Source organism: Chelonoidis abingdonii, chromosome 5 (assembly GCF_003597395.2).
Source record: "Chelonoidis abingdonii isolate Lonesome George chromosome 5, CheloAbing_2.0, whole genome shotgun sequence".
NCBI lineage: Eukaryota > Metazoa > Chordata > Testudines > Testudinidae > Chelonoidis > Chelonoidis abingdonii.
In genome coordinates, this window is record NC_133773.1 from 109,631,579 (window position 1) to 109,771,732 (window position 140,154).

At 42.6% G+C, this 140,154-nt stretch overlaps 3 protein-coding genes and 1 pseudogene across 3 annotated transcripts; 2 read left to right on the top strand and 2 right to left on the bottom strand.

The window, feature by feature from the left end:
- Positions 1 to 4,416: 4,416 nt before the first annotated feature.
- Positions 4,417 to 17,027, bottom strand: LOC142046899 (E3 SUMO-protein ligase ZBED1-like; annotated as a pseudogene).
- Positions 17,028 to 18,839: 1,812 nt separating this feature from the next.
- SMIM20 (small integral membrane protein 20) lies at positions 18,840 to 27,479 on the bottom strand. Its single transcript, XM_032806622.2, has 3 exons — positions 27,289 to 27,479; positions 22,483 to 22,539; positions 18,840 to 19,392 (listed from the first exon to the last, which is right to left on the bottom strand). Exons 1-3 carry the CDS (start codon positions 27,395 to 27,397, stop codon positions 19,355 to 19,357), a joined length of 204 nt encoding a protein of 67 aa, XP_032662513.1. The 5' UTR covers positions 27,398 to 27,479; the 3' UTR covers positions 18,840 to 19,354.
- A 5,788-nt stretch (positions 27,480 to 33,267) lies between these two features.
- Positions 33,268 to 104,733, top strand: SEL1L3 (SEL1L family member 3). Its single transcript, XM_032806623.2, has 24 exons — positions 33,268 to 33,459; positions 40,680 to 41,247; positions 43,649 to 43,775; positions 45,300 to 45,421; positions 46,561 to 46,676; positions 49,153 to 49,208; positions 50,773 to 50,905; positions 62,695 to 62,827; positions 63,710 to 63,856; positions 64,455 to 64,666; positions 66,642 to 66,821; positions 69,038 to 69,157; positions 71,009 to 71,149; positions 74,461 to 74,523; positions 79,820 to 79,996; positions 82,154 to 82,281; positions 84,043 to 84,126; positions 88,829 to 88,919; positions 89,025 to 89,109; positions 91,518 to 91,627; positions 92,936 to 93,063; positions 100,280 to 100,382; positions 100,477 to 100,549; positions 103,560 to 104,733. The coding sequence occupies exons 1-24, from the start codon at positions 33,397 to 33,399 to the stop codon at positions 103,700 to 103,702; spliced, it is 3,303 nt and encodes a 1,100-aa protein (XP_032662514.1). The 5' UTR covers positions 33,268 to 33,396; the 3' UTR covers positions 103,703 to 104,733.
- Positions 61,826 to 62,161, top strand: LOC116840181 (uncharacterized). The gene has a single exon (XM_032806624.2). It carries the CDS (start codon positions 61,826 to 61,828, stop codon positions 62,135 to 62,137), a length of 312 nt encoding a protein of 103 aa, XP_032662515.1. The 3' UTR covers positions 62,138 to 62,161.
- Positions 104,734 to 140,154: the final 35,421 nt, after the last annotated feature.

A 140,154-nucleotide genomic window follows, 5' to 3' on the forward strand; every position in this document is an offset into this window, starting at 1 on the left:
AACTCTTCTTCAACCCAGATTAGAAGATACACTGGGCCACATCAGGCGTGGGTGCAAATGGGTGCAATGCCACTTAAAGCAACAGAATTTCCCCGGCTTACCCTGGGACTGAATTTGGCCAACTGAGCTCCATACAATGTATTATGGAGAGGGACGTGCCTTTCAGAAGCATTCGTGTCTGTTCAGCATGCCTCATGACACTTTTCATATAGGGGAGAGTCTTATCCCAAGTCCTTGGCCCAAACTTCCCACTATCTGCAGGACGGTAGCTACCATATAATTCTGGTTTGTAAAAACACTTGGATCACAATATAAAGGTAAGTTATTAATGACAACCAGAAAAAGAAAGAGCTTAACACTCACAACCTCTGTCCAATTAAATCCCACAATTTTGTCATATCCAAAAAAGGGTAAAATAAGTCAGTTTAAAAAGCAGGGTGATGCAGCCCAGTGGCAGCAACTCAGACATAAAAAGTGAAAGCATTTAACAGTGAGGCTTATTGATCCTCTTGGTTCTGTGAAAGGCTCAAAGGAGTAAAGCACCAAAGAGAGCACATTTCAAGGCTCCCCTTCAATCAAATATATAGTTCTGCCATTACACAGTGCAGAATCACCCACAACACTCAGCCAGGCAGCTGTGAGGATGAGAAGAAAACAAAAGCTTTCCAGATAGTTAAGTACTGTACTTTAATAGTTAAGGACTTGCACCCCTTGCCTTGTTCTGTTTGAAGTAAGATCAGCTGGAGGCAGTGTCTGCTGAAAAGCAGCAGGAAATTAGAGCTAGTCTATACTAGAAGCAATACAGAGGTGCAGCTGCACTGATGCAGCTGCACCCCTGTAGTGCATCTGGTGAAGAGCATTATGCTGATGGGAACAAGTTCTCCCGTCAGCATAATAAAACCACCTCTGCAAGAGACATTAGCTGTCCACGCTGGTGCTTAGGTTAGTGTAATTTACATTGCTCAAGGGGGTGGCTTATTCACACCCAGCGATATAAGTTACACTGACAAAAGTGGAAGTGTGTACAAGCCCTTAGTGGGGCAAAGAACAAGGGAACAACTTGTGTTTCTCACCAAAAAAATCTAAGTAGGAAGAGCAGAAGTTTCTGCTTCAAGCCCAAAAATCCCCTTTCCTTTTCAGACTGTGCCCCAGCCTTATGTTTTGTAGAACAAAGGCTACCAAACCATCACAAGGGGCACCTCCACCAGAAAAAAGGTTAAGAACCTTTGGCTTAATTCTCTTGACCTGGACCCAAACAAAATATTGTCCTTGCCTCTGAAGAGTAGAAAGTAACAAAGTCACATCACCCTCTATATCTTGGGCTTAGTGTCCAGAGAGGAATCTGATGGCTCATAAGAAAATACATGAGTGAGTCAAATAGAACCAAAAATGGAAACATATTAAGAGAAAATTTCCCCTGCCTTTGTGATCATTTGATGTTGTTGTGAACTGCCTCAGCCTGAAACTAGTTTTTTCACTCAAAAGGCCAATTGCACCATTTTCTTTTTGAAAAAATAAATAACTTTTAAGAAGAAAGAGTGAAAAGGAGGGACAGCTCGTTCGAAGTTCAACTGTGTGATCTGGACAAGTCACTTTGATCATGCGTCTCAGATTCGCTACTTCTAAAATCAGAATAATGCTATTTACTCATGTTTGCAGGGCCCTGTGTGGATACAAATTTATATCCATGGGTGCAGATATCCACAGATAGAACTTGGTATCCGCAGAGCTGCAGGACTTTATCGGGAACCGCAGTGGTGAAAGGAGCAGCATGTGCAGCTGTTCCAGCATGGCTGTACCACCCTCACTCCTGTCTCCAGCCCCGTCCACTGGGGTGGGCACCAGGCTCACCAGCAGGTGTCCTTGTTCACACTAGTGCAGTGGATGGGGCTGGAGGCAGAGCTGGGGGCAGTACAACCATACTGGAGGAGCACCAGCACAGGGTGCTGACTCCGGAGAGTGGCAGCCCCACACGCTGCTCCTTTCGCCGCTGTGGTACCTGTACAGCCCTGCAGCTCCACGGACACCTATTTATATCAGCAGATATCCAGAGATATAAATTTGTATCTGTGCAGAGCTCTGCATGTTTGCAATGTGTTTTGAGATTTTTAGAAGAAAGGTACTATACAGAGGGAGTTGTAGTAATATATATATTTAGCAGTACCTTTGCATTTTCTAGGGTACCCATTTGCTTCAGGCAAATAAAGTTATTATTGTGCATTACACATTCTCATGAATGGAGAATCTGCTGTCAATGCTTAACATTTCAATGAGCTCAGTAACCAACTCAAAATCCTCCTGTGATATTGCTGTTTATGTAACTTTTCTCAGAGGTCTATTAGTCATTGAACCATTTAGGATACAAAAAAATGGTACCATTTTGGAAGTACTCCAGCCCGTGACAACATTTGTCAGTTTTTGATTTGCTGAATCACACAGCACCCAAGTTTATTTCACAACTGGGATTCCTGAGATGCCTATGCAGTCTAAACTACATTTTATATCTATAATGGGAATAGTATGTTCCTTAAAAACTGACATTATTTTAATTAGCAATGAGGTAGAACAAAGGAATCATTGGTACCAGAGGGGAGGTCAACAGTGGAATGTGAAAGGAGGGGGTTTCCAAAAAGGATTAAAGGAGAGTAAGAATGTTTAGTTTACTGGAAGGAAGAAGTTGTTCTGTCTGTCTATGAAAGTTACTTATATGGACCCCATTACCATAGTATCTGAGTACTTCATTGTGATGAAATGCACGCCTGTAGTCAGACCCTATCACACTATTGTAATAAACTTTTCAAATGATACCTCACAAGGCATCTTTTGTACAAACTAACTTGTCAATAATATCATGGTGAAATGTATGTAGCAACATATGTAGCAACATATGTAAAGTTATGAACATAAGCTGATGTTATGACTGAAATGTGTTTACCAGACAAGTCTGGGGAGTGGGTAAGCTTGTCTTTTGTCTTCAAGAAACTGGTTGACACCTCTAGCCAGGTATCATAAAAACTAATTCGCAGTCACAAGTTAAGTGACCATTCTTCAAGGTACAATCCTGAGCAGCTCAGAAGTGACAACAGGGCTCCGGGAGTAAGGGTGAAGGAGTTGGGGGTGCAGGTGGGCTCTCTTTGATCCTTCTGGTCCAGGGTAGGAACCCAGGCAGAAACAGATGCATCCTGGAGGTGATGGTTCCTCAGGAGGTGAATGCCTGGGTGCGAGGATGGTGTCACCAGGAGGGCTTCAGCCTTCTTAACCATGGGATGCTGTTCCGGGAAGAAGGACTCCTAACCGGAGATGGGGTCCACTTATGAAGGAAGGAAAAGCACATATTTGGATACACTCTGGTTAACCTAATGAGGAGGGCTTTAAATAGGTTCGATGGAGTGGGTTGATTAGTTAGTTAAGTTACTACCCATTATGCTGCTGGCATTTAGGGCAGCAATGAAGCTCCTCCATTCCTGTCTGTTTCTGGCAAGTCTTTCCTCAGCTGTGCCCCAGGTTTTCCAGCTTAGCTTCCACCACTCTTAGCCATGTTGTTTTTGGGCAGCCTCATTTTCGCTTGCCTTCAGGTGTCCATCATATTGCTATTCTGTTCCGGATGTCCTGGCTTGTTCCACCATCAGCTCATAGTGCTGCCCAAGTATGTGAATGTTTCTGCATTAGTGAGAATATGATCCTTTTTCTGTACTGATGGCGATGAGGCAATATTAAAGGTCATGATATCTGTCTTAGTGTGGTTGATTTTCAGTCCAATTTGCTGGCTGAATGTGTTCAGTTGGGTTGTTTTCTCTTGGATATGGTGTTGGCTATGTGATAGGTGAGCAATATCACCTGTGAAGTCCAGATCTTCAAAGGATGACTAGGGTGTCCATTTAATGCCTCTTGGTACGTCGTCTGTTGTATGCTGTATTACCCAGTCGATGGCAATGTTGAAGAGGATTGCAGGCATGACAGATTTGATAGGGATGTGACGGATTGCCCCCCTTTAAGGTGCCATATGATGTACTGGGATACTACTCAGCCCGACTGTTCTGCCAGCCTGGGCCCCCTTTACTGTGTCTTGCTGAGCCAGGCTCTTAAGCCTCCTCTAGCACACATACAGGCATGGCCACACCCAATTGCAAAAAGACAGACACTGATATCAGCTCTGTGAAGACTCAGCTTAAGGGACTTTCCCCAGCACTCATCTGCCCACCGCCCTTGGAGTGCAGACCCAAAGGTATATTGCCTTGTGCGCTTTATAGAAAGATCTGCACAACGCAAGCTCATAAAAATTCACCCGTTCCCTCAATGTGAAGAGAGATATGCATAGCTTCTTCTGCTGCTCACCCTCCCCAATATGGATTGCACAAACTGGGTTTAATAATAGGGCTGTCAAGCAATTAAAATAAATCACAATTAATTACGCTGTTAAACAATAATAGAATGCCATTTATTTAAATATTCGGATATTTTCTACATTTTCAGATATTTTGATTTCAATTACAACAGAATACAAAATCTACAGTGCTCACTTTATATTTATTACAAATATTTGCACTACAAAAAAGAAATGTCAATTCACCTCATTGAAGTACTGTAGTGCAATCTCTTTATCATGAAAGTTGAACATACAAATATAGAATTATGTAAAAAAGAATAACTGCACTTAACAATAAAACGTCAAACTTTAGAGCCTACAAGTTCACTCAGTCCTACCTCTTTTTCAGCCAGTCACTCAGACAAACAAGCTTATTTACATTTGTGGTAGGTAATGCAGCCCACTTCTTGTTTACAACGTCACCTGAAAGTGAAAATAGGTGTTGACATGTCATTGTTGTAGCCAGCGTAGCAAGATATTTACGTGCCAGATGTGCTAAATATTCATATGCCCCTTCATGCTTCGACCACCATTGCAAAGGACATACATTCATGCTGATGATGGATTCTGCTCAATAATGATCCAAAGTAATGGGGGCCGATGCATGTTCACTTTCATCATCTGATCTGAGTCAGATGCCACCAGTAAAAGGCTGATTTCCTTTTTTGGTGGTTCAGGTTCTGTAGTTTTCGCATCAGAGTGTTGTTCTTTTAAGACTTCTGACAGCATGCTCCACACCTCACCCCTTAGACTTTGGAGGGCACTTTAGAGGCTTAAATCTTAGGTCTAGTGCCGTAGCTATTTTTAGAAATCTCAGATTGGTACGTTCTTTGTATTTTGTAAAATCTCTCGTGGAAGTATTCTTAAATCGAACAACATATGCTGGGTCATCATCAGAGACTGCCATAACATGGAATATGTGGCAGAATGTGGGTAAAACCACGGATCAGGAGACATACCAATCCCCCTTCCTCCCCCACCCCTCGGAGTTCAGTCACAAACCTGCGGGGCTCAAGTAGTGTTTCTAGCTTTTGAAGTTTTTCAAAATCCTTGTCTGTCAGCACTGATAGATGATGCTTTTGAAGAGCTAATGTGGATGTGATAACAGCTTTATTGCAAAGAAAGTGCTGAATCATAGCCAATGTGGAGTTCCATCTGGTTGAAATATCTTGTACAAGAGGTTTTTATTTCTATCCATTTGCAGTTTGTTGTATTCCTAGTTCTGTATTGTTAGCTGGACTGTGTTTTAAATGGCCGACAAGTTTTCTACATTTTGCCAGCATGTTTTCTAAACCACCATCACTGAGCATTACTGTAATGGATCGCTGCAGACTGTGAGCAATGTACATCATCTGTTCAAAAGGCAAGCAACTGGCTGCTGCTACCATGTTACATTCACTGTCAGTACTAATCGTTGTTACCTTTTTTTGAATATTCCATTCTTTTGCAACATCCATGAAACGTTCTGCACATGCTTCAGCATAATGTCTCTCTTCAGTATGAGTTATTGTTACAGCAAACAACTGCAAGCATCAGTAAGGTGTGCCATGACACCAAGATAGCTATGATTGTTCAAAGATGTCCAGCGACCATCAGTAAAAGCAACAGCTAGTGCATTTTTCAGATGCTCCAACTTTGTGGTCTTCTCATTGTCATATAGGTCATTTATTCATGATGCAATGGTTCCTCAGGATGGAAAGGTGTATGATTGATTGGAAGATGCAATTTGAATATATTTCTTAGCCCTCTGTCATTTACAACGTTGAGTCCATAGCTATCCACTTTGCAATAGCATTGGTTATTGTTATTGTTATCCTTTCTTTGATCCAGGGGCCTGTAGCAATCCTGAAACTCTGTAATTGTACTCTGTCGCAGCTGGTTGGATTCATTTGCTGGTGGTGGGTTATCTGGAGCACAAAAGCATGCTTAGAACATAGGTGGTACTGCAGACTTGAAGTGCTTCTATGGTATTGGAACTCAGCCTTACAATAGTTACAAACAACAGTCTTTTTAGCCAAAGAACAATCTGGAAGTATTTTAAAGAAACTTCCCATTCAAAAGACCTGAACTGTTGCTGCTTTGCTCCATTATCTTTTTCTGATATTTAATCACTCCAGGTCATGAAAGCACAGTAGAACTGTATCCATGTCTGCAATAATTCAATAAATTCTTCTATATGATCAATATATTTGTGTCCTGTTCAAAAGAGTCCTTGCCAAGGATATGGAAAGATTTTACCTCAGGATTAACATTCAGTAGGAGATTGATTTGTGCTGGAGGCTTTTTTTCACCTGCTGATGCTGGGTTAGCTTTTTGTATACTATTTTGTATGTGTACTTTAGAGGAGTGCTGGCTTCAAAGTTGACCCCTGGGCAGCACAGAGCTGGCGGGAAGGTATCAGCCTCAGCCGGGGGAGGGGCGGAGCTCGGGGGGGTTCAGCCTCAGCTGCAGGCGGCACAAGATGGGAGGGGGCTCATCCTCAACTTCATGTAGCACAGAGCTCAGCAGGCACGGGGCTCGGGGTGTGCGTATCAGTCCCCGAAATCGGGGTGGGGATGGGGTCAGGCCCATCCCCAGCTGCGGGTGGCATGGAGCTCGGGGTGGGGGTCAGCCCCAGCTGTTGACGGTACAGGGCTAGTGCGGGGGTGGGGAGGGAAGCCCCCAGCATGGGCAGTGCAAAGCTCGGGGTGGGGACTTAGCCCCAGATGCAGGCAGCAGAGGGTAGGTCAGTCAGCCCCAAGAGGCGTGCGGAGGGTGGCTGGAGCGAGCCCTAAAAGGTTGTGGGGGAGCTTGGGCGAGCCCCTAGCCGTCCTGTTTTTACTTTTAAAAAAATACTTCTCTGGTGGAGCCGGTGTGAGAACCACGTCTTCCTGTAGCCTCTTCTCTTTCCGCTCGCTCTCTGGTGGCAGCTTGCATTACCGCGCCTGACCTGGTGTAGGTTCTCTGAAGCAGCTGATGCTGCCCTACTATGATTAATCCACATTAAAAAAAAATTAACACATTAATTATGCTGTGCATTAATCACATGTGTTAATGGTGGTTAATCGACAGCCCTATTTAATAATAAACAAAACAAATCTATTAACTATAAAAGGCAGATCTGAAGTGATTATAAGGGATAGCAAACAGAATAAAGCAGACTACTAAGCAAATAAAACAAAACACTGCAGACTAAGCTTAAGATCTTTTGATGAAGTGGGCTGTAGCCCATGAAAGCTTATGCTCAAATAAATTTGTTAGTCTTTAAGGTGCAAGTACTCCTGTTCCTTTTTTTTGGTTTCAGGAAGTAATTTCTCACCCAAAATATTATTTTAGGCCAGTTGCAGAGTTTCTGTAGCTTAGAGTTCCAGTTATTTCTTCTTACAGACTGGAACCCTGCCTCAGTCTAGACTCTCCCCTGTCTTTCCCTTTGTTCCTCCAGGTACTTTCAGCAGTCCTTCTTCTTGGGTAGGCAATGGTGAAGAGTCCAGATTAACCCCCTCAGCCTTAAAAAAGATTTACCTAAGGCGGGAAACCTTTGTTTGATCCCCATACCCCTACAGAAGGAAAACACCAGCAGAGTCCAAGGTGGTATTTTGTATCAGGTGACAGGACCACCTGACTTTGTAGTGTCACAGTTACCTCCCAGGACACCTCTCAGGAAGTTTCTTCCTAATGGCCCATCAAGGCTGTGGTGGCCGGTTGTGTGGTGGGAATCTCCCAAATACATACAGTTGTAATTATTGGAATTGGAAAAGGTTCGGAAAAAGGCAACAAAAATGAGCAAAGGTATGAAACAGCTACCATATGAAGAGAGATTAATAAGACGGGGACTTTTCAGCTTGGAAAAAGAGATGACTAAGGGGGGATATGATAGAGGTCTATAAAATCATGACTGGTGTGGAGAAAGTAAATAAGGAAGTGTTATATACTCCTTCTCATAACACAAGAACTAGGGGTCCCCAAATGAAATTAATAGGTAGCAGGTTTAAAACAAACATAAGGAAGTATTTTTTCACACAACGCACAGTCAACCGGTGGAACTGCTTGGCATAGGATGTTGTGAAGGCCAAGACTATAACAGTGTTCAAAAAAGAACTAGATAAGTTCATGGGGGATAGGTCCATCAATGGCTATTAGCCAGGATGGACAGAGATGGTGTCCCTAGCCTTTGTTTGCCAGAAACTAGGAATGGGTGGCAGGGGATGGATCACTTGATGATTACCTGTTCTGTTCATTCCGTCTGGGGCACCTGGCATTGGCCACTGTCGGAAGACAGGATACTGGGCTAGATGGACCTTTGGTCTGACCCATTTGGACTAGTCTTATGTAATTGTTACATAATCAATATTCCTAACTTTAGATACAGAAATGATATATGCATACAAACTGGATAATCATACTCAGTAAATCATAACCTTTCCAATGATACCTTACAAGACTCATCTTGCATAAAATATATCTTAGGCCATATTCATATCATAACCATATTTCTATGAAGAATGTAAGGAGTAACGTCACAGGGGGCAGGTGACAAAAACCTACAGGTAAATCAAAAACATGGAGACCTGGGTTGGAATCTGGGGGGGGAGCATAGGCCATTATAGCAGGGATAAGGAAGAAACAAGAAAGAACATAGGGGGAAATCAAATCAGTATTTTAGATGTCTGTATATACAATATGCAGTATTATATATAGTATATTAGATGTCTGTATACTAAGAAAAAAGAAGAAATGGTAATTAACAAACATATCTAGGACATAACTGGCATCACAGAGACTTGGTGGGATAATACACATTACTGGAATATTGGTAAAGAAGGGTACAGCTTGCTCAGGAAGGACAGGCAGGGAAAAAGGGAGGAGGTGTTGCCTTATATATTAAAAATGTGTACACTTGGACTGAGGTTGAGATGGACTTGTTGAAAGTCTCTAGGTAAGGATAAAAGGGGTAGAAAACAAGGATGATGTCATGGCAGGGGTCTCCTACAGATCACCTAACCAGGAAGAAGCAGTGGATGTGGCTTTTTTTAAACAACTAACAAAATTATCCAAAGCACGGACATCTGTTGGGAAAATGATACAGCAGGGCACAATTATCCAACAAGTTCTTGGAATGTATTGGAGACAATTTTTTATTTTCAAAGGTGGAGAAAGCTACTTGGGGAGAGGTTGTTCTACATTTGATTATGACAAATGGGGAGGAACTGGTTGCAAATTTGAAAATGGACAGCAGCTTAGGTGAAAGTGATTATGAAGTAGTAGAGTTCATGTTCTAAAGAATGGTAGGAGGGAAAACAACACAATAAAGATAATGGATTTCAAGAAGGCAGACTTTAGCAAACTCAGGGAGCTGGTAGGTAAGATTCCCATGGGAAGCAAGTCTAAAGGGAAAAACAGTTCAAGAGAGTTGTCAGTTTTTCAGAGAGACATTATTAAGGGCACAATAGTAAACTATGCCACGCATAGGAAAGATAGGAAGTATGGGAAGAGACCACTCTGGCTTAACCAGGAGATCTTCATTGATCTGAAACAAAAAAAAGAGTCCTAAAAAAGTGGAAACTAGGTCAAATTACAAAGGATGAATATAAACAAATAACACAATTATGTACGGACAAAATTAGAAAGGCCAAGGCACAAAATGAGATTAAACTAGCTAAAGACAAAAAGGTTAACAAGGGAGGGATAACTCAGTGGTTTGAGCATTGGCCTGCTAAACCCAGGGTTGTGAGCTCAATCCTTGAGGAGGTCACTTAGGGATCTGGGGCAAAAATCTGTCTGGGGATTGGCCCTGCTTTGAGCAGGGGGGTGGACTAGATGACCTCCTAAGCTCCCTTCCAACCCTGATATTCTATGAAAACATTCTACAAATACATTAGAATCAAGAGGAAAACCAAGGACACAGCAGGCCTGTTACTCAATGAAGTGAGGAAAACAAGAATTGGAAATGGCAGAAGTGCTAAATGACTTTGTTTCAGCTTTCACCACAAAGGTTAGTAGCAATTGGACATCTAACAGTGAATGCCACTGAAAATGAGGTAGGATCAGAACCTAAAATAGGGAAAGAACAAGTTAAAAATTACTTAGACAAGTTAGATATCTTCAGTTCACCAGGGCCTGATGAAATACATCCTCAAATACTCAAGGACCTGACTGAGGAGATATCTGAGCCATTAGCGATTATCTTTGAAAAGTCATGAAAGATGGAAGAGATTCCAGAGGACCGAAAGAGGACAAATATAATGCAAATCTATAAAAAGGGGAATAAGGACAACCTGGGGAATTACAGACCAGTCATCTTAACTTCTATATCTGGAAAGATAACGGAGCAAATAATTAAGCAATCAATTTGCAAACATTTAGAAGGTAATAAGGTGATAAGTAGCAGTCAGCGTAGATCCATAATAGCTTTCTTTGACAGAATAACAAGTCTTGTGGATGGGGTATATCTTGACTTTAGTAGGCTTTTGATGTAGTCCTGCGTGACCTTCTCATAAACAAACTAGGGAAATACAACCTAGATGGAGTTATTATAAGGTGGGTGCATAACTGGTTGGAAAACCATTCCCATAGAGTAGTTAGTTATAAGTGGTATACAGTCAAGCTGGAAGGGCATATCGAGTGGGATCTCACAGGGATTAGTACTAGATCCAATTCTGTTCAATATCTTCATCAATGATTTAGATAATGGCATAGAAAGTACACTTATAAAGTTTGTGGATGATACCAAGCTGGGAGGCATTGCAAGTGCTTTGGAGGATAAGATTAAAATTCCAAATGATCTCGACAAACTGGAGAAATGGTCTGAAATAAATAGGATGAAATTCAAATCAGGACAAAAGCAGAATACTCCACTTAGGAAGGAACAATGAGTTGCACACATACAAAATGGGAAATGACTACCTAGGAAGGAGTACTGCAGAAAGGGATCACAGTGGATCACAAGCTAAATATGAGTCAACAGTGTAACACTGTGACAAAAAAAAACAAAAAAAACCCAACCTAAATAAAAAAAGCAAACATCACTCTGGGATACATTAGCAGAAGTGTTAGCAAGACACAGGAAATAATACTTCGGCTAAACTCAGCTCCGATTAAGCCTCTGCTAGAGTATTTTATCCAGTTCTGAGCACCACGTTTCAGGAGAGATGTGGCCAAATGAGAGAAGTCCAGAGAAGAGCAACAAAAATTATTCACGGTCTAGAAAATATGCCCTACAAGGGAAGATTGAAAAAGTTGGGGTTGAAGAAAAGACTGGAGGGGAAATAACCTTTTATGTACTTGAAAATAGTTACAAGGAGGAGGGAAAAAATTGTTCTCTTTATCCTCTGAAGATAGGACAAGAACCAATGGACTTAAATTCAGCAAAGGCAGTTTAAGTTGGACATTAGGAAAAACTTCCTAACTGTCAGGGTGGTTAAGCACTGGAATAAATTGTCTATGGAGGTTGTGGAATCTCCACCATTGGAGATTTTTAAGAGCAGGTTAGACAAATACCTGTCAGGGATGGTCTAGATAACGCTTAGTCCTGCCATAAGCGCAGGGGACTGGACTAGATGACCCCTCAAGGTCCTTTCCAGTCCTATGATTCTATGATGATGAAGGGCAGGGCAGGGCAGGAACATATTGATTTGCATTTTAGTAAACATGTAACCTCTTTCACTCATAACCATGCCTTCATCCTCAGAGCTGGAAGAAACTTTATGTAGAGGTAAACCTCGGGGAAAAAAAGCATTCAAAGGGTAACTGGACTATAAAAGTGAGTGGCAGAAACACCCCAGGAACCTTCTCTCTCTCTCTCTCTCTCTGTCGCTCTTTCACCTGAGAAGACAAAGCAGCTGCCTTTGGATTTTGGGAGGGCTCTCACCTGAGAATTTGGTCAGCCCTGTTGCTGGGAACATCTACCTTGAACCAAATCTAATTTGTTTAACTTTAGTTACCAGGAAGCATTTTATCTTTATTTCTTTTGTAACCATTTCTGATTTTAATACTTATACTCACTTAAAACCTATTCCTTTATAGTTAAATAAACTTGTTTCATTCTTTAATCATAACCAAATCAGTGTTGTGTTTAAACAGAATTGTTTGATAACTCCAATTAAAGTAGCAAACTGTTAAATACTGACCTGTCACAGGGGCAATGGACCTCTAATATCTAGACTGTCCAAGAGAGGGCTGGACAATGCAAAACACACATTTTGAGGGAAGATCTGTGACCGGGAGTGTGTTGGGGCCACTCTGCTAGTGGTAACCAAGAGTGGTGGAAGCCAGAGTGTGATTGGAGAGCTTTGGCAGGCTGCAGTTACACACAGACACTTGGGTATGATCTGCTTGCTGTTTAGCTATTTGTGAGGGGCCAAGGCTGGGAGTAAGAACAGCAAAGCATTATGAGGCACCCAAGGTTGCAGGGCAGGTGATAGCAGCCCCTCAGTGGTCTGGATTGCATGCCACAATGTCATAATCCCACTCTTTGAAGTATATATACTTACAACATCCTTGTGAGGAAGGGAAGTGTTATTTATATGAATTTTACAGATGGAGAACTGAGGCACAGAGGTTATGTCTACAATGCAGATGGGAGCGAGGCTCTCAGCCCAGGTTTACAGATTCTCAGGCTATTGGAGTCATAGTATGAGGTAGTATATTAAAAATGGCAGTGTGGACATCGTGGATCACGTGGAAACTCAGGCTAGCTGCCAAGCTCAGACTCAGGGGGCTGGGTGGGCTTCAGAGCCCAAGCTTCCATCTCACCCACAGTGTCCACTGCTATGTAGGAATAGGGAACAGCGTGGGAAAAGGCAGGAGTGGGAAAGAGAAAACAAAGGGTTCAAGGTGAGGAGGCCAGTGAAGTCAGTGGGTTTAGATAGTGAATAAATAGACAATGAAATGAAAATGCTGGCAGCACTGAAGACCTTGAATTTCATGCAGAATATAAGAAGCCAGTGCTCTTAAGAGACATGAGATATATGAGGAGTGGGCAATATGGTCTTATGGCAGGAGCAAAAGTATTCAAGTGCTAAACGGTGAGTAGACTTGAGGGGGAAAGTCAGGGAACCTGGACCAAAAGAGTTTACAGGAATCCAGGTGAGAAAATAATGGCACAAATCAAATTTTGACAGTGGATGAAAATAAAGGGTTGGGGGGTTTTTAAAGTGCATAGAGAGGGAGAAGCAACAAGACTTGGTGATAGCCTGGGTCTGAGTAAGAGAGAGGTCAAAGCAACCCCTGAGTGAGATGAAGGGAAGGTGAGTATAAACTGCTCCCCAGAGGAATAAGCTTGTGCCTTTGGAAACAATGGACCAGATCCTACTCATTTACACCATTGTACTGCCAGGGAAACTTCACTGTCTGCTGAGAAGCTGGGCTAGATTTACAATGGTGTAACTTTGGTCTAATGGGTATTTTGTGATATAATCTCCATTTTAACCACATAATTTCTTTCCAAACATGAGCTATGTTAGTCCGTAGGCTTCTGTTATGTTAAAAAAGACCAGACTACAGTACAAAAGCAAAAACCCCCAACCCTTTAAGAAAATGTAGCTTGCTCAAAAAAGGAACATGAACCTATAGAGGCTCACTGGCACTATCTAGTGGTCAAAGAGAGAATTTACCTCAGCTATGCTAAAAACAAAATGCATTATATTAAGGCCTCATATTCAGCAAAGCACTGAAGAACATTTCTGACTATGAGCATGTGCTTAAATCTCATTGACTTCGATGGGATCTTAAATATGTGCTTACATGCTTTAACAACTTGGAACCTAAGGCAGATTGTTTGTCATGACAGGTGTGGGGAACAATAAAGTCTTATTTATGGCAAAAAGTATAGTTTTCATTTTAAAAGGATATCGTGGGATACTAAAGTAACATTAAATTGTTTTTCCATGGGAAATTGAGAAGTTAAATAGATATATTTTACTTTTACACTAAAATGGGTTAAAATTACTTAATTCTATAATATATCTTAAAGAACCTAAAAGCTACATCTGGAAAAACAAAACAAAACATGAAGTCTTGCTCAGTAAGGGTTGGTGAGATTTCCAGACATCATGACGTTTTATGGAATAAAAAGAAAGGGTTACTTATTTTACAGTAATTACAGTGATTCTTCTAGAGGTGTTGTCCACATACATTCCACTGCTGTTGTGCTTGCCCTGTTCTGTACTCAAGTTCAGATTACTTTGGCCAGCTGTATCCATTGGGGGAGGGGGCTCTATGTGCACCCAGAGTGTCCATATGTCTCCTGCTGGAGGGCATAAAGGACAGTGTGACCCCACCACCCCTCAGTTCCTTCACCAATACAGAATCCAGGTCATATAAAACTCTGTAGTAGCAAGGAAGGCGGGCAGGTCATAGAATATATTATACCAGGACAATGCTGCTCAAAGAGCCACAGTTAGTATAAGGGAAATGTTTTGATCAGTCAAACAAAGTTTGGGGAACTTCTGTTTGTGGAAAGTTTTAAAATCACAATACTCCCCCAAAATTAAAGATCAAATCCAGTTCCCACATAGCTGTTTCCAACCCTCCTGGTTGTGAAAAATGCTTTTGGAGACACATACTAAGTGCAATCAACAGTGTTGTCTTCCAGAATCTCCAGAAAGCCGGTAACAAGTGCTCTATAAGTCATCACACTGAAGACAACATTACCTGTTTCATTGCTGACCTCAGTAGTAGGTAGACTAAAGAAAGGTGTGGGAGTGAAGTCACTGGGAACAAGCAGGAATTGGGGGTTGCTGAAGAAAAGCAAGTACAGAGGGAAAAGAACAGGAGATTTACAAAGAAAGAGAAAACAGAAAATGGAGGATGAGGAAAGAAACAAAGGTCAGAAATATCAGTGTTTCCAAGGTGAGCATATTTTCCCATTAAATGCAACAAAAGATCTTGAATAATGATAACTAAAAGTTATTCACGTCAGTGGGATTATGGACTTGAGTTCATTCCTCACTTAGGAAGTACAGCATGCTATTTCCATTTATAGATGGGTAAACTGAGAAACAGCAAAGTTAAGTGACTTATTCAAACTCACGCGGCAAGCTGCTGTCAAAGGCAGAAAGAGAATTCAAGTTTCAGGGCCAGGACCATGCAATCTTAGATGATGTACACCCAGGCTATGGATTTAAGATTCCAGTTGCGAAAATTGGAATGATTTAGGCTTTAGGCTGTAAGTTTGTTTTTACCTACCAGTTATGTTTTACACATATACACAGAATGTTTACAGTACTTTTTGAGAAGCTTCAAAGCAATCTTTTCCCCCCTATCAAACATGACCTCCATTTAGCAAACATGTTGCAGTGCAGAAGCCTATGGATGATCTTTGTTTATATCTGTGCCTGCGTAGTAGCATAATTGAGGTCAGTAAGACTGTAAATAGTTCTGGGAAAACTAGTAATCAATCATTACTAGAATGCAACAAGGGAAAGCTCACCTGATTTATTTTGGTGTAGGAGTACGGCCAAGTCATGAGGATTGCTCTTTTTTTTTGGCTTTTAAAACAAAAGTTGACAAGAGTACTCCTAACAAATCACATTAACCTTACCAACTTGAATAGTTCCATTGACATCAGTGAAATTATCTGCATGATGTCACAATGGGTCAAAGTCTTCTTGTCTATTTGTATAGTCTGATCAATTGACTTGTAGCAGTTGCCAGGTTCATTCCTGTTCAGAAGTTTAGGTTTGATTGTTTCAGCATATTGTAAAAATCTATGACTCTTTATAAGTCTGCTGGATTCAATCCAAACTACCTGTTTCAAAGTAGTATGCAGTATAGTTGTAGCACTGTTGGTCCCAGGATACGAGAAGACAAGATGGGTGAGGTAATATAGGTTACTGGATCAAGTTCTGTTGGCCCAATAAAGGGTATTACCTCACTCACCTTGTCTATTTCAAATAAGCTCTTTGACAGCCAACATTAAATAAAAGCTACTTACTTATGTTAGTGAAAACTTTACACTGCCAATTGTTTCAGTTAAGACACTACCCAAAATTAAGGTTAATCCCATGAGCCTAGGTCTGAAGTTAAATTTACTCTGTAACTGTTTTTACAACACCTTCAGAAAAAATAATGACCGTCTAAAGTAACCAAGGTAAATGTTATCTATTTTAAAAAACTGATTTCAAAGGGAATTTCTAGTGAAAGGTTCTCTCCAGTTCCCCTATTGGAACAATTCAGAAGACAAGAACATGGCCTAAACAATCAAGGCCATCCTTCTTCCTCTAAATGCAAGCTACAGTCCCCCCAGGGTTACCTCAGTATAATACTGATTGAATTGTTTTTGTTAATTTGAGATTTTTAATATTTTAATGCATCTTCTAATGTCTTGAGGTGCATGTACCAGACCCAATGAAAATACACAATTTTGCTTCTAAGCAGCAAAAAGGGTTGGAGCCCCACATTCTCCCAACTCCACCCTTAGGTAGACAATTAGGTATTGCCAGCACAAGCACCCAGCTGATCTCAGCTATTCAGTAGGCACTCTTTAAGGAAGAAGCCAAGCAACATATAGCACTACACTGATAAAAAGTCAGCATTAAATTGCACATAACAGCAATAGGAAGGTAGAGTACCAGCTCCTGGAGAAGTAGTGTAATATATTCCTTACAACTGATCCTAACAGGCGGACTTACCTGCTGTAACCCTCCTTTGGAGGCCACTCAAAAGTATTGGCAAACCCTGGAGGGAGATACGTTCATTCTTAACAAAAATATGCATATGATGTATATCAGATCACCAACGTCTTCTATGATGTGTCCAGTGCTATATGTTTATTATACAAATCTACATTCGTGAGTTGAAATGAATTCCAGTAGAAAATGAAGACTGTACACATCAGGGCAAACTTAACATACAAACTAAATACAAAATCTCATTGTTTCCTATTTGTATATTCTGCTTGTTAACTTACACGAGCTGAAATTGATATCCTTTAAAAAAAAAACAACTGTTTTAAGATCTTCAAAGTCAAAAACAATGGATATGTACTCTTAAATTTAAAACGGTATTTATAAAACCTTGTACACTTTCAAAATGCTCCTTAACCAATTTTCACAGGAAAACAGAGGTAAAAGACTCAGATTTTGCATCAGCTTATGCTAGAACAGACACTTAGCCCCACATGAGTGTAGTCATCTGAATGCATGGATTTCCAGGTCTGATCAGGATAAAAGCGAGTTGCCCACCACCACAAACTAGATCGGTGGCATAGCCAGGACTAGAATCTGTCTCTCTCAACTACAGATCATGTAATTCAATCAGCTCTTTCACAGTTTTACATAACTCTCTGACCCACACATTTATCCTGTAAGGGTTAGTGATTTAATAACCATGTAACAGGTGGAAATATTGCACCTTCCTTACCCTGTTTTTGATGTCAGCACTTGCAGAAGAAATGCTGTCCTTCAGAAATGGTTTCCAAATATTTTGTTCTAAAGTGCATGCATCCATGTTTAAATCTACACATTTACTCTGTGAGTGATTAAAGCTATGAACAATAGATATAGCCAAGATGTATTTTAGTTCAGTTTTTAAACAGAAGCAACTTTATTGGAACTGTTTCTTTAAATAGATCAATATGACTTTTGTATGAGGTAGAACCAACTCCCTCCTCCCGCCCTTCTCAATCTTACTTTGTTGAGGAACATACCTGAATTGGTGTGAAATTTTCCAACCTCAAGTTTATTAAACTAGATTCTTGGTTTTCTACCCAAGACTCAAATAGCAGCATAGTGACAGTGCCACGTAATACGACAAAGCTGCTATAAGCAACACCAATTCATATATGAGGTGAAAGCCTGATCCCAGCTCCTGCACATGAATAAGTCCACCAGAGCAGCATACAGGAGCTCTAAAAGCCCCAGATTTGGCCAGATGATTCCCCCAGCACAGGAACTCGTGAAGACAACCATAAGGCTGCTTTCTGAGGACCATCTCACAAGTCCTGGTATAAGGGATAGGGCATGTCAGGCCTAGGACTCACAGCAAGTAACCTTTTAGCATGTAACCTTGGAAGTGATGTAGCCCACAGGCAACCAGTGACAGGCCTCCAAGGACTAGGTTATGCCAGGGGCTTCAGAGCAAATCTAGACTTAGGAGTGTGCTGGTTGAGAGTTTGAAAGTGGAAGGCAGCTTGGGTGAAAGTGATGATGAAATGATAGAGTTCATGATTCTAAGGAATGGTAGGAGGGAGAACAACAAAATAAAAAGACACTGGATTTCAAGAAGACAGACTTTAGCAAACTCAGGGAGTTGGTACGTAAGATCCCATGGGAAGCAAGTCTAAGGGGAAAAACAACTGAAGACAGTTGGCAGTTTTTCAAAGAGACATTATTAAGGGCACAAGAGCAAACTATCCTACTGCGTAGGAAAGATAGGAAGTATGGCAAAAGACCACCCTGGCTTAACCAGGAGATCCTCAATGAGCTAAAAATCAAAAAAGTCCAGCAAAAAGTGGAAATTAGGTCAAAATAAACAATGAAATGGAGAAAACGTACACCAGTTTTAATAAAAACATGATTTTAATATTGTTTACAGATTTACAGTTATATCACATTACATGCTTTCTGCATTGTTCACTCATCTTGCATATACTAAGTCTTTCACCTGTATTTATAAACTCAGAAAGGAATACTCAAACAGTAGAGTAAACTACAATGATCTGCATAATTTATTCTGATCAGATTTATTCTATAAGTGGCTACAGATTAACCCCAATAGCAAGTTCTCTTTTCCCTTAAACGTATGAAAAAGTGTTTCAGTTCTAAACTCGAAAATCATTCAGCCATCTCAGTGTCAGTCCATTTTGCTCCAGTAGCTACAGAACTCTAAAGAAAAATTTAGTATTAATCTTCAGAATCAGCAGCATTCATTGCAGTGACTACCTAAACCACCATATTGAGAATCCTTCTCCAGCAACACCTGAACAATACACTCATTAGTGTATGAGTCAGAACAGTTGCTTTGAACATATCCATCTTCAGGCACACCTTGTGAGGTACACAGACAATGTTGTTATTTCCTTCCAAATGGATCAGACCACACTTTTAACCCTACAAATCAAATAAAAAAAAAAAACCACCATCAAGAGTTTATAGATTTTTATAGGCCAAAAGGACAACTATGATTATCATCTGACCTGCATAACAGGTCAAAGAACTGCACACAGTAATTTCTGAATCAAGCCCATAACTTCTGTTTGAACTATAGCATATCATTTAGAAAGACATCCAAGCCTTGATTTAAAGAATTCATGTGAAGAAGAATCTAAGTAAGTTGTTCCAATGGTTAATTACTCTCTGTGTTAAAAAACTGCACCTTATTTTTAGTCTGAATTTATCTAACTTCCATCTGTTATGTCTTTTTCCACTAGATTATAGAGCTGTCTATTATCAAACATTGTAGACAGCGATCAAGTCACTGCTTAACCTTCTTTTGGATAAATAGACTGAGCTTCTTTAGTCTCAATCCATAAGGCATGTCTTCCAGACCTCAACTCATTCTTGTAGTTCTTTTCTTAACCTTATTTAATTTTTCAACATCCTATTTGAACTGTGGATACAGTGGATACAATATTGAAATAATGGTCTCACTGATACCATATACAGGAGTATTCCCCTGCAGTTGATTTTGGACTTTTATAAAAAAAATTGAAACAAATAATCCTGTAATACATCTTAATAGATATGGCCTCTTTCAGAAACACAAATAGCCTCTTGTCTCAACAACAAATGGCCAACCTTTAGCTAGTAGTACTTTAACCCTCCCACAGGCAAAGTAAATATAAGGGCTATCAGCAAGAATCTCTTTCACTGGCACAGCAAGCCATAGAAGCTAGCTGGAAATTACAACAGTAGTTATCAACAAAATATTTCTGACACTGGAAATGATAAATGCTCAGGCAGCTCAGTTCATAGAATATCAGGGTTCACAGAATACTTAGTCCAACCCCCTGCTCAAAGCAGGGCCAATCCCCAAGTAAATCATCCCAGCCAGGGCTTTGCCAAGCCTGACCTTAAAAACCTCTAAGGAAAGAGATTCCACCACCCCCTAGGTACCCATTCAGTGCTTCACCACCCTCCCAGTGAAGCACTGGAAGGGTTACCTACGATTTTTCCAAGGACTGAGGTGAGGCTGACTGGCCTGTAGTTCCCCGGATCCCTCCTCCTTCCCTTTTTTAAAGATGGGCACTACAGTAGCCTTTTCTAGTCATTGGACCTCCCCGATCGCCATGAGATTTTCAAAGATAATGCGCATGGCTCTGCAATCACATCCACACAACTCCTTTGCACCCTCAGATGCAGTGTATCCGGCCCCAATGGACTTGTGCTCGTCCAGCTTTTCTAAATAGTCCTGAACCACTTCTTTCTCCCAGACGGGCTAGTACCTCCTCCCACTACTGTGCTTCCCAGTGCAAGTAGCTCTGGGAACTGACCGGTTCATGAAGACGAGGCAAAAAAAGCATTAAGTACATTAGCTTCTTCCACACTCCTCTGTCACTAGGTTGCCTCCCTCATTCCTTAACCACCTTCTTGTTGGTAACACTTCCTGAAGAACCACTTCTTGTAACTCTTATATCCCTTGCTAGCTGCAACTCCAAGTGTGATTTGGCTTTGCCTGATTTCACTCCTGCATGCCTGAGCACATATTTTTGATACTCCTGCCTCGTCATTTGTCCCATCTTCCACTTCTTGTAAGCTTTTTTGTGTTTAGATCAGCAAGGATTTCACTGATGTAAGACAAGCTGGTCACCTGCCTATCACTATTCTTTCGACATATCGGATGTTTGTTTCTGCCTTCAATAAGGATTCTACATAATTTCTTGGTTAGAGCTTCTATTCAGTAATGGGGAGTGCAAATGTACACTTTTACAGTAAAGCCCAGTTCTACACATAGAAGCTGCATCATTTTAATTGGTTTAGAATCTTAGTTTAATCTGTACACAACCCTCTGCACAGATGCTCTGAAAAATGGTTTTAAAGTGACATATCTTCCACACAAAGGGGTTGCACTAATTTAACTAAATCAATTTCAAGACCAAGTTAGTTAAATTGGTGAATTTTCTGTGCACAACAAATGGTGACACTCTACACCCCAGGGAGCGCCCTGTAATCATCACAGGTATTGTCTGCAAGGGAGTTACAGTTCAGTAACTTACTTGCACAAGGCCTCACCAGGGGAAGATCAACCTTGCCTAGTGGTGACTCAGCAATGCGCCACCAGACAGTGCCTTATGTTCTCCAAACACATGGATGGAATAAGTGTATAAAACCAACACAGACGGCCCCATGCTTTACCTTTTGCTCCTCCCCCAACCTATGCTGCAAGCAACAAGGACACTCCAACAGAGGAGACTGGACCAGTTCAAGGGTAAAACCTGCGTACTATGATCTGCAATATCCAGTGGGTGAGAAAGAACTGTTTCGTCTAGATGTTGCCCAGATCTAATAGGGTTGAGAGTTATAGACTGCGTACTTACATTTTCTTTTCTTAGTAACCACTCTACTTGTAATCAATAAACTGTTTTACAGTTTATCGTTTATCAGTGAGTTTGCCTGAAGTGGTTTGGTAAATCTGCTCAGGTTCACAAAAGCTGGTGTATATCACTTCCACTGATTAAGTGGTGAAACCAATTAATAAACTTGCACTGGCTCGTCTTGAGCAGTGCAAGATAATATATTTCTGAGGTACAAGGTTGGGAGCTGGGGAGATTTGGCTTGTGCCTTTCTCTGTGTGATTCATGAGCGGCTGTGGGAGCATTCATGCAATCTAGCTGGCTGTCGGCTCCCCAAGCGCTTGTGTGCTGAGAGATACAGTGCCAGGAGGGGTTTGCTTGCTTGTAACTAGCAAAGCATTGTGAGAGACAGCCAGGCTGGAAGTTAAGGGGCACAGTGATCCCACAGTCCCAAGCTGCACCTCTGGGATCCCGTCACAGACGATGCCTGAGAACACTGTTTAGTATTAAGTCTCATATTAAAACGCTGTTTTTTTTTTTTTTTTTTTAATAAGAACAGGGAATAAGTAAATGGCCAGAGTATTTAATTTAACATACTTGCTTTTAAAGTCTATTTAAATGCTGAAATTATAGTATTCAGTGAGTGTTTTATTAAATGCATAAACTCAGAAATACAAACTGGATATACCTGGAGGCTGAACATCCTCTTGAACAATACCAGATCGATTTGTTGCCTGGTCCTTCCCTGGTAAACACAACAAACAGTAAAATCATACAGAAAAGAAACACCATAGCTAACAAAATGCTATGAATCAGAAAGCCAACAAAAAAAAAATCTGCATGTGATAGTCTGACATGCTGGTGAACAGCAGTCTTCTCAGTAAGAATACAATAATCACACAGGATGAAAGCTTGTATCTTAGACCAAAAAACAGCAAGACAATTTTTGGATAGATAACCAAACCAAAGAGAGAGAATGTGAAAGGGAGTACCTGCGTTTCTATAACATAGTGTCAGCTGTGACCAAAAGGTGATTTTAGGGTACACAACACCTTAATGGCAGATAAAATCCAACACTGATAAGTGCAAAATAATGCACACTGGAAAAACTATACATACAAAATGACGGGATCTAAATTAGCTATCACTTAAGAGAGTGATCTTGGGAGTAATTGTGGATAGTTTTCTGAAAATATCCATTCAATGTGCAGTGGAAAGCTAACAGAATGTTAGACACCACCGGAAAAGGGATAGATAATAAAACAGAAAATATCATAATGCCATTATATAAATACATGGTACACCCACACCTTGAATACTGCCTGCAGATCTGGTCGCCCCATCTCACAAAAGATGTTAGAATTGTAAATGATACAGCAAGGGGCAACAAAAATGATAGGTGTACAGAACAACTTCCACATGAGGTGAGATTAAAAAAAGACTGGAACTGTTCACCTTAGAAAAGAGACTACAAGAGAGAGAACATGATAGAGGTCTATAAAATCATGAATGCGTGAAGAAAATGAATACGGAAGTGTTATTTATCCCTTCACATAACACAAGAACCAAGGGTCACCCAATGAAATTAATAGGCGGCGGAGTTTAAAACAAAAAGGAAGTACTTCTTCACACAGCACACAGTCAACCTGTGGAACTCACTGCCATGGGATCTTGTGAAGGCCAAAAGTATAACAAAAAAGAATCTGATATTCTCATAAAGATAGATCCATTGATGGCTCTTAGCCAAGATGATCTGGACACAACCCCATACTCCGAATGTCTCTAAACATCCAAATGCCAGGAGCTGGGACTGGACCATGGGATGGATAACTCGATAATTGCCCTGTTCTGTTCATTCCATCTGAAGCATCTGGCACTGGTCACTGTTGGAAAACAAGATACTGGGCTAGATGGAACATTGGTCTGACCCAGCATGGCCATTTTTACAAAATGGGAGTGTGGTTAGCACATTTTGGGAGTGTGGTTAGACTACTAAAATATGATATGACAATAATGTATCTTCTTAAAGACAGGGCTGATAGAACTAAACATCATTAAGTTTCCCTGACACTTCCCAACAGAAGAATCTATTTGCAATAGCTTTTAACTTTAACCATTTGGGTTGAAAATTTCCCTTCCAGCAGTCTGCCTCAGGCTCCCCACCCCGCCCGGGAGGTGGGAGGGAGAGAAACTGTGACAGAGTTGGAAAAGGAGATTGGCGCTTGCTGGCCAAAGAGACTAGAAATTGGAACTAATGAGACAGATCTGTGGAAGAAGCAGGCTGGGACTAGGAGCTGTGAGGGGAGAGAACTATCACTAGGATCAGATGAGGAGCTGGGAGATATACATATATTGATACTATCCATTGACAAGGAGGAGTGAATTAAGATTGCACAGACAACCTTAATTCTGGAATTTCCAAACTTTTGAGTGCTTGACTTTGTAACCTTAATGATGTCCTTTTAGCATAGTGTTTTTATTTTGTAAGTAATCTATATTTAAACTGCACTGTAAGGAGGAACAGGGTATAGAGAAGAGGGTATTCTGGTGGAAAGCTTCAGTTTGAGGAAGTGGAGCTTCCCTAATAGATTGTAGGTGCTTACCAATTAGCAAAATTGAAATACAATCAAAGTCCCTCTGAAGTGGCCATGAAATTAATATTTCACTTTCTCTTTTACAATTCAGAAATATTTTCAAATTCTTTCAATAGATGAATCACAATAAAGTTTGTGTTAAAATGGATATAAATTTTAGAGATTAGATCCTTTGTTCTCCATTAAGAGTCCCCTCTTAAAAGCTTGATATAAAATTTCTGTGCCTATTTGATCTCCTGTGATTTTTCAAACTTTTTTCCTTTTCTGTTTCCATCTGAGTTGTTATATGGCTCTTTGTGCACAACGGAGCAACATAAACTCTGGAATCAACTGAAAGTTAATTTATGCTCCCCCTACTGGCTCTGCATCAGCAAAACACTAAACACTAACTCATCTAGGTGTTGCATAAAAAACATTTGATTTTTTAAAAAAATTGTTTACAGAATACAATGGCAAGTTTAAATATTATTTAAGAGTCAAAGAAACAGTAGATTAGAAAAGTAGCATATCCTAGTCAGTTTACCATGAAAAACAAAGAAAAAAATACAATGTAGTTTAGACTAGCATTCAAGGCAATGTTCTCAACATTCTAGTCCAGGGGTCGGCAACCTTTCAGAAGTGGTGTACCAAGTCTTCATTTATTCACTCTAATTTAAGATTTTGCACACCAGTAATACATTAAGATTTTTAGAAGGTCTCTTTCTATCAGTCTATAATATATAACTAAACTATTTTGTATGTAAAGGAAATAAGGTTTTTAAAATGTTTAAGAACCTTCATTTAAAATTAAATTAAAATGCAGAGCCCCCCCCTCCCACCAGGTGGCCATGCCCAGGCAGTGAGAGTGCCACTGAAAACCAGCTCACGTGCTGCCTTTGGCACACGTGCCACAGGTTGCCTAACCCAATCTAGTCACTCAAGAAAGCATGACCAGTGACTAAGGTAGCTCTTAAATTCACACTATATACAAGTTACATATGTGGTATACATATGGGAAGCTTTATGCATCCCTCAAGCTTGGAATGTTCTCTTCTGCCTCATTCAAATGACTCCTTAAAACTCACTTCTTCTGCAATATTTATCAGAACTGAGCAGAAGGTAGAAAAGATTTTTTTTAACAGATTTCAAGATGTGTTCATGCCTCACTGGTCCACATAGCTGTACACAATTATTGTCATAATTGACCTCTCTTTTCCTCTTCTCTTGATTCCCCCATACACCGTCACACCAAACTCAGACTCTTTAGGGATAGGTCCATATCCGTAGTTGTTTCTGTGAGGGGACAGTACATTTTGGGAGCTTGAAAAAGTAATTACAACTGCATGGATGTGAGATATTTAAGTAATGGGAAACCATCAACTTGAAGTTTAGGAATTTTTTAAAATAAAGGCCTTTTAGGTACTGGAGGTACAAGTGTTCCTGTGTGTTCCCCTGCCTTATTTTTGTTCACAGTAGAAAATGGAACACAGCAATGCAGCCCGGATTCAAAATCTAGAGTTTCTGGATTCCAGCTGTGCTCAGGCCATCAGTCCATACTGCCTCCTATATTGTACCTATGCACACATATACTGTGTAGTGGATAGTGATCAGCCTATTTTGAGTGATAGTTTCGAGTTGTTTAATATGGTTCTATTTTCCACTGTAAAAGGTTTGCCTCAGCTCCCTTTTCTATAATAATGAGATATTGAAAACAAATAATAAAAGAAGGGGTTATTCAAAAATATTTCTAAAGCAAAGATTGGCTGTTTTACACGGTGTGAAACAACAGTTAGTATACATTAGGAACATTTATTCTCTGATCTGCAACAAGTCATCTTTATCTGAGATAGAGACGAGAAATAGGGAAAAAAGTGAAAATAGCAGCTTGTGTTAAGTGAGTTTGTTGCAAAAAATGTTTTCCAGACACCATAGGAGGTTCTTGCAAGCAAACTAGCAAGTGTTATGGATATGAAACCCATGCTCACTCTACAGTTTACAATGTAAAAGGTGAAAAAAAAAAAATCACCCCTCTACCGCTAAGGTCAGATGTCTTAAAGAACAGTACTTCCACAAGACCATTCACTATGCAGAAGGGACAGAATTCTTTGGGGGATGATGATGCTAGGATTAGTGGTGCTAAGCCATCCTATATCCATCATGATGGTAGGTAAATTAGAAATGAACTGCCAAGTTAACTGAATACAGCTACAATAATCACCGATGGAAATCATCACCATGACACCTTTTTCTTCAAAGCATTTTATCTGAAAGAAGAAAACGCCTCTCCTGGATGTTTCCTGCTAAGTAGTTACTGAAAATATAGAACAGATGACAGCAGGGAGGTGTCAGTTGTCAGGTTAGGGACCTTTATTCTGAGAGAGAGTAATGGTGCTCCGTCAGGATGTCAACATTATATGTATGTATTTATAGGCTGGCTAAAAATACCAAAGAAAATCTGAATCCCTGCAACAGCCAAGAGGATGAGGTTAACACAGGTGGGGAAAATAACTCGTGATCAGGAGAGTCAGGAAGGGGTAACTCACAGGGTAAATGAAGCACTTGCTGTATGGTATAGAGGCGGTGTTGTGAGGAGCGAGAGGATGAGTCCTAGGGATTATCTAGGGAGGGGAGATGGATGGGGCATGCCCGAAGGGAATGTTGCTCACTGGGGCCCATGGCGGTCCCGGGAGGACAGGGGTCACGGTGGTGGGTCCACAGGCTCAGCCGCTCAGGGTGAGGGGCACAGCCCGGCGGAAGGGCCCGACAGAATGATGCACGGAACGCGGGGGCGTACAGGGGAGAAGCAGCAGAGGGACACGGAGAACGGGGATCACGTCACGCGAGGCTCGGCAGGGGGGGGTCACTGCGCTGCCCGCCCCCAGCGGGGTCACGCGAGGCTCGGCGAGGGGGTCCGTACTCACTGTATTGCTCCACCTGCAGCAGCGGGCGGAAGTAGATGGGGTAAAACGCCGCCCCCACCACGGCCACGAACCCACCGAAGATGAGCAGCGTACGGGAGATCCGCGCCATAGCCGGCAAAGGACGAGGCGAAAACGCTGCGCGCTAGCGGAACTTGCCCTACCTACCCTCTCACCTCCTAGTTTGCACACTTCCGCTTCCGGGGCAAGCGCAGGGGATCCCGGGAAGCAGCCTGGGTCACGTGAGTTCTCCGGCTTGGGCGAGAGCTAAGCGACGCCCTCTCCCGGAGGGGGCCGTGTTCACGCTGTCGCAGAGCGGCTCGCCCAGACCTCCCCGTTCTGCGTCCTAGAGCCGGGCTGCGAGCTTGGCTGCCGCCTGCCAGTGCTCCCGGGAGGCGCGGGGTCACGGCAGCGACGCTGCAAATCGCGAAGCAGGCTGAGCCCGAGTCTCCGAGGGCGCGCAGTGGGCTGGGCTTTGGACAAGCAAGTGGTAGAACGGGGTGGAGGGGCGGTCTCGAAAGCCGCGCTGTGCGGACAGGCAGGCAGGCACGCAGGAAAGAGGGGTACACGCAGGGCCGGCGCTTTCATTTACACGACTTAGGCAGCGCCTAGGGCTCCAGCATTATGGGGGGGGGCGGCATTTTGCCAGGGGGGCGGCAGGCGGCTCTGGTGGAGCTGCGGCAGTCATACCTGCGGAGGGTCTGCTGGTCTCGCGGCTCCGGTGGACCTGCCGCAGGCATTTCTGCGGATGGGCTGGTGGTCCCGCGGCTCCACCAGAGCCACAAAACCCGCGCACGGGGTGGTGAAATGGCCCGGTGCCTTGGGCACCAGAAACCCTGGTGCCGGTCCTGGGTACACGAATGATTCCTGAGGGGTTAGCGTTGTAGGCGGCTGAGGGGAGAGGTGTCAGCTTTATATAACTTCTTACATCTGTAAAATAAAGTGTATGGTACATTTATATCAGCCATGGTCTCGGTACCCTTTTTTTCCCCACATTTTTAGGGTCCCCTCTTTCCAACTAATGGAGCAGCTCATGATTTAAAACCCTTTGTTACATCCCATCCTGCCACAGTGTAATCTACTCTTGGGGGAATTTTGTGTCACTGTGCATGTGCAGAATTCATGTCCCCTGCAGATTTCTATGTTTCCCTGCAGAAAAATGACTTCTAATGGGGAAGCTGCACAAACTCATGCACTTCTCCTTGGCAGTGTAGGCAGGTCAGATCGGGCACCTGAAGTAGCCAGTAGAGATGTAAATCATAGAGGGAAGAGTGGTGGGCTTGTGAGAGAGACATTCTGTCCTTCTCGCTCTCTATTGCACACTAGGCATGGAGGGGCAGAGCTTCAGGGTGCGTCTGAGGAGTTAGGCGTGGGGCAGGCCCTGTTCCCTCAGGCAGAGCAGAATACAGCATTCTGCCTTCTTAGTGAATTGTTCCCATTGTCTTTGTGAATTTCCCCAGGAGTATAAAACAGGTCTCAAAGTTTTAAGGCTCCTTTACATTGCCAGAGTGGTGAAAAGGACAGTATTGCCTTATAAATGCTTATGGTGCTTTAGTGATTAGAACTGGTCTACATTTTTGGACTGAAAAAGTTTCCTATCAAAATGTGCTCCATGAACTGTTTGCTGCTGACCATTCTGGAGATAGTCAGTAGCCAATATAAATCATCATTTTGATTCCCCAGCCCTCCCTTGCTCCTCAGTTGCCTATGATTATGGCTGGGAGTTTGTCACAGAGGTCATGGATTCCATGACTTTCCATGACCTCTGTGACTTCTGCAGCAGCTGGTGAGCCTAGCTGGTGAGCAGCTCAGGCAGCCCCTGGGCAAGTCGCACCAGCTCCTGCTGGGGCAGTCTCGGGCCACTATTACCCCCCAACCCCCACAGCAGCAGGCGTTTGGGTGTGGGAGAGGACAGGGTGAGGGTTCTGGGGAGCACTTATCTTGGGGCCTCCCTGGAAGTGACAACATCCTCCTCCCTTCCAATAGGAGCTGCAGCGCTGGTGTTCGGGACAGAGGCAGCATGCAGAGCTGCCTGGCCACACCTCCACTGAGGAGCTGAAGGAGGGGGATGTTGCCACTTCCGGGGAGGCACAGAGCTAGGTAGGGAGCCTGCCAGCCTCTCCCCAGCACCAGCAGTGGTCCTGGGCTGTATGCCCTCAGGCTGCCTCCTTGCCAGCACCCACAGCCCATCCCCCTCCCCCCAAGATTTAGTCAGAGGTATATAATACTAGTCATGGACAGGTCATGGGCCATGAATTTTAGTTTACTGCCCGTTACCTGTCCATGACTTTTACTAAAAATACTCATGACTAAAACATAGCCTTACCTATGATGTAACACTGAGCATATGGCTGCATATATTTGTTGACTAAGAACTAGAAATAAAGGATCAAACCTATCTATATTACTATTAGGCAAGAGGGTTTGGGGATTTCCTCCAATGCTCCCCACTCCCATTCTCCATCCATTGTACTGTAGTTCAAATAAATTAACTAAATAATTGAAACCAGCATGATTATATTGCATTATTTTGACAAACAAAATATGCAGCATTTTAAAATATTGTGCACAGAATTTTAATTTTTTGGCACAGAATTCCCCCAGGAATATAATGGTGTATATAGTTTAACAACAATACGTCTACATTGTGCTTTTCATTGTGATTGATCCTAAAGTGAATTACAAATGTGGACATGAATCAGGTCACTTCCTGAGTGGAACAGAACAGCTGTTTAACACCACTTGGCAACCCATGAAGTGAATGATAATATACGCAATTGAAGCTACTAGTACATTCAAACTCCAGTCAGTCTTTTTGTAGTTATAACATCATCATGCAGAAAGACGAATACCTGTGACTTCAAACACAGCAGAATAAACAAACAAGTATGTGAGGTTTTTATTACATTAAGCAGAGATGCCAAACTGTCTTTTTCAGTAGATAACCAGCCTGATAATTGATTTTAGCAGAATCCAGTTTCTTGGGTGCTTTGAATGTAACCTGCAAAGAGAAAGAAATTGCTTGTACAAGCATCATCAATCATCATCATCTGCCTGGATAATTTATTTCAAAAAGGGTCATGTTCTGCTTGCTTTTTACATTACAAATATTCAGTTAAGGATGTCATGGTCAATCTTTTCTGGTTTTGCTGGAGGGCTCCTTGCGCATACCAGATTGCGGACCAAGAGATTTTTCAGTCTTTAATACAAGGGGAGAGGATGTTGAATATTTAACAGACAGTTTTTTTCTGTCCCAAGTTCTTTGTTAGGTGTTAGAGTTGAATGTATTATCAAAAACAAAGATTTAAACAGCCTGAACAAGAGTCACTGCCCCTCTCAGTTATCCTTTCACTTGCAGGATAACTCTATCATACATCTGCAGTTTCTCCTGTTGTCCAGAGAATCTTTCAGGATAAGCACATTGGACACAATCTGAATCTCCAATGCAGCAGTTCTCAAACTGTGGGTCAGGACCCCAAAGTGGGTCATGATCCCATTTTAATGGGGTTGCCAGCGTAGGTTAGACTTCCTGGGGCCCAGGGCCAGAGCCAAAGCCCAAGCCCCACTACCCAGGGCCAAAGCTGAAGCCTGAGCCCCACCTCACAGAGCCAAAGTCTGCAGGCTTCAGCCCTGGGCAGCGGGGCTCAGGTTACAGGCTCCCTGCTGAGGCTGAAGCCCTTGGGCTTTGGTTTTGGCCTTCCTGCTCAGAGTGATGGGGATCAGGCTTTGGCTCAGGCTTCAGTCCTCCCTCCTGGGATGGTGAAGTAATTTTTGTTGTCAGAAGAGGGTTGCAGTGCAATGAAATTTGAGAACCCCTGCTCTATGTAAAAAGCAGCCCTCCTTTCCCAATGTCCCTTTTTGAGGGGAAAAAAAACAGACAAACCCTTTCAGGCTTTTGTTTTGCATCATTAAAAAGCAAAATAATGGTATAAGCTGAATTTTCAGTTTGGTATATTTAAAGGGACAAGAATTTGTGGTATGTGAAGAAGGCACAGTTGTCATCCTAAACACTGTGTCCTTCCCAACCAGATACAAATGTTTTCAAGGACAGAACCTGTATGTAGTACAATACTTCAGATGTTGGGAAGCAATATTTGCCAAATCCTGCTAATATTGAAGCCAGTGGGAATTTGCTTTGATGGGAGCAGGATAGGGGACATATCCTGCAAGGCTAAAATTCAACAAAACGTAGAGGAACCACACATTGCCCTACATACTACTTAAGGTCCCTTCAATCTTGCATTAAGGGCTCCATATATGTGCAAGAGATTTGCCAAAGCCTACAGGTTAGGACCAAGGCCTTAGACTGTAGTTTGGTTAGGGCAGGAAGCCCACAAGCCTGTAAAGTGCCATGCATTTCTATTGGTCTACATAAATGACAGATAACATTGAACTCCATTATCTAATACAGCTCTTAATTACAATATGACAGAAACACATATTAAACAATCATTTTAACTCCATTATTAGAAAATGGCAATTAAATTGACACTGTCTTGCCATATGTTTTATTCAAGTTCAGGTTTGAAAGCATAAGTAAAAACAACAGTATGCTTTATGTGAGTTGTTCATGGCAGCTACTATGCCTTCCTATGTGTGTATGCCTAACATACTATATGCTCTAGCATAATGCAGATATATAATAATTAATAGTAATAAAATGTACCAAGGACTAAAGCCCATGCAATGTCTTTTTTATTGTAATTTCTATTATTCTGTGATTATGGTTAATAGCTAACAAAACGATAATGTGCACTTCTATAGATATGTGACAGATGTTCTCAAAGCACTTCACTAGCATTAATGAAGCCTTACAACTTATTCCAGTTTGATTGATGGGATCCTGGGGCACAGCAAAGTTAAGTGATATGCCAGACTTGACATGGGAAGTCTAGAGAAAAATAAAATCCAGAAAACCTGAAGGCTGACATAGTAACACGGGAATTGCCCGACTGGATCAAGACCCCAGGTCCAGCTAATCCAGCATCTGACAGAAGCCAGCACTAGAGGCTTCAGAAGTAGGTGCAAGAACTCCCACAGCAACAGATTTGAAATAATCTGCCTCTCACATTAGGTCTCATGTCATCCTGGTCCCTAATAGTTAGCAATTGGTTTAAACCAAGAGTCGGCAACCTTTCAGAAGTGCTGTGCTGAATCTTCTTTTATTCACTGTGATTTAAGGTTTTGTGTGCCTGTTATACATTTGAACATTTTTAGAAAGTCTCTTTCTATAAATCTATAATATATAACTAAACTGTTGCTATATGTAACATAAATAAGGTTTTTAAACTGTTTAAGAAACTTCATTTTAAATTAAATTAAAATGCAGAGACCCCTGGACTGGTGGCCAGGACCTAGGCAGTGTGAGTGCCACTGAAAATCAGCTGGTGTGCTGCCTTCGGCAGGCGTGCCATAAATTGCCTACCCATGGTTTAAACCTTGAAACATGAGGGTTTAGCATTCTTCCATAATGTGTTAGCACAAATTATTATAATGCTGGATACATTTACCTGGACATTGGACAACAAGAGTATGATCCCTTCTGTTAGCCCACCTCCAAACTAAAAGGTGTATTTCCAATTACTTTCCCCTCCTCCCAACTCCCCCACCCCCGCAAAGCGTGGCAGTATATGGGGAATAAACGATACACACGCTGAACACTACACAAGCCAGCGTCTAAGGCAGTGCCACAAACTCAGATAAATAGCGTTAGAGAGGAGCAAAAACGGCGGATTATCTCCTTTGATCTAACACCCCCTACCCACCCACGCACACGTCCAAGTTATACCAAGGGGAAGGGCAAAGCGAGACTGTGTGTGTGTGTGTGTGTGTGTCCTTGGGGAGCGCCCGGGCTCCCCAGCCCAGCGCGTCCTTTCCTGCTGCACCTGCTCGGGGAGGCTCCAGCCCCGCCCGAGCGGCCCCTCCTCCCCGCTCGGAGGCTGAGCTCCAGGAAGCAGGATCTACCTAGTCCCCGTGGCCGGATTCCCCAGGCGGCCCGCGCACCGATCCGCCCCAGCAAGTTGCGCTCTCGGCACCGATCAGCCGCGCGCCGGCACCAGTGGCATCCGCGAAGCCCATGGGAGCAGCTGGCGCCTGAGCCGCATCGGAACCATGTGGTGCTCAGCGGAGCCGTGGCCCGTGCCCCACGGGGGCTTCCTCCTGCTCTGGCTGCTGGTGAGCCCGCCTCCCCCAACTCCCCGCACACCGGTCCGGCCGCCACCCTGCTTCCGGGCTGGCCGGGACCTGCGGCCGGGAGCGCCCTGGGCTGGATGGCCAGCTCCTTTGTGCCGCAGCAGGCACATCCTCAGCTGCCAGCCCTGGAGGCTGTGCGGGACCCCGTTGTGCTCTGCAGGATATCCCGTTCCTCCCAGCAGACCCTCTCACTGTACCCCCCCAGCACACTCCCAATACTCCCCCCAGCGCACTCCCTATACCCCTCTCCATCTACCCAGCACACTGCCTGTACGCTTCTCCATCCACCCCAGCACACTCCCTATACACCCCTCCATCCACCCAGCACACTCACTATACACCTCCCCATCTCCTTTCATGGATTGAGAACTGGTTAAAAGACAAGGAACAAAGGGTTGGAATAAATGGTCAGTTTTCAGGATGACGAGGGGTAATTAGTGATGTTCCCCAAGGGTCAGTTCTAAGTCCAATCCTATTCAACTGATTCATAAATGATCTGGAGAAAGGGGTAAACAGTGAGGTGGCAAAGTTTGCAGATGATACTAAACTGCTCAAGATAATTAAGACCAAAGCAGATTAGGAAGCACTTCAAAGAGATCTCACTAAGTGATTGGGCAACAAAATGGCAAATGAAATTTAATGTGGATAAATGTAAATAATGCACATTAGAAAAAATAACTCCAACTATACCTACACTATGATGGGGGCTACTTTAGCTACAACTAATCAGGAAAGATCTTAGCGTCATCATGGATAGTTCTCTGAAGACGTCCACGCAGTGTGCAGTGGCAGTGGCAGTCAAAAAAGCCAACAGGATATTAGGAATCATTAAAAAAGGGATAGAGAATAAGATGAAGAATATCTTATTGCCCTTATATAAATCCATGGTACGCCCACATCTTGAATACTGCGTACAGATGTGGTCTCCTCACCTCAAAAAAGATAGACTGGCACTAGAAAAGGTTCAGAGAAGGGTAACTAAAATAATTAGGGGTTTGGAACAGATCCCATACAAGGAGAGATTAAAGAGGCCAGGGCTTTTCAGCTTGGAAAAGAGGAGACTAGGGGGGGATATGATAGAGGTATATAAAATCATGAGTGGCGTGGAGAAAGTGAATAAGGAAAAGTTATTTATTTGTTCCCATAATATAAGAACTAGGGGCCACCAAATGAAATTAATGGGCAGTAGGTTTAAACAAATACAACGAAGTTCTTCACACAGTGCACAGTCAACCTGTGGAACTCCTTGCCTGAGGAGGTTGTAAGGGCTAGGACTATAACAGGGTTTAAGAGAGAACTAGATACATTCATTGAGGTTAAGTCCATTAATGGCTATTAGCCAGGAAGGGTAAAGAATGGTGTCCTTAGCCTCTGTCTGTCAGAGGGTGGAGATGGATGGCAGGAGAGAGATCACTTGATCATAACCTGTTAGGTTCACTCTCTCTGGGGCACCTGGCATTGGCCACTGTCAGTAGACAGGATACTGGGCTGGATGGACCTTTGGTCTGACCCAGTATGGCCGTTCTTTTGTTCATTCACATCAGCACGCTCCCTATTTGCCTCTCCATCCACCCCAGCACACTCCCTATACGCCTCTCCATCCCAGTACATTTCTCCGTCCACCCCAGCACACTCCCAATACATCCCATCTTATTCACCCCAGCACTCAGGACTCCCCTACATCCACCCCAGCACACTCCCTTTACATTCCTCCATCCCAGTACACCCCATTACACCTCTCCATCCACCCCAGCATACTCCCAATACATCTCTCCATCCCAATACACCCTCCATCCACCATAACACACTCCCTATACACTTGTCCATTCCTATATACCCCTCCATTCACCCCAGTATGTTGCTAATACACCCATCCACCCCAGCGCACACCCAATACACACCTCTGTCCAGCACACTTCCAGTACAGCCCCCCATCCCAGTACATCCATCCATCCATCCACGCACCCACTCCAACATACTTCCAGTACAACCCCAAATATTTTCCCAATACATTTCCCACACCCATACCCCGAATATATGCCCTCCATACCCCCTCTCCCCCCAGTACACACAAATCCTGGCCCTACCCTGACATCTCTCCATTATTCTGCCCCACCTCTTGCTCCTTCATAATCCTCCCCTTTCTTCCTCTTTTTCTGCTTCCCCAAGATGCATACCTATCCCCTTCCTCCTTTCATCCTGTGCCTACTCAACTGCACCCTCCCCCATCAATACACCACCCATCTGCCAAGCCTCATCAAACCATATTCCTATTTCCATTCCCAGTGATGTTGACTTCCCCTACCAACTCCTCCAATTTTTTCTAACATTGATTTAAAAAAATAGATTCCTCTAGTTTTCCACTGACAGGGTCCAATCATGCAGCCCCTACTCATGTACAATCATTATTAGAAAGAAGAATTCCATTATTTTCCATAGGACTATATTCACTTGAATCATAGAAATATAAGGCTGGAAGGGACCTCGAGAAGTCATCAAGTCCAGTCCCCTGATCAGAGACAGGACCAAGTAAACTTAGACCATCCGTGACAGGTGTTTGTGCAACCTGTTCATAAAAGCCTCCAAAAATGGAGATTCTACAACCTCCCTTAGAAGATCATTTCAGAGCTAAACTAGCCTTATAGTTAGAAAGTTTTTCCTAATATTTAATCTAAATCTCCCTTTCTGCAGATTAAACCTATTACTTCTTGTCCTACCTTCAGTGGACATGAACAGTTGATCACAATCTTCTTTATAACATCCCTCAGCATATCTGAAGATTGTTACCAGTCCCTCCCCTGAGTGTTTTCTCAAGGCTAAATATGCCCAGTTGTTTAAACCTTTCCTCATAGGTCAGGTTTTCTAAACCTTTTATCATTTTTGTTGCTCTTCTCTGGACTCTCTGCTCTTTGTCCACATCTTTCTTAATGTTGCCCAGAATTGGACGCAGTAGTTCAGCTATGCCTAGTAGAGCAGTTTTACATACACCACTCCTGTTAATACACCCCAGAATGATATTAGTCATTTTTGCAACTGTCTCATATTGTTACCTCATTTTCAGGTTGAGATTCACTATAAGCCTCAGATCCTTTTCAGTTCTGCCACTATCTAGCCAGTTATTCCCCATTTTTCAGTTGTGCGTTTGACTTCTCTTTCTTTGCACTTGTCTTTATTGAATTTCATCTTATTGATTACAGACCAAATCTACAATTTGTCACAGTCATTTTGAATTCTAATCTTTTCCTCCAAAGTACCTCTCCAGTCTGGTGTCATCCACCAATTTTATATGCATACTCTCCACTCTGTTAGCCAAATCATTTATGAAACTAAATAGTACTGGACCCAGGACTTAACTTCTCAAGAACCCCACTAGATACACCTCCCCTGTTTGACAGCAATTTATTGACAACTACTGTTTGAGTACAGTCTTTCAACCAGTTATGCACCCACTTAATGGTAATATGATCTAGAGCACATTTAACTCATTTTCTTATGGGAATGTCATATGCGACTGTGTCAAAAGCCTGACTAAGATCAAGATATATCATGTCTGCTGCTTCCACCCTATTTATTAGACCAGTGATCCTGTCAAAGACAGAAATGAGGTTGGTTTGACATGATTTGTTCTTGACAAATCCCTGTTGGCCGTTGCTAATAACCCTGTTTATCCTCAAGGTCACGGGTTCTCAAACTTCATTGCACCACGACCCCCTTCTAACAACAAAAATTACTTCATGACCCCAGGAGGGGGAGACCAAAGCCTAAGCCCACACCCAAGCCCCACTTCCCTGGCGGGGGAGGAAGGAAGCCTGAGCCCCACTGCTCCAGGCAGGGGGGCCAAAGCTGAATCCCAAGGGCCTCAGCCCCTAGTCAGGTGGCCTGCAACCTGAACCCAGCTGCCCAGGGTTGAAGCCCTCGGGCTTTGACTTCAGCTCTGAGAAGTGGGGCTCAGGCTTCAGCCCTGGGCCCCAGCAAGTCTAAGCCAGCCCTGGTGACCCCATTTGGGGTCCTGACCCACAGTTTGAGAACCATTTCTCTAGGTGCTTATAAAGTTTAATAATTTGTTCCAGTATCTTTCCAAGTATTGAAGTCAGGTTGCCTGGTCTATAATGCCCCAGGTCCTCTTTGTTCCCCTTTTTAAAGATAGGTACTGTGTTTGCCTTTCTCCAGTCCTCTGGGACTTCACTTAATTCTCTAGGAGTTCTTGAAGATAATTACTAACAGTTCTGAGATTGCTTCCATTAGTTCTTTAAGTACCTTAGGATGGATTTCATCAGGCCCTGCCGACTCTGAGTACATCTAACTTATCTGAATCTTTAACTTGGTCTCTTATTTTGATTAAGGATAGTGTGTGAGAGTAAGAGCTGAAGAGTTGATAACAGGGCCATTTATCTGGTAATTTATACTTAATGAAAACTACATGGGCAAGATTTTCACAAGATTTTCAGCACCAACAATCAAGGCCACATTTGCAAAAGAGCTCAATGTTGGAAAACCATCAGCATCACTCTGGAAGTTGCTGTATCCTGAGTGCTTTTGAAAATCTGCCTTTATGTAAATGCCTAAATGGGAGCTTTCCAAATCTGGCCCCAATTGTGGGTTTGAGCACCTGAACATCTGGCTGATAGCTTTTTAAAAAAAATTAGCTTCCGATTTCTAAATTCTTGTGACCTAAGCTAAGCAACATACCTAACTCTTATTGACATCATTTTAAAATTATTGTATATAGTTATTTTTTTTACCCATAGAAAAGGAAAAAAAACCTCCTCCTCCTGGTTTCTTATTTTAGTGTCAACATTTATCTTCAGAACATTATGCATTTGCTGCCCGCACCGCCCGTACAGAAAGGGCTGTGGTTATCTGCTGCATAGCCTTAGGTCAGGCTTTAACTTACTATCTTTGTCTCTGACAACAGAGTTACAAATTATGAAGTGTGAAATGTCACATGAATTATTAACTCTGTGGCAATACTGATCTTAAAAATGTAACCTTTTAAAGAAGATCCTCCTCATTTTGGCCAGACGTATTTATTTCCTCCTATCCAAGTTAGGGTTACTCACTATTTCTCAGTGTACATTATTGATCTAAGTGATGAGTCATACCATTAATGCATTAGAAAACTTTGTATAGTAGATGCCATTAAAAGCTCAACCTTTTCCTTTCTAGAGGGATTGTGGTACTGTGGTATCTCTTCTTTTACATGTAAGAGTATACTATCATTACTGCAGGTACTTGGGTGATAGTAAATAATGAGGTTTTAATGGCACCCACTGTACAAATCAATTTAAAGCGGCATAATTTCAGGACTCTGCTTTTGCTCTTTTGGTCTCCAATTGAAGTCAGTGGGGATTGTTTTGCTATTGATACTGAATGGGAGCAAGACTGATCCCTTTGTGCTGAATTTCTCATATTGGGGCTTTTGCACCTATCTTAAAATTCAGCATGGTACAGTAGAGGACTATGGGCCATGTTAAGATCTTGTGTAAGCAGATGCAATTTTATTGAGGTCAGTGGAGTTACTCCAGAGCTGAATTTGGTCCAGCAATAATATGAGCCCCCAATGACATGCTCATCATTCCTGATACTATTGGAATAATTCATAATAATGCCTATTCAGCCCTTGTCTTTTTTTGTTGCCTGGTATCAATGATGTTTCATAGGTTGAAAATCCACTTCCTTGCTCATCACTGGTGAATAGAAAACTTCCCCTAAAATCTGGCATGACGATTGAACCAATGCCATCAAATTCAGTGGAATCTAACTCCCCTCCAATTAATAAAAAGTTTGTAGCCATTATGGATGTTAAAATAACTATGTGAATCAGCTGTAAACTAATGCAGTGTTGTCTTCCTGAGCCTATGGAGTGTTAGCATGTGAAATTAGCAGGACACTGTTCTGTTTTACTATTGCTGTTCGATGCCTACCCAATGTCTTGAGTAGATAACCTCATCGAACATCTAGGACAAGCACATATTATATAATGACCTTAGATCTGACCAAGGGATATTGGCAGATCCCCCAGCCAGTGCTGACTGGCAGCCTCACAGCAGCTGGAAGAATAAAGGTGCTGTGAAACAAAGGGGTGGGGAGACTGCCACAGGAACTAGCAGGCTAGAGAAGGGAAGTCGTGCCAGAAGATTGGTGACAAGCTGCCCACGCACAACACCCCAGACAAGGGATGACTGTAACTATGGGCTGAAGAAGCCCACAAAGCCAAGTAAGGTAGAAAGGCGTTCTGGGTACAGCAGGAGGAATTGTTGAGGATTGATTGTCCCTGCTTGGTTTAAGGGCCCTGAGCTGGAACCCAGTGGAGTAGGTTGTCATGGGTTCACCTACTGATCCCTCTATGGAGACTTAAGTACCAAAAGGTGTTTCCAGACCAGCTAGCCCTGGCCAACTATAAGGGGAAACCTGTACGCCCAAGAGGTACAGAAACAAAAACCTTCATAGTCCAGAATAGGACTATTATAGAGACTCAGACAGAAAAGGCTGACCGACTGCCCCTCCAGACTGGGCAAACTCTGTGCAACAGTTCCGTCTGACACTTTAGCACCTCAGTCTACACTGCTGCAAATAATGACTACTGTGCTTTCCAACTAGTAAGTGCACTGCCATTCTGTATTTCATTCTTGTATTGCACTTCTGGATACTTTAGAAATGTTAATTAATCCTAGCAAAAATGTGATTGGGAAGTGGATTAGGTATTATCCCCACTTTACAGATGATTAATTTAAAGGTTTCTATAGTAGGACAATTTATTTTTAAAATTGTATTAATAAAAAGCTGACAAAAACACAGCTAAACAAAAACAAAACAAGAGTCCATCCTATAAATTACAATAGGAGTTCTGATGGTCTGATCTTAAAATGTGCTTAGTGCCTCCTAGAGTAAGTAATTTCCTTGGTGGATAGGATCTTACCTGAGAAGGTTTGCAGGATATATCTATATGTATATTTGTTTGTGTACGTAATTCTGAGTATTTAAACTGGTCAAATATTAGCCTAAAATCCTAATAATGTCTCTTCAATAATCCATATCTAGTTCCTGTATGAAAGAGTCTTTACATTTTGTGTATCTAATACTGTATCTTACATTTTACATTTTAAAATGAGAAGAAACATGTGCAATATACCAGTGCAAATATATTAATAATTAAGTTTAACTCAGGCAGGTGGATATAACATTTTAAATTTTTTTTCCAGAGTTTTGTGCCATCATTTGGAAGGGAGACACTCCTGACGACACCTGTTATCCCACAGTCTGACCAAAGCATAGCTTCTGAAGATTTTATTCATTTAAACATTTTAGAAAAAAGAGTTCTTAACAATTCTGAGGTCTCAGTTCAGTATTTATGTTCTAAGCCTTGCACTGTCACTTTGGAAGCAGTAGCTTCATCGGAGTTCAGAACTGGTGTGTTAGTGTATAAGAAGAGGTGGAAGAATGAGAAGCATCTTCATATAAGTAGAACTCAAACAGTGCATTTGAAATTTCCAAACATCATGGTTTACAGAGATGATTACTTCATCAGACACTCTATAATAGTGCATACTGTGATATTATATGCATGGATCAATCACAAACCTTTTGGGAGCTATGATGCCAAACAGGATGAAAGCTACCTACAGGCAATTGCCAAGAATTATACTTTGTTGGAAACAGTTCCACCTTGTGAGCGTCCATACAAAGATCACAAAGTATGTTTTAAGTGGAGCTCTGAGCATATGTGGAGGCTCCAGGCAAACAGGATACCTCAGTGCCTGCATGAGACTGGTAGGTACAATTACACGATTCCTTTTTTTAGAGAGCTAAGATGGGACCAAAATGGCACATTGTATAAGTTTCTATAAAAATGTATACTTATATTATCAGCAAAAATATTTTGCCAGAGGGATTTACTTTTCGTAGCAAAATGATTAAAATCAGTGATTTAAATAGTTTTGATTTAAATCAAAGCACCCTACTTCATTGGATTCAAGAATGATAGGATCAGGCCCTAAAATGGATATCCCTTCCTCCCCTCACACAGACGATTAGCCTTTGGACTAAGATGCAAATGCGAAATTTCAGCCCAGAAGGAAACGCTTTATGATACAGAAACAACTGAAAATAGGGTTTAGAATGCAATGTCCATCTCATCTGCAACTGTAGCTTTGCTATACTACACTTTATTTATAAACAAAATCTGAAGCATCCCTCTACATTTCCTAGAAAGGAACAGAAATGAGTTAAAGCATATGATGAGTCAGATTATGCTTTCATTTACACCCATCCACCCCTATTGAAGACAGTGTGTGAGTATAGTAGTAAATAAAAAATGTGACCCACTGTCTCAGGAAAAGGTCTGTTATCACCAAAACTGAACAGGTTTTGCCATCTTAGGCCTTTATGGCCCAGTTCTGCCCTTGATTACATGGGTACTTCTGCCAATGAAATCGATGGGAGTACACTCATGTACCTAAGGGTAGAATTTGTCTCTATGTAGTTTAGAATGGTCTTACTTACATTATAGTCTATAACTGTTATGAGGTGTCATGGTACAATTCCCCACCCTGAACCTTAGCGTTCAAAAGATGAGGTACCAGCATGAATTTCTCTAAGCTTAATTACCAGCTTAGAATCTGTAGCGCTGCCAACAACCAGGAATTCCAGTGCCTGGTACACTCTGGTCCCCCCAAAACCTTGCCCGGGGAACCCCAAGAAACCAGAACCCGCTGCGATCCAACATCAAGGAAGTAAACCCTTTCCCCACCTTTGCTCTCCCAGGCTTCCCCCTGGGTTACCTGGAAATCACTGTGATTTAAACTCCTGAATCCTAAACAGAGAGGAAAATTCACCTTCCCTTCTCCTTCTCTTTCCCCCTCCCAGACTCTCCTGAGAGAGAGAAGATACCGACACAGAGAGAAATTAGCCTCTCTCTCTCCCCCTTCCCTCCTTTCTCCCCACCAGTCCTGGTGAACCAGACCCAGTCCCCTGGTCTCACCAGAATAAAAAAAAATCAGTTCTTAAACAAGAAAACTTTTAATTAAAGAGAGAAAACAGTAAAATTATCTTTTGTAATTAAAATGAATAGGTACAGGGTCTTTCAGCTATAGACACTGGAAACCCTCCCCTAAGTATTCAAGTACAAAATTAAAATCCTTTCAGCAAAAATACAATTTGAACTCCTTCCAGCCAAATGCACAATTAAAACTCCTTCCAGCCAAGTGCACATTTGCAAATAAAGAAAACAACACAAGCCTATCTCGCCTTATCTACTAGTACTTACTATTGGAATCTATAAGAACCTGTATCAGGGAGATGGAGAGAAACCTGGTTGCAGTCGGTCCCTCTGAGCCCCAGAGTGAACAACCACAAATCTAACAGCACACACAGAAACTTCCCCTTCCACAAGAATTTGAAAGTATCCTGTCCCCTGATTGGTTCTCTGATCAGGTGACAGCCAGGCTTACTGAACTTGTTAACCCTTTACAGTCAAAAGAGATATAAAGTACTTCTGTTCTATTAACTCCTACTATTTGTTTATGACATGAGGCCATTACAGTGACCCAAAATTTTGTCTCCACTATCACTGAGCATTTACTATAATGTATTTAAAGGGCGTGGGACCCGACAGTTGCTGCTTTTTCAGTATGTTCCTTGGTACAGCCGTCTTATGTTATGATCTAGTGTGGCATTGCATAAGTATGCTATCACACTGGGATGCAACATGATGATATCTCATGATTGGGTTTAGCCATGATTGTGCCACAAGCACAGCTTGCAGGATGCAGGCTATCTCTGTAGAAATCTAGTTAACCCAGTATGTCTAGGGAAACCTACGATCTGTCAGAAGTCCCTCAGGATCCTAGTGGTCAGATCTGTGTCTAAAAACTGGAATTTTTGCCACATTTTGTGACCTCATTACCATTGATCCTAGCCTCAAAATCACCATGAGGAATGGATCCCATGCTTCTTTCCCTCCTATGAGTAACCTCTCCCTGCGCTGCAGTGTATTGCGTAAAGGACAGTTGACCTAACATTAGGGATTTGTTGTGTATTTGTGGGCTGATTAGATCATAATGTTTGATCTATGTTACAAGATATTTCATTTAAACATTTAACAGTGTATGAACGTGGGATGTCAATGTGAATGGACATTTCTTGGCAGACTAAGAATGATTACATTTGGCAGATGCTGTTGAGATCCTCAGTTTTCCATATGCATCAAGCGGAGAGAAGACAGGAATTGTGAAGAAGTTCAAGAGATTTCACAACAGAGAGCTTGAGACAATCAGGCAGCATCAGATCGATTACCCAAAGTAAGCAAATGCAAATCATGGAAGATGAGTATATTTAATTCCTAATGGCTAAAATCTGTCCTCAGAGCCACCCTTGTACAGAAAATCACAAGTTAAAAGCACTCTTCGCTAATCCAAGCAAGTGATAGGGCAGCTACCCTGCTGACGTTTATAAGGGGTTTTTTCAGCAGAGGAGAGGGGACAGGACTGAGATTTGCAACACCAAATAAACTTGGGCCCACTCCTCTTCCATCCTCCACTCCCTCAAAATATTTCAGCAGCACCAAAGTGAGGATATGCAGAGAAATCGTACTTCATAAAGAACTCCCCTCCTGCAGCTTCCCCAGGCTTCCATTGCTCTTTGGTACCACATAGGGAGAGAGGAGGATCCCTATTGTTCCCCTGGGCTCCTGTTGCTCCCCGACCGCCCCTCAGTGCAACATGGAAAATGATTGCTAGATTTGTATATCACCCTTATGTACTAAAGGACAGGAGGTGTGGCTGCCAAGCTTGCTGATCCTGAGGATCTGCGGGAATTTATACTAACAGTTTATACCAACATGACTGAGAGCTATATTTGGCCCTGTACAGACAGTTTCACTGTTATGTGATTTGTACAGGCTGCACTTTTACTTATCCTGTGACAACCCTGCAATAGCTGCACATGTCCATGTCACCCAGAGGTTCGATTCCTGTAATAATTCTGAGCTGGACTTCCCCAGAGCATTTCCACTGCTTGCAGCTACCGCACAGTTCACATCTCATTTGTTCACAGGTTTCAGCAGCCCTGATTAGAAATCTCACACACACACCCTGCCCCTGCCGTTGTGTCTATATGGAGTGCCTCTATAGTGGAAGATTGTTTTTTAGTTGTCAGTTGATTTTTTAACTCCTGACTTGTATGGGACCTGGTGATAGTTGAGAGCTGCTCCTCTAGCATTGTTTGATAGGAATGTGTGTTCACCCCTCCTAACTTGTAGAGATCTGCCCTACTATCAAATCTTAGGTTGGCAGGTGAATACATCTTTCCTCTGAGCCCCAGGTTGTGAAGATTTGTTCTCCATTGACATCTGTCGCAGCCCACCCCTCCTTTCAGACAGTTGGTACTCAAGGGAGGTCTAAGGGACTATGCTCCCTAGCCACACTATAATTGGTCCATTCACAGGGGTGCAAGAGTAAAAGACAGGCTTTTGTGTCCTTCCCTTGTGCACCAGCAGAAGGACTGGCCACAAGCTTGCCCTAAAGAGTTGCTCCTTCTCTCTAATCATGGTATAACTTGGAAAATCAAGCACTGTATCAGACTTCTTGGTACTACATCAATGCAAACCTGCATATCCAAGAGGAGAGCTCAGCAGCAAGACTCTGAAATGGCTTGTTTTGTCCCAAGCAGTTATAACTGCTCTGTGTTCTGTTTTGAAGATCATGAGAGTAGATGAGCTTTGCTTAACTAAAGTGGAAAACGTGTCTTTAAAAATATGTAGACTTTAAAAATCGATATAATCTATATCCTCAGAGTGGGTTGTTTGTTTCTTTTTACTCATGCAGGTTCACTGTTTCAGTTTGGCTTTATTTACTCCATCACTGTGAAAAGAATCTGTGTGGAATATTCTACTTTGTTGACCCAGGAGAAATGTATAGCACCCCTGCGGTATTTCTGAATGAAGAAGGTAATAATAGCATAAGGCCTTCAGAGGAGAAATGTTATCGCCCCTGCTCTGTAACAAAGAACAACATTTACAAACATTTTTGTCACGCCTGTTGTACTGAACTCATGCCTGGCAGAATGCTCCATTTTGGCCCCCCGTGTGTTTGGAAACAAAAACTATCCAGTATATTATTAGAGTAAGATTAATAAGAACTAAATTTGGCCACGGTATTTCCATAGGAATCTTTGCATCCAGCGTGGGTTTATCTCAGAAAGTGTCAGTTTTCTGATTTTGTTTTAAAAAACAATCCCACATTCTCAGGAGATGAACTAAATATTATAGGTCATTCCCACAGCTGCTGGCATCATGCTGTGACTAAGAGAGCAAACATAGTCTTTGCATGGGTAAACAAGAGAATATGGAGTAGGAGGAAGGAAATGGTATTACTTCTGTATATGGAATTAATGAGACTGGAACTAAAACAGTGTGTCCTGTTCTGGTGTCCACACTTCAAAAAGAATGTTGAAAAATTGGAAGGGGCTCGGAAAAGAGGTACTGGAATGATTCAAATTCTCCCTTACAGTGAGAGATGTAAGAAGCTCGGTCTATTTATCTTATCCAAAAGAAGGTTGTGGAGTGACTTGATCATTGTCTACAAGTACCTACAATGGAAGAAGATTTCTGAAAGTTTAGGACTCTTTAACTGGAAAAAAGGCATCACAAGATCCAGTGACTCAAAGCTGAAGCTAGACAAGTTCAGACTGGAAGTAAAATGCTATTTTTTAAACAGTGAGGGTAATTAACCATTAGGACAATTTACTTAAGGATCTGGTGGATTCTTTTGAAGTCAAGACTGGATGTTTTTGTTTAAAAATATGCTATAGCTCAACTAAAGCAGGCTTGATGCAAGGCTTACTTGGTGAAATTCTGTGGCCTGTGTTATGCAGGGCATCAGACTAGATGATCATAATACTCTATTCTGCTCTTAAAATCGCTGATTCTGTATCTAACTTCTGTGATTCTAAGTAGCACAGTCAAATTATCATTGTATTGCTTCGCAGGACAGGGTTATTGTGAACAACATTTAGGAAGCCAGTTCCTAGCTTTCATATTTTTGTGGGTTTTACTTCTTTCTTTCTATTTGTTGCTGTGTTTGTCAGGTTATGTTCATATACAGATGCGCCTTGTCAAAGGAGAAGACCTTGCAGTGAAAACTATCTTCAGCCTTCCTCTGAAACAGTGGTTTCGACTAGATCTCTCTTTTAATGGAGGACAGGTATGTGTGGTGTCACACCTGCCATCTTGTAGTTGAAGATGAGGATAACAGTGTTTGGAGTTTGCACAGAGTTATTTATATTGGGTTATGCCACCACTATCCCCTTTTACAGACTGGGCAAAGAGAGGTTATATGATTTGCACATGTTCACACAGCAAAAGAATGAGAGGCCTGAGATTTGAAACTAGTTCTTTTGATTTAAAGGCCAATGTCTATCACAAATCCACACACATTAGTCATTGCTAGCTCTAGTGTAGCTCTGCTGCTGCTAGAAAAGCAAATGTTTTCCAGTGCAATGAAGGACTGATTTTCTGTGGCTCAGTTTTCCAATATATTAAGTATACTTCCGCCTCCTCCTCTAGCACCTGCATCTCTCAGTAATTTAAAAACTACCCTTCCCAGAAGCATGCCTCCCAGCTTCTTTCACTCCTAAAGAAAAAATATTCCACCTCCTATGCAATTTCGTAAGCTTTGCTTTCATACAGAGAACCAGTAGAATGCTGTTAAGAGGTCACATTACAAAATCCACTGCCCATAGACAAAACACATATTTTAAACCCCTGTAATTTTAACAAATCTCAACCAGTTTTAACCAGACCACTAAAAGGCACATCTGGATCATTCTCTCTGCCCTATTTCTAGTCTCTGCCATGCACCACTAATGCACTGGAGCACTTTGAAAATGTTTGCATCGTTTGTTTAAATGTGCAAATCTTTTTTTCCTCTCATTCTCTTCATTCTTGAAAATGGCTGCATTGATTTCACTCAAATTTTAAAAAACAACAACTAATTCATGGATTAAAAGAACCACAATGCCCAGTTTAGATCCAAAGGTAAAAAACGGACAAAGCGGAAAATGACACTTTAAAATGAAAACATTTGTGCAACCTTAACTCCAGGCATCTGTAATATAAATATATAAATGGAGGAAAATGTCAGGGTTCCACAAAGTAGCCTGATTTTCTTGCAAAAATAATCAGATAGGAATGTACATTTATTTTTAACTGACTACCTCATTTTAATGTGGGTTCTGTCTCCAACCTACTTTTTAAAATAGGAAATTAAAAATAAACGTTTGTTTCTGAATAATTTTAGGTGGCTTTTTTAAGTTGTTTAAACTGCACTGTGTAATTCAGGCCTCCACTTCTGGAAACAGGTGTGGACCTGCCTTGAAGCCCAGTTCATGTGGAGAAGTGAATGTTATTGTCAATATTAATATAAGGCGAATAAATCATTTCCTGTTGTAGGGGGTTGCCTATTGGTCACTTGGATGGCTAAATCAAGACATTATTCTGCAGTCTTAGGGCAGAGTTAGTTCACATAGACTTGAAGTAAAATCTCATGCTTTTCTCTATTGATATGAAAGGAGCATAAAAAGGTTCATCAGAGACCCTCCTGAGGCAGGAGGAACAAAGCCAGACGGGAGGACGGTCAAATGCTTCGAGTGGTAACCTGGGACATAGAAGATTCAGGCTCTATTCCCTGCTCAGCCAGAGTCAAGTTGCTTAGTCTTGCTTTGCTTCAGATGCTCATGTGTAATAATTGTACCTGTCTCTCAGGGGTGTTGGGAGGTAAATACATATTATGTGAGGTACTCAGATATTACAGTATCGGGAGGAATATACGTACCTAAGATGGATGGAAGCACCGTGACATGGTCTAGCCATGCAGAAGCCTCTCCACAGGCCCACTACAAGGCTGGGAGCAGCTGCTCTACAAGGCACATTCCTCCACTCCCTTCCAAGACAGGCTTCCGTGTGGTGCCCTGCCCAATACCTGTGAAGTCAGGCCGGATTTCTAAGGGAGCCTTAGGGAAATGGAGATTGGAGAGCAGCATGGATGGACAGCTCTCAGTTTGTGTTTGGCAGGAGCCCCCTTTCACTATAGAGTGTACAGGCCAAGCTCCACATACCTTCCTACTGAGGTAATATCAGGAGGAAACACCACACAGTAAACTCTGTGATGTTTCCCAAGATTTTACCGCAAGGAAATACAATGTGGCTTTTTTGCATGTGTAGAAATCTTAGAGTAATAGAAATTCTATACACTGCTCTCCTCCTCTCACTCCTCCCCTCCCACCACACATCCCTATTGAGTAGCTATTTATTTCTTAGCTTTTCTAGGGCTCACATCACTGTAGTATCACAAAAATATGAACGAATTACGTAGGGATTATCATCCCCCTTTTATAGTTGGGAAACTGAATCAGCAAGAGATTAGAGGCCAGTTTTTTAAAGGTATTTAGGCACTAAAAATGCAGATAGCCACCTAGTGGGATCTTCCAAAGCAACTATGTATTTTCGAAAATCCCATTAAGCTGTTTGACAGTGCCCCTCTTAACATACCGAAAGATACAGCAGGATGCAAATGATAGTTTTCAAAACTAAGTGCTCATGTGTATCAAGTAATATTATGGCAGTTAACTTGCAATTTTTAGTCTATCACAACTGACATTTAATATTTTCCATTCTTTTAGATAGAAATAATCATTGTTGGGAAGAACCTGAAAAGGCAGCAGCATCAATCTTTTAAGTAAGTGAAACATTTCCCTTTGCATAATATTGTGGTCGGTGTTTGGTTGTGGGGCATGGGTGGGGAGGGGAGGGCAGTGAAGAGGGATGTAACTGAAATTCCAAACTGATTTTCCAAATCTTTCTACTCTGCCTCTCTGACACTATTCTTTACTTTCTTGTGTCACTACAACAATCATAGGGCTAGATTACGTTACCTGTACACATGTTGAATACATCATGAGAAATCATTCTGAAGTCAATGGGACTATTTGAGAAGTTACTAACTACTCAGCAGGGGCAGCTCCAGGCACCAGCACACCAAGCGCATGGCTGGGGCGGCAAGCCAGGGTGGGCAGCCTGCTGGTCGCCATGAGGGCAGCAGTCAGGCTGTCATGCTTGCAGGAGGTTCGCCAATCCAACGGTTTCAGCAGAAATTTGGCAGTGGGTACACCGAAGGTGTGGGACCGGCGGACCTCCTGAATCCGTGTTACCAGTGGACCTCCCCCAGGCATGCCACCAAAAGCCACCTGACTGCCAAACTAGAGGCGGCAAAATACATAGAGCCGCCCCTGCTACTCAGCATAAGTAAAGGTATTGCAGTCTAGTTCATAGGGTCTGATCAAAGACCACTGAAACTGGTAGAGTAAAATTTACTTCAATGGGCTTTGAATCACCTGCTCTTAAAGTGAAATCTTGGCCCCACGGAAATCAATGGCAAAACTGACATTGACTTCAAGAAGCCAGAATTTCACCCAGAGGGTCCAGATTTGCTCCTCTTAAGTTGATGACAAAATTTCCATCAACTTCAGTGGCGTGAGGATCATGCCTCTAGTGTCAACGATTGGGGGTGGCTCCTGTATTTGTACTGTCCCACTGACTTAGTGCTCTTTCTCCATCCCTGACTCCAAGCTATTAGACCATTTTTCTTCTTAAAATCTCATAAATTGTTTTATCTCTAGCATACAAATGACTCTCTTGTGCAAAGAGTTTTAGGATTCCTTTAATAAAGGAATACATTATATTGTAAGCTTTGGTGTTTACTCTTTTTCCTCTCCATTCTTGTTTACAAAATGTGAACTGTGTAAGATGCATTTGTAGATATTCACTGTGACAATGGACTCATAGTAAATATAAAAAACAAACAAACCAAGATCTTTGTCTGGATTTTGGAGACAAAAAACCAGGAAGACAGACACCTCAAATGTGCAAATCATGTCAAAAGACAAAAATTAGTGGTTCTAAAATGTTTGTGAAACAAAATGTTTGTTAAATCTTTTTATGGTTTTTTCTGCACAGGGGCACTCATGAAAATTAATCTGAATTAACTACAAATGTGATTTAAAAGTGGATTAGCTAAATCACTTTAAACCCCCCGTATAGACAAGCTCATTCAGAACTAAAATGGCTTTACTTCAGTTTAACTACCTTGACTTCCAAAGAGAGTAAGAGTAAAAGGATAGGGAACAGAAATAGATGTTTGGGATGAATTTAAGGTAGTCTCTACCAAAGTATGAGACACCGGGTTCTTGTTTGCTTCATGATACCTCCAAATACTCAGAGCATTTATGTGTCTTGTTTTCCAGTTTTAGGGAAGATTTCTATTATGACGACATGGCTGGATACTTTGTTCTTGGAGGCAGTGGGTACGCACCTGGCATTGAAGGGTTCTTTGGACCTATGAAATACTACCGTCTTAATATTCTGGAAACAAAACAGGTAAATGCACACAGTGACACACAGTATGGATGTGTTTAACTACTGGGGCCCAGTTCTGCCATAATTTCACCTTGGAAGTTCCACGGATGTCACTGAGAGTTCTGAGTGCAGACCGATGACAAGATCAGATCCTGTGTATTTACTAAAGCCACAGCAAATGATAAGCTTGTCATCAACCATTACTGAATTTAAGGGTTACATCAGTATGTGATCATGAGTTCTGTTAAGATCTAGTTATTTTAGATGCCTACAAAATGTGTACACCTGCTAATAGATTTTCATGAAGGGGTACCTAAAAATAGGCTCCTTACCCCATATAGAAGAGTCTAAATAAATGTCTCGATATTAAAAAATGATGAGTGCTATTTAATTATACCTGACATGATATTGAACACAATGGATGAAATTCTGGCTCCCTTAAACTTAATGGAAAATGCCCCATTGGTTCCAGTGGGGTCAAGAACTCATCCCGTTGTGTCCTCGTCTACGCTGACTGCTTGGCATGGTTTGCATCATGTCATCTGACTCAAAACAAATGCCTCCAAACATAACAGTTTTGTTGAAAACAATCTTTTATTTTTGCACACGTCCATTCCAATGTAGGGGTGTACTCACTCCGAGAACAGCCGGCAGAAAGTTTTCCTTCAGTGATATCCCTCGGGCTGGCCCTGGTGCCCCCTACGGTCGTGTGTTCATAATACCGATATAAAGGGTCCTGCCAACCCGCAGCCCCCTCAGTTCCTTTTTACTGCCTATGATAGTTGCTGGAACTACCTTGTCCTTGCAATCTGTTTCCGTCATTAGATAGATAGGTTATCAGAACTTGGTCTCTGAGCTTTAAGCCCTATGCCACAAGCCTGTGCCTGTGAGTGATCCCCATTCCACCTGGCTTAAGCGCCTGGGGGAAGCTCACATGCGGAAACATTGTAAGATCTGTAAAGACTTCAGGCCCTGCACCAAAAAGGGTAGAGACACCAGACTGAAATTTATCCTCATGGAGGCAGCGCTAAAACATCCCTTGGAGCTGGGTCACTCAGACTTGGCACTGAGCACTGCAGCCTCAGTAAGGAGCTCCCTGGCTGCTGTTCGGGACCCTCAGCACTGTTCTTCATCACCACTACCAAGGAGATGTGGTAATCCACATCTCAAGAGCCTCACCACCATCCACCATCTCCAGTACAGAAGAAAAGTGCTCCTGTAAGAGAACCTCGGCACCATTTGCCATTCCTCTATCAGACCTCTATCAGAAGAAGACCGATAGAGGTCAGTTCCCAACCCCAAGGTTGGCGGGGCAGGGAGAGTAGAGTGTGACCAGCATCAGCTATGTGGCACCACTGATTCCAGCCCCATAGCGGTTACCATTATGGACTCACATATGCAGGAAAGCCACCAGAGTTCCAGTGCCTTGGCAGTACAGTCAATACCAGAGGTATTTGCCACAACAAGAGACTTACTCTCACTGCTGGTACCAGCGTCTCCGGCTACGCAGGAGCTGACAGCAGTGGCACTGAATGGAAGGACCTCTGTGGTACTTAGGTCTCAGATGCCTTTCAAAGGGAAACCATGATGGCCCAACACCAATTTCCTCCCTCTCAGCACTGGACACTGGCACCGATCATCACTGTACCTCCCTGGTCTCCAGAAAAGGAGTCTTTGGAGTCGGACTTGGAGGCAGAGTCTCCCGCCGAAGCTGGCACCATCACTCCAGTTGGCACTATCCTCCTATGGACCTGGGCCAAGGCATCCCACCCATGGTGTGACCATCGGATTGGTGGCAGATACCAGCACAATGGCCATCCTGGAACCCCTGGGCTTTCCCATCAGTGCACGGGTCCCAGTCCAGAAAGTCACACTCTGTGGCATCTGAGTCCAGAACACTACCATCGCACCACTCCGAGCAGGATCCAGGCTCCAGTACCAAGGCCAACACTGAATACCAAGAGCCAGCACTTGGAAACCTATGCAGTGCTGAAGGTGAAGTGTCTCCTACCTTTTCAGGCTTCTTCCTCCTCTTCTGATGAGGCAGTGGTGGGAGCAGATATAGCACCCTCTCAGGATGACTGTAGGGCTCATTAGGAGCTCCTTAAGAGAGAGGCCCAAAACCTGGGGATCCAGGTAGAGGAGGTCAGGGAGTCCTCCCATGCTTTGGTGGATATTCTAATGTTAACAGGCCCATCAAGAGTGATACTGCCTCTTAATGAGGGCATTATGAACCCCATCAAAGCAGTGTGGCAGACTCCAGCGTCCATTCAGCCGATGGCAAAGAAGACTGAAAAGAAGTACTTTTTCCCAGCTAAGGGTTATGAATTCTTATATACACATCCACATTCAAGCTATTTGTTTGTGTCAGCAGCCAATGAGTGGGAGCAACAGGTGCTAAAAGGACCATCACCCAAGGCCAAAAATGCCAAAAAATTAGAGAGTTTTTCAACAGAAAGTCTGTTTGACAGATGGTTTTCTGGTCAGGATCGCGAACCAGCAACCACTTCTGAGCAGATATGATTTTAATTCCTGGGACACTGTGCTGAAATTTAAGGAGTTGTTACCCCAGGAATCCTGATGAGAGTTTGCAGCTCTCGTGGAAGAAGACAAATCAGTGGCAGAGGCATCCCTTCAAGCAGCCTTGGATACAGCTGACTCTGCAGCCCAAGCTATGGCCTCAGTGGTGGCAATGTGCAGCAGCTCATGCCTTCAATCCTCAGGCCTACCACATGAGGTCCAATAGACTCTGCAAGACCTTCCTTTTGAGAGCATATCACTCTTTTTCAAGAAGATGGACTACAAGCTGCACAGCCTAAAAGACTCCAAGGACATCATGAAATCCCTAGGTCTTTATACACCAGCACCGACGAGGAAACATAAATAAGCCTCAACCAGCCTCTCAGTTCTTCCCACCACCTGCCCTGCGGACTCTCACAGGAAGAGGAGCAGGGTTTTAGGAAATGACGTCCTGCCCAGTCCTCGTCCATGTCCATGCCTGCTCCCTCCCAGACACTCTAGTGGGTCCAAGCAAACCTTTTGATGGTACTCTTGGAGACAACATAGCAGGACAGAATTTGGATCCAACCTCCCCAGTATTTGTGGACAGTGTATTCCATTTCTATCAGGCGTGGGCCTGTATTACAACAAACCACTAGGTGCCAAGCATGATAGCAGTAGGATATATCATTCAATTCACTTCTTCTCCACCTCCCCATGCCTCTTCAGGGACCCGTCTCAGGAGCATCTTCTAGCCCAAGAGGTGCAGTCACTCCTAAGTGGGGGAACCATGGAAGAGGTTACACCAGAGTTAAGGGGCTGAGGATTCTACTCCCGATACGTCCTAATCCCAAAAGCCAATGACAGTTTCAGACCAATTATGGACCTGCAAAAGCTCAACGGATACATGAAGAAGCAAAAGTTCCACCTGGTCTCCTTGGCTTCTATCATTCCCTTCCTGGATCCAGGAAACTGGTATGCCACCGTCAATCTGAGGGACACTTACTTTCGTATCTCGATTTTTCAGGAACACAGAAAGTTCTTCAGGTTCATCGAGAAGCACATGCACTACCAATTTGCAGCTCTCTCATTTGGCCTGTCAGCGGCCCTTCAGATGTTCACAAAGTGCATGGCAGTCACAGCCTTCCTAAGGAGGCAAAGGAGGCAAGGGATTCAGGTCTACCCTTACCTCGCCAATTGGCTGGTCAGAGGTCACACCAAGAGCCAGGTGGAGTCCAAAATAAAGTTAATCCAAGCCACAGAACCCTACCAGGTGGAGTCCAAAATAAAGTTAATCCAGGCCACAGAACCTTACCCATCTACTTCTGTAACAACCCCTAACCTATGTCCGAGTTATTGAAGTCTTCAAATTGTGGTTTGAAGACCTCAAGCTGCAGAGAGTCCACCAGCAAGTGACCCATGCCCCAAGCTGCAGAGGAAGGCGAAAAACCTCCAGGGCCTCTGCCAATTTGCCCTGGAGGAAAATTCCTTCAATTCATTCGCGACGCCCAAATATTGTGCGATCAGGCTTAAATCCCTGAGCAAATGTGGGCAAGACTCACCAGCCAAGCACTCAGGAAAAGAACTCTGCTGCAGTAACTCAGATCCCGTATCCATCCTAACATCCAGGTCATCAGGACCATTGGAGCAGGACTTATCTGCTGATAATCCGAAGATGCAACTTGCCCAAATTAACCTATTCTATGCATACCACCTTCATAAACTTATCAAGCTTAGTCTTAAAGCAGATATGTCGTTTGCGACCACTACCCCCTCGGAAGGCTGTTCGCAGGAACGTTCACGTCCTCTAAGGGTTAGGAGCCTTCGTCTAATTTCAAGTCTAAACTTCATAATGTCCAGTTGTACCCATGTGTTCTTGTGTCTCATTAGTACTAAAGCTTAAGATAATTCGTCTCCTCCTATATGTTAAGCCCACCTGGTATGATTTATATAGAGCAAGCATGTCCCGGGCCGCAGGGCCTTCTTTTGGCCAGGCTAAAACAAACAAGCTCTTTGAGTCTCCTTTCAGTAAGGAAGTTTTCCTTCCTGAATCATCTAGTAGCGACCGGTCTCTGAACCTGTTCCGAGGTTTGATTCATCTTCTGTAAACATGGGAAGCCAGAACTGCAGCGCACGTATTCAGGTTGAGGTCTCCCCAGTGCCTTATACAGGTACTAACCCTCTTGATCTTTGCTGGAAACTCACCTCGCCTGTGCATCCTAAAACCACATTTGCTTTTTTCAGCACAGTGCTCGCATTGGCGGCTCATAGTCAATCCTGCGAGTCAACTCAATACTTCAAGGTCCTTCTCCTCCTCTGTTGTTTCCAACTGATGTGTCCCCAAATGTATATCTAAAATTCTTATATAATCCCTAATGGCATGACTTGCACTTTTCACTATTAAATTGTCATCGCATTATATTATGCCAGTGTTACAAGGTCATCCAGATTCCTGTAGTGGTTGATCCCAGTCCTTCTACTGTGTTAGCAAACTCCCAACTTTGTGTGTCATTCGCGAAACACTTATTTTTAGCACATTCCCGGTCTTTTGGTGCGCAAGGTCAGTAACAAAAAAGGTTAAATTAAGTAATTGTGCCCAAAACGGATTCTTGAAGAAACTCCACTAGTAACCTCCTTCCGTCTGAAGTTTCACACTGTCTAGTAGCACCTTCATAACGACCCGTTGGAGCTCCCTTTAACCAGTTCCTTATCCACACTTACACATTTTCATATCATACCATCTTTCAATTTAGACTAAGCATCTCCCCGCATGTGGAAGCCGTGTCAAATGCCTTACTAAATCGAGTAAATTAGGTTCTACTGATTTCCTTTTGTTATGATAGATCTTGTCACCGTCTGCGAAGAAGGAGATGCAGTGTTGGTTTGGGCACGATCTACGCTTAGTACAATCCATGTTGACATTTGTCGCCAATTACCATTGACGCTCAATGTCTTAACTACTTCTCCTTCAAATTTTTTCCAAGACCTATTACATACTACAGATGTCCAACTAACAGCCTATAGTTACTCGGATCACTTTTTTTCCCTTTCTGGAAGATAGGGACTACTGTTAGCAATTCTCCATCATACGTTACAACCCCGAGTTTACCGATTCATTAAAATTTCTTGCTAATAGGTTGCAATTTCAATGTAGCACAGTTCTTTAATATTTTGGGATGGAGATTGTAATGGGACCCTCCGATTTTGTCCCATCCAGCTGTTCAAGTGTGGCTCACGTCAGATGTGGTAATATCCTCCATATCCTCAATTCCCGATTATTCCATCCTTCCATCATCCCTAGCTCCTCATTGCCTTGATTAAAGACTGAGCAAAAGTACTTATTAGATATTGGGCATGCCTATTTAGGTTCATCCTAAACCCTTCATCTCAGTGTATACGGTCCACTTCTTCTTCCTTTTTTTTTCTATTTATTGCTATTTAGAACTTTTACTTTGGTGTTAATTCCCTTCTGCAAGGTCCAACTCTACATGGCTTTTTAGCCTCCTCCCTTATCGCTATATGTTTAACCTCACTAGGTAGCTTCCTTGCTAATCCCACCTTTCTCACTCCTTGTAGGCTTTCTGCTTTTTCTTTTAATCCTCTCTGAGGTTGTCATCTAGCTTGGTCTGACTCCTGCCTTGTTTTTTCCCTTTCTTGGGATGCAGGCTTCCGATTAGTTTCTGCAGCTGCGACTTAAGTAATTCCGGCCTCCTCCGCTTTAGATGCAAAGTCTTCAGTCCAATTACTTCCCATATTCTTACTCTTTAGTTAGCCCTTGAAAGTCCAAAAAACCCTAGACCCAGATCTATTTTTGTTTATTCTTTTCCATCTAGTTGTGAACTTGAATTACTTTGATCAACTCGACCAAGGTTGTCCCCTACAACCATTTCTTATATGAGGTCCTCACTGCTCACAAAACCAAATTCTAAGAATGATCCCTTTGTTGGTTACTTCAACTACTTAGGGAGAAACCCATCGTACATCCAGAAAAATCTGAGCCTATTATTTTTTGCAAGCACTTGTCTCCAGGCTAATCCTGGGAAGTCTGAAGTCTCCATGATCACACTTCCCCTTAGTGTTACTTCATTAAAAACATTAAAGATGTCTCTATCCATATCCAAATCAGTCCCGGCGGTCTGTAGCACACCCCAAGCACTATCTCAGGTGAGGCTCATAGTTAGCTTTATTTTCTCAGTAGTGATTTTTGCCAGACAGACTCTGTCTATCCTTCCAATCACTTCTTATTTCTTCATTGCCTCATCATTGATGTACAATTCTACTACCAGCACTCTGCCTTTCTTTTCTGTCTTTCTAACAGCACATACCTTCAATATCTGACTCAGTTCATGACTACTGTTCCACTAACTGTTGTTTCTAGTTATCCCTATAATATCCGTGTTTCACTTCCTGTACCAGTGCTCCAGTCCTTCCATCTTGTTACTCGGCTCCCTGCCATTTGTGTACATAGACATTTTTATTTTTGGCGTTTGACGTCACTGGACAATCTTTACCCTGTTCTGCACAGGACATTCTTACCCCAGCATCACCTGTTAGGTCTGGATCTTACACCGCCCTTCCTCCTTTATGTCAATTCTCGGTCACGACTGTATCCCCTTTACTTTGTTTACTTCCTATTCAAGAGTTAAATTCCGGGCGTGGAGATCTCTGGACATTCCAACCATCTCCCCAAATTCTCAGTTTAAAGCTGCTCTTTAATTCAGTTCGGCAGAGCCTCCATCCTAGAGTACTATTTCCCTCCTTACTCAGGTGAAGTCCATCCTGGGAGAACAGTCTTCTATCATAGCTTCCAATGACCGTACATCCCAAGCCCTCCTTATCACCAGCTGCCTGAGCCATCTGTTGATCTGCCATAATCTTCTCACACCTTTGTCGCCCTTCATCTTCGGAACTAGCAGAATTCTCTGAACTGAAAGATCATCTGGCCTCGATTTCCTTAGCGGTCTTCCCACCTGGGCATAGTCTCCCTTGATACAGATCAGCGAGTATCTAGCCCGTATCATCGTTCCAATGAGGGACAATCAACGGATTCTTTCCACTCCTCTAGGATCCTTATTCAGCTCAGGTCCACATCCGTTGTATCTTAGCACAGCAGGACAGCTCACCCTGTCGTGTTCTCCCGATCAGAGTCGTAGTTAAGCCTGTCTTTTTTCTCGTAAGGGGTCTCCATCACGTAGACTGCCTTTTCTGGTGACAGTGATGGTCTCTGGTCTTCCCTGCACTCACTGGCTGCAAGTCCTCTTGATTCCTATTCAACCCTCATCCTCCTGGGGCTCATTTTGGTGTTGCTCCATGACTCCTCCCCCTTCTGAGGGACTAGTGCTCTTCTCTTTTTTCTTGCCCTCTCTCTCAGCGACCACCTGCTGTGCCCCTTCTTTCATTATCCAACTTGCCAAACCTGTTCCTAATTCTATTCTCCTTCACTGGCCCGTCTTTTCCTCTTGCCCCTGGTTCTCTTAGTCACATGCTCCACCGTCCACTTTCCTCACTCGCAGTCCCTTCCGTCAGAATTTCTTTGGTTCTGCTTCCATCTGCCACATCTGAGCTTATCCCTTCAGCCCCCTGTTTCTGGTCCATCATCTGCTCGACCCCCCTTCTAACTCAACCAAAAGTTTCCACCTGCATCTCCAATCCTCGGATCTTTTCTTCCATCAGCTCTATCAGGCGGCACTTCATGCAGATGTAACCCTTTTCAGGCACCCCCTCCAGGATCATGTACATGCCGCAGCTTCCACATCCAGTCATCCTCATTGTGTCTTTCACTGCTGCCTCTGTATCAGTCATGGCCTTCTTACTTCGTGCCTGGCAGTCCAAGCCACACAACACAGTGCAGACCCCCAACAGGCACCAGGGCGCTGGCAGACCACCGCCCGCTACCTTGTCTAGCTTGTTGGTTCCTCTGTCTTAGTCTCCCCCGCAACCTCCCCCTGGAAACTCCCTCTGAAACTCCCGTTAGCAGCTCTGTTCACTGTCTGCTGTGCCACTGCCGCTGTCTGTGCCGCTGCCTGACTGGCTGGCTACTTTTATAGGACCCCTAATCAGGTAAGCCCCGCCCCATAATCAGGGATCAGCCGCTCTCCCAGCACACGGCCCCTAGTGGCCTCCACACACACACAAACTACACAATACAATCCACAAACTACAAACTACAAAAACCTGCTCCTCCAACAGAACTCCCTCTGAAACTCCCCCGTTAGCAGCTCTGTGGTTCCAAGCAATAGTGATGCTTATAGAGAGCCTCAGAGATCACCCATCATAACAGCAAGGAACTGCTTGAAGTTCCTGGGCCACATGGCCTCATGCACCTATGTAGTGCAGCATGCGAAACTTCAACTCAGACCTCTCCAGATGTGACTGGCATCCGTATACTTGCCAAACCAACACCATTTGGCCATAGTTATCACAGTTCCCTCGTTGATGATCAGCGCCCTCAATTGGTGGCTAGACCCATTGGCGGTGCATGAGGGAGTCCCATCCTTAGGACCTCAATCATCAGTGTCTCTCATTACAGATGCTTCAGTGATGGGCTGTTTGCTTGAGTTCCCTCAGAGCTCAGGGCCTCTAGTCTATGGAAGAGCTCTTGCTGCACCTCAGTTTTAGGGAGCTCAGGGCAGTTTACATGTTTGCCAGGCATTCCAGTCCCATGTGGCAGGCAAGGTGTTGTCAGTTCTCACAAACAACACAATGGTGATGTTTTATATCAACAGGCAGGGAGGAGGGTGCTTCTCTCACCTGTACCACGAAGCACTTCACTTGTGGGAGTTTTGCATAGCCCACTTGATCAACCAAAAGGCCTCCTATCTGCTGAGATTGCAAAACGAACTGACAGATCACCTTAGCAGATCCTTCTTCAAATCATCACAAATGGTCCATTCATTTAGATGTCATGAACACTATTTTCCAGAAGCGGGGAACTCCCCAAATAGATCTGTTTGCAACAAGGCACAACAGGAAGTGTCTCTAGTTCTTCTCCCTCCTGGGTCACAGCCTCAGATCTCTCGCAGATGCCTTCCTCCTTCCTTGGATGGAGCATCCCTTCTGTGTGTTTCCTCCCATTCCTCTCATTCACAAGGTCTTGCTGAGGATCAGAAGGGACAGAGCATGAGTTATTCTGATAGCCCCTGCCAGCATTGGTTCGCCACAGTCCTAGAACTCTTGATGGAGACACCATTCCTTCTACCTCTGTATCCAGACGTGATCTCCCAGGACCACAGCCGCCTGCACCACCCGAACCTTGAGTCCCTTCATCTGACAGCAGGAAGCTCCGTGGCTGAATCCTACAAAGCTAGCATGCTCAGAGCAGGTCCATGAGGTCTACTAGGGAGCAGGAAGCTGTCCACCAGAGCTACTTACCTGGCAAAGTGGAAGGAGGTTCTCAATCGGGTCCTGCCTACACAATCAGCAATACCATTCATTCTGGACTGCTTACTACACCTGAAGCAACAGGATCTAATCGTGTCATCTATTAGAGTCCATCTGGCCACAATCTCAGCTTTTCACCAATGGCCATTCCAGGTTTTCAAACAGCGTCTGTAATCAGTTTCTTAAGGGCCTTGTTAGATGGTACCCCCAGGTATGTCAACCAATCCCTCCCTGGGACCTCAACCCGGTATCGTCAAAATTGACAGGACCCCCATTTGAGCCACTGGCAATGTGCTTTCTACTCTACCTGTCCTGGAAGGTGACCTTCCTAGTGGACATTACTTCTGCCAGAAGAGTCTTGGAGATCCGGGCCCTCACCTGAGAACCACCATACACTATATTCTTCAAGGACAAGGTCCAATTGCGTCCTCATCCAGCTTTCCTTCCAAGAGAGGTTTCACAGTTCCATAGTATCCATGGGATATCTTTCTGCCAGTCTTTTATCCAAAACTGCCTTCGAACAGGGAAGAGCAGAGGCTCCACTCACTAAATGTCAGATGTGCACTGGTCTTCCACATAGAAAGGACTAAACCATTTCAGAAAACTACTCAACTGTTCATAGCTGTTGCAGAGAAGAGGAAAGGTCTTCCTGTCGCAGCCCAGATAATTTCACCATGGATCACTTCCTGCATCTACACATCCTATGACCTGGCAAAGGTCCCTGCCCCACCTGCCCTGACAGCACATTCCACAAGGGCCCAAGCCTTTTCGGTAGCATTCGTAGCACAGGTTCCTATCCTACAAGGACATTTGTAGAGCAGCAACATTGTCATCAGTTCACACTTTTGCGTCTCACTCCTCCATCAACCAACAAGCCAGAGATTATGCTGGATTTAGTCAAGTGGTATTGCAATCAGCATGTCAAACTCCGAACCTTCCACCTGCACAACTACTTGGGAGTCACCTACATTGGAATGGACATGTGCAAGCACTCAAAGAAAAAAAAGGTTACTAACCTTTCTGTAACTTGTTCTTTGAGCTTTCTCTGTAACTCTAGTGAATATGTCTGGCCGTGATAAGGGAGGCAAGGGTCTCGGGAAAGGAGGCGCTAAGCTCCATAGGAAGGTGTTGAGAGATAACATCCAGGGTATTACGAAACCCACTATTCGTCGTCTGGCTCATCGTGGGGGAGTGAAGCGTATTTCAGGTCTCATTTACGAGGAGACTCGCGGGGTGCTGAAAGTGTTTCTGGAGAAAGTGATCCGAGATGCCGTTACTTACACCGAGCATGCGAAGCGGAAGACTGTGACTGCTATGGACGTTGTCTATGCGTTGAAGCGCCAGGGTCGTACTCTGTACGGATTTGGAGGCTAAACTGTGCCAGTAATTCTTTTCCAAAACATCTTTGAGATGCGTTGCACATGTCCTTTCCAAGACCCTCCCTCCTACCTCTGTCAGTCAGCCAGCAAGAAGGAACTGAGGGGGCTGCAGATCAGCAGGACCTTTTATACCAGTGCTATGAGGTGTGACTCCAGGGGGCACCAGAGCTGACTCGATGGATACCATCGAGGGAAAACTTTCCAGCAGCCGTGCTTGGAGCAAGCATACACCTACATTGGAATGGACATGTGCAACACATCTTGAACAACAACAATTACGGAAAGGTTAGTAACCAGGGTTTATTTTGTCATCAAGTCTGTAAAATCTGTGGGCCGTACTACTTTGATCTAATTTTGGTTTTGGGGGTTAGTGGGCTGGTGCTGGGTGGTGGTGGTGGCCTGTGATAAACAGGATGTCAGAACAGATGGATCTGGTGGTCCTTTCTGACCTTAAACTCAGATTCTGTGATATCTCTTTTTAGAAAAATGCAAATAGCCACAGCTATTGTAGTTACCAACATTGCTGTGTAATGGTCGTTTGCCTTTGTCTAGATTTCTAATCATCTTTATGACAAAGAAATTACAGAACAGATTGAACTCTACTATGATAGATGTGCAGACATCCAAGAAGTAGTATCTGGGTATGGACACCTTGTAAAGCAAGGCCAAGCAGTGCAAAAAGATTGTAAGTACTGAACTTCAGAATCTGAATATTAGTCTGCCTTGTTCTTGAGTTCTCCTGCTTTGCTTTTATCAGAGACAGAGCGTGACTAGAAGATTAGTTTAATAAAATATATATATATATATATATATATAAATTTCACCATATGCTTAGTAAGAAGAAAATTAATTTGTCTTTTTCAGCATGCTTGCTGGAAGGTAAACTGTGTTGCTCAGTGCTGGAAAGGCTTCCTTCCAATATAGTTATTGATATTTTTCCCATAAGAACAAAGACAAATAAAAAGAACAATAAAATGATTCCAAGCTAATATGATATTCCTCTCAGATCCCTCTCTTCTGTTCTATATCTATGTAAGTTTCTTGTGGTTGGTTATACAAAATTTGTCCTGAGTATTACATCAAATTCACAATGTTTTAGAATACAAGCAAGCAAATAGCTGCAACTGTATACATATTTTTAAAATGCTCAACAACTTGTGTTATGCTGGAAGATCTATTCCATAGTTACTAAATGTGAAGCAGCTGAGAGGCAAAATTCATATCAAAGCATCTATTCTGTTCCATAATGGTGGAGTTACACAAGTCTAGCTATATCTGTAATAACATTAATTATTATAGCACTTAAGTACACAATTGGACCTCTAGTATGTACAACATTATTGTATGTCCTGAAAGATATGGAAGACGTTTTAAAAAATATAAATGATTTATTATAAATGAGCTGTACTGACTTTCAGTTTTTGCACTGTTTCCAGTCTTTTGCCTCTTCCCATCCAACATAACACTTTTTGATCCACCATAGGGACATCTTTTCAATATAAGCTTCCTCCAAAGACCAGCTCGTTTCCCAGGTCAGATCATTTCCTTGATTTCTCAGTTTGTTCAGGTATCCGTGAAAACTATTATTCAGAGCTGAACTACAAATATGGGGCCAAGACCAAGTCTGATGCCTTTGTCTGGGGCAAAGAGCTAAGGGAGAAATACCACAACTTGTTCAGTCTGCTGCGAGAGATGGATTTCAGTCCATCTGATGGTAATCATGCCTTTATCTTGTCTTTCTGAAATTTCTATAGTGTCCCTGAGAAGTTGGCACACTTTGACCTTACCTCATGTTGCAGAAGTTTTTTCCACATCACTTAACTTAAGGACGGAGTGTCAAGGTTAACCTGTAATTTACGTATATCGCACTGCAAATGAGGAATGGATACAATGTAAAAAGATGGAAATACAGAAACACGCAGAGTTTAGTGTCCTAGGCCAAAATGTGGGCGATTTGTTTAAATGCTCGGTCATGGAGTGGGAATTACTATGGGCCAGCTTCAGCCTTCATTATTCATGTTGACTAATACTTTACTCTTCAACAACTCCTATTGATTTAAACTGACTGACTGACTTATTCCTACTGGGCCAGGCTGTGATTTATCCTTATTCATGCTGGGTAGTACCTTACTCTTCCAGGAATTTCTTTGATTTTCAGTGGTACTCCTGAGGAGAAAAGTATTTTTGAGCATGAGTAAGGATAGCAGAATTTGTCCCAATAAGAATAAATCACACAGTTGCACCATCACCATTTTGATTTAAACTGTTTTCACATATAATAATTGTGCATCTACATTGTGGTATATTTTTAGTGTCAGAAGACCAAAACAACACAGTTTTAGAAGTTGGCCGGAGGATATTTGAGAAGGTTGCAAAAAGTCTTTCCAGGGCTGATGGTCTACACTACATGAACTCCTCCATCCCTTTTCTGATGGTTTCCAGCTGCTGTGGATACCACAAAGCTTCCTTTTTCCTTGCAGTTATTTTTGAAACAGGACTAGCTGTGCCTGTAGACCCTTTGCAGGTAATGTATTCAATGTGTCTGATCATCTCAGATGAAACTAGTTACCTTCAAAAGCAATTTACACAGTAGGTTGCCAGAGTGAAACTTGGCCATTTGAAGAAAAAATACAGGAAAGAAATTTTGGTAGCTTTCCCCATCTCAAATTTAGTCTCCTTTTCATGGCATGGCCAATAGGCTCCCTCTACCTTACCCCTTTACTGGGCAGCTGGCCACAGATATTTCTGAATTCCCTTATCCATTAGGCGCCACTGCTTTTAGCCCCATAGTGTAAGAGCTTCTCTGTCCCACTGCTACAGAATAGGAGAATGCATTGATTAGTCACTCCTAAAAGAGGAGCAGAGAGTCCTGTGGCACCTTAGACTAACAGACGTTTTGGAGCATGAGCTTTCGTGGGTGAATACCCACTTCGTTGGCGTGCATGCATCTGACGAAGTGGGTATTCACCCACGAAAGCTCATGCTCCAAAACGTCTGTTAGTCTATAAGGTGCCACAGGACTCTCTGCTGCTTTTACAGATCCAGACTAACACGGCTACCCCTCTGATCCTAAAAGAGGGTGGCATGGTGAATTGGGATAGATGGACAGTCCTGGCAGCCCATTGAAGAGATAGGATGGGGGCCCACTTGTCATCCACATTTAACTCCAGATGGGAGTGCAGGCCAGCTTGCTGCCTCCAGAAATATAGACTGGAGGAAATGGATCTGATGGAAGCTGGCCCCTGAAACCTATGGTGAAGAAAATATCCTTGAGTTGATGGGGAAAGCAAGTCATAGGGATTCCCCTTCAAGAAATCCTGGCACTAGGTAGGGCATAGTGGAGGGTCTCCTGGAGGAACGACGTTGTATAGGACTAGAAGGGAAGAAATCCTGCAAGACATGATACTGAGACTGGGCTGAGAGGGGAAACTCCACAAAAGTTTCAGAAAAGCATCTGAACGCCAAAAATTTTCAAATTAATCATAAGGTCAGAACTATCCTTGTAATTTCACAGTGTCAAATAAAAGAGGAGGAGGATCTGAGAAAGAGAAGGATGTGTGTGTGAAACTGGAGGCTGTTTTATAATGGACTTGCTGACAGCCATTTAGCTATGAAATGGTACAATAATATAAAATACTCAAAAAATGGTGGGGCTGCCTAATGTCACTGTAGAACTAGTCAGTATCTTAGGATGGGGAGTTAAAAGGTGCTCCCAAGAGATTAACCTGAGGTAAAGTTTACCACATCCTGTTCAGGGAAGAGAAACTGAGACTTAGGTCTTGTCTAAACTACAAATATGCCCAGTGCTAACAATAAGTTCCTTCTTGGGTCCCCTTCAAATATTGTTGAAACTAGTTTAAATAGCTAATGGGTGGGACAAAACTGGTTTCAGCACCATTACAGAAAGCACCTTTGAGACTAGTGGAGTGCTAAGAATGGTTGTGTCCATTCTGCACTAGCAGTGCTGTTTTCAGTACCAGCTGAACCTATTGCTGATAAGCTTTGTCAGCCACAGGTCATTAGTGCAGGCAGACCCTGACGGTGAGATTCTTCAAAAGTGCCCCATTATAGCCTAAATCTCCTTCCTCTGAAGTAAGTGGTAAAATACCCATTGACTTCAATGAGAGCAGAGTTTAAAGAGCCTGCAAAAATCCCACCCTCAGTGCCCCAATTATGATCTGGTGCCTTTTGGTTGTCCCAGGAGTAGCATCTGCACTAAACAGCAAGGTTATCTAGTGGTAGCAAGATGATGGGCAGTAATATTCATGGTATGTGTTCAGCAGAAGTGTCATAGGGTTTCTATAATACCTTTCTTTATAAAAGAAATCCTAACTGCTTTGTTGTTCAGGTGTTTCACCTGATATAGTTGGTGTATTAGCTAACATTGCAGATGCACGTTGCTCATTCTGTAAAGTCTGTGAGACAGCACCAAAATGGTTAATAGTAGGTAAACTTGTTAGCGGTCCAATTCATTGTTTATGTTTGTTGATTTTTTCCAGGGGCTGCTATACAGTTTGGTTGGTGCTCAGAGGAGTGAGAGACTTGCTGTGATGAATCTTGGGTATAAACATTACCAAGGCATTAACAATTATCCACTAGACTTGGAGTTATCATATGCTTATTACAACGATATTGCACTAAAGACATCTCATGATCAACATGCTACAAAAGGAGATCAGGTAAGAGAGTTATAGGTATATTTGAATTTATTTGCCATGATAGCAGTTTATAATGCATTCATACTTATGTATACAGAGCTTTGCATCTTCAAAGTACTTCACAAACATTACCTTACCTAATAATCACAACACTTCATGAAACAGTAAGTATTATTACCGCATTACCCCAAGTCACAGAGAGTTTAAGTGTTTTGACTGTGACCCTACGAAGTCAGTGTCAGAGCTGAGAAAGAAGTCTGGTGTGCCTGGTTCCTAGTCTCATGCTTAGTTCACTAGATGATATCAATCTGTATTAAGGACTGTTAAGTGTCTGTTCTTCTTTTGGTTCTTTAACACCCAGACTTTATTAAATTCAGGAAAAAGGCCACCTGTACTCTCCATATCTATGTCTTTTCCATAATCAAATGTAAAATGTTTAGTTGTGTTTAATATCTGTATGAAAACCCAAGTAAAATTATTTCAAAACTGGCTTGTGAATAGGAAACAATATAGTTTTAGATGAAAAAATATTTAACAACCCTAAATGAGTGCTAGGATCTTGGCCTGAAAAAACACTTGGATAACGTTGTCTGTTTAGGATTGAGATTGATAACAAAAGGAAGGATAACACAGGGATTTTGAACATTGCAAAATCAGAACATACAGACTGCAAATTGATTTTTAATTACTTATTATAGGCCAAGTTCACATTAGAAACTTATGCAAGCATACCAATGTCAGTTAAGGTGTGATTATTTTTATTGGATTTTTTTTTTTTTGGTAACATAACTATACTGGCAAAAAACATAGGGTAGGTGCAGTTATATGGGGAAAGGAATGCTTTTGGTGGTATAGCTTATTTTGCTCAGGGAACTGGTATAAGCTATATCAGTAAAATAACTTATTTTCCAGTATAAACTGGGTCTATACTAGGAGAGTTTTGTCCATATAGCTAGACCAGTAAAGTATGCTTTACGGTTTTGTGCTGTCACCTATCGCTGTCGTATCTGAGTGCCTCCTACATTAATTATATTGGCAATAGCAATATCACAGCGTCTCTGGATTTTCACCATTTCCAGGCTGTAGAAAGCTCTGCTTGGTGTAGGTTTCTCCCAGCTGTTCCATTACATGGAGTGTGGAAGTTGTAAGTTCCAGAACTTAAATAAGAACCATTTTCATAGATCTGCTTTCTCATTAAAAAAATGCCAAGCAATTTCTCCAGTCACATTCTTGTTTTTGCCCTCAACATTCCTTTACCTTTCTCTTCTGCTTTGATAATTCTCCTCCTCTTATCCACACCCTTCCCAACCCCACGGTCCCATATTGGCGTGGCAGTGAATAATAGCTGGTGCCTGGTGCGTCTGCGTCTGTCTACAGTATCTTTACCACCCTCAGTACTACCAAAGGTGGGAGCTTTAACGGAGACCAGCCAGTGCTTTCACCACCATGTCATCTCAGTCTGCTCACTGCAGATCTAAACCAGGGGTTTCAACCTTTTTCTTTCCGAGCCCACCTCCTTCCCCCAAAATACCATAAAAATTCCATGGCCCCCTTGTGCCACAATAACTGTTGTTCTGCATATGCAGTAGATTAAAAGCCAGGGCCGGCATTAGTGGGTAGCAAGCAGGGCAATTGCTCCGGGCCCCACACCACCGGAAGCTCTGCAAAGTTAAGTTACTCAGGCTTCAGTTTCAGTCCCAGGAAGAGGAGCTTGGGCTTCAGCTTTCTGTCTTCGGCCCAGTGAGTCTAACGCTGGCCCTGCTTTCTGGTGTATTTTGGCAGACCCCCTGAAACATGCTTGCAGGCCCCCCCGGGGGTCCCACCCTGGTTAAGAACCGCTGGTGTAGACAACGTGATGGTAAAGATGCCAGCTGCTGCTGGCATTTTAATCCATACTAGTGCTACTTTTGCTACCACTAGTGGAGCTGCACTGAATAGTACCGATGGTGGGGAGCGTTAGAAAAATACATCTAGAGTCGACAGGTCTCTGTTTGTTCCATTCTGTCAGACAGTCTTGTAAGAGAATAGGAGGGGGGCCTGAATGAATGAAAGGAAATGACAATGAAGTAATAGTTTCAGGATTAATAAATTGACCAATGAAGAAAATATCAGAACTTTGAAAGCCCAGAATAGAGAAGGAATTGTTCAAGATTTCAGGAAACATCTAATGTTTTCATTTAGGTGGGCAGGTTTATTAATGTGCTGTTTAATGTTTTCTCTGTTCACCCGCTTTTCAGGCATTTGTAGAAACTATAAGGCTAAGGGATGATGAACTATTAAAAGCCCAAACTAAAGAAAATGGTGATGTCTTTATGTGGTTAAAATATGAAGCAACAAGAGGAAATGCAGCTGCACAGGTATAGTCCATAGCACGTAGTTTCATCATTTTGCTTGTACATACAGGTTGGATTAAACTATAAAATTGATGGTAGTGCTGTCATGTTGCTCCTTCAAACTTATTTTTCCTCTGATCTTTAAACTTTTCCAGTGCTTTAACCTGAGTGTGAAAACAACTAAAAAGATGCTATAAGACTAAGTGAAGGGCACATTAGGGGATTTCATGTTACATGTTTATTGCTTTACTTGCTGTAACTGTCCTTACACACCAAGGGAATTGAATTTGACATTTGTTTTGTACTACTACAGAATGCCAGCTCCATGCAAGTTGCTGTACTGTGCCATCTGCACACATTTTCCAGTGCATTTATATCACTATTTATTCACCACTGAACTCAATCCAGGGACTCTCATGGTAGTTGCATCTACATATGCCAGATCTGAACTCAGTCTGTTATCTGTAAACGTTACTGATAGGAAGCCCAATCTGAAAATTACACAAGGCAACCTGTTTTCAGAATGGTTTCAGAGTAGCAGCCGTGTTAATCTGTATCCGCAAAAAGAACAGGAGTACTTGTGGCACCTTAGAGACTAACAAATTTATTTCAGCGTGAGCTTTCGTGAGCTGCAGCTCACTTCTTCGGATGCATAAAACGGAACACAGACAGGAGATATTTATAAATACAGAGAACATGAAAAGGTGGAAGTATGCATACCAACAGGAAGAGTCTAATCAATTGAGATGAGCTATCATCAACAGGAGAAAAAAAACTTTTAAAGTGATAATTAACATAGAAGGTGTGAGAACTTAACATAGGGAAATAGATTCAATTAGTGTAATGACCAACCATTCCTAGTCTCTGTTTAGGCCTGAGTTAATTGTATCTAATTTGCATATTAATTCGAGTTCAGCAGTCTCTTTGGAGTCTGTTTTTGAAGTTTTTTTGTTGCAAAATTGTCACCTTCAAGTCTGTCACTGAGTGGTTAGAGAGGTTGAAATGTTTTCCCACTGGTTTTTGAATATTATGATTCCTGATGTCAGATTTGTGTCCATTTATTCTTTTGCGTAGAGACTGTCCAGTTTGGCCAATGTACATGGCAGAGGGGCATTGCTGGCACATGATGGCATGTATCACGTTGGTAACCTCGCCGCAGATGAAAAACCGAGCCCTCGATGGCTGGCTGAAGTGATGGTCCCATGATGGGTGTCAGCTTGAATAGATAATGTGAACAGAGCTGGAAATCAGGCTTTTTGCAAGGATAGTTCTGGGTTAGTGTTTATGTTAATGGTGTGCGGTTGCTGATGAGTATTGCTTCAAGTTGAGACTGTCTATAAGCGAGGACTGACCCGTCTCCAAGATCTGTGAGAGTGAGGGTCATCTTTAAGGATAAGTTGTAGATCTTATGATATGCACTGGAGAGGTTTTAGTTGGGGGCTGTGTAATGTGATGGCAGTGCGTCTGTTATTTATCTGTGTTGGGCCTGTCCTGTAGTAGGTGGCTTCTGGGTACTCTTCTGGCTCTGTCAATCTGTTTTTTTCACTTCAGCAGGTGGGTATTGTAGTTTTAAGAATGCTTGATAGAGATCTTGTAGGTGTTTGTCTTTGTCTGAGGTATTGGAGCAAATACAGTTGTATCTTAGACCTTGGCTGTAGACAATGGATCGTGTGGTGTGTCCTGGATGGAAGCTGGAGGCATGTAGGTAAGTACAGCTTTCAAGTAACAAGTATAGCTCATTTTCAGAATGCTTAACTGCCTTCTTGACACATTTATCACCAGTGTAAATCTGTGACAATAATCCATCCTTGTAACTCCAATTACAGTTTAAATTTAAGATTTATTATGATGATAGTTGTGGTGTTTTGTTTTTAGCAACGATTGGCACAGATGCTCTTCTGGGGCCAGCAAGGGGTGGCAAAAAATCCAGAAGCAGCAATAGAGTGGTACTCAAAGGGTGCACTGGAAACTGAAGATCCAATATTAATGTATGATTATGCCATCATTTTATTCAAGGTAAGACATATTTCCAATTGTCAGTTCATTTCAGACTTGTAGAGTAGTTTCCTTTTGGGTGTGTGTATTTCAGAATTTAGAGAACTTTGTGCATTTTCTGCAGTGACATACTATGTGATCATCATAATACTCTTAAGGTATGTCTACACAGCAAAAAAGACCCGTCACAGCGAATCTCAGAGTCCAGGTCAACTGACTCAGGCTTATGCTGCAGGGCTAAAAATAGCAATGTAGAAGTTAAGGCTGGTGCTGGAACCTCAGGTCGAAGATACTCCCCCATTGCCAGGTTTCAGGCTACATTGCTATTTTTAGCCCTGCAGCATGAGCCTGAGGCACCTGGGCTCTGAGACTTGCTGCCTTGGTGGAGGGGGGAATTTGCTGTGTAGATGTACCCTTTAAGCTATGTCTACCTAGCACTTTTGTCAGCCAGGGGTGTGAGAAAAAAAAACAACACACACCTCTACTTGACATAAGTTTCACCAACAAAAGCACTGGTGTGGACAGTGCTATGTTGGTGAGAGACGCTGTCCTGCTGACATAGCTATCACTGCTTGTTGGGAGTGGCTTAATTATGCCAATGGGAGAGCTCTCTCCCACTGGTGTAGAGTGGCTACGTGGGAGACCTTACAGTGGCACAACTGTACCACTGCAGCTGCGCCGCTGTAAAGTCTGTTGTGTAGACATAGCCTTAGATACACCATTTTACGCCACTTAAATAACTTCACTTTTTACCAACTTGAGCTAAATTGAAAAAGGATACTCTGAAGCCCGCACCCAGACTTGCATTGAAATAACAAAAGGGGTGAATTAAAACCAGTTTAGTTACTCTAGTGACTGTTTGTATGTCAGCAAGATCTGGGTGGGAGTCACACTTACCAAGAGTTAACAGTTTCCCCCAAGCTATAGGGTTATAACCATTGGAACCAATAGAAATTAGGGGCCAAATTTTCTCCTGGCATAATTCCACTGAGACCAAATAAACTACTCCAGCAGAGAATTTGGCTGTATGTGATTACAAGAGCACTAGGTAGTCAGTGTGTCTCATAAGGACAGTACACCATATCACTGAATTACAGAAGTTAGAAAGGACCTATTAGTTGTCTGGTACATCTCTTTGCCCATGCAGGGTTGTTCACTACAGCACATTTGCTAGTGTTTTGTCCAGTTTAGTTTTAAGCGTCCCAGCCAACTGGGCAGCTACCTGTCTAATCTATCTAATTTATGTCTGGTACTTACATGGCCCCCCATCACCATAATATTTACATCTTCCCTTGAGAGACAGTTCCACAACCTATTAGAGTTTGACTGCGGAGCCGTTGTCCATAGCCATATCCTTATTGTTTCATGGGGTCTTTTTGATCTCTTCGCTGAAAAACAAGAAGATTTCCGCATTCATAGAGGTGGTACTAAGCTTTGGATGTACGAACTTGTGCTTAGATGAATATTCCTGAATGGAGTTTGGGGAACCACTCACACCACTTGGTGTTAGCAAAATTGGGCCTGTACCTAGTTACTTCTGGGCCTAGACAAATCACTACTGAGTCTTCCATCAGATGTAAAGAAACAGAAGGTTATTTATTTGTGCTCACCACACTCAGACAGGGCACCAGGTGAAGCCACCTGCCTCCACAACTGCAGGCAAGTCACCAGTAGTAAATCAGAAGAACAATAATCCCATGTCAGGCCTACCACCCCTCAAAGATAGTCAGCAGCCCCTCAAGCACTTCTTTTAGGGTCGCCAACTTTCTAATTTGTGAAAACCAGACACTGAGTGCCGGAACCTCCCCCACCCTCTGCTCTCTCCACCATCCTCCCCCTGCCAGCCAAGCACGGCTCATGGAATTGGGGATGACAGAGGCAGGACACTGGAGAGAGAGCCAGGCAGTGGGGCAGGGCAGGGAAGGGAGAGCTGCACTCTGGGGGTGAGTGGGGCGGGGAAGGGAGAGCCGCGGTCTGGGGGTGGGAGGGGTGAGTGGGGCAGGGAAGGCAAAGCCGCGCTCTGAGGGTGGTGAGATCGGTGGGGGGTGGAACAGTGGGGCAGAGAAGGGAGAGCCATGCTCCAGGGGTGGGGCGGTCAGTTGGGCAGGGAAGGGAGAGTTGCACTCTGGGGGGAGTCAGTGGGGCAGGGAAGAGAGACCCCATTTGGGATAAGACAAGGAGCCTCCAGTAACCCTCTCTGCCAGAGCCATTGCTGAGTGCTCCTCCAGGCTCCAGCAGCAGCTGCTGCTCTTCCTGCTCCCCTGGTGGCGGGGGCCGTTACTGCAGGTAACCGGACTTTTTGTGTCTGATCAGCCCTGCTGACTGGACACTGCCAGGTTCTCTTTCTGACTTGACTTTCCGGTCAAAAACCGGCCACCTGACAACCCTAACTTCCTTGTCCCAGACAGGCCTCATTTACAGACTGAGAGCTGGAAGCCTACTCTGCTTCCCAGTCAACAACCAGTTGAGCTGAGCTTTCTCCTTTTAACCCCTTCCTCCCAGCCTGATACCTTTTACCAGTGTAGCAAGGCAGAGCTGGCTGAGTCTACAAAGAGCTTGTTAACCCTTTCCTGGCCAGTGTCATGTTTGTGTACCCCTTCACAGGGCCCTATAATTACAGAACACACAAAACAATACAGCAACAAATATGAAAGGGTTCAGGTAGAGATTGCAGAGGAAAAGAGGAGGAGGAAGCAGCCATTCAGTATGTGGATATCCATAGTGAGCATGAGACAGAAGCTGGTTGCAGTTTGAATTTCACGTTGGTTACATTTTAAGAACATTTGTGAGGGAATGTGGTTTATAGCAACAGAGAATTAGCAGTGAGAGCCCTGTTAGAAGAAGTAGGTTTCAAGGACATTCTGCTTACAATATTTTTCCAGTTACTAAAATTATTTCAGGAAGTGTTCAGGTCTATCAGATTCAGAGACCCAGGCCAAATTATCATGAAAATTCACCAGCCCAAGCCCAAAAGCTATTCGCTATTCTTTTTTCCAAAGTAATTGACAGAAATGGGGAAAAAGGATATTTCACTTGTCCATCAGAAAAGTTACTCACCCAGGTTAATTGGAGAAATGGAATTTTCCAAGGCTCAATTAAGATTAGGTTAAACTAGGGTATTAAATGTGAATGGGCCCTACAGAGTCACACAGCTTTCCCACCCAACCCCTGGCCCCCTTTATAACATGTTAAGGTTAAAAAACAAATTATAATATCCAAAAATTTTAAATTTGCTTTTAAAATTATTAGCTGTGAATGTTCATTAGCATGTATTATTTGTTTCAAAATAGTGGTTGCTTATATATACTTATTTTATTATGTTTGTTATTTAGGGTCATGGTGTGAAAAAGAACACAAGACTTGCTTTAGAACTGATGAAAAAAGCAGCATCCAAGGTAAAATATTCATAATAGTAAATATTTATTGTTGTGCTATATAAGTAAGAAGTGTTATTACTGACATTATTATAATTAATATTTATTATGTAGCACTTTACATCACCCTAATGCTGTATGAATATTAATCAGTCCTTCCAACATTCTAATCATAAATTAGGAAAGCATTATTATCCTGAATGGAGAAACTGAATCCCACAAAATCTAATTGAACTCTGGAGTAAGCAGGTATAACTCCATGGAAGTAAATGGAATTATGCCTGCATACACAAAAGCTGAATTTTGCTCCAAGTGACTTAGGTCATGCAATGAGTTAGTAGCAAATGCAGGATTAGAACTCAGGTGTTCTTACCTCCAATTCCTGTGCTTGTTCTTTTAGACCGAGTTTTGTGTTAAATTGTCATACAAAAATCCCCACCTCACCTGATGTTTGGAGATGTTGTGTGCCCACTAATCTCACTGAGGCTGATGGGAAATAGAGATGATCCTCACCTTTGAAAAATCAGCCTAACAAACTTTGTAATAATACAGTATAAAGGAAAAGAATAAAGAAGGGTTGAGAGCCAGACTGTGCTTTTGCAATGTGCTCTGTGTAATTGGTGGTGGGTAGCTGCACCGGGACTGAATGGTAACTCACAGTCAGGATTCATTCCCTCACACCCATTACACCTGGCGGGTACTAAGCTGTTACCATCTCTTACCATCTTCAGATCATTACCTCCTGCTCCAGCTCAGCTATACTAGCTGGAGTGCTGAGCAGCTGAGAACAGACTCCACCCTCTCCCTGCCCTTATGCATCTCATCTCAGGGGGAAGCAATGGGTGTGCAGAGGTTACATACTCCTGTGACTGGACCAGGGAACTCACATGGGGGCATAATGGGGGAAAATGGATCTCCCTCCCTCTTATGACGCTGTGCAGCCATGATCTGGCCCCTAGTGATTTCCACATCTTCATATATATTTATGTCCTTATTTATATTGCCCAGACTTCTGGTAAATTTAGATCTTGAAAACCATAACTATTCAAACCACTCATAGTCCACTGCTAACTATTGACACCAAATGGACAATCTTCAAATTAATTATCAGCCACTGACAGATAAAAAAGAAACTCAAAGCAGCTTTTCTACCAGCCCTATAAAACACTGTTCAAATGCCTTTTGAAGAGAAGCCTGACTAAATAGATTGCCTTTCACAGCATGGTGCAATACCTGCTAATTTTGGGTTTTCTGGAGGGCCTGCTCTGGCAGCAAATTTCAGACAACTGGCACATAGCAGATAACCAAATTCAGCAACAATCAGGATGTTATTATTTAACCATGTATTCCAGTGCACATTTTCACTAAAGAAATGAGATAATTAATGAATAGTTGCTCTGCTTTTGGATTTTAATGAGTAAGAATTCCAGGTCTAACTTGAAATTTGAAAAGAAAAAGAATCCTCCAGAGTCCCTTTGAAAGCAACAACAATGTAAAACTCTTCTTATAGCTAGAAATTTGACAATGTGATTGTGACATTTTGGGCCTCACCCAGACCAGGAAGGGGTTCTATCACCACCTGCCTTCTGATGGTGGGCGCTGTAATATTATGCTGCTATGGTTCAGAGCTCTAACACCAGGAACCAGCCCACAAGCATAAAGTCTCACCCTGGCTTCCTAGATACTCTATGCAGGATGACTCCAACAGCCTTTCTGGTCCCACATCTGCCTAAATCCATCCCCCAAGTTCTTAGCTACCAGATACTCTGATATTTCCCTTCTGGTTCATCACTGCCCACAGTTATCAGTTCACTGGGGGCTGCCCAGTCCACCCAGACTGCACAACAGTAAAAATAAACAATGGAAATAAACAAAGAAAAAACAAACAAACAATAGAAAATTCACAGTCAAAGATGAAATAGTAAGAAAAAGCAAACACATACAAGTTACATAGAAAATAACCATAAAAAGGCAACCTCAGCATTATCTCCTGTAAATGTAAACTAACTTGTTTCTCTTTGCAGTTGGCTGAATGAGAAGTAGGACTGAGTTGACTTGCAGACTCTAAAGTTTTACATTGTTTTGTTTTTGAGTGAGTCTATTTACAAAAAAAAAAAACTACATTTTGACGTTGGCATTTGCATGATAAAGAGATTGCCTTACGTATTTGTTATGAGATGATTGAAAAATATTTATCATTTTTAGTGCAAATATTTGTAGCAAATATTTTCAGGGAGTGCACAATATACTTTGTATTCTGTGTTTGTAACTGAATGGGTATGCCGTATAACTCCTTTTCTAAGCGAATTTTTTTAGTTAAAAAAAGGGAAGCACAGAGCAGGGGTTCGGCTTTGAATGGGTATAGAAAGGGGAGAGGTGGGACACAGCCCTTCCCCCCCAACAGAGGAGCAAGGGGAGCAGCAGGCCGAAGGGAAGAAGCAGGCACAGAGTCTCTCCGCCTCTGGCCATGTGCTCTCTCGCAGCCTTGCTGGCGGTGCCACACTTGCTGGTCTGGCCCAATGGCAGCAAGCTGCAGCCACGCTGCCCAGCCTAGGCATGCAGCTCCTTCCAGGCCAGATACTCCTCCCCTGGCCCTCCCAAATAATGGTGGAAGGAATGGGCTGTGGGGGAGTGAAGGGTCCGGGCTAGGGGTGGCTATGTGAGGGGTGGTCACAGGGGTTACTCCCTGACTCCCAGTTCTCTCCACCAAGAACATTTCCCCACCTGGTTGCTGTTCCCAGCCCATCAGGGTAACAGACTGGCGGCTTGGGACTTTGTTACTTAGGTTTAACCTCCGTGCCTGCAAGACATCAAGGTAAAAAACCATCTTGGCCTGCCAGCCAGCCTTCTATGGCCCAGAGTCAAAGTTGCATGACCTCTTTTATATGGGTCAGCTTATGAAGGTTATAAAAATATTCCATTTTTACTTATCCATCTGGGGGGCGGTCAGCTTATAAACAAACCAGCTTATGATCAAGTATATACGGTATTAGAAAATGTAGAAAAACATCAAAAATGTTTAATAAATTTCAATTTGTATTCTATGGTTTAATTGTGATTAATCACACTGTTAATTTTTTTGAGTTAATCGCGTGAGTTAACTGTGATTAATCGGCAGCCCTAATCAATACAAAATAACATAGTATATAGCCATTTGATTCAATTGTTTATTCTGTGTGGTTCAAACCTCCAGTTCTCCCTTTGGGGTTTCTGGACCCCGATTGTCACAGAGATTCTTCTAGATATAAGTTTAGAATAACAAGCAAATGTCTTGTCTTGTCCTTTAGATAGCTCTAATCCTGCATATTCTACTGTTTTTGGCATAGCCCTTATTAAACATGCATCAAAAGGAAGTGGTGAAGAGCATGCTTATTAGCACAGTAATTTGAACTGTGTATGCTTGCAATTGACCAGGCTATGCAAGGAGACAGAGTTAATGTTGACAAAATAGAACATTGTCACAGGATAATGAGCTTTTCTTGATGCCTAATTACTGAGACAAAGATGAGGTTTAATGTTAGTGTATAGCACTGTCATAACCTGAGCTGTTGTGGGAGGCATCCATGGTGTTTCCTAAAATTGACCTGTGTGGCACTGATCGTCTCTCTCTATTCTGTAAAAATAGCATGTTGAAGTTTTCATGTTAGTTGTCTCCCATTTATTTTCAGAGCAAATGTAAGGAATGCAAGCCAAAATATCAAAAGTACATTTAAAGAATATATAGATGTATTCAAGTCAGCAGGACCTGATTAAATTCATCCTAGCATACTTAAGGAACTAGTTGAAGCAATCCCACAATCATTATCAATCATCTTGATTATCACGGCTGGTGAATGGGTGAGGTCCCAGAAGACTGGAAAAGGGAAAACTACCTATCTTTAAAAAGGAGAACAAAAAGGACCCAGGGAATTATAGACTAGTCAGCCTAACTTGATACCCAAAAAGATAGTTGTTTAATAATTTGTTCCACTAATTTGTAAGGGTCTGGAAGATAATAGGATTTTAAGGAATAGCCAGAATGGATTTGTCAAGAACAAATCATGCCAAATCAACCTTATTTCCTTCTTTGACAGGGTTACTAACTTAGTGAGGAAGCATTAGATGTGATGTATCTTGATTTTAGTAAGGCTTTTGGCACAGTCCCGCATGGCATTCACAAACTAGGGAAGTGTCTAGATGAAATCACTGTAAGATGGGTGCATAACTGTTTGAAAGACCATACTCAAAGAGCAGTTGTCAATGGTTTGCTATCTAATGGGGGGACATATCTAGCTGGGCTCCATAGTGGTCTGTCTTGGGTTTGGTACTATTCAATATTTTCATTAATGCCTTGGATAATGAAGTGGAGAGTATGCTTATAAAATTTGCAGATGACACCAAGCTGGGAGGGGTTGCACGCACTTCGGAGGATTAGAATTCAAAATGACCTGGACAAATTAGAGAGTTGGTCTAAAATCAATAAGATTAAATTCAGTAAAGACAAATGCAAAATCCTTCACTTAGGAAGGAAAAATCAAATGGACAACTATAAAATGGGAAGTAACTAGTTAGATAGGAGCACTGCTGGAAAGGATCTCAGGGATATAGTGGATCACAAATTTAATATGAGTCAACAATGTAGTGCAGCTGCAAAAAAGGCTAATATCATTCTGGGTGTACTAACAAGAGTGTAATATGTAAGACATGGGAAGTCATTGTACTCAGCTGGAGTACTGTGTCCAGTTGTGGGCACCACACTTTAGGAAAGATGGGGTCACACTTGAGAAGGTCCAGAGGAGATCAATAAAAACAATGAAGGTTTAGAAAACCTGACCTAGGAGGAAAGATGAAAAAACTGAGTATGGTTTAGTCTTGAGAAAAGAAGAATGAGAGGGGCCTGATAAGTCTTCAAATATGTTGAGGGCTGTTATGAAGAGGATGGTGATCAATTCATCTCCATGTCCACTGAAGGTAGGACAAGAAGTAATGGGCTTAATCTACAGCAAAGGAGATTTAGGTTAGGGAAAAAACCACTTTCTGGAAAGTAGTTAAGCTTCCAAAGTTAAACAGATTTCCACAGGAGGTTGTTAAATCCCCATCATTGGAGGTTCATTCAACACAGGGCCTTAGAGAAGAAAGGCAGAGAAAAATAAGGGGACCCTAAGAGTTCCAGCAGTCACAAAACTCTTGGTTACAGCTTGGTAGAACTCTGTCTAGATAACATATGCCAAAGAGCTACAAAGATTAACTTCCTAGAACTCCTGACACTAGAGAAGATGTGGAAAAGCACAGCTGAACCTGAGTGGTCTGAGGACATTTTTTTTTTCTTTATCCACAGGGATTACATCAGGCAGTGAATGGTTTGGGATGGTATTACCATAATTTTAAAAGAGATTACATAAAAGCAGCAAAATACTGGTTGAAAGCTGAAGAAATGGGCAATCCAGATGCATCCTATAACCTGGGTGCTCTGCATTTAGATGGGATTTACCCAGGAGTGCCCGGCAGAAATCGAGTAAGTAAATAGTGTGTGATTTCTTATTACAGGGTCTGGTTTACAAATATTGGCTTTACTCTTTAAGATTCTATGTTTACTTAAGGGGAGCATATTCTGCTACCCTTGATCACAGTGAGTCGAGCATTTTCTTGTACAAAGGCCCATTGAAGTCGGGGCACTGCTTCTGGAGTGCAGCACTACTTAGCGTAATATGATCACAATCTGCTTCATGCCTGCTGCAGATGTGTTTTCATTCCTCTGACCTGTGTAGTTCTACCTCAAGAGTACCACTGTCTCTTTAAGAGTAAAAAACAAGTCCCATTAAAAATGAGATACAATAATCAAATTTGGTGTTTATTTAAAAAGTTGTTTTATACCTTCTTGAGGGCCAGATTCTGCCTTCATTACTCCTGTAGAATAGCTCTTGACTTCAGAAGTAGCCGCACTGACTTCCACAGTACTTTACATGGAGCAGAGCACTGTCCAGTGTGGTTAAGGGCTACATAATCTGCGCTAGAACTTTTGAGCAGTTACACAGCACTCATATCGAAGCTGCTATTGTGAAAAAAAAAACAAATCCAAGACAAATTTTAATTAAATTTCCCTTTCAAAGTCTGAGTTAATGTGGCCCTCATAGACCTACATATTTTATTTTTGTCTTTCTAAGCCAGGACCTAAGGACTTAATTGTGTGTGTGTATATATATATATATATATATATAAAGAAAAAATAATGCTCTTTTTCCAGCCGAGGATAGTGTTATTTTGACGGATAATTTTTATGACCAATCACATTGTTTATCGTTCAGAATGCTAAAATAAAAGTTATCAAACCTCATGGTTCAGACTAATGGAGGCATTCGAGAGCGTGACTAGTGCCTCAGTCAGTGAGCATATATGCTGCAGACAGCAGCCAGAGCTACCCAGAAAATGGTGGCAAGCATATTTCTCCTACCCAGGGGACAAAAATACATAGTACATAATAATGGCCTGCCCGTAATAATACAATTCCAAGTTAATAACAGCCCCTGCAAAAGCACTGTATGGTCCTGTATTACTTCATTCACCAAAAGCCTGAGAAAAGAGACATGCTGCTGTGTGCTCTGAAAGTTAATAAAACCAGGCTCTGTTGGATCGAATGAGGGAGCTAGTTCCAGAGTCCGGGACCCCTGACAAAAATACCAGATCTCCATTTTACAGCAGATGTTGCTCGTTAGAAGTTCCTGGATTAAAGAAATTGTTTAGTTGTGGTTGCTGTTGCTTTATTACAACTACTGTATAAAACTTACTGATTATGAGAACTGGATATTCTCTCAGTTCCCCCCTCCTTCTGCAGTTCTGTTCTGTCCTGCTGAGACTGTATTGCCTTATACAAACTAGCTTCATATGCTTGGGAAATTATGGGCCTGATCCCGGAGCCCATGCTCTTGTGTAGTTCATGAAAGTCACTGGGACTACTCACACACTAAAGTCTCCAGGATTGGACGCTCTGTTCTTGCCAATCATGCAAATGATTTCTCAGATGTTAGAGAGCAAGCTTTGTTCCAGCAGTCTGTGACATTGGCAAAAACAGCTCCCCTAATTCACCACTTTTGTAACAACACTGAAAGCTGTCGTGTAGACAGGACTGCATTGTTTTTACCACTAAAGGTGAATGTAAGGTTCGATAGCCTGGAGGATAAAATGCCTGTACCCTCTCTCTACACTCCAACTTCCACTGCTGCTATCACTGACAGTGACTTACTGGTCCATTTTTGTCAGTGTCAACTAAGGTGGCCAGATGTCCCGATTTCATAAGGATAGTCCCGATATTTGTTGCTTTGTCTTATATAGGCACCTATTACCCCCTACCCCATCCTGATTTTTCACGTCTGGTCACCCTAGTGTCAACAAAACCACACTGTATGGCACCAGAGGCCTGTTGTACATTTTATATATTCATCTACCTGATAAACATGCTACCACAATTTCAGCTTTAAAGAACTTCCAACCTAACCTAGTAAGGTGGTAGAAGAAAGAAATTCATTTCACCCATCTGCACAGAAAGTGATTAAACTGACTGGTTTCATTAGCCAGGCTGCCATTGTTTATCTATCTATCTATTTTTTAAATGAAGCAAATACAGCGAAATAGTAATTCCCAAGGAGGTTGCCATTTTTATCTTGTTTCTTTGCAGACACTAGCTGCCGAGTACTTCTATAAAGCTGCCCAAGGTGGACACATAGAAGGGACCATACGATGTTCTCTGTATTACATCACAGGAAATATGGAAAACTTTGCTAGAGATCCAGAAAAAGCTGTAATGTAAGAAATGAAACCCTTTTTTATAAGGAAAATCTTATTTTTTAAACCAATGATGATTCAGATCATGAAAAAAAATCATTTCAGTTATGGCAGGTTCTCTATTCTTCAATCTAAAAAATTTGCATCTTTCTTCTTGAGAAACTGTTCCATTGCAATAATACTTGCTCCACTTGAATGTGTGCATATCTTAATGTTTAGGAAATAGTTAAGCCTTCATTTTCAGAGATGCTGAGCACCTGCAGCTACCTCCTAGAATTGCAGGTGCTTCGCATATCTGAAACTCAAGTTGTTGCTGCCCATTATCCCAGAAAGTCTTTTAGTTGATGAAACTATTCACGTGAAATCCACGTCTACTGGTTTGTTAAAGGATATCTAATTCACAGCTTTGTAACAAGAGGTGAGACCTGCATTTTCCAATACCACTGAGGCCTTGTAGTTTCTTAGCACCTAGAGCAATTGCGTCATTTTTCTCCAAAAAGAAAAAGTAATTTTATCAGCAAAACTATAGGACCATATGCTGTCCTAAATCTTTGCAGTGAACTTCCATGGATACTAATGAGAATTCCATGCAAAGATGTGCACAAGTTCAGGGGTTCTCAAACTTCATTGCACCACAACCCCTTTCTGACAACAAAAATTACAACATGACCCTAAGAGGGGGGATCGAAGCCTGAGCCTGCCCTGGGCCGGGGGCCAGAGCCAAAGCCCAAGCTCCACCACGGGTAGGAGAGGCCAAAGCCATAGCCCAAGGGCTTTAGCTCCAGGCTGGGGGTCTGTAACCTTGAGCCCCACCACCAAGGGTTGAAGTCCTCAGGCTTAGGCTTCAGCCCCAGGCAGTGGGGCTCAGGCTTGGGCTTTGGCCCTGGGCCCCAGCAAATCTAATGCCAGTCCTGACGACTCACAGTTTGAGAACTGCTGCACTAGTTCAACCAGAAGCTGTGGTCTTGATGCAGGACTTACTGGGTGAAATTCTATGGCCTGTGATATACAGGAGGTCAGACTAGATGTTCTAATGCAATGGTTCTCAACCAGGGGTATGTATATCCCTGGGGGTATGCAGAAGTCTTCCAAGGGGTACATCAACTCATCTAGATATTACCTAGTTTCACAACAGGCTACATAAAAAGCACTAGCGAAGTTAATACAAACTAAAATTTCATACAGACAGTGACTGGTTTATACTGCTCTGTATACTATACACTGAAATGTAAGTGCAATATTTATATTCCATTCAATTTATTTTATAATGATATGGTACAAATGAGAAAGTAAGCTATTTTTCAGTAATAGTGTGCTGTGACATTTGTATTTGTCTGATTTTGTAAACAAGTAGTCTTTAAGTGAAGGTACACAAGACAAATCAGACTCGTCAAAGGGGTACAGTAGTCTAGAAAGGTTGAGAACCACTGTAATCTAATGACCCCTTTTGCCCTTAAAAATCTATGAATTAGTAGAAGTTAGGCTACTTTGCCACCTATACCTGCATAGAGCCCAATTCATAACCAGTGTATACATTGCCACTTTTTGGTATGTTGAATTTGACCTGGAGTTTTGTTTTGATGCGGTACCAAAATTTCCATTAAAAATGTTACAGAAATAAAATATTACCTTAGGACATTTCAACATTACTACTGCATCAGGGGCTAAATACAGGATAGAAATGTATGCCTTTAATGACAAAGTCCTATTGGTCCCAATAGGAATAGCACTGGACTATGGTGTGTGAAATGTTCATTTATTGTCATGTTTCTTCTTTTACAGCTGGGCAAAACATATTGCAGAAAAAAATGGTTACTTAGGACATGTAATCAGAAAAGCTCTCAATGCCTATTTGGAATTGTCCTGGTAAGTTTGATCTGCACTGTCTGAAAACTAATTCATTGTTATGTATGTGATTTATTTTTATAAACTTTTTGTGGTAAAACAATGTAACATCTCCCTAACATACACCCAGGGTGAAATTATGACCCCTTGAAGTCAATAGGAAAACTTCTGTTTACTTTAATGGAGCTGGGATTTCACCCAGGAAGTCTTCCAGACATGAGAATAAATACAACTGAAATGAAACACACCAAAACCAGGACCATACAGAAAAGTTGTCTTTCACTGAACTGTAGACAAAGCACAATTATGGGTAGCTTTTTTTCAAACCTGGCCTCCTTCATTTATTTAGCTATTATGTGATCATCCAACAGCAGATAGGAATCCAACACAACACCCAAAGTGTGCAAACACAGTCACAAATGGTGGGTGAACACACTCATTCAAAGGGGCAGATATCAGCCTTGCCATATCATCTGTTTGCTTCCCCGAAACTACCACTATCACCTCAATCTTTTCTGGATTGAGCTTCAGCCACTTAATTCTCATCCATGACCCAGTCTCCCTCAAACACTGGGCTAGGCTTTCAACAGCACTGCTGGAATCAGGTGAAATGGATCTATAAATGGAGATTTAGATGTCTAACACATGCTGTGTACATACACGTGCAGACAGACATATTGATGTCAAAACAGTTCCCAAAAAACACTATTAAAACTTAGTATTATATTAAAGGGGTGTAGATGAGCAGACTCACCCCTGCAGCACCTCCTACTGGTCTCTCAGGGAATTAGCTCATTCCAGCTCCAGAGCACCCTCTGCAGGCCAGTGATCCACCTATCCTCTGGCCCTCATATCCCTCCCTGGACCCGATGCCCCTTTAACTGGGGTGCTGCCCGCTGGCAGAACCCCACCAATCTGGGACTCTCCTCCCCAGGGAACTCCCAACTCACTACCCCCACTTTGCCTCAATTTTGGCTACTGCCCAGTCTCCATCTAGCCCCCGTTCACTGGGGCAGAATGCACTATCAACCACTCATCATAGGCAAAGGGGTTTGGACCTGCTGCCTTTGCCTACCCCTGGGCTGCCCCCTGCAACCCCCAGTACCAGTTGGCCTTATGCTAATCCACAGCCTGAGGCTTTCTAGGCTGGAGCTCCCCAACTCCTCTGCCTTTCCGCAGCCCTGCTCTACTCAGGTACTCTGTCTCTAGCTCCCTGCAGCCAGGCCTTTCCCCCTCTGCAGGCAGAGAGAGACTGACTGGCCCTCTGGCTCACTGCCTCTTATAGGGGCCAGCTGGACCTGACTGGGGCATGGCCACAGCTGAGCCTACTTTCCCCAATCAGCCCAGGCTTTTTGCCCCAGCCACAGCCCTCTCCTGGGCTGTTTCAAGCCCTTCAGGGCTTTACAAGGGGTAAAGCAATCAGAATTGGGATCCCATTGTGCAAGGCAGTGTAAAAACATAGGAAAACACAATGCCTGTCACAAAAAGCCTAGAATCAAAAAGTCAAGACATACTTAGCTGCTTTTGAAAATATCAAAAGTGACTTAGCCACTCAGGAACCTAAGTCTCCTGGAATCTCTATGACACTTAGGCTCCCAAGTAACTTAGGTGCTTTTGAAAATTATACCCCACATCTTGTTCATTTATAGTAGCAGATAGTTCATTGATATCAGTCATTTTAATGCACCTGCTGGTTGCCACCTGCTTGTGCAGGTTTCCTTCAATTCTCTCTGCGGTAAATTTCTTCTCATATTACATGTTTTTATCCCATGATATTTAACTTTTTATCAGTAGCCCACATGTTTTCCTAATGGTTTCCAGGTGGATTTTGTGGCACTTCCTGTGGCATTTAACTGTAACATTCTCTTCTTCTCCCAAAACAATATTTTGCTTTCTTTTTATTCCACTTTCTTTCTGTTGTATAATTTTCTGATTTCATATTAGACACTTTTTTAATCAGTCCATGTGAATTTGTGTGGTACATTATTTCCAAAATATTCATGTAGCTCTGATGAGCTGGTATTTTGGGAGGTCATTCTGGAGTTTACAAAACAACATTTATGCTGCATCTGCACAATGGCGGCAAAATAGTTGCTTTTGCCCTGGGGCCTTTCTAGGTCTTTGTGAGAAGTAATCTGACAAAAAACCAAACAGCGAAAACTGTTACATCATATTTCATTCTCTCTTCATCATGTGTGTTTTCAGTTAGCGCTATTATTTTTAGTTTATCTACAATTTCCTCTAGAGACCTAAGCCTGGAGGCACCCAGAACCTACAGTGAGCTGCAGGGAAGACAAACACCTACTGCTGAGCTGAGATGCTCCTTGTCATGCTCAGCACTGTACACCTTGGTATCTCTAATCCTAGGCACATTGTTTTACACATTATTCTGTCCCAGGCATTGGTACAACAAGCTGACACTGACAGCAAATCTTCTTCCAAAACATAGAAACACATGCTATTACCTTAGCTGTGTTCTTCATTATAAAGAGCTTTGGTTATGTTTCCCCCAAAATTAAATAGGTTACAATGTCCAGCAAGCCAGCCAATGGAGTCTCAATGCAGCCTCTGAGTTTGTGCTTCACTTTTGCATGCATGCTCGTTTGCAGGCATAAGCATCTTAGTTTCTGCATGCAGGCACCAGAGCGTAAGGAGTGTCATACTTGATGAGGCCAGTGGTCCATCTAGTATCCTGCCCCTAGCAGTGGTTAGTCCTAAAAGAAGGATTATCTCCTAAAATATGGGGGTTTATCTTTCTGATGCAGGTTCGTGCAAATCAGACGACTTGACCTCTGTGTTCTGCGAATTGAAAGCACTCTCCAGTTTAGTTTTATGTGGCACTTTCTGATGTGCAAACCTTTAATAAGCCCTAATTGTTTATTTTAAACAGTGCCCTATTTTAGTCCCATTATTTTACAGGGTGCTAGAAAAGATGCCCGTGTGAAATAGGCCCGGTTCACCCAATTCTTCCTCAATTACCCCTAGGTCATTCCCACTGAAATCAATGGGAGTTCTGGGCAGATAGCTGAGAATGGAATGCTATGATGTCAGTGTCTCAACAGCTAGGAGTTGTAAGCTGGTTTCTGCAGGAGGGCCACCTGGCTCTTGATTTCCCACTACTATACATTTAGATTTCAGACAGCACAGAATGTTTAGACAGTCGTTTGCAAAGACTGGTGTTAGTTATGGAAGTCTTGCATTGTTCGATGTGTTGATCGTTCTCATCATTAGCTCACATTAAAACTCTCTGGTCTTGAATTTGTCTCCATTCATCTCACACAGAGGTGGAAACTTCAGTTTGTTGGAGAATTTAGTGCTGACATTGCTGCAGAGCTCGGGGAGTTTTTTACAGCTTGCTCCTAGACACATTGGGTCCCAATCTTACCGTACTCTTTTGCTGACCAAAATGTTTTGCATATGCTAGAGGTCTCTAACTGATCCGGTGGCCACTGGTAATCCTCAAAATACATGCGGGTCGAGCACTGAGAACTGACTAGTCATTTGGTGCTGACTCTCCTTGTCCCCGCTGTTTCTACAAGGCTTTAGACTCTTCACTGAAAAGGATGCTTTAAAATCCTATAGAAGCAGCAGGAAAACAGGAGTAAAGCCTGTTTATTTGCATGGGGCAGCTGGTACACAGTGCTGCACTCACTTTTTCATCTGTGCCTCAGTTTGCCCATCTGTAAATGGGGATAATGATATTGACCTCCTTTGTAAAGCACTTTTGAGACCTGCTGACGAAGAACGCTAGGTAATATCAGGATATTGTTATTATTTTATTATTTTAGGTCTCTTTGCTTAAGCCTCTGAAGTCATGCAATTATGTGAGAAATTTAATTTGCGTTTAAAAGACCACAAACCTGTTTCTAGCCTTCATGGTTGCAGAGAACAGCTTGGAAATGTGACTCCTAGAGGCTCTAAAACCAGAAAGCAAGCAAAATTCACCCCCCATTTTTAAAGCCAGTCTCATGATTTCTTGAGTAGGGCTTGGCCTTCATGAATGAAGGAGAAGAGGAAACAGGAGCTGCCCTCAGGATCAGTCATCAGTAGACTGCCAGTTACTGAAAATGTGACACAGACTTTTATTAGTTGTATTGCAATAGTTCCTGGAAGCCACAGCCAGGACTGAGGTGCCATTATGCTAGATGCTGATATATGTACATCATACACAAACAAAGAGCTTACAAGCTAGATAGACAAAATGTAGGAAAAAGGGATGGAGCATACAAGCAGAAGTAAAATTTGGCAAATGTAATGTTAGGTCCATATTGTGATGATGGTGGTGTGTGTGTGTGTGTGTGCGCGCGCGGAGTGTTTTTGTTTGTTTCAGGTTGCGGAGATGAAGCTCATTAAATACGTTATTTATAGAAGGGTTATTGTGTCTTGAAACAGGCCACTCCATCTCACTTAGTGTCATAATCCACCCTTGCACACCAAACATTCTTGCAGGTGCACTTTAAAAGAGTAGAACCTTACATGGAGCTGATTCTACCTCAAAGCAGAAGAGAAGATGCTTGAACCACACTAGACTAAATTCTATTCTGTTATACCAAATGTGGCCAGTAGATGTAGCTGTTGCATAGAATAGCCAATCATTTCTTTCTAAACCTTGCTCACAAATTCTGCTTGGCAAATGAATGTTTCAGAATTTATTTGGTTGTTCTAACTATAGCTAAATCCTGATGATTTCAGGGTTTTTTTTTATTTCTGTCCTCTGTTTTAGGCATGAAGCTCTTCTGTATTATGTTTTAGCCGCAGAGGCTGGGATTGAAGTATCACAGACAAACTTAGCACATATCTGTGAAGAGAGACCAGTAAGTAAATTTATTCATAATACATGGGCCTTTTAAATCATTAGTGATACTGTAATACTAATAACTTTCCTGTGATATAAATAGATCCACTCTTTTTCTTTCCAGGAACTAGCAAGAAGATACTTAGCTACTAATTGTGTTTGGCGATATTATAATTTCTCCATATCTCAGATCAATGCTCCCTCATTTGGTATGTATAGCAAACTTTTTATTATTTCAGGTATTAATAGGATTTCAGTTTTAATCATTACTTACAATGAGAATGTAACAACTATGTATACAGTGTGAAATTTTTATGCTAATGAGCAAATTAAGGAAAGAAAGGGAATGGGGGGTCTAGCTTTTTGCACTTTACACAACTTGAGTGTGGATAGCAAAATGGTTGTAAGCTACCTTTGCCCTTCCTTGGTTCTTGGACCACCAGGACTGGTCCCCCAGAAATATGCAGAGTAGCCTTTTCAGAAAGGAAACTTTAAATTAGAAACTCCTGCCATTCACACCTTTTTCTTTTATAACTGCAGTGTTCCAATAGGAATTTCAGTAGTAGAAATATATATCTCTTTGCAGGCTTAACTGTATCTTAATGCAGTTTGTCAGAGAATTTCCTTTTATTTTTTTTGTTAATGAATAACATTTTCAAAAGCACCTGAGTGACTTAAGAGCCTAAGTCTTATTTTCAGAAGTGACTAAATAACTGTTTCACATGCTGGAAAAAATGCCCTTAATGAAAGTACTTTATTGTGAGACACGTGAAGAGCTTAGTCTGTGTAGCTTATCAAAAAGAAGATCAAGAGATGACTTAATTATGGTGTGTAAGTACTTTCACAGGGAGAATATATGGGTACTAAAGGATTTTTTAATCTAGAAGAGAAAGACATAACAAGAACCAATGGCTGAAAGTTAGAAGTCAGACAAATTCAAGTCAGAAATAAGAAACACATTTGTAATAGTGAGGGTGACTGACCACTGGAACAAACCACCTAGGAGGGTGGTGGATTCTTCATCTCTTGAGGTCTTTAAATCAAGACTCCATGCCTTTCTGGAAGTTATGCTGTAGTAAAACACATGTTATTGGGCTCAATGCAGGGTAACTAGGAGAAATTCTATGGCCTGTGTTATGCAGGAGGTTAGAATAGAGGAGCTGTTGGTTACTTCGAGACTTAAAATCAATCTGTGACTTTCAATGAAGCTTAGTCTCCTAAGTCAGTTAGGAGCTTTTGAAAATTTTATCCTGTATTTAAAAACACTGATACAATTGCTATATTTCATTCTGAGACAATGTTTTGTTGTTATAAGTGTAGTATAATAATAATGCAAGCTATTCAATGAAACAGAAAAACAACATAGTATTTGAATCCAGTACCACACAGTTGGTACCTGTACCCAACTCAGTCCAGAGTGATTCACCCATTGGAACTTACAAACACCACAGGTTTTTCTAATGGCGTGTGTAACATCTTGTGATTTGGCTCACAGAACTTACAGACTTTGCAAGTGCAGTCTTATGCCAGAGAAGTATCTAAAGTTCATTAGACTTCTGGGGTGACATTAATTGCAAAACATCCCTTGACTTAAATGGAGTCAGGATTTCATGTCTCTTTTGGAATGAATGTTAAAAAAACAAGTTTTTGTTTGTAAGTAATATACGGCTCAATCGTGCACTGATTGAAGTCAGTGGCAAACTCCCATAGACTGCAGTGGGATTGAGCCCACAGAAAATTTGTAAACTCTGCAAGAGCTGAATGCTAGAGCTCATAAAATCTGCCTCACGGGCTCCGGGGGGTGTTATAAACTCTGCAGCATGGGCTACTGTAATGATCACATTACAGGATGTTCACACACACTTGGACCAAATTTCCTCTGCTGGAACATTTCATCATCATTCTATATCAGAGATAGAAGTCCTTAAAAGCCATCCCAGGCATCACTTGGTTCTGTGCCAAGATATTCTAGCCATTCAGTTCCTCTGTGTTTGGGGAGGATTTGAACAACTAACCTAGAGAAATTCTCTCCATAGGCACAACACAGCTCTGTAGTTTGGAGAGGTTTTCATTTACCACAGTGATGGGTACAGAAGAAGCATCTAAACAGAACAGAAGTGTTTGAAGCCAGTTCACATGATCAGGGCTAAGCCCAGTGTTTCCCCTAAAAGACTATTAGACACTAGTAGTTTTAATGAAGCCGAATGAATAAAATAATTTGAAGTTTCTAGAATCTGGGGGGTTTGGAGGTTATTGTTAGTTTTGTGGTAGAGATTACGCGGCACAGTCTTCTTAGAAATTTTTTAAAGAGTAGGAAAACCCATTTTTAATTAAACTCGTGTCTTCAAAATGCCTTGCCTGATTAATGTGAAATGTCCTCCTAAAAGCATTGCCTGGCGGAAGAAGAACCATGAGAAATTTCATTTAGAATGTGTTTTTTCAGAGGTTGGTGGGCTTGGCATAGAAAGAGGGTCACAATGTTAAGCAGAGAGAAACTATGATTATCCATAACACAATGCTCTGAATGGAAAATTCAGTAAATTCTTCAAGTATATTAATAGTTCATCTCTCTCTATACAAATATTTGTTAATGCCCTGCTACTGTTACCTTCCACAGCTTACTTGAAGATGGGAGACTTCTATTACTATGGTTACCAGAACCACTCTAAAGACCTTGAGCTGTCAGTGCAGATGTATGCACAAGCTGCATTAGAGGGAGATTCACAGGTATCTTCACAGTCATAAAAATACCATCTTGAAATATCAGTTGTAAGAACAAGCTATAAATAAACAAGATACACACATGCAGTGAACACACCTACTGCTATAAATGTATCATTTATTTTAAAGTATGATCTGAGTCACGAGTTTGCTCTTTCACACTAAGATGAACTAAAATTAGCCTGGGGGATGTTTTCAGGGCTAAAGGTGAAGAGTCTAGTTTATTGTTACTCTTTTCGATGCTACTGTAATACAAGTTAATAATAGTAGTGCACTTCCCCTAAAGCCAAGCATTACTCCTGAGATGAACTTGGCCCAGTATCTTCCCATGAACAACAAAAAACTTCAGCATATGTGCCCTTATAATGCCAAGATATTCCAAGACATTGTACCAAAGACATGAGTAGTTTAACACTAGGCAGCATTTTGTTCTCAGATCTCCATAGCAGATGTTCTTCAGAATTCTGCTGTCCCTAAGCATATGGAACTTTCACGGACACCAGAAAAATTATTGCATGTGATTTGAGCAGTTACCAGAGTTGGGACCCACCCCAAGGATCTTTGAACAAAAAGCTGCCAGTGTCTGCAACAGCAACTAAAATGGAAAGCAAAGAGAAACAAGCATCTTCAGTTTTAAATGGGAAAGACACTTCAAAGCTCCATCCTGCAACTGTATCCACACAGACAGACCCTTGTATCTCTGGAGTGCCCTACTGAAGTCAGAGGTCTACCCAAGCAGATGCAGTTGCAGGATCAGAGCCCAAGCCATTTTGAGCTAAATTCTCCTCTCAGATGCACAATTGCAACGTCCATTGAAGTCAGTAGGGTTACATGGGAGTGGACTAATTGGGAACAGAACATGGTCCATTTCTGCTTTCAGTCTTTGTATAAGACATGTCGTGGTGATGCACTCTTTAATTGTTGCTGTATTTGTACAGGATCTAGAGACGAAAAGCTTAGATCCTTGGTGAGCTAGTTTGAGAAAATGGCGCTCAACATTACACTAAGATGAACTAGAATTAACCTGGGGAATGTTTTCTTGTTTCTGATGCTCTTGTAAATGTATCGTTCACATGAGCATATCTTGGGGAAATGAAATAAGGTGCTCACATTTATTCAGTGAAGATCGCAGAACCATATGGTATTAAAATAAAAAAGATAAAAAAAAATTGTAATTATTGACATGCCAGTCAGTAGCCCAATCTATCTCCCACTGAAGTCAGTGATAAAACTTTCATTGAGCTCAGTGTAGCAGGATGAGACCTTAGATTCATGTATTTTCTTCTATATAATAGTATCTTTTATGTATTTTAGGGATTCTTTAATTTGGCCCTTCTCGTGGAAGAGGGTAATTCCATTCCTCCCTACATTTTAGATCACTTAGAGATCAACAGGACTCTCCGGTCTAATAATATTTCCATCCTTCAGGAGCTTTATCAAAGGTGAGTTTATATATTCATCTTTCAGTACCAAGAGCTAGAATTTTTATCTTTACTCACATTATTATTTGTTGCAAACATCACTGGGACTAGTTGAGTACTCTGATCCCACGTTGGAGCCTTAAAATTTACTGCCGAACTAGGCTCTAGCAATTTGTACCTGTTCCATTTGTAAAATGCCAAAGATAGGCTTTTAACTGCAAATATGAGAAATAATATAGAGTACTGAATTAGGAACGCTTCCATTTATTTCTGCTCGTTTTGCTATGACATACTGACATGTCTGCTTTCACTTTGGAAATTCTGGCTTTTCTTCAAGCGTCCTTTGCATATTCCCACTCACGCGATGTGCTAGTGTGTGCAGCTCAGACAGTGGAACCTTCTCGTAGCAGTGCCTGTTAGCATGCACACATGCCCCTCCTGCTCCTCTCCTCTGTGTTCCTGAACATTCTGAGGGCAAGGCTATAGAAAAGGGGGGTGCGGTGCTCCCTCAGTTATTGCCAGCTGCAGCAGTGGACAAATGTGAACCTCTCCAGTTCCATTCAACCTGGATTCTTCTCTCTAAAACAGCTCAGTGCCTTAGCTTAGTGTAGTGTCAGTGTTAGTGGTTAGATTTTTATTCTTAGGATAAAAGCAGCAAAGAGTCCTGTGGCACCTTATAGACTAACAGACATATTGGAGCATGAGCTTTCGTGGGTGCATGGATCCGACAAAGTGGGTATTCACCCACGAAAGCTCATGCTCCAATACATCTGTTAGTCTATAAGGTGCCACAGGACTCTTTGCTGCTTTTACAGATCCAGACTAACACGGCTACCCCTCTGATACTATTCTTAGGATAGTTAGTTAAGCCTTCGGTTCTGACTATAAGTTCCATGGTGGTTCTGAAAGCTAAGAGACCTAGCTTCAAAAGATGCATGTCTTCTCCAGCAGTCTTCCTGGTGTCAGATGCCCATACCAGATGCATGGCATGCCTCAGAGAAGGCACTCTCCTTCAAGGTCCTCCATCTGCAGAACATTTACCCAAGAACTTAGAAGGAGCACTAGAACAGGCTGCAAGCCTTATTGCTGCAAGAAGCTCTGGCTGCAAAGCCTCCCAGATACAACTCATCTAAAGAGTCCGTATCTAAGTTGAAAAGGCCAGTGTCAGCTCCTGACCCATTAGGAACTAAGAAGATGAAGAGCACTATTCAAAAATTTCCAGTATCTGCCCTGGGATCAGGATCCAAGACCTCAGTGCAGTAAGTTCGCAGATGATTGGATCCGATCTCAACACACTCAGACTTTGTCAGTGCCAGTCTCCGAAATTAGAGCTAAACCACAGGAAAAGCCTTCAGATCCTTCTACTTTGGTTCTGAGAAAAACTGTGTGAGACAAGAAGGTTGCCATTAGTAGGGCCAAACCACGTTCAGGACACTTCTTGTATCCATCAGATCCAAATCAGAGAACATTGGGTCCTAAATCAAAGACTAAGATAGATTTTAGCTCAGGATAAATCCCTGCTTCAGAGTCATCCACCACTCCTGAAGTTCACATCGGACCTGAAGATCATTCCAGAGCCAACAGTTGTTTCTACATCACCCATCCAAACTAACCCCAGTCTCTACAGTGATATCGCAAAAGCACCATAAAATGCGAAATCAGATCTGTTGGCAGATCTACAAAGGACAAAAATGATTTCTTCCCCAAAGGGGGATAGTAGGAAAGTTCCCACTAGTTATACTCCTCAGATATCCCAGAGAGAGAAAAGGAGGAGACTGGATGAATTCTCACAGATAATATAAGACACCTCCCTTTCTCCCCCTAACACACCCTGTAGCTCTACCAATACATTTGTTTCCCCTTCTCAGTTTTACACGTCAGTCCTGTAGTTTCTCTAGTAATCTGTGTCTGATCCAACTGGATCTGAGGTTGTATCCAGAGTCTGAGGAAGGATCATCTCACTTTAGGTATACCAACATACCTCCCAGTTTCCATGCTCATGAGAAAGAACACACTTCTAGGTTTGGTATCTAGAAAACATGTCTTCCTAAATATGACATGCAGCCTGAGTTTAGTTAGTGGCATGATTGGCAGAAAGCACTGTAGGCTAGGTGGCCCTACTGGCCTTGACATAGACAGTATAGGAATGTTTTGAATTCTTGTCAGAACCCCTCTCCGATGAGGGGTCACAAAATGTCTTACTCCTCATCTATGAGCTTCCCAGATCAGTTGACTTCTCCTGTTTTCAAGGTTCATTTTCCTACTGTAATTTCTGATACTCTTTCAGAAGAAGAGGAGGAGCCAACAGCTCAGGTGGATTATCAAGAGTTGGAGCCAGAACTTGATGATGAATCTTTCCTGGATGAAAATATTGGAGTAGCTTCAGTTTCCAATCCTTCTGATGATGCTTTACAGTTCCACGACTTGTGGACAGAATGGCAATGGCACTGCAATTCCATCAGTCACAGTGGAAGCCTCAATCCTGTTTTAAAATAAGATTATCCGTCCAATATTAGATAAGCTATTGCAGCCTGTGAAGACAGTTGGTCTACTCCTTCACTTTGTCAGGCTATATTGAAAAAAGCGGACAAATTATATCTATTGCTCTACGTGCTTTCGTTCTTTCATGCACACCTTACCCCTAACTCTTTAGTGGTGGCAGGGGTGGAACAAAGATCCAGAAGAGGGCAATCACATTCCACACCTTCTGAGAGGGAGTAAAAGAAGATGGAAGCAGCTGATAGGTATTTTCATCTGCATAGCTCGGAATTAGAGTAGCAAGTTACCAGGCAGTAATGTTAAATTATCAATATCAGTTATGGGAAAAGATGTTCATGTTTGCCAAAACACTCCCCAAACAGCTAAGGAATCTGTCCAACACCTTCGAAACACAGGGGAAGGCAATGACTAAATATGCTTAGAGCTTCTTTTCATTTTGTAGCTTCAGCAGTGAGAATGGTTGCTTCAGCTATCATACTATGCTGACACGCTTGGCTCAGATCTTCTTTCTCCAACCTGAAACCAAATCGAAGGTAGAAGATCTTCTCTTCAGAGGTCTTGTGGTTATTCAGTAATAAGGCCAAGGAGATACTGGAGAAGATGAAGGACATGAGGTCTACTGCAAGACCTTTAGGTGTCTACCTAGCTCAGAGGAAGAGGAGTTTGAGACCTGTCTTCAGGTACCATGGAAAATTCTATCCTCCTTCTTCATCGTCTTATTGTGGATCATCTTATTGTCATCAGAAAGATGTCATTTTCAGCATCAACAGCCTTCTTCTACTCAGCCACAGAAGAGAAAGCCTTTTAAGCCCCAAATGAAGGGAAAACAACCATCAGTTCCAACATCAAATTCAAACATCAGACCTTGAGTTTGACATGATGATCAGAAGCTTCAGACCAACCTGTAACCTCCTTCCAACCCTGCCAACTTTCCCGACTTTCCTATTATGTCAGTGCTCACAAATCCATCACATCCCAAATGAATTCTGGAGATATTATTGAGTGTTTATGCCATTTGATTCGATTCCTTTCCTCTTCCCTGCCGGCATGCCACTTATATCCCAATTCAGGGACCCTCTCACAAGAGTATGTTAAGATCAGAGAATCATTCCTTGTTGGAAGCAAGAGCCACAGAGGAGCTGCCAAGGGAATTCAAAGGACAAGGTTCCTACTCCAGATATTTTCGGTACCAGAGACAGACTGAGGACTTTGTGCAACGTTAGATCTATGGAGGACCTGTCTCCTTTATCAAAAAATCAATTTCCTCATGTTGACACAAGCATCTATCATAGCGTTCCTGACCACCTTAGATTGATTTACAGCTCTCAATCTGAAAGACATATACTTCCATATCTATATCAGATACAGGCATCAAAAATATCTTCATTTCCTGGTTAGACAAGACCACTTCCAGTACTAAATCTTACCCAGCTACTGTCCCATAGGTATTTACAAAGTACCTTTCCATGGTTGCAAACTTTACACACAATCCCTCTTCAAAAGGTTAGGACGCATGGTAAACAAGAAGAAAATCTCTTCTGCCACCTACACAAAGGTTTCCTTTTATAGGAGCAGGTCTCAGTTCCCTGGAGGGCAAAGCCTTTCTATTAGAAGAAAGATACCTGAAGCATCAATCCACTACAGAGGGGCTTCATCAAGATCCCACTTAGAGGCATGTTCTTTCTAGGCTTCATGGGTTTAGCCACTTATGTTAAAACTTATGCTCAACTCAGGATGAAAAGTCTGCAGCTTTGGCAGATGTTAATTACGGACCAAGCACAGATGGCATGTGCATAAAGTTGACCATTCCAAGTAAGAGATACTGATATCCTTGACATGGTGGACTCAACATTACAGTGTTCTGAGAGGGGTAGCTTTCAACTCTCCAGCCCATCTGAAACAGTCACCTTGGATGCCACCAACAAGGATGGGAAGTGCATTTCAGCAAATACACAGTTCAAGGTCATTGGAGTTCTCAGGAAAACCTGGAAATGAGAGCAAACCATTGGGCTCTCAAATTATGTCTGCCTCACAGCCAGAACAGGTAATGCAATTGTCACAGACAACACAATGACACTGGATTATATCAACAAATAGGGAGGATCTCACACTTCCCAATTCTGCAAAGAAGCAGTTGCATTATGGGATTGCTGTATCCAGCACCACTTTTATCCCATAGCTCTACACCTAGCAGGCAAGGACAACTGCCTGGTAGATCAGCTGAACAGAGATGTAACAGAGCTTCATGAATTGTCATTAAAGAAATATATAGATGAGATCCTCACCTTGCAGGGTTGCACATAATACAGTTAGATGATTTATGAACGAACTTGCTGTGATGCTTCCTGGGGGTACCCAGGGTTGTGAGGCACCTCACCACCATCTGCCTTTAGTGCGAGGAAGCCTTGTCTGTGCCTGGCAAGGGTCATACCCCTGGATTGTTCTGTCCATGGACCCTCACAGAATTCACAGATCTACTATTCCCAAAGAAACAGTATACCTCAGCTTACCAGTTACATCTCAGGATCACTGCTTACCTCAATTTACAGCACTTAGATATGGTTATAGTGAAATCGGGTAAAAGTTTATTTAACAAATAATGGAGCTTCAAGAAGAAGCAAATAGACTTAATGGAAATAAATATTTATCTATAAAATAAAGTTGTAACATGCTTTCTAGAGCCTAAACTTAATTAACAGGACAACCTGCCTCATAAATGTTGGCTCACTCAAAGACTCACCCCCAGGGTTAAACAGCCAGACCAGCTATGATGCTCTGCTTATAAAACAAACACACTAGCAGCTTGTCCCTTAGGTTAAGGTGTATCTGTGCAACCCCAAAATAGTTCAAACAATCCATTTTCTTCACTGCAAACAGTGTATCCCCTGCTGGTTGTTTTTCCTGCAGAGAAACTCCTCTGGGGACTTTACAGTCTCTTATTAGCATTTTACTCAGTCTGCAAATAGGCATCCATTGTGAACTATCCAATATTCAATTTACATACAGCCAGCCATCTAGAGCATCTCCTGCTTGAAAGAAACTTGTTTTATCCCCTCTTGGTCACCAATCCCAACTCACAAACCTTAAGTTTGTGTATATATCTTCAGTGTATATATACATAACTCATTACATATTATGCATCCATACAGTTTGCAATGGATATGATATCCGTGTGACACAGGCTTTCAGTAGAGACCTTATACGAGACCCTTTGATGTACTATTATGTAGAGACCAGATCCAGGGGATCCATTTAGCCCTATGCCCTGCTGTGCCCTCTGCCTGTGGATACTCAGAGATCCCTGGGTCATACTTGCCAAAATATATCCACAAATAAAGGATCCAATACCATCATGGTATCTCAATTTACTCCTTAAACAGCTAATGACACTTCCCTTTGAGCCTATGGAAGACTGCTGTCTTTACCATCTATCTATAAAAATTGCTTTCATAGTAGCCACAGCCTCAGCTAAGTAAATGAGTGAACTACCACCACATGGCTCATCAGGTATCATCTACAAGGATACAGTGGCCTCTCCCCTAATCCTAGATTCCTTCCCAAGGTGGTACCTGACTTTCATGTTAATCAGAATTTTTTCCCCTAGGGTTACACTCTCATAGGGGAGTCAAAGTTGCATATGTTAGATGCTAAAAGAGCTCTGGCTTACTGTATTACTAGAATCAAGCAATTTCAGAAATCCTCCAGTCTCTTTATTTCATATGCAGACAGCCATAAAAGACACACACTCTCTTCAGACCCCTATCTAGTGGGGTTAGACAGGGCATAGAGGAAATCTATAAGCTAGCATTCATTCCACCCCTTCTTTGGATTGGGTCATACTATCAGAGCAACTGGTACCTCCATCAATTGCCTTAGACATGTCCCAGTTGCAGAGCCCTATAGGGCTGCTACTTGGAGCTCCACACATACTTTTTACAAAATTTCTCCCTAGACCTAACGTCTGTTTGATGGAGCAGTACTATAATTCCTATTCAACTGGAACTCTGAGTCCCACCTTTCATGATGGAGTGCTGCTTGCCAAACTATCCTGTGAGTGGGACTGTGCAGCAAACACCTGAAGAAGAAATGGAGGTTACTTACTTGTAACTGCAGGTTTTGTGGGGATGGGCTCTGCACTCCCCACCCACATTCCTGGGAATCCTAATGGAATTTTGACTTGAGGAGGCAAGGTTGGAAGGAACTGTGGCAGCAGGAAGTGCCACACCTCCTCTCATAGCCTCACCTTCAGAATTTGCAGGAACACAGAAGAGAGAGGTAGGGAGGGGTTCATGAGCATTCTTAGGGGCTCTGCTACAAAAAGGATCCACCAACTCAACTGCACCCGCCAGTGCGTCCTGTGAGTAGGACCACGCAGGTTCCATCTCTAAGATTTCCAGTTACGGATACGTAACAGTTATATCTGTTCCGTTTACTTACAGAGAGCTAGTTTTCTTGATATCACATAAATCAATTCCCATTCTGTCCTCTAAGTGAAGTACAGTATGTACTGAAAGTTCACTCAGTAATCTGTAACATTGTAGAACCACTTTACAGATATTTGAGGAAGGATGACCTAGTGGTAATGCATAGACCTGTGAGTTAGGGAATGAAAGCTCTATTCCCAGCTTTGCTACTGCGTGGCTGTGCGACTTTGGGTAAGTCACTTACTTCTTGTAGTCCCATAGCTATAGAAGTACAAAACAAAATATTCAACACCACTTTTTATTTTTGTTTATAGGTGCTGGAGTCATTGCAATCAAGAATTAATTAATCCATGCTCATTAGCTTTGCTTTATTTTTACTTAAGAGTTTTCTGGAATAACATTTTGCATTCTACTCTGGTATGTATTATTCCATTGTCTCATTCATCAGTACAGTTAGAGCCCAGGACCTGCCTTTGTATTGATCTAACACACATTTCTAAACTTATTGCAGATCTACTTCATGGGAACCTTTCTTGTGTCAATATTGATTGCATTTGCAGTGCAATATTTTCAGTCTCTGTCTGGTAAGTATTTGCCACTGTCAGACTGAAATAATCTAGAAAAAAATAATTCTAGACATAAAATAGGGAACTTTAAAGATATAACAGACTTCAAGATTTGGTGCCAGCATGCGGTTCATATATAATTTAAAGCAAGTAATGTCCCACAAATTCAGTCTCTTAATTGCAGGAGTAGATCTAACTCATGCAAGTAGTCCTATTGCCTTCCAAAGCATCAGCATGAGTAAGGGTGTGCAGACCCAGGCCTCAAGCACAGAATTATAATTTTGCACCAGATCAGTAATTTGGAACTGTGTATTGATATTTGCCATTTCCCCCCCAGGAACAATTTCACCATTCTTTCACTAATTTTAACCAAACACAATTTGATTGGAGGAGCTGAAAATCATTTTTATTATGTTGTATAGCATTGTAGCACTCTGCTTTATTTCAGCATCCTAAGTAAGATACTGTTTTTACCTTTTCATCCTCCAAAAAGCTATTAATAGATGTACAAGTGAATTAAGGGCTTTTGTTACTAAGGCCTTGGCTGTTTTTAACATAATTATTGTAGCTTGAAAACTGCAGCTTCCTTTTGTTTGGAATGATAGTCATAGAAATGGGAAAAGATCTAGTAATTAGAGAGCCCATCTCTCTGCCAGTGCAGGATTACCCCCTTGGGGAAAGTATTCCACAATACACCTCACTATTATACTGTTTTCCCTGAAATCAAGCCTAAACTTTTGGTTTAGGAATTTTTTCCTCCTAATGCATTCTGAATTTTCATACTCTTCATCATACCCAGTGTACTATCCTCATTTTGTAATTCCTCTCCCTTCTTGATGTTCACACCCCTCAGATATTTGTTATCATGGCCCTTCGTAGTCATCACTTCTCCAAGTAATACATACTTAACTCTCTGAATCCTACATTACAAATCACTCCTTCCAGCCCCATGCGCATCTCTTTTCCTCATCTCTGTACTCCTTCTTCTTCTTCTTGAAGTACAGTTAACTAGAGTAATGGGAATAAAACACAAAAAATAATGGACAGACAGTTCAGTAATGTCAATTTCATGTGTCCTATTCTAGTAAAATATTTTTATATAACTAGAGTTGGGTTAAACAGCAGTAAGAAGATTTTTAATCTGTCCTTGAAATAAAAGTTCAGAGAAGTAATTAGTATCACAGGAGAGGTTATACTTATTACCACTTTTTTTTTTTGTTACCATTTGTGTTAAGCCTTTCTGATGCTTTGACCATCACATTAGGTACTGAAGTCTGAATGATGACTAATTTAAACCTGTTGTTAAGGCTGTGATTATGAAGATTCCTAGTATAGCATTAACTTCAAGAGATAGTAACTTGAAGGAACAGATCATTTCCTTTTATAGTCCTTATGCTTATCACCTTGTGAATAGTCAGACTAATGAGTTTATGACTTCAGGTGATTGTTGCCACCAGATTCAGTGGGCTGTATTCTGCACCCTGACTGAGCTGCATGGGCAGTGGAGCCAGTTGGGCTTCCCTCATCCATGCCACCCAGTTCCAGTGTAATAGTTACTGGGGAGCACCTCTGACTTACACCAGTGGGCAGAAGCTCATACTTTACACCAGTACACAGTCAGTCATAGAAGAGCAAGAGTGGGTCAAAATGAATCTAACAGACTGGAAAATCCTGCCCATTGCTTTCTTTTCTGATAGGGAGGAAGTAGAGAATCGATGTTGGGGCCCCATATCAGGCCTCAGTCTCCTAGAATTTTTTTTTTCAGTTTAAAGGAATATTACAGACAAAAAACCATTGTCTAGGGGGGAAAGTGCTCCTGATGTGCAATAGACAGTAAATCATCGGTCAACAAAGCTGAAGAGCATGATCAGCCACAAATAAAAAAAGAGAGCAAAGGTAGGCATGTATCTAAGGACAAGACAATTTTTGATCAGCAAACTATGGAAGAAATATGGACAAATTATGGAAAGAGAGTTTCCATTATATTATATTTTCTTGCACACTTAAAAATGTTATCGTCTACTCTTCGTAGAATGGGTGTATGGTGACAGGCTTATTACTGTAACCAAATAAAGTAAAATCGGTTACTAAGGCTATGTCTACACTGTGCCACAGTGTGGACGGCAGGGTTGTGAATTGCAGAATACACCAAAATGTTGCACACAAACTACCCTATGTGGACACTGCTAGTGCAAACTAAAAGATACTAGTTCCCGTTAATGTAGTCCTCTCTCTAAAGCTAACTTTTACTTTGCACTAGCAGTGTCACACGAGACAGTTAGTGCTCAATACTTGGGTGTGTCCTGCAGTTCACACCCCGTGTCATCAGCCATACTGCAGCACAATGTAGACAAGCCCTAAATCAGTGGTTCTCAAATTTTGTACTGGTGACCCCTTTCATATAGCAAGCATCTGAGTGCAACCCCCCTTATAAATTAAAAACACTTTTTAATACATTTAACACCATTATAAATGCTGGAGGCAAAGTGGGTTTTGGGGTGGAGGCTGACAGCTCACAACCCCCCATGTAATGACCTCGTGACCCCCTGAAGGGTCCTGAACCCCAGTTTGAGAATCCCTGCCCTAAGTGAAAGTACAATACTATCCTAGGCAGGATTTGAAAAATCTCCATCAACACTTTAGATATAAATTATGTTTTGGAAAATAATCTCTCATAATCACAAATATTCCTTTATAGATATAAAATATACTGAATTATTAAGAAATAAGACTTACAACATATATAAATTGTTCACAGATACATTCTAAACTTGATTTTGAAAGCCCTGTCCTTTATTACCATATGCAATTGATATAATTTAGGGGCCATCGTAATGCATACACACAAAGGGGCACAGTTAAAGTTACACTGGGATACTTATTTTGACATTTCCTAATTTTTGAATGCTTGATTTTTCTTTTGTGTAGTTTTATTTAGATGTTTGTATGGGAGCCAGATAGGTACGTGTATACTTTGTATACAGTTCTACATTTCAATATTTATTCTGTATTTGTGTTTTTTCTACAGCCAATGATTCTCAGGCACCACGGCCAGAACAATTTCCAGATGTACATTCTTCCACTGAAAACACCAATGACACTAGAGCAACAGAGCAAGAGGAATCTACTCTTACAAACAATGTAGCTCAGCATCCCCATTTGATCAGCTGAGGGGTAATTCTCTGAAAGATTGGAATTCCAAAGCAAACATTAGAATGGCATGGTCTTGAGCAGTTACAATACTGAGAGTTCACAACTGTATAGAATGGTATTAACTATGTACTCCATGGGCTAAATCCTGCTCTTAGTTAGACCTGGGCAAACCCAGTGATCTAATCTATCTGTTATATAAGGCAGAAGGAAATTTTTAAAAAACCAAACCAAGAATACATGTTGATTATCTCATGAGATTATATGTCTGCATGCATTGTATAGTCTTGTTTTTGATGGGAATAGAAAAACGGGTGAAATCCTGACCCCACTGAAGTCGGTGACAAAACTCCTGTTGATTTCAATATGGCTAAGATTTCACCCACGGTATGTAATATTTGACTAACAGTCTTTGCCCACATTTAGACGCAAGGCTAAATTTCCTGTAGCCCTGTTCCTGGAGGCTTGGCAGCCAGTCTTTGTTTGCTTTGAATGTATCGGGTAGCTGCACAAGAGCAACTGATTTATAGGGAGCAGCTCCCTTTACCAAAAAATACAAAAAAAAGTGGCAGTGTCACAGTAAATCAGGGAACAGCTTCTTCTCAAATTCTTATATGGGTAACATAGGAAGGGATTTCTCTCCAGTTTTACAGTATATCTTATATTGTCCTTGAACTAAGTTACTGATCAGGTGTCATTTCCATTAATTAATATGGTTTATACAGCACTAGTGCAGTGGGGTCTTTGATTCCATGTCTAGAGGTCCAGTAGGCTACGGTAATACAAATGATAATAAATAATAAAAGTGCTAGTTAGGACAGGCAGGATAACAGGATATACGGGAAGTAATCATACAAAGCATAGATCTCATCTGTCTGATTTTAAAGCTGCACAAAGTGAGTGGATGTAGGAAGGAATGACTGTATGTGTTCAGCAGGTGTGTGTATAGGCCATAGGTAATTGTATCCATTTATGCATTATTGTCGGTTAAATCTAATCTCTTTGCACTGCTTTATTTACAAGAGTAAATAAAATTATTTTTCTATTGCTAACTGTATGGTAACTGGCTTATTTGTCTTTTTATCTTGCGCTACAGTTAGGATAGTTCTACACAAATCTTATATCCACAAATTGGCTTTAGAGGATATAATCTGTGCAGGTAATCTCATCATCAAACTGTGATCAAGCAGTGCTCCACTATTTGTAGCCTTTTCAGAAAAGCTCAGCTGCAAATGGGGTTTTCCCCCTGTGGAAAGTCCTGACTTTTCATTGAAAAAAACAAAAACCAAAACATTTTCACACTTTGACCAAAAAATCTGAAAATTTTCAAGAAAAGCAGATCCTGTCAGCAAAAATTTTCATTTAGTCAAAAACCCAATTTGTGTCACTTTTTTTGGGCCATCCCCAATGTTCAGTTCAGCAACATCATCACAATATCCATTATTAGCACGAACTATTTTTACCAAAGTCTAGTTATTTTCAGTAATAAAAACTTGAATGGTAGAATTGCTTGTTTGTTTATAAAATAGTACACTTGTAGTTGAAAAGCCATGTGATCAATCTAGTTCTATTTACCTAGGGCCTGAATCACAAGAACCTTTTACCCTGCTCTAGCAACATAAGGGGCCATAAGGTCAGCATTAATTAAATGTAAAATGTAAATTATAATCAGGCACCTAGTGTATTGTATTGTTTTTATCCATTGCAAATAAGTGCTCATTTCTATTGAGCCTGTGTTCAAGTGTAAAATTTTGCAATGCTACATTTGATCACAAACAGTACACACACATCTTTGGACTTTTGGCAGAATTCTAATATTATATATCAAGGGTAGACAACCTGTGCAAGCATGCTGAAGTGGCACACGAGCTGATTTTCAATGGTGCTCACACTGCACAGGTCCTGGCCACGGTCTGGGGGGCTCTGCATTTTAATTTAATTTTAAATGAATCTTGTTAAACATTTTAAAAACCTTATTTACTTTACATACAACAATAGTTTAGTTATATATTATAGACTTATAGAAAGAGACCTTCTAAAAATGTTAAAATGTATTACTGGCACACAAAACCTTAAATTAGAGTGAGTGGATTTACACTAAACATGCATGAAAATTAGGCCCAGTGATGCTAACACTTTTGTATGAAACATTTCTAGTACTTGTGTGGCACCACTGAGCCCGTGCCATTTTACAAGAATGCAAGACGACACAGACATTCCCGTAGGGCTAACGTTCTAAAGTAATGGAGCTCTGACAGTTTACACTAGCTGCAGATCTGCCCCTATATGGACAAAGTACCGTACAACGATACAAGAAGCGTGGTGTGACAGGTTGATCCACCACTCTGGAGTGCCATCTGATGTACTGGGGTACCACTGAGCCCGCCTATATCCACAGCCTGGTTTCCCTTAACACTGTCCTGCTGAACCAGGCCCTCAAGCCTCCGTGAGCACACACACAGTAGGACACACCCAGCTGCAGAAGACACAGATATGAAATCAGCTCTGCCTGGGAAGACTCAGCTAGGAAATTGCCCAGCACTCACTGCACAGCCCCCCACTGGGATGCAAACCCAAAATTGTATTGTCTTTCACTGACAGAGAACTGTACAACATAAGCTTATTAAATTCACCTCCTCCCTCAATGTGGAGGAAGTATGCACAGCTTCCCTCTCCCCGTTATGATTCCACAAACTAGGTTTAGAGAAAACAAAACAAGTTTATTAACTCAAAAGACAAATTTTAAATGATAGCAAACAGCTCAAAGCAGATTACTGAGCAAATAAAACAAACTGCAAACTAAGCTTAATACACTTAAGAAACTGGTTACAAAAACGAGAAGTCCTTGTGCACCTTAAAAGCTAACAAATTTATTTGAGCATAAGCTGTGTGGCTAGAACCCACTTCATCAGATATATAGTAAAAAATACAGGAGCAGGTATAATACATGAAAGATGGGGTGCTTTACCAAGTGAGGTCATCTAATTAGATAAATCAATTAAGCAGGATACCAAAAGAGGAAAAAAACTTTTGAAGTGGTAAGAGAGTGGCTCATTACAGGCAGTTGACAAGAAGGGTGAGTAACAGGGAGAACCTAATATGAAGCTGATACAGACTACATGGATACTACTGAAACTGGTTACAAGCAGTAATTTCTCACCTTAATGTTGTTATGGCAGATAGCAGAGGTCTTGAGACAAGCTACTCTTGCTTGCAGCTTAAAACTCTAGCATTTCTTTCACAGGCTAGATACCATTTCCAGCCTGGGCTCAGCTCTTCTCCTGCCCCCTCAATCCTGTATCTTAGAAGTTTTCAACAGTCATCGGGGCAGGGATTCAGTGAAGATTCTGTTCAATATCTCATCATGATTTAGATAACGGCCAGAAAGCACACTTATAAAGTTGTGGATGATTCCAAGCTGGGAGAGGTTGCAAGTGCTTTGGAGGATCGGATTAAATTCAAAATGATCCAGACAAACTGGAAAATGGTCTGAAGTAATAAGATGAAATCAACAAAGACAAATGCAAAGTACTCACTTAGGAAGGAACAATCAGTTGCACACATACAGAATGGGAAATGACTGCCTAGGAAGGAGTAATGCAGATAGGTGTCTGGGGGTCATAGTGGATCAAAGCTAAATATAAGTCAAGAGTGTAACACTGTTGCAAAAAAAAGCATCATCTTCTGGATGTATTAACAGGAGTATTGTAAGCAAGACACGAGAAGTAATTCTTCCACTCTACTCTGTGCTGATTAGGCCTCAATTGGAGTATGTGTCCAGTTCTGGCACACATTTCAGGAAAGATATGAACAAATTGGAGAAAGTCCAGAGAAGAGCAACAAAAATTAAAAGTCTAGAAAACATAACCTATGAGGAAGATTGAAAAAATGGGTTTGCTTAGTCTGGAAAAGAGAGACTAGAGGGGACATATAAGGTTTCAAGCACATAAAAGATTGTTACAAGAGGAGGAGAAAAATTGTTCTCTAACTCTGAGGATAGAACACAGAGCAATGGGCTTAAATTGCAGCAAGGGAGGTTTAGTTGGCATTAGGAAAACTTTCCTACTGTCAGAGTGGTTAAGGGATAGGTACATAGACAATATTCTCACTTCAGAAATGATTACACGCATACAAGTAGGAATCATAGTCAGTACATCATCCTTTCCAATTATATCTCACGTGACCCATCTGCGTAAAATCATCTTAGATATGCTATAATCATATTATAACAATATTTCTACGAAGAATGTCGGATGTAGTGTCACAGGTTGCACATACGTTGTGATTTACAAGTGAGTTTTTGTTTGCCTGGGTTGTTTCATAAAGATAAATAGAACAGGGGGAGAGAGCTTGGCAGAGGAGTCTGGGGGTGTGGACCTCACTGGGGGATCCAGATGCTGAGTGAGAGGGGCTCGGGTAGAGATCCAGGTGCCAGTCATTCTGGAATGTATTAGCAGGAATGTTGTAAGCAAGACAGGAGAAGTAATTCTTCCACTCTACTCTGTGCTGATAAGGCCTCAACTGGAGTATTGTGTCAAATATGGGTTTCACATTTCAGAAAAGATGTGGACAAATTGGAGAGAATACAGAGAAGAGCAACAAAAATGATTAAAGGTCTAGAAAACATGACCTATGAGGGAGATTAAAAAAACTGGGTTTGCTTAGTCTGGAGAAGAGTAGATTGAGAGGGGACATAACAACAGTTTTCAAGTACATAAAAGGTTGTTACAAGGAAGAAGGAGAAAAATTGCTCTCCTTAACCTCTGAGGATAGGACAAGAAGCAATGGGTTTAAATTGCGGCTTAGGTTAGACATTAGGAAAAACTTCCTGTCAGGGTGGCTAAGCACTGGAATAAATTGTCCAGGGAATTGGAGATTTTTAAAAGTGGGTTAGACAAACACCTGTCAGGGATGGTCTAGATAATACTTAGTCCTGCCATGAGTTCAGGGGACTGGACTAGATGACCTCTCAAGGCATAGGTGCTGACTCTGTGAGTGTTCAGGGGCTCAAGCACCCATGGGAAAAAAAATGGTGCCCAGCACCCACCAGCCACAGCTGTTGGGTGGGGCCACCAATCAGCTGTTGGGCAGTTGGCGGCAGGTGCTCGGGGGAGGGCAGGGAGCAGTGAGCAGCAGGCCTCGGGAGGGAGTGGAGTGGGGGAAGGAAGAGGTGGAGCAAAGGCAGGGCCTCAGGAGAGGGGGCAGAGCAGGCACGGGGCCTCGGGGTAGAGCAGGGATGGAGCACCCACTGGGAAAAATAAAAGTTAGCACTTGTTTTCTCGAGGTCCCTTCCAGTCCTATTGTTCTATGATTACAACAGAAGCCATGTGAAGAGTAATTAACGATCAAGTAATGTGAAGATAAATACTACTTTACAATAAGATTGAATTAATTAATGCTGAAATAACAGAGATTAAATTAAGTTATTGTCCTTTACTTGTGATAATAACTGATTTTTGGGAAGTCATTACTATTATAAAACCTAGACAACCAGAAGTTGGATTTTTTTTCTTAAAGAAAGAAAACTGAGTAGTTCCAGAAAACACTAGGTCTGAAATGGAAAATTATCAATTTAGTTATATTTAAAAGTGGTTTTCCTACATTGAAGCAGAGAATAGAATTCTTCAAGTTTATATTTTCTATAACCTATTTTTAAGATTTAGGTTGGCTAAAGAGTAGTGAAAGAGCTCAGAAGTATAGCACCAAAAACAAGTTACTAACCAAAATTCATTTCATACTAGAAAAGAAAGAGTGAGTGTGTGTATGAAAGCAGCAAAGAGTCCTGTGGCACCTTATAGACTAACAGACCTATTGGAGCATGAGCTTTCGTGGGTGAATACCCACCTCGTCAGATGAGTGTGTGTGAGAGAGAGAGTGAGTGCACAATAATCCATCACAAACATGACTGCTTCTAGCAATGTTCCATCACTCGAGTAGTACCATGCATAACCAGGTTTGAGGTTTTGGGGTTTCTTTCTTTGTATTATTTCTATTGGTGTCAGCTTTGCATCACCTGCAGCAAAATACAAATGATAACATGGCAACATTGCAAAGTATTAGAGACCTGATTTTCCAAAATGGGTACATAATTGTGCATCTAATTTGTGCACAGTTACAACAAAGGAATAAGCACATGTGTGTCTGTATCTGCAAATAGCCAGTTAGTCATAGCACAATAATAATATTGATAACATTTATGTACGTCAAAGAACTTTGATAAAAAAGAATGTTGCCTAATGAATAGGGCACAGGGCTAGAATTCAGGAGACATAGTTTCAATTCCCAGCTCTGCTGCTTGCCAGCTGTGTGACCTTGGGTAAGTCACATCACTGCAGTTCACCTCAGTTTCCTCAACTGTAACATGGAGATAATGATAATAACCTCCTTTGTAAAAAACTTTGAACTCTATGGATGAAAAGTGCTAAATAAGAGATAGAACTTACTATTATTATCAGCAGAAACATGGACAATAGTATCCAATTTACAGAGGGGATCATTGAAATACAGAGACATTCAGACCTAGATTGAAACAAATAAAGTCCATTTTAATCAATGGGTAGCGCAGGTGCTTACTGCTTCTGCTAAATAGGCCAGAGGAGTCTCAAATCAGACATCCAAAATTAGAGGACATGCTGAAAATTCGGTCATGTGAATTACCTAGAGTCACAGGTTGAGTTAGTGGCAGAATAGACACAGAATTCAAGTGTTCTCAGTCGCCCTAGGCACTGAACTATGCTCTCCCCTAATTTGTGTGGGGATGAACTTTAAGCATACAATTCTGCATGCGTATTGGAGTGTGTAGTTACACATAAACATGCATGAAAATTAGGCCCAGTGATGCTAACACTTTTGTATGAAACATTTCTTAGTACTTGTGTGGCACCACTGAGGCCCGTGCCATTTTACAAGAATGCAAGACGACACAGACCATTCCCTGTAGGGCTAACGTTCTAAAGTAATGGAGCTCTGACAGTTTACACTAGCTGCAGATCTGCCCCTATATTGGACAAAGTACCGTACAACGATACAAAGAAGCGTGGTGTGACAGGTTGATCCACCACTCTGGAGTGCCATCTGATGTACTGGGGTACCACTGAGCCCGCCTATTCCACCAGCCTGGTTTCCCTTACACTGTCCTGCTGAACCAGGCCCTCAAGCCTCCGTGAGCACACACACAGGTAGGGACACACCCAGCTGCAGAAAGACACAGATACTGAAATCAGCTCTGCCTGGGAAGACTCAGCTAGGAAATTGCCCAGCACTCACGTGCACAGCCCCCCACTGGGATGCAAACCCAAAATTGTATTGTCTTTCACTGAACAGAGAACTGTACAACATAAGCTTATTAAAATTCACCTCCTCCCTCAATGTGGAGGAAGATATGCACAGCTTCCCTCTCCCCCGTTATGAATTCCACAAACTAGGTTTAGAGAAAACAAAAACAAGTTTATTAACTCAAAAGACAAATTTTAAATGATAGCAAACAGCTCAAAGCAGATTACTGAGCAAATAAAACAAACCTGCAAACTAAGCTTAATACACTTAAGAAACTGGTTACAAAAAACGAGAAGTCCTTGTGGCACCTTAAAAGCTAACAAATTTATTTGAGCATAAGCTATTGTGGGCTAGAACCCACTTCATCAGATATATGAAGTAAAAAATACAGGAGCAGGTATAAATACATGAAAGGATTGGGGGTTGCTTTACCAAGTGTGAGGTCAGTCTAACGACATAAATCAATTAACAGCAGGATACCAAAAGAGGAAAAATAACTTTTGAAGTGGTAAGAGAGTGGCTCATTACAGGCAGTTGACAAGAAGGTGTGAGTAACAGGGAGAACCTAATATGAAGCTGATACAGACTAACATGGATACTACTGAAACTGGTTACAAGCAGTAATTTCTCACCCTAAATGTTGTTTTATGGCAGATAGCAGAGGTCTTGAAGACAAGCTACTCTTGCTTGCAGCTTAAAACTCTAGGCATTTCTTTCACAGGCTAGATACCATTTCCAGCCTGGGCTCAGCTCTTCTCCCTGCCCCCCTCAATCCTTGTATCTTAAAAGTTTTCAACAGTCATCGTGGGCAGGGATTCAGTGAAGATATCTGTTCAATATCTTCATCAATGATTTAGATAACGGCACAGAAAGCACACTTATAAAGTTTGTGGATGATTCCAAGCTGGGAGAGGTTGCAAGTGCTTTGGAGGATCGGATTAAAATTCAAAATGATCCAGACAAACTGGAAAAATGGTCTGAAGTAAATAAGATGAAATTCAACAAAGACAAATGCAAAGTACTCCACTTAGGAAGGAACAATCAGTTGCACACATACAGAATGGGAAATGACTGCCTAGGAAGGAGTAATGCAGATAGGGTTCTGGGGGTCATAGTGGATCACAAGCTAAATATAAGTCAATAGTGTAACACTGTTGCAAAAAAAAGCAATCATCATTCTGGGATGTATTAACAGGAGTATTGTAAGCAAGACACGAGAAGTAATTCTTCCACTCTACTCTGTGCTGATTAGGCCTCAATTGGAGTATTGTGTCCAGTTCTGGGCACCACATTTCAGGAAAGATATGAACAAATTGGAGAAAGTCCAGAGAAGAGCAACAAAAATTATTAAAAGTCTAGAAAACATAACCTATGAGGGAAGATTGAAAAAAATGGGTTTGCTTAGTCTGGAGAAGAGAAGACTGAGAGGGGACATGATAAGAGTTTTCAAGCACATAAAAGATTGTTACAAGGAGGAGGGAGAAAAATTGTTCTTCTTAACCTCTGAGGATAGAACACAGAGCAATGGGCTTAAATTGCAGCAAGGGAGGTTTAGGTTGGACATTAGGAAAAACTTTCCTAACTGTCAGAGTGGTTAAGGGTAATAGGTACATAGACAATATTCTCAACTTCAGAAATGATACACGCATACAAGTAGGATAATCATAGTCAGTACATCATAACCTTTCCAATTATATCTCACGTGACCCATCTTGCGTAAAATACATCTTAGATATGCTATAATCATATTATAACAATATTTCTACGAAGAATGTCGGATGTAGTGTCACAGGTTGCACATACGTTGTGATTTACAAGGTGAGTTTTTTGTTTGCCTGGGTGTTTTCATAAAGATATGATAGAACAGGGGTAGGCAACCTATGGCACGCATGCCAAAGGTGGCACACAAGCTGATTTTCCATGGCACTCACACTGCCCAGGTCCTGGCCACCAGTCCAGGGGGCTCTGCATTTTAATTTAATTTTAAATGAAGCTTCTCAAACATTTTTAAAACCTTATTTACTTTACATACAACAATAGTTGTTATATATTATAGACTTATAAAGAGACCTTCTAAAATGTTAAAATGTATTACTGGCATGCAAAACCTTAAATTAGAGTGACTAAATGAAGACTCGGCACAGCACTTCTGAAAGGTTGCCAACCCCTGTGATAGAATGTGAGCTAGATTCGATGACTGAGCTATTGAAAGAGACCTGCAGTGAGATTAGTACCAGTAAGTGTTTTTAAAGGGAATCTTGGATGAGAGCAAGATTGCTTAGTGCACTGGGCAGAAGGTGATGGCCCAGACAGAGAACAGCATGGAAAATAGCCCAAAATCCTGAGTGAGAGTAGGTGACTAAGGGCTATGCAGTCCTGGAAGAGTAGAATGAATGTAGTACATGAGCCAGAGTATAGTAGGACAGATATGTAAACAGGATTGGGACTATGCAAAACCTTGGGAGTGAAGATCAAGAGCCAGAGTCTTAGTCACTCTAAGGCCCCTTTAGACCACTCTAGGCACAAGTAAACTTTAAGGCCCTTTGTATGCTGCAGTGTAAAGGGATTTTAATGAAAACATGAATCGGGAGCAGCGTGTCTGAACCTGAAGCAGAATAAAATAGCATATCTGTCATACTTTCAGCCTCCGTGCGTTTACAGTATATGCCTTGCACAGAACTCGTGTCAAGTAGTGATTGCACTCCCATAAGCCTGCTCCTGTTAGACATTTACACCGTACTTGGCTTTCATGCAGGAAGTAGCATGATGTGTAGGAAATCAAAATAAATATTGATGACAAGGATATAAATAATTCAGTTCAAGTATTTCATTGTAGATATTACTAGAAATATGGTTTTCAGTAACACCTAAATCCTATTGATTCACAAGGGGGAACATAGGCACCTAAAGCCTATTGATTTACAAGGAGATTTTTCCGCAAATATGAAAATCCTATCTTACATTCATAGTCATTGTGGACGAGAGTTACAAAGATATTTTAAGGCCTAAAGATGCAGATAGTGGCATCATGGAGGAGGCAGAACATAGGAACCTAAATGCCACTTTTGGTGCCTGAATCAAAAATTTAGATCCTCAGTACTCCCACGCAGCTGCTGCCTAATGCTGTAAGTGCCTAAATTACCCAGCCTATGTTTCTACCAGTAAAGTTCCCTGGGTACCTACATTTCTGCTGGTGCACATGCCCACACCCTCAATCCTGAGATCACTGAGCAACTCTGTGCCTAATTCATACCTAAGCCCCAGCCAATTCACAGACTAAGTATTCCCCGCTCTGACTTGCCTGCAGGGACTGATCTGGTAGACATGTTCAGCAGCTGCTTTAGCCTCTAGTATTGAATGGAGCAGGGACTGGAACCCAGGCCTGAGGAGACGGGTTCTTCCTAGAAGTTGGGAGAGGATGAGCCCCTGCCCCTGCCCCTCCTCTTCTCCCCAAGGTCCTGTCCCCCTGGTCAAGCCAGAGCCAGTCCAGGGGGCCTGGGCCTTTCCACTTGCCTGGGATGGGGGATCTCAAAGGCAGCCTCTGGCCTGTGTCCCCACGTCCTGGGCAGCCCACTCAGGGCAGGTAGAGTCTGGGACTCCCCACAGCTGCCCTCAGGGCTCTTACCCCCGACCTGGCTCTAGCTTGCAGCCTGGCCTGGAAGCGGGGTCTCAGAGGCCAAAGACCCATCGCCAGACCATAGGTAAGACACACCCAGGCTGCTGTGGGAAGATGTGGGCCAACCATCTGCCAGTAGCAAAAAGTGAATGTGCCATCGCCTCTTGGCTCCCCCTGCTCTGGCACCCCTGACCAGGTCTCCCACATCCTGGGGTGAATGCACTAACTACTGTGCTTTTGGCTAAAAGGGGACACCACCTCTTCTTTGCTTTTACTTAAGAAAAGAGTGGCCTGATTTAGGAACCTAATGCCAGGAAAGGGATAACGGCTGGAACTCCCCAATGGAGGAAGGAATCTCCCTGTAGTCCAGAGTTGGTGGCCTAACTCCCTTTGAGAGTTGGGTGGGCCTTAGGCTGCACCTTTCTCCTCAGCAGTTCCTTAATGGCTAGTTTAAGTAGTTCTCCCCTTAGTGTACTTGCGTCTGTGAATTCCATTGTTAGACACCTAACTCCCCTTGGATGGGGAGCCAAGGCGTCTATCTTGGGGTTGTGAATTCCACTTAATGGCAAGGTGCCTAATCAGGTGCTGTACACTCACCCTAAGTCCCCCTGGTAAATCTAGTAGGATTTTCAAAAGCACCTGGGTAAGTTAGGTGCCTAACTCTCCCGGCCTTTCAGTGGGACCTAGGTTCTTACACTGTAAAAGCACTTTGTAAAGCCTACTAGGTGTCTGTCTGCACCTTTGTAAATTTGGCTCTTTTATCATCTAATCTTCGTTGTTTAGTCAAAATACCTGAACTCTCCAGGCTGTCTTCTATCCCTGCTCTTGTCTCTAACTTTCCTCTTCCCATTCCCTTCTCTGATTTTTTCATGTCTAGCTGTGTCCTTTATCACTCATCCACCTTCCCATTCATCACTAAGGAACATCCGAGCTGCCAGTGCTCCTCGCCATTTCCTCTGAGGTGAACGGGGGGCCCACTGCCCCCGCAAATGGCAGCTTGAGAGAGCAGCAAAGGGACCCAGAAAACAAGAAGGCTGTATAATCCATCCTTTTATTGTGCCCATAATTTTTATGTGACGGTTCTTGTAACTTTATCAAATATTGTTTGCACTCTAAAGACTGAAAACTTTATTGCCCCAGTGTCTGGAGCAAATTTAAACTCAAACAAAGCAGCAAGAAGCAAGTGCATAGAAATTACTGTAATAAATGTCTATACGTGTCGGAAGATCAAGTTATGACGACGTTTGACGTAGATTCATAGATACTAGAGATGGAAAATGCTTTGCACAGCATACAGTTTAACTGAATGCAGTAATAAAAATAAGGGCGCATAATTATGAGGCCAATAAAATAAACACTTTATTATCCATCCTATGCTTAAACCTAGTTAGCAGGGACGATATAGAGCTTGACTTACTACCAAGACTAAACCTTTTCAGTCTTCCAAACTAATAGTTATTATTCAACTACGATGCATTCGATTCTCTTGTCATATATTAGACTAATGTTAAAGGATCTGTTTTGTTAAAAACCAGTCTCTCTATTGCAGTTGCAATTTTTGCAGCCAAGTGTGGGCATAAATGACTTGTAGGTTAAAAACAGGTATTTAGGCACCTAACTGCCCTCATAGATACTCACATTAGTTAATCCCACAATTATTTGAATGTGCAAAATGTGAGACTATATTGAAAAATCAGATCCAAATAACAAAGCTGAAGAGAGATGCACAAACTGCCCTTTGATTGCATTTACTGGCAAATCATTGCAGAATTCTTCCAGTGTTTTGGCTGACAATGCTGGATTTTATACATCTAAAAGTTGTGCTAGAGTTAAGAATTGCAGCCATGGGACATCCAAACTAATTATACTTAGTAGCTGCATCCAATGGATAGGGTATGGCTTCACTGCAGAGTTAATGGAACCATTGTGTTAACCCCCCTCCCATCCACACACAAAACCCTCTCACCCAGGTGTGGTAGCGTTTCAAACCTAGGCTGGCTGGCCTGGCTGTAATAGAGGCTAGAGCTCAGGTGTCACTTTTATTCTGCCTGGTAACTCGTCCATTTTGCTGTAGGGCTGCAGGCTGAACCACTCGAGTACAGCTAGTCATCTGATGCCTTCCCACAATTTTCCCCTCTCCCCTCATGTGCCGCAAAGACAGACAAGTTCTACAATTCAGTGGGAAAGAATCATAGAGCGACTCAGCTTATGGCAGCACAACAAACCATAGGAGATGTCCCCAGAAGTCCTACTGTAGTGCCAGTGGGGACATAGTAACTCCTTTATGCAATGTGGCTGCTCACACCCCAGGCCAGGCTACTGTGGGTGCCAATCACACAAGCTATTGCTATCACGAAGATGTACCCATAGAGATGAAAACTAAAAGAGGCTTGCAATTCAGTTTACAGCACATGAGCTCAGGGAACTGGGTGAAATTGTTTCAAGCAACTGTGGGGTTCGAACTCAGATCAAGGTAAGCAGCAGCATTAGGACTGGGTTTGAGATCTGTGGCAATGGGAATCAGTGGCACAGGTAGGGATGGAGAAACACAGATTTTGGGGCACAATTTGTGTCCACAATTGACCCAGTGCATAGGAGGTTAGTGACCTGTGGGTTTGTTCCCTGCATATACCCTCCTGCACAGCTCTGGCTGGCTTTTCCACAATCCAGTGTGCTAATCCACAGAGCCTGGGTTGTGTCTTCATTAGGGAAAAAAAATGTATTTTAACCCACTTTAACTCACCCGCATTGCAATCCTAGTGAAGACAAGGCAGTTATAATTTCAATCGGCATTATCTGGTGAAGGTAAACCCTAGTGGGGAGTGTAGGGTTTTTCTTCGCCAGCTAACGCAAGTTAAAATTACAGCTGCTTTGTCTCCACTAGGATTGTAACATGGTTTAGTTTAACACTGATTAAAAACACACCTAGTGAAGCCATGTCCCCAGGGAGGATGATGCTGTAGAGTGATAGTGGCCCATTATTCATCTTCCAGTTCCAGGTATGAAGGAGAAGCTTGGTCTCTAATGAGGGGAGCTATAGCTTCACTGCAAAAAGGGTGTATTTTACACTGAGATAACTAGTCCAGTGGAGACAAGCCATTGCAGTTTTTAACCTCAATATGCCTACATGTGAAAAGCACAAATTGCTTTGTCTTCAGGAGAATTTTACCATGTCAGTTCCCACATGTAATCTAAAACCTGGTAAAAACCCACTTTTCCCCCCTAATGTCAATGCATCCTTATAGATTGATTCTGGTACTGTGGAGTTATAAATGACAGACCCAATCTTCAGTGTGATGAGCTCTAATAGGAATAGATTAATGTCATGCTAGGAGTGGGTGAATACACTGAAATGCACCTCAGGCAAATTTTGCCCAATGGAACAAATGTTGAAGTGTCTGCATAGTTGTATTAATAGCCTTCCTGAGGAAGCATTAATCTGCCCTGCTGAAGCTGACCAAAGGATTGATTTTTATTTCATATTCAACCAAGGCCAGGAGAAAGGTCTATTGTCATTTGAAGATATCGGTATATTGCAGTCAAAGGGCAAATTTTCAACTTGATTATCTGGAGATTTCTAAGATGTTTTTCACAGCAGGGTAATATTCAATTGTGTTTTAACAACTTATAGCTGAATATGGCCCTAGGAGCTAGTTCACAAGGAGGATGTCCTAGAGTATGTCTACACTGTAGTGTAAGCCCGTGCTTGAGCCTAGCCTCAAGCCTCTCTCTCCTTGTGTCTACACTGCAGTTGGGCTAACCCAAGGTCCCAGGACCCTGCAGGGCTGGAGGGTCCAAGCTCAAGTTAAGCTGGGACTCAGGGTCCAAGCCCTATTGCTTAGAAGCGTAGACACAGCTCCAGTTGAGTTAGGTCTTGGGAGTCCGCTGGAAGTATGACAAAATTCCATGTGACAACTTCCTTAGTCCTCTCTAGGCCAACAATCTGCAATCTACTCTATTGAAAATGGAAGCCACTCCCACCCTTTGCAAATGGCAGCAGCTCAGGTCAGTATTAACCCATTCTCTTCTGAGCACTGATCTGCAAGCCCATTGTCAGACAGCCTCCTGGCTTTGCAATGGAGCGCGAATCCATCAACCCTTTTGCAAAGCAAGCTACTTCCTGGTAACATGCAGGACAAGCAGTAAAGTTTTTCCACAGTGCATCACGATCATAGGACTAGAGCAGCCACATTTCAGAGGCAAGGGACCCTAGGCATAAGGCTATGGATACTTTGACTTGGGGTGATGCTCTGCTGTGTGGACGTCAGATCCCTAGGTTCAAGTACAGGTTAGAAAAGTCTTAGCCTAGGGTTAAAATACACTGTAGATGTTCAAGTCAAGGGTTCCCTAACATGGGCTAGCTGACTCAAGTCTCACTATCCCTGGGCTTATATTGCAGTATTGACATACCATTAGGCAACTAACTGCCCCTTTAAGCACCTATGTCCAACATTTAGAATCCACTAGCATTTACAAAACACTGCTCAACCGCCAACTAACCTTGTAAGTGCCTAAATTCCCTTGGAACCCAAATTTCTACTAGTAAAGTCCTCTAGATGCCTAAATGTTTATCAGTGGGCATGCACAAAAGTACCTGAGAGCTGAAACCACCAAGCAATTCAGTGCCTAACTCATGCGGAAGCCCAGTGGGATTCACAGACTCCAGCTTTCAGCATCTAAATATCCTTTAACCATCTTTAAAGATCCTTTTGAAAATGGGACTTATGTTCCTAAATCACGTAGGTGCTTTCGAAATTTTCCTCCCTGGGACTGTAACTATGATGATTTGCAAAACAAAAAAATATTGAGTTTTGTTACTAAATTGAGCTCAGTATCTCCTGTGAACTAGGTTTCACATAACATAATACAGTATTTTTTATTATTATTGTCCTTGTGGTTATAGACCCCATTTTACTGCTTTAATCCAATATACCACATGCTGCACAAGACAAAACATTGTCAGGTAATAAAGTGCATAGCATACTATGATACTCCAGCATGTAAAAACCTTTGTTATAGTCATTTCTCTGCACGCATCTCTGTTTTATTTGCAATGTGTTCAAAACAAGGGTTCAAAGGGGGATCTGAACTTTCCAAAGGAAAAAAAAATGTTTGAGAAAGTTTTAGATCAGGTCATTTGACTAAGTGATCAAATATAAAAACAAGACATGAACATTCAGGCTCCAGCCCTCGGTTCCGGTCCAGAAGTGTTGTGCTTAAGTCACCAAAACCAGGTCCAATCTACACTGACTGTCACTGGCCCACAGGGTCCCTAATATCCCTGGGGGTTGTTGGAGTATAGGAATGCCCTGGCTATAGCCCCAGAACCGGCAGCTGGAGGGGTGGTGGATATAAGAGCCTCTACAGCACCTCCACACTGGCTAGGGATCCTCCAGCTGCCTGCCAAGCTGGCTTTGGGGCTGCTTTGTGCTGCCTGAGGACTGCAATGCAGCGCGCTGGGGAAACAGGACCTCAGTGTTTACTTTGACAGACGAGCTCAGGGATTTGACGGCAGTAGCAGAAATGAAGTTACTTTCATTTTAGTTCCCAGAGGACACAACTGTCTAGTTACATTCCCCAGCCATTCTGTCCTACGGAAGATTGAAGGCACTCAATACTTTTTAAAATAAATTAACTTATTATTTGATTTCACTGAGGAGGTTGGTTCCATTTCCATTGCTGTTTCCAGACATGCAGATCCTTAGGGTTACACTAGATGGCTAAAGCATCACCGTACTGTATTAAGGGGTTGGGGCTCAGCTGTGCCTGCACCAGATTTAATCCACTTTCCCAGATGGAGGAAATGAGTAAAATGGGTGATTTGAGCCAGACATGCTGAGATATAAAAAGGCAGCATGTGGCCCAGGGAGATGGGAGAGCCAAGTAGCAGGAGGTTGGTGTCTGATGCCCTATCCCAAGGGAGATGTTTGAGCCTAGGATAGAGAGCTGAAAGAGACTTGAAAGTGACACCAGGAGGGAAGAGAGAGGAGCCCAGGAGTTAGTATGCCAGAGATGAGCAGGAGGGCTGGAAGTATAGAAAGAAGCCCTGAGGGAAAGAAGCAGAGCAGCATGTAGCCATAAGCAGAGCAGCCCTAACTGTTTTGCTGGCAAGGATTGAAAAAGTTTCCAGCCATCCACTCCTAGCTGCTGAGCAATTAAAAAAAATAAATAAAAAAAATTAATCTGACCAATTGGAGTGGTTTAAAAAAAAAAATCTTGAGCAGCACAGCAGTCTGGAGCCCAGGCTGCCCACGCAACCTCCCCTAGTACTGGGTCCTGGCTGTTGGGGCAAGGCAGCCCCATTGGTTAAGGTTCCCAGGCTGGGCCCATCAAAGAGCACAAGGGTAGGTTCCTACTGTACAGCCGCAAGAAGGAGAGTTGTGGAGTCCCTATCCCAAGAGGGGAAGAATTTTGAGCCCAGAGTACAGGCTGAAGAGGGGGTAAAGGTGAGCAGAAGACAAACCTTTGGGGCAGGATGGGCTGTGCACAGCTTAAGCCTAGGGCAAAAGACTGGTTGGTCGTCCGTTTTATTGGATTTTGATACCACAGAAGCAGTGGACTCTTGTGACTTAGCTGGAGGGGCCGAGTCATCTCAGCAACTGAACTGAGCTGATGACTGGAAGAATTAGTCAGAGCTCCAGGAGGGGAAACCTAAGCAGATTGGCTGCATTGCCCTGTGGGGGTTACACACTAGGGCTGCACCCTGTGACATGTCCAGTTAAAATGGGCATATAGCAGTTTCATAGTGATATTTGCATGCAGTGTAAAATTTGACATCCAAGATCTAATTGTCTTTAGTATCTTATTTTACCAGGTCCAAAAGGAGATCTGTGTGTAACATACTCTGGTAAGTGGTCATTCTAATTCAGATTGGCTTCCGTTAGCTAGATCACAACCAGACATGCTGAATCTGCTGTAGGGGAAGAACCAGGACCGGCGCTAGGGGTATGAGCGCCCTAGGCGCACGGCCATTTCGCCGCCCCGTGAGCTGGTCCCCCGGCTCCGCAGTCCTGCCTGCGGACGGTCGGCTGCTCCTGAGGCTCTGGTGGAGCTGCCGCAGTCGTGCCTGCGGGAGGTCCACCGGAGCCGCGCGAGCAGCCAACCATCCGCAGGCACCAGTGCGGCAGCTCCACCGGAGCTGCCTGACGCCCCCTCTGGTGAAATGCCTCCTCCTAATAATGCTGGTACCCTAGGCGATTGCCTAAGCCACCTAAATGCAAGCGCCGGCCCTGGGAAGAACCTCCTCATTGTGTAGGACTTCATTCTGCATGTCTGGCCTTCCTAACCACCAGGCTCAGCAGCAGGTCGATCGTGACTCTCAGACTCATTTGATAGCCCTCTCTGGGACAACAGAGCTGCTAAGGAAGATCACCTCAGTAGCTGATTTGAGTGCTTCTTTCATAGTGACATATAGAATAGCAGGAGACAAGGATAGCACAGCCCATACGGGTGGTGAATTACTAGAAGGGGAATCTTGTTGCTGAGGAGACTGAACATTAGTATTCGGACTTGCTGCCTTTTATGAGTGCATATAGCACTTAAGTAATTAAGGGCTTGCCTACACTTACAGTGCTGCACTGGTACAGCTGTGCCACGGTAGTGCTAAGCGAAGACACTACCTATGCCGATGGAAGAGCTTCTCCTGTCAGTGTAGGGAATCCACCTCCCCAAGAGATAGAAGCTGTGTCAATGGGAGAAGCCCTCCCATTAACATAGCCCTGTCTACGCTGGGGGTTATGTTGGTATAACTGCATAGCTCATGGGTGTGGATTTTCTACATCACTGAACAATGTATTTATACCAGTGTAAATTTATGACGTAGATCAGGGGTCAGGAATCAGTCTGTGCCAGTGTCAGCAGACTATATTTGGACAGTTTTGCTGTGGGTTTCCTCATTAAGTTCCCTCCCTCTCACACTTCTCTGTTGTGCAAGGGTGCATGGTGCAAGCAGATGAATATTGATTCAACCAGAACACACGTGCTGTGGCAAATGGTATTTAACCTTTGACATTCAGCTTTGACCTCTCTGCCTCCGACACACAATGGACTGGTGAGAAATGCCTCTTCACCCCATCTCCATGAACAACGCCCTTCATTTCGAGGGATGCCACCCTCCCCTTAGCCCCAGGTGCTCAGTTTTTACACTCATGTGGCCACAGAAGTACCAAGTAAATAGACCTGTCTTGAATCTACCCATGTTTTAAAAAAAACAACCCTGATGTTCTCTCATTCTTTTATTATCTTAAATTATTCCATCAGAAATACAGAATCATGGAACAGAAATGAGACAAAGTCATTTCCACTAAAGAATTCAATCCCATGTCTTTGTAAACTTCCTGGATTCATAATTTTTTTCTGTGCCCTTCTGTTGGGACTTTTTCAAACACTGTATCCTACACTTGTGTCCTGTCAGGTTGAGATGTACAGAAAAAAGAATATGACAGTTTCCCATTAAGGGCAAAAAATGTTAAATACATGGAGAACCTCAGATGGAAGGTGCTATCTCGGTATAAGTTCCTAGCATGTGTGGCTTACAAGGACAGGTGATGCATCTTGGACTAATGACCATTTGGTTTGCTCACAAGGTTTTCAGAGACAAACTATAAAACTTGATGCATTTAGTCATGTTCATTTGTAGATAGGGTTTTATGAAACATATCCTGGGGAAAAAATCTGCAAAATAACACCAAAAAGTGAAAAGCTGAACATACACTTCTCTTCTAGGATTCTTATCTTACCATTTGCCAGAGCAAAGGTCTCCTGCAGCAAAGGTATCCACAATATACAAGGTTGGGGGTCTCAAATTTCTCAAATACATCTGCTTCAAAAGAAAAATATTCTTATTTTAGAAACAGACAAAAACAACTCTCCTTGAAGCTCCAGTCAAACAGAGTCAGACTGGCTACCAAAACCTCTAGTCATGTGTAAAAAGAAAAGGTTTATCTTGCTATTTAACCATTACATTTTCAGCCACAGGGGCTTGCTTTTTTGTGCTAGGTTTATCTGATAACATTCTCTCTCTTTGCTGTGATCCAATCTCATACAGATAGCTTAGACAAAGCACTGGGACAAGGGAGATTCCTGTGAATTTTGGACCTTTTCCAATTCCCATAGAAGTTAATGCGAATCTTTCCATTCATTTCAATGGACTTTGGATCAAGCCCTTCAACAGGAAGCTGGGGTCAGGGTAAGAATGTGCACCTTCTAGAAAGAGTAAGAAAAACGAATCTTGTTTAGAAAATCATATGTGAACTCCTAGCTAAATTGGCAATGCTGGGGGCAGTCTGGAGACGGAGGGAAAGGCAAGAAGAGAGAGTCTTAATTTTAAACATGTCTCTTAAATTGGTTTCAAGAGGGGCAGGGATCAGCATTTGTGTTGCACTCCCTGTCAGTATCTGGCCCAAGACGGGGAAGTTAATGATCCAACCAGCAAACCAAATTTGGTGATGAATCCTAGTCACTTACCACCCAAGGCATGTTGTGCATACACTAAGAGGAATTCATTTCAAGATAATAAAGAGAAGGGGTGGGGTGCTGGAGCTGAGAGGAGAAAGTACACAATTCTGAGTATTTTGCAGTTAAAGCACCACTAATCGTGCAAGCTGGCCAAGTTTTGCCTAAGATTTCTTGTTTGCATCCCAAAAACACATTGTGCAAAACTCAGATACAGGCATGCTTCTGAAAATGTGTCCCATAAAGCCCCATCAACACCCTTTTGCTAATTCCTGCAGCATGCAGGGCTGCAGCTGGTTGCAAAAGAGGCAACACTCAGCAATCTGTTGTGGATTCTCCTAAAACAACCGTCAGGATATTTCAGTGAAAGCCAGCTCCAAAGTCCATTGTAATCACTGGGATTCTTTCCACTGATTGACAATGGGTTTGGACTAAAATGCAATATATAAACTGAAGGAATCCCACTGTCCCGCCTTCCTTATATGCTGTAGTTTTGTCTGTAATAATAATAAATGGGACAGATACTGCAAAGATTTCAATCCAGACCATCAAAATCCTTAGGAGGTGAGGGTGAAAGGCCAGGCAGCCTACAGAGCCACCTATCAGACATTTCTACAGGACCCAAATAAATCAACTTGAAATGAACAAATGCATGACTCTTACCTGCTTTGTTTTCCCCTTTCTGTGTTGTGATTGTTCTGGAAAGGAAACGCTCTCCCCTTGCAGAGCAAAATACAGTCCTTCCAGTGTATCCTTCAGCACATGCCCCCGCACGATTCTCATGAGTTATTTGCTCTTCATTAACTGTTCATTAGTTTGATAAGATAATTTCTAGGATAAACTGATGATTCAGCTCCAGAGAAGGTCAAGGAAAAACGAGTGTGAAATCTCAATCCTAGGCTGGCCTTGGTGAAAGTGAGTGGAATTTGGTCAATCATGTTGTATAAGTAGCTCAGGATCAATATGATATGGAAACAAATAGGTCAGGGCCACCCTTAATTCCACTTGTTATCAAGATCATTGAAGGAGCTGGGGAGATTAAACTTCTTTAAATGCCGGCGGGAAAAAAAATCTGTTATATAAATTAATATATGATTTTGTATCAATATTGTTAGGGCCAGCTCACGATACAGGCTGTTTTTATTTTAGTGATTGTGGCAGTGTCACTCCTGGATTTGCAGCAACCCACTGCTGTAGCCACATTCGGTCACAAAAGATAAAAGGGGTTTGATGGGCTGTCTCCCCTTTCAGGCAGGGCAACACCTGCAGCAGTCGTATGCAGCAGCAATGGAGAAGTCACGGGTAGCAAATCACACCAAGAGTCCTGCATCAGGCCTACCTTCCCACAGGGAGGTGCTGGCAGCAGCAGCCTCTAGTTAGTTCCTGGCCACAGACAGCAATGGTGTCAATTCAGATAGTTCTTTGAGGGAAGAGGGCAAAGTCTGTATGGCTGGGTCAAATTTCAGTAGTGTCGTGACCGCACAGCCAAAGTAGGGTGACCAGACAGCAAGTGTGAAAAATCGGGACAGGGGGTGGGGGTAATAGGAGCCTATATAAGAAAAAGACCTAAAAATCAGGACTGTCCCTATAAAATTGGAACATCTGTCACCCTAAGCTGAAGCGACCCTTCAGACTGCTCTGCCAGCAGCTGTACTGATTAGGGTTGCCAATCCTCCAGGATTGTCCTGGAGTCTCCAGGAATTAAAGAATATTTTTTAATGAAGCATTATGTCATGTGATGAAACCTTCAGGAATACTCCCAAACACAACTGGCAACCCTAGTACTGAAGTCATGCAGGCCCCCTGCTTAAAAGTGTTGGGGCCATGCCCCCTCTCCCACACTCCACAGTCTGGAACTTTGAGTGAGAGCAAAAACCTTGTAGGGGGTGGGAACCTCACTCCCCAGCCCAAACCTAACTGCTGCCAGCCAGGCTTCTTCTCTTCTGTATTCCCTCCCAGCCAGCTCTCAACTGAGCTAGGCTGTCCCCTATTAACTCCTCCCTCCAGCCCACTTCCTATCAGGAAGAGTGGGTCAGAGCTGATTAAGCCCTCAGCAGCTCGTTAGCCCTGTCCAGGGTGGCGTTTTTATTCCCCCATCACAGTGCTATTCAATTTAAGACTGATTCATCTAAAGCAGAGGGGCACATTCTCTTCCTGAAATGCAGGGATGAAATATGCAGTGTGATTCATAGCTGAAATTCTCCTCTCTGATCTTCATAGCAAATCTCAGCTGATATAGCATTGACTAGAAACTTCATTTTCCTGCAAGGAAGCAGCTCTACTATGCTGGTATGAGGGCAAAATTATCCCCTATATAAGGCCCCATGTTCAGAATTGTGAAAATACATTCATGCTATGACATACCTGTTTGATTTCTAGCAGCTCTTGATGAAAACTTGGGAAGTTTTATAATATATACACACACACCCTCAGTCTATGTCAGAAATTTCAATGAATGAACTGGCAGATGGCCCAGAATGTGCTGTAATTTATCAGAATTGCATCCTTTTGCTGAACTAGAAGGCTACAAATTGGCTAATACATCCAGAGACAGAATATGTGGTCTTGTGCTATGAATAAAGGCTTTGCACTGCCATTGACTCAGTGGACTTTGGATCAGGTCCTCTCTCAGCAGGGATTTGGATTAGCTGTGTTAATTCACAAGAGTCAGCTACAAATGAGTTCTACATGGAGCTCATTGGTGGGGCAGGGCCTGAGTGACAGGGATAAACTGACACTAAACTGACCCGAAGATGGAGAAGGTGGAGAGTGATATAAGGGTGATATTTTGCCTATCTATAGCACTTGTCATCAGAGGATGGTGCACAGTATTATAGCAAATCTCACAGCACTCTGTAGGTAAGTGCTATCTCCCTTTTGTAGATGGGAAACTGGGACTCAGAGAGGTGAAGGACCTGATTTGTTGAGTTACTACTGAACTCAGCCAGAGCTAGCATGGTCCACCTCTCAGAAAAAAAGTCAACCTTGAGTGAGTTGGCCACACTTGCAGCAAGTTAGTGACAAAAACCAGCATCAGACTGGTGACTCCCACACTGTGCTCCAACCGCTAGACAATGCTGTGTCATTTCACACTCTTTCTATAAAGCCACCTTTCTGCTCCTCCCCAGAATGATGCAACAAGCCAGGGCAGGGGCATGAACGCAGCAGGCTGCAAACAAAACATTCAGCTTCACCACCTTCAAAATAGTTTTATTTAAAGCTAGAATTGAAGAGTTTTTGGTCAGGATAAAAGAAAACCAATCAGCCAAAACAGTTACATGCCTTTTTCCCCCCCTTTCTTTTTATAGTGTGGACAGGAGACGTTCATCAGAGAAGAGGGCCCTGATTAGCCAATAAATTTGTTCTTAAACAGCAGCACATGAGTGCGATATCAGAGCTGAAATCTTCTGTCCCAATAACCATGTGTCTAAGTTGCAGGTTTAACCCATGTTATTATGCATGGTTTAGTCCCAACCACACTATCATCCACACATCAAACCCTTAAACTCATGCTTGTATATGTTTTAAACCTGGGCACTCTTGTACAGCTGGGGCTTTGGGCCTGTGTTTCATATTAAGAAATGTTCCAAACTGTCCATTTTGCAGTGAAGATAAAGCTAAAGCATGTATTGCAGAGCTCATGTTCAGTTAATCATCCAGTGCTGCCCCACAATTCCCAGGCCTGTTTGTTCTGATCCTTCTGCCTACTCACTTCCCATGTCACAGGTCATCCAAGGTGGATTCCAAGTGGGAGAGAGGAGGGATTTAAACATGCAATTAGCACTATTAAAAAAAATTGCACTTATTAAAAAAATCAGGATAATCAGGATTACATTCTTAGCAGGCATGAGTGCATATCCTGCTCTCTGTGAAACTCTGTCACTCTGACAGACTCATATAGAGTTATATTGATGCTAGCATTACAGCAGTGTCCCAGACAGTCTGAATTAAAAGAACAAGTGGATATACTAAGTGAAATCCATTGGGAAATTGATACTTGTCCTCCTGGTCCTGTTCCAGGCTGGAGAGAGGAAGGAGGGGGAACCTGGTCTGCTGTTAGCAAGCCTCTGCCTTCTGGTTTGGCATACTGTTAATGTTTGCCCAAAATTTCACCCCTTCTGGCAGGTAATTCTTGAGAATTATTAATACAGAAGAAACTCAAGATGGTCAATGAGATCCCTGGGCAGGGCAAACTTCTCATAGCCACCTCTGTAACTTACTAGCCCTCTCCATGCCTCGGTTCAGTCAGCAAACAATGAAAAATCTCCTTTGCACAGATAGATGGAATTCAATTCCTGGCCTGGAAAAGCTGCTCCCTCCTCCACTTTGGAACTTCCAATTGATTAATATTCTCTAAGGCTTCCCAGGCTTGAAATAATGATAAAACTACTACTGGTGACAGGCCCCGGTCATAGCCCTAAATCACCCCCACTCCCATTTTTTTTAAAATGGAAATAAATCAGAAATTCTGACCACAGTGTGTCTTTAGGATGGGTGCATGGCTAGAAGGGGCTTCTGAACAGGTCAGTAAAGATGGACTAAATAAAAGCATACCAAACTGATAAACGTAGAAACTGTGGCTTTGCCAGGATGGGCAGATTCTTTTCTTCCACCCTGCCTCCCCGCCTTGCTCAATGGACAAAACATAACACACACTTTAATTTCCTTTGCAGGAACTTCCAGCTCAGCTGGACTGAGGCAGCCGCCCAGGACTCTTGAGGCGAGTACACCCAACAAAGTCGAAAAAGGAAGAGGCTCGGAGGTGACATTGGGTGCAGGTCAGACAAACACCTGGCGTGCCAGAGGAAAGGAGGAGCAAAACAGGAAGCAGGAGGAGAGCACGGCTGCTTGTGTTCCACCTGAGCATGAGTAAGGGATCAGGACTGAGTGCAGCACAGGGAGCAGCTGTTTGAACAGCTGCTCACCCTGATGGCCACCACTTCACAGCCCACAGCTCCAACACCATAAGCAGTGCCCATGGGCTCTCCTCCATGCTACTACATCCAGTGCAGCCACTGGAGAGCCCTGTGGCTTGGGGTGGGCTCTGAGCAACTCCTCGAACTGGAATGGGCAGATGTACCCTATTCACTCCACCCTGTCAAACCCGTTCAGCCATGGGGAAGGAAAACAGACACTCTTTTGACATCCAGTTCCACTGCCAGGGAGACTGCACAGCTTGCACTTTAGCAAATGGCACAGTTCTGCTCTCTGTTTTACTTTCTTGTCCTTTTACATCATTATTTGCGGACAGGCAGCTGGGATGCCTGCAATGGTCATCAGAATACTTTGAGTTATTTTAATACTTTTGTTTATAAATTGGTTTGGCTGTATAATACATTGGTGTCTGAGTGCTTGGAAAAGAAGGAAGTTGTATCCAAAGCTTTTAATAAAGGATCAAACTCTCTTGCAATCACGTAAAACCAATAGCAAATAAACAATTGCATGTCAGCAAAATAACAAATACATTGATATGGGTACTACAAAAACACATAGCATTGCATTCCCCCACCAGAGCATCATATTTCCTCACCAATGTCACCCCAAAATTAAAAGTATGGGTGCACAGTGCATCCCTAGATTCACTTGCTGGTCTGGGCCCAGACTCAGAGATGGCAGGGGCACCTTCTGGTTGCCTGTACCAGCCCTGCAAAAAGACAGTGTCCTGAGCCCATGCCAGGCAAAAATGTTTGCCCTTATTCATGCATATGTTGAGCAGAGCACAATAGTACACAGGGCACTAGCTGCATTGGCATCCAAACAGTTCTGTAGGCAGTGCCATCCTGCCTTCAGCCTGCCAAATGGACACTCAGCACCATCCTGCAATTGCTTGGTGTGTAACCAGCCTTTCTTTTGCCATGTTCCCTTGTCCAAACAAGTAAAGGCCAGATCTTCTCAGCACCCTGTTTTCAGGCCTCTTTCCAGTGCATCCTACGTTTGTGGTCATGAACCTGCCTCTGTGGCTGACCAAGGCCTGCAGAATGATAGAGTAGCATCCTCTGAATTTGACATATTCATGTGCTCCTTGTCAGAAGTGAACTATGGTCATATGAGTGCGATTGATGGCTCCAGCACAAAGTGGGAAACCCATTCTCTCAAAGCCAGATATTTTTCCAGACACATTAGCAATGTCCACCACAGTATTAATTGCCTCACAAATCTCCATCACCACAACCCCAAGAGCTGACTTACCAACCTAACTCCAAACTGGTTAGCTATGGAACTGTAGCAGTCTGGGAGCCAGAATCCAGATGGCAATAGCAACCTGCTTCTGGTCCAGTACAATGACCTTCCTCAATTGTATGTCCTGGTCCTGGATGGTTTGGCAAGCTTCTCACACAGTTCCATGAAGGTCTGCTTCCTCTTGTGGAAGTTCTGGAGCCACTGCTGGTCATCCCAGATGCATATGATGATTTGATCCCACCATGCTGTGTCAGTGGCCCTGCACCAGAAGTGCTGGTCTACATATGGAGAGTTTGCAGTGATTGCAATATGTAACAGGTGTCTCCAGTCTGCCATGAATGAACTCCCCTCTGAGACCTGCTGCCACCTTCCTAGGGGCAAAACTACTCCTGTAATGTCGTCCACCATCTCACAGAATCTCTAGCTGCACCCTGCTCCAATAACAGTTCAGCCACAAGCAGTTCTGGGTCCATGGTCTGGGACTGGCTGGAATAGAGAGAAGCGAGGAGTGTACAGAGCCACAAGTGTCCCAGCTAGATGTGCTGGTGGACTAAGAACACTTCCCCAAAGAGGCCCAGGAGGAACAGACAAATCCTCCACAATACACCGCTAACCAAATGTGAGAGCAGCTCAAGCTAGTGAAGTGCTAAGAGCCCTGGGATACACCCCCATGGATCAAACCCATGTAACTGCAGTGCTAGTGTGGATGCAGCTACATAGGTATGGTCATCTGTGGCTCTGCAGCATGGATGCTCAGACACATGCTTGGCAAACACTGATCTGCCTGCACAAGTGCTGACATTCCCTCAGAGGGAAATTTTGCCGTTAGTACATCGCAGCTCAGCAAGTGGCATTAAAAGCTCTGATTTTATGAGGGTTCCTTCTGTCTACTGAACAGAAAGATTATTTCAGTTCATGGTCACATTTACAGTAGTACTCACCACTTTTATTTGTTGATGGCACTAAAAATGTGATTATTATGCACTTCACCTTTCACTGGCAATGGAACAAAGGCCACACTGGATCTTTTACAACCATTTAATTGCAATGATTTTTACTCTTCCTAGTAGAGGAATTTGAATTGCGGGCAGTTTATCCACTCATGACTTAATTCTGTCTTCTGATATGCACGTACACCACCTCCCACTGATTTTAATAGGAGCTGCAGTGGCAGAACTGAGGTGAGACTTGGGCTTTTACAGTTTCACGTGTCATTAGCTTTTTGAGGAAAGATCTGCTGGGACTTCATCTGGGTTGCATGCCTTTTTTTCCAGTAAAGATCATCTAAATCCTGTGAGGGAACACGCCATGATTTTGTTACATACAATAACCTAATGCAGCGCCAATGTCAAAGAAACCTTTCTAAGCGATACACTTTGTGCAGCTATGGACTTTCACAGTAGGTCCATTGTGGAAATTCTATCTTGGCTAATACTATTAATAACAGATGCTTGGATAAAATGATTTATAACAAAGGATGGCGATGACCAAAGGTACAAGTGGCCACTGTTAAAACCCTGCTGTTAAAATTCCACATCAGGGAATCTGAGGTACTTGATTATGTGCTATTTTCAGCACAGGGAGATCTTGCTGAATGATGACTATTGGAAAAATGACTGTTTAAATACAGGGCTGGCTTTGGCTTTTTTGCTATCCCAAGCAAAAACAAAAAAACAAACAAAAAAAACTTGCGGGGCGGCCGGAGCGACAGAGCGAAAAAAACCATGGAGAGCGGCCAGAGCACAAGTGCAGGGGGATTCCTGGCTCTCCAGAGGTCCCCCAGGCAGTGGGTGGGGGGAGGGAGGGAGCAGGGGGGTGAGAGAAGGGGTGCAGCCAGGGCTTCTGCCGTGTCACCTATCGGCCAGGAGTTCTGCCGCACCACCTGCAAGGAGGGCTCCGCGCCACTCCAGTCAGTGGGGAGGGAAGGACGCAGGCTGCCCTGCCGGGCTTGCTACAGACCTGGCACCAGCTGGGGCAGAGGGAGCGTGCAGCCCGCTCCCAACAGGGCACTCCCCTCCTCTGCGCCGCCGCCCCCTACAGGGCGGCCAGAGTGACGAAGCAAAAACAAAAAAGGATTTGAGGGAATGCCGCCACTTAGAATCTGCCGCCTCAAGCACAAGCTTGCTCTGCTGTTGCCTGGAGCCAGCCCTGTTTAAATAGCAATTAATTGTGATAGTTTGGGTGGATGCTTCAGTTCATTTTTGCTCCTCATTACCATTTCAGCGGGCAGGCCTCAGACTAGGTTGTCACATCTTTAGAATGTTTGGTACAACACTGCCAACAGTGACGCTGAAAATAGAGTTAGCACCTGCAGTATGTGTGATTTACAGATCTCTGCCTTCCTGGAAAACAAATGAAAACAGCCAGGCACGTCATCAAGATAGAGAGCACAATGACTCACTCTCTAGCATTCTATATCTGAAGTGACACAAAATGGCATCTCCCTCACAGTTGCCCCCAAAGAGGGCTGGAAGACCTTTCTACGTTTAAAGGAGCAGTACACAGAAAAGAGAATGACATTTTCTTTCAGGTATCATAGCTAGATGCACCACACAGATGAGCATTACCCAGAAACTCAGAAGTGCAGTTAGCATCAGAAAGCAGCATAATGGCACGTGACAGGGCATAAGGTGCCCCTAAAAGGTTTTACTGAAGTGAAGGGAGCTGGATGGGAGGGAAGAAAGGGAGGGGATTCAAACAAAAAGGAGATGATTTACTAACAAAGTAAAGGGATCTAGGATTTGCTAATGCCACATGGGCTAAGAAATTCTCAAAAAACAGTTAAAGTTAATGGGAGGGAATTTTCAAAGGCACAAATGACAGTTAGGCACTTAAGTTCGACTTAGATGAAATAAGAGTTGAGTTCCAGACACGATTTGTACCTTTGTAAATCTCCCCCAACTTGTCCTTCTCCGTCCCAAACTTTCTAGAGCCTCCAAACTCAAGGAAGCCAAATTAGCCCAAATTTTGTCTTTATTATTATTTATTACCATACTGGGACCCGTTTGCACAGCTAGGAATAAAAAGACAGTCCCTAGCCCAAGCTTAAAGCCTAATTCAAACATGTAACTAACTTTTCCTTGTCGTTTCTTTTCATAGTGATAACAGCTGTCTGTAAATGACCCTTTTAAAATACATGGCTTTTCGTGCAGCCGTTAAATGTATCTGAAAAGGGTGTCACTTCTCTTCCAGTTCTGCTTGGTCTAATGTATGACCATCATCATATGGTGGGGGTTTCATACATACCATACTCAGGGGAAAAAATGTCACTAATATAGATTTTTTTTCCTCTTAAAATGACTGTTGTATGTATGCAAGGTGACTATGAATATATGCATATATTTTTTTAAACTGTAGCAGGAAGCCAGGCAGAGGGGAGCTGTGGAAGATTCTAGGTCAGGCATCGGCAACCTTTGGCACGTGGCCAATCAGGGTAATCCACTGGTGGGCCGCAAAACATTTTGTTTACTTTGACTGTTCGCAGGCATGGCCCTCCACAGCTCCCATTGGCCGGGAATGTTGTTCCTGAGTCAAGGGTGGCCTTGCTGCTGCTCCTAAGAGGAAGAAGACGCCCCATGCTGGCTCTCTGGAAGGGGATCCCCGTACTACCACAATTCCAAGTGTGGAGAGGCAAGACCAAGGTCTCAGATTGCTTGAATCTGGCCTTGCCATCTCTACCAACCTCAGTAGCTTTACTGAACGAGCTAGACCTGATTTTTTTTGGACTGCTCCCTCTGTGAGCATGGTGATTAGTAATGCTTTTATACTGTCTTTTGGTTCACATTCTATAAATTGTGCTGAGGAACAACCCCCGCTGGGGCAAAGGGTGAGGGAGGGAATCGCTTATAATTATATAAATCACCTACTCTTCCATCTGGGATCATACAATATTCCTGCAGCAACTACAGCAATTTCTTCCATGGAAAAGTAATACTGGGAAAATACTTAATGCATTTTTAGCATCTTTTCATGCAAAGTAGCAACTGGCAACAAGAAGGAGCCAGCACCAGGGACTAGATCCACAAAGGCAGTTAGATGTTACAACATCCCACCAATGACTAGAATTCTCAGCTCTGAGTTAAGTGCCCAGGCTCCCTGCACAATGCATGGAGAAAATTAGGCACCTGAGGAAGGAATCCTTAGAAAGCAGCAATCCAAGAGGGAAGCGACCTAAGCTAGCCAGGAATGAAATGCAGAGGAAAGGGGAGTGGCTTAGAAACTAAACTCAATGGTATTTAGGTGTCTAAATTCCATTGATCAGGGCCTCTAGATGACTAAATTGACAGGCAGAGGAAGGTGCTTCCCTCTGCTCAAAATAGTTGGGGTTGGTCCTGCTTTGAGCAGGAGGCTGGATTGGAAGACCTCCTGAGGTCTACTCCAACCCTAGTCTTCTATGATTCTATGAGATCCTCAGCCATGAACAATCTCCTGGTGTAAAACACATAAGCCAGGTCAGCTGCTTAAGTAACCTATGCCCTAGCAACTGAAAATCAGCAAGAGAGACCTACTCTGTTATAGCCAGCCGTCTAGTGGTTAGGCCATGCACTTAGGATGTGGGAGACCCAGCTTCAAGCCTGATTTGAACATGGACTTGAACATGCATCTGAGGTGAGTCCCCTAACCAGCAGGCTATTGGCTATTCTGGGGTGGGTCTCTTAACCTGTTCTGCTGAAGCTGTTCCACTTTGTATAAGTAACTAAATGTTCATTTGAGGCAGAGACTTGAACCTGAGTCTCTGTGAACAGGTTTCCCCTTCAGCTCCTGGAAACACTGGCTAGTAAGCCCTCTTTGTGAATTAAGCAGCACATATAGTCCCCCAGCATCTTGATTATTGTTTATGTGCCAGGCACAGGGCAGCATAGCAGCAGTTATGTAGAACCCCCTTCACTTGCTAGGGTGACCAGATGTCCCGATTTTATAGGGACAGTCCTGATTTTTGGCTCTTTTTCTTAAATAGGCTTCTATTATCCCCCCCACCCCCTGTCCTGATTTTTCACATTTGCTGTCTGGTCACCCTACCGCCTGTCCCAGGCTCTGCCTTTTACACTGCTTGCTTTCTTCTCAGAGCTATCCAGCAAGCAAGCTAATTACTTCATTAGCTCCCCAGACTCCCTACACGTGCAAGTGATGCCTTCTGCCTTTCCAGACCCAAGCTACCTAAGTCCCTCATACTCTAACTACACCCAATACCCTGGCTATTCTAAGTGACCCAGGGTGCTTCCAATTTATAGCTGCTGATAGCACCCTGTCACAGTCTCTCATGTACTAGCTGAGTGTTTTTACTACTGGGCTATAGTGCTGCCTCTGGTCATTTGGTTATTTATACGAAGCAAAGTAGCTTTAACAGGACAGCCTGAGCATCTTTGTGGATCTAGCCCCTTATGACCAACTAGCTCTGTGTGAACAACAGCTTGAGCACTGATGCTCTAGGCCAGAATCAAATAGTTGAGGACTGAATTCTATCCTCAGTTACATGTGCACAGCTCCTTCTAAAGCTACTAAGAGTTGCACGTTGCATAAGCAAGGGCAGAATCTGGCCCATAAATTGTCCAAATTGTAATTTATGCTTCTTGCATAGTGTAAACTAGCAGTAATTACATGCTACTGTCATCTGCTTGCAAAATATTATTTACTGCTGTAATTAAGTTGCTTGTTTATACTACAGTGCAGAGCACTAATATATTAACTAATGTTTAGTGATTGGTGCATGCAAGAAGTGTAAAGGGTAAATATGAAAGTTTCACAAGGGCATGAGTAGAATGGAATGGTTTCAATATTGTCCTCCCTTCTGATGTTCTGCTGTGTTGTAATGCTGGGGTCTGATCTGCACTGTAAATCTACTCAGTCACTGCTCTAGTGAAAATCAGCATAATTATTATCCATGTGAGAAGTACACACCTTAGCTTCCCTGGTTATGGAGCATGTAGACTAAAGTAATGAAGGGAGGGCTACAACTCACAGAATATTCCCTATAAAAATACATTGCATGAGTTGATATGTACAGTAAAATGCCAGCCAGTCACATGGACAAAAATATTTATAGCAAATGGCATTTGGTATGGCTAGAAATTCCTGCTGAATAGAAGCAAATCCCTGTCAATGACACATTGAGGATGATATGGAGCACAACGTTGCTGCTTACTTACAACATCTATATGGAAATATGGAATGAGATTTTCTTCTGATTTCCTTATGCTGTTAATCCACAATATTCATATCTAGCACCCATTTGCTTGCACACCTACTGAATCATGTGGATTTGTTCTCAGTATTATTCATTAACCATTCATTTTTTTCCTAGTAATGTATGGGTCACTATGGCCAAGTGCTTCTGTGTGAGTCAGGGGGAAGTTTCCTAAGAAGCAGGAAGTGGAAGAAAGCTGCTGTTTTTTGGTCACTGGTACTACAGGCTTATTTAGGCTCACTGATGAAAAACAGGAGGGTATACTCTGTCAATAGAAGGAGTGGATAGTGCCCTAACTAGTTCATCAGTGCATCTTCTTCTTCCAACCATCATCACTTTTGCTTTACCTGGCCTGAGTTTGAACCAGCTGCTCCTCATTGAGGAGTGAGCTATTGAACACATTGTGAAGTCTTAGATGTGACACTGGTAGCATCTGTAGAGAATGCAATATGGTTGGCTGTCAACAGTGCACATTACTGGCCACAAAGTCTGTGGCATCTCACCATTTTTTAGTTGTTCTCATAAAGCCCACTTAAGGGGAAATAGTATGGCTATCTGTGGGATCCCTCAGGGAAGAAGAGCATTTACCCATTACCATTCTCTGAGTTTTGCTGAAAAGGAACTGTGATAGTGTGCCATCTGTTCCAATCAAACAGGCGGATTATCAGGATCTTTGTGATCTACTATGTTGGAGGCTGATGAGAGGTGCAGTAGTATAAGCATGAAGATGAGATCTGCTCTAGTTTGGTGTTTTCTGCCTTTGTTTGTTCCATTCAGATTCAGGTGAATTTTTCAGGAAAATATGGGGGCTATCCACAGCAGTTGATGTTTGGGTTTGAGGTTTGAACTGTGATGTCTGGACTGATTAGTCAGCTCATTATGTGAAATCGCTCTGCCTCAGACTGCCCTATTGTCCCCAGGTTTCATGGGACTGTGTCGTTTTGACCCATAACTGCCTCCACCCCCTCGCCCAGTTGAAACAGCTCCTATCCCACAGGGCTGGCTGGGCTCAGTTTGTCACTCTGGGGATTGAGATATAGATCCTGGTGCACAGGTTTGGCCCAGCCTCTCTGACAGGGGTAGGGGGTGGCCAGGCCAAATTTGAGAAAGTGGCCCTGTGACCCCATGCATCAGGGGCCAGGTTATAATACCTGGAGCCCAGCCAGTCCCACAGGACAGGAGCTGCAAGAGTTGCCACTGTGGGGGGTGGGGGGTGGGGTGGAGAGTGCAGGCCTGAGTCCAACACTACATTGTGTGGACCTGAGTCCAACCACCCTTTTCCCAGACTTCCTAGTGCCCCCAAAGTGTGGCTGCTTTAGCCTTTAGTTTATGGTGCAATGTGGGAAAACTTGATTGTCTATCAAACTTGACTATTCCAAGGACAAAGAAAGTCAGTCCATGGGATTGTAGGATACTTTTGGAGGACTCACAGTGCACAAATCCAGTAGGGCTGTGTTATCATTGTAAAACAATAGGGCTTGAACCCTGGGTTCTGGCTTGACTTAGGCTCGTACCCTCCACCTGAGCCCTTGGTTAACATGATTTGTGTGTAGACAGAATGGGAGTTAGGCTTGAGCCTGAGTCTCAACCCTGGGTTTACACTGCAGTGTAGACATACCCTTAGTTCCTCAAGAGCTTTTTCCTGAAGTAATGTGAGGTCTGTCCCCATCAATAAATTCAATCTTTTCCCCAAGAGAATCTTTTGAAAATTGTGATTGTTTTATGTACATTTCCTCTGTATTGTGCACATTTATTTTTACAAATCTTCATTTCTTGCATGCACTATTCCCCCCAAGGAAAGGATGAGAAAGCGAATGAATGAGAACATGACACATAGTCACATTGCTTAATGCACTTCTGGAAAGTGCTCTCATACTCAGGGCCGGTGCAACCATTTAGGCAAACTAGGCGGTTGCCTAGGGCGCCAAGATTTGGGGGCGCCCCCAAAATTTTTTAAATGGTTGCAGTGGCCGCTGCGTAGTCTGAGCTGCCGGCAGCAGCAACTGCCTGCAGCCCGGCAGCTTAGGGCGCCCCCGGGGTCAGCGCACAGCCGCAGCAGCCCAGGGGGCGGCAAAATGTCCCCGCACCTAGGGCGTCAGAAGTCCTAGCGCCGGCCCTGACTCTACTGTGATGAGTGCAGTATAAGAACCTATCTAGACTAAGCTAGAAACAGTCATTTACCATTTCCTTCCATGGTTCCAATATGGAAATCAAGGAGAGAAATAAGCAGTGGAGTGTTTAACTCAAAGTAGTGATAGTAGAGTGTTTAATTTCCCCTGGATTTAAAATGTACTGAGTTTAATACTCTGTTCTAGATATGAATACATTATCAGGACACAGTGGAAAGTGGAGAAAGATGGTAAACCTCCCAAATAATCCTGGTGAGAAGAAAGGTCCACTTGAAAGTGACAGCAAAGGAGCCAAAAGCTCAGAGGTGAATGATGAACAATGTGGTCCAGATGAGGAGACAGAAGAAAGAGGAGTACAGCAATATGCAGAGGTAAGAGCAGCTATGTGGAGTCCCTTGAGGAAGCTTCATTCTAAGAGTCTTTAGATCCCCCTGCAGCACCTGCCTGAAGTTAAGTGTTTGCTTAAATGCTTTGCCAAAGTGAAGCTTCAGTGAACTTCCATAACATATTTGAAAATTGTCCACATGAGGTGGACAGTGCAAGGGATGGGGTTTACAAACTCTACACTAAGGCAGAGATAAAGGAAGGGCTGGAGCAATACTGGCCCATGGAGGCCCTGTCCCCTCAGACATTGTTGAGCATGGTCCTGGGAGAATACCAGGATAAAAAGAGCATCAGGAGCCCCAGGTGGGGGCCATTTCCTGGAGGAGCACTGCTCTGCAGCAACAGGAAAAGGAAAGTTCTCCTAAAGGGACCTGACTGTGAATCCTCCCCCCCCCTTCCCCCCGCCCCCAACCAGATACTCCCCAGGAGAGAGGAGGAACCGAGGGCTAGGATTTGAATAGGCAATAGGCATCAGCCCTAGACTGGAGTTTGGAAGTAAAGACTAATGCCACTGCGTCCATGCCCCAGACTGAGATGCAGTGGTGGTAGGAAGTGGCCCAGGGAAAAGCAAGCAAGCAGGCTGGACAAACTTAGGCCAGTGCATGCTGTTTCACTTGCAGGGCCCAGGGCATGGACCTGCTGCAAAGGGACAGCCCAGGTCCCTTTTCCCACCCCAGAGCTATGCCTATAGCCTCAAGGAGGACAGGACGAGGAGTTACCACCAAAGGTCATTCCAGCTACCACCTCATCCAATGGTCATGGATACCTTGAACAAACAGAAAGGCTTAGGGTTGCCAACTTTCTAAAATCGCACAAAACCGAACACCCTTGCCTCACCTTACCCGTCCTCTTCCCCAAGCCCCACCTCTACCACATCCCTTCATAGGCCCTGTTCCCCGCTCACTCCATCCCATAGAAACATGCCAGAAAATGTCCATGCTCACAAAAGACAAGTGCAAATTACTTTACTTAGGAAGGAAAAATCAAATGCACAACTACAAAACAGGGAATAACTGGCTAGGTAATAGTACCGCTGAAAAAGGATCAGGGGCCTACCACAGTAGGATCATAAATTGAATATGAGTCAACAATGTGTTGCAGTTGCCAAAAAAAAAAAAAAAAAAGCTAGTATAGTTCTGGGATGTATTAACAGGAATGCCTTATGTAAGACAGAGGAGGTAATTGTCCTGCTCTACTTGGCACTGGAGAGGCCTCAGTTGGAGTATGTGTCCAATTCTGGGCACTGCACTTT

Coding starts and splice junctions, on each gene's coding strand:
- SMIM20 (XM_032806622.2), bottom strand. CDS start 27,397: ATGGCGCGGATCTCCCGTACGCTGCTCATCTTCGGTGGGTTCGTGGCC. Junction 22,540..27,288: donor GCTGCAGGTGGAGCAATACA/GTGAGTACGGAC, acceptor TGTGTTTACCAG/GGAAGGACCAGGCAACAAAT. Junction 19,393..22,482: donor AGAGGATGTTCAGCCTCCAG/GTATATCCAGTT, acceptor TTTGATTTGTAG/GGTTAAAAGTGTGGTCTGAT.
- SEL1L3 (XM_032806623.2), top strand. CDS start 33,397: ATGTGGTGCTCAGCGGAGCCGTGGCCCGTGCCCCACGGGGGCTTCCTC. Junction 63,857..64,454: donor GGATTTCAGTCCATCTGATG/GTAATCATGCCT, acceptor GTATATTTTTAG/TGTCAGAAGACCAAAACAAC. Junction 100,383..100,476: donor ACATTTTGCATTCTACTCTG/GTATGTATTATT, acceptor AACTTATTGCAG/ATCTACTTCATGGGAACCTT.
- LOC116840181 (XM_032806624.2), top strand. CDS start 61,826: ATGTCTGGCCGTGATAAGGGAGGCAAGGGTCTCGGGAAAGGAGGCGCT.